This window comes from Microtus pennsylvanicus, chromosome 3 (genome assembly GCF_037038515.1).
Source record: "Microtus pennsylvanicus isolate mMicPen1 chromosome 3, mMicPen1.hap1, whole genome shotgun sequence".
NCBI lineage: Eukaryota > Metazoa > Chordata > Mammalia > Rodentia > Cricetidae > Microtus > Microtus pennsylvanicus.
In genome coordinates this window covers 46,269,179-46,413,357 of record NC_134581.1, presented here as the reverse complement: position 1 = coordinate 46,413,357, position 144,179 = coordinate 46,269,179, and positions in this window count along the sequence as shown.

Sequence of the window (144,179 nt, the reverse complement as noted above, 5' to 3'; positions counted from 1 at the left end):
CTTGCTTAGATTCCAACGTGGGGGTGTGTTCCAGGCTACAGGTGTAGATGAGGGCAAAGGGGAGTCTCAATGTGTGCTGTGACACAGGAGACTGGACATGTCCCACTTGCCCTCCAGATCCCCCGCCCCCAGACCCTCTACACTGAATCCTGTGTTCTGTGATGTTTGAGTATTTAAACAGTACCGAAGCTGCCCTTGCCGTCCCCGCGGATTCTGTCCACAGGAGGTACTCAGAGATGAGCGTGGCTAACAGGAAGGTGAGAATCAGCAATGCTACCTCGCTCCTCCCTGCCTGGCAAAAATGGGTTGGTTATAATAACCCACCATCTCCATCCAGGAAGTTTTTCCTTCTCTCCAGGGACCTTCGGTGACATTAGGAACGGTTCCTTGGCAAAACTGAAAAGGTGGAGTTTCACAAATACATGTCTAGTCTCCCTGAATGTCAGTGTCCCCCGTAGGAATTACTTTATGTTTTCTACATGCAGAAAAAGTCGACAACTGTTCTTAGATTTAGTTTATAAGAAATTCAAAGTTATCTGCATTTACATTGTAGAATGAGTTATTTTTTCCCTAAATTGGGGTAGGGTGGTAGAGTTGAAATAACCAATGAGAACACCCCAAAGCAGTGACTGTCTGTGCATTGCAAGAGGGGGCCATGCAGGCTTCTTTAAAATATTTAGAAGAGTAGCCTCTGAGCACATGCTTTTCTGTGCCTCCTGGGACCCGAGAATACACGGAATAAAAGACCTTACTTCTTGAAGTTGTTCCTTGGCATCTTGCGCCTGCAGTGATTCAGCGGTTAAACCTCTCCATGCACTTTAGGGCCCCAGAGCTTCTTGCCTCCCGAGGCATCTGGCTGCAATGAGAAGCTAGCCTCTATCACTTAGAAAGATTTTCTCTCCTGGATGCCCATCCACAGACCTGACCGGGCTCTGGAGGGCAGGAGGCATGGAACGAGGCTAATATGTCATCCCACTGACAGCCTTTCCTAGAATGAAGACAGCAGACACATTCCTGCTACATTTTCTTACCTCCAGGCCCAGATCCCTAGGTGCCCATGGCAGAGGCATGATTCTCTGAGCACACATGGTGTTTTATTTATCTGTGTCCAGAACAGAACATTGTGTTTGAGGTGTGCTATTCCCAGAATTTACTCGCAATATTCCCTTCTCCACGCCAAATATGTTTTTATCAGTACAATCCAAAAATGCATTAGCTAAGCTGAAAAAGAAGTAAAAGTCCGGTGATATTTGCTTAACCTTCGAGCAAGCATCCCAAAGTCCAGCACAACTGACTACTCACTTTCAGCTACCTCGGGGTTTAAATAAAAAGGTATATGCTAACATTCCGTTACTCTAAACACTGAATTTGCTCCTACCCTTGGAGAAAGGGAAAGAGCTGGGTAATGGTCGTGGAGGCCTGATGAATGTTGCCACAATGGAGCAAGCACTGTCTCCACTTAGACATAGACCTAGATACATATCCAATAGACATTTCTAGAAGAGAAGAGCTCATGTCTTCCTTAAGGGGTAGAGTTCTCTGCAGGCGTCTGGACCCACTCAGGTTATGGATTCTGAATCTGATATTTTCTAGTTGAGTGAATGGGGGTGGAGGGAGTCAACGAAATCAGTCTAATCTCACATAGTTTGACAGTTTTCAGGACTTGGACTATATAAAGAGTGTTGAGAGCAACCTATTAGATCACTGAAGACAGTTTTTGGTTTCAATAGTAGCTTGGAAGATCAAAAGGTGGTTTCTGTTAAGATAATGACCACAGTGCTTAGATCAAGTGTTTGTGGGTTAAACTAACTTAGGTTCATTTTTCAGAAGTTTCCTTTGTATCTGACTTCCTTCTTATGCTCCCCTAGGAATCTCAGTGAACATCATAAGGTCATCAGCACTGTGGTTTCAATTTGAGTTTCAGAAGAGTAAGACATTTACTTACCCTGAATGGAGACTGAAACAGAAATGGGTTTTCAGAAACTTGGTCATAATGATTTCATGAACAGGTAAGCAGATATCAATGGTCACAGGTAGATCTGGGACAGCATTCTCATAAGTCAAGTTCAAAGTAGTTCCCAGGAGAGTGGAATTATACCATTTTGATGCCATGGAAACCAGTAGGTGAGAAAGCATTCTCCACCACATATGTGAGTATTGTCATGTAATGGTGGACAGTAAGCTGTTCTCACTGCCTTCACACCTCTCCTCAATAAAAAAAAAAGATTATTGGGTGAAGAGACCCACATTGGAGCACCGGACAGAAATCTCAAGGTCCAAATCAGGAGCAGAAGGAGAGAGAGCACGAGCAAGGAACTCAGGACGGCGAGGGGGGCACCCACACACTGAGACAATGGAGATGTTCTATCGGGAACTTACCAAGGCCAGCTGGCCTGGTTCTGAAAAAGCATGGGATAAAACCAGACTTGCTGAACATAGAGGACAATGAGGACTACTGAGAACTTAAGAACAATGGCAATGGGTTTTTGATCCTACTGCACGTACTGGCTTTGGGGGAGCCTAGGCAGTTTGGATGCTCACCTTACTAGACCTGGATGGAGGTGGGCGGTCCTTGGACTTCCCACAGGTCAGGGAATCCTGATTTCTCTTCGAGCTGATGAGGGAGGGGGATTTGATAGGGGGAGGGGGAGGGAAGTGGGAGGCGGTGGCGGGGAGGAGGCAGAAATCCTTAATAAATAAATAAATTTAAAAAAAAAGAAATGAAATAAAAAGCAAAAACCCTTTGTCCTTAAAGCTGCACTGTTCCACATTCTGAGTGTGTATACGATTGTGTTTCTCGTCCTGCCTGCAAGGACAGGTTCCTCCAGCCATTGCCTCTTTGTAGCGGCATAAATGAATGCAGACAGATTGTAATAATATATACAGCTTTAATGGGGAAATAGACTTACAGAACCACAGGTTCCCGCAGAGAACAGGAAAGCAGAAGGGGTGGTTGGGAGCACGCCCCCAATCTTTATAAGTAAAAAATATCCTCGGGGGACCCCGCCCCCTGCTAACAAAATGATTGGCTGGGTCTCTCCTACACCTCTTCATACCAAGCGCACCAAACTGCCTTCCTTGAGGCACCTGTGTTTTCTCTGTAGCCTTAGACCTCATGCACAATGCTTGGCCCTCAGTGCTAACTTACAAAGAAGAAAATCTGGTAAGAAAACCAAGTGGATTGGAGTCCAGAAGCATCCAAGAGTCTTGCAAAGGTGAACTCCTACTTTTGAGGTGGACCAGAAGAACAGTGCAAGGGTCAGCCTTTCTATCAAAGTGCACATTTGGGTCTAACCACCTCCTCTAGTTTCGTTTCAGTTGCCGTGATAAAACACTATGTCCAAAAGCAACACGGGGGAGGAAAAGGTCCATTCGGATTAAACTTCCAGGTCATAGTCCATTTATAGCCCATCCCTGAGGAAAGTCAGGGCATAAATTTGAAGCACAAGCTAGGGAGGAAAGCTTCTTGTTGGCTTGCATGAAGTCTCATGTTTAGCTAGGTTTCTTATACAGCACACAGCCACCTAACTAGGGAACTGTGTATGCTCCCATGGTAGACCGGACTCCCCTACCTCAATAATATTAAAATAATCTCCCACAGATACTTTTGTGATCTCCCAATTGAGATTCTCTTCTCAGACAACTTGAGACTATGCCCAATTAACAGTTAATGCGAATCAGGACAGGTGTCATTCTTGAGATTTTCCATCAGAACTGGGGTTTAAATTCACCACAGTACCAATTTAAAATTTAATAGCAGGTACCATTTTCAAAGGGAAAATTCTTCGAGTTAGCCCTTGTCCATGAGCTGTGCTTTCCTCTGGGCACTGGAGGATCACCGCCTTTTGGTGGGCATCCCCTGCAGTGGCATTTTTACTTATAATTGATGTCAGCATTTCAGATATGGATGAAATTCTGGGTGTCGTGTCTGGATTGTTTCAGATCATGATCATGATCTGTGAGCTCTCTGTGTTTTCAACTTGTGTTCCATTGAGTCAAAATATACAAATCCTGACTTGCTTACCCAAGAGACCATGAAGATGACGTATGGGCTACAGTGTGCAATATTTCTTCTCTGTACTTTATCTAGACAAATAAGTGCTTATAACTCTGGATTCAGGGAAGGCTGTTTATTCTTCAGAACTGACATCCCATTACAAAGAAAACAAAGTATGCATCGGGATTAGACCCCTAAGCTTCCATCATGTCTTTGCCTATGAATGTCTGTGTGTTTTTCCCCGTCAGTCCGTGACATGTGTGACATATTTTTTTTCTGCAGAAGATAACATTCCATCGTTCTTTTTCTCCCCTTAATGTTTGACGATCTTCATCCAATTCACTCACAAAAATCAAGGCCCATCTTTTTAATAAACAAACTGACTAACTAAAAAGTTAAACCTCTTGCAGGGTAAAGGTGACAATTACCTTTAGAGAACTCCCCATTCCCATCAGATAGGAAAAGTGACTGCGGGTATTCTAAGTCTAACTGAAGAAAAGCATAACACTATCATGGTTTTAGGCAACCAAGAAGAGTAAGGGGTTGAGGAAAAAGCAAAGCAAGGTGTCAACTGTCCTTCTAGTGGTACCATGTGGAAGCTGTTTCTTCCTTCACATCATCATTAATCCAATCAATCTCTTGATTATCCTTTCTGTTGCATCAACCCAGAGAAACAAGAACTTATAATGCAGTAAATCTTAGGTCTGGAATGCAGGAAAACGGACACGAAAGGGCCAAATATGAATTATGTACGCAGGCCATCAGCTGGCACCTGGACGGTGACTATCTGAGTTCTGAGTCTCAGTGTCTCGAATCCCACTCTGTGGTTTCTCTGAGGATTTTTTTTAAATGATCCATGTCTTTGCCTCAGCAATGCTGGACTTCCAGAAACACACTGCTGTGCCAGGCTTTTACATGAGAGCTGGAGATCTGAACTCGGGTCCTCTGGTTTGCAAAGCAGACACTTCACTGACCAATCACTTCCCCAGGGTTGAAGCACATTTTTCTGTGTCTTACACAAACTTCCCTTTCAGCTTAGACTGAGACATAATATCCTTATCCCACAAGTAGCCCTAGACATCACCTAGATGAACGCTTCTCTTTTAACCAGGTCATGGAAATGGTTTATTGCTGAATTCGGTGTTCTTTCCATTAACAGCATGTTGGAGACAAAAACGGTTTCCCTTTCTGACTGAACATGGTGTTTGCTTTTTACCTAATGTCTTCTGGATGAAAATATTTGAAATGTGAGTTTGTCATGCTCACAAATCATTTCTGGCCCTTGGGCCAGGGACTTTCTCAAGGGGATTTTATTGGATAGTCATACAGACAAATTCTTATCTTTGACTCCAAAAAAGCAGTGCAGTTGGGCCTCCCCAAGACAAAGGGGTGGCCTTTTTGGTTGAAAATACATATTTTAATATAGCAAAGAATATTGCTGAGAAAAGACAACTCTTTGTAACTAGGTTGATTTCAAATGATTTAAGTTGCTATTGCTGTTGTTGTTGTTAAGTTTACTACACATCTCCTTAGTCATAAATGTGTAGGGAGGGCTGGAGAGATGTCTCAGCAGTTAAGAGCACTCATTCTTGCACAGGACCTGAATTTTTTCCCAGTACCCATGTAAGTCCACTTTCAGAGGATCCAACACCTCTGGCCTCTTCCAGCACTTGTACTCACTTGCACATAAACACACACACACACACACACACCTAAAAATGAGAAAAGTAACCCTTTAATAAAAAGGAGGGAAATGGAAAGACTACTCAAAGTCTTTATGTAATGCTTCCCTGCTGGGACAGACAGAGGAAAGCTGTTGTTGACTCTTGATGAGGAAAGGGGATAGTGACATTTATGGAAATGAATGACTTCCAGAAGAACTAACCATCTGAGGTTGAGGCTTACTTACTTTTTAGTAGTTTCACAAATAGCCCTGAGCATCTACAGTGTCCTGAAGATGGGATGAAGGTCCATAGACATTCTCCTCAATGCACTTATGGAAGAACTCACCACACATTACTCAAGCAGCACTCTCTTTAGAGATGCTACTGGAGGCTGACAAAATGAAAGGGCGCTTAAATGAATGAGTCCATGACCAGACACATTTGCCCCACTTTAGCCACAGCCACCTATCTTCATGAGACTCTCCTGCACCCTGTCATAGCGAGATCAAGCATGTTTTTCTCTGTGCCCTCATGATGTCAGAAACAGCAGATTATACAGCTATTCAGATAGGGGTGGAGAAGTCATATTTCCCCATATAGAGCCCATATTTTCATTACCTGAAAATAACTCATTATTCTGTCTTTGGAAATTTCCAGTCACTTTTTTTTAACTCTAAAAACTATTTTTATTTTTTTTTTAAAAAAAAAAACTTTCATAAAAACCTGATAAAAGTATGTTTCTTAAACCAACTTAGGAAAATTCTCTACCCATACCCCTATCTCCAAAGCCTTCTCCAGATTGTGTTCCCTAGTCAGGCCTTGCTCTCAAACACCTCCCCCCCACACAAACACACACAAAACCCCTCTCCTTTCTGGGAGTCACAGATCTCTCAGTGCTAGCCAGACTCTAAACTCAACACTTTTAACTTTGGGGGCTCTGCAGCATGGATATTAGACATGGTTATAATACAAAAGTCACAAATAATCAAGAGTGGCTTTAAAAGGGCATGTCTGACTTCTGTGAGCTCCCCTACCTCGTGACCATATCCTACTGGCACACATACGCAGCTTGGAATTGTTCCTCTCAACTATCGCAAACAGTTTTAATAGTGCAGGATGTCACTCAGTATAGACTAGATGGGCGCTCCTCAGTTTCCTCATTTGCCAAAGCAGGTCCATTGAAGTCAGGGTCAGTTGACATTTCAGCCCTTTGGAAGCTGAGACTTTGAGATCATGAACTGGACAGTAGCCGGGGCAGCATAATAGGACCCTGTCTCAATAATGATGGTGACGATGATGATAGATAACATAAAAGGTCTGGTGGGAAACTATGACCCCCAGGTGAATGTCCCGAAGCTGAAATGGCCAGTGACTCGGTGCAGTCTGGTTTTAAGTGTCAAAGAACAGTATTTCAGAAAAGCAAGATTTGAAAATCTCATTATCGCGTCCTCACTACTGAGGAACTGGGAAGACCTAAGCGCATAGAACAGATATGATTTCTAGCAGGTGTTGGCAAAGACGTCAGTGTTAAGGCCTGGAACACTAAAAGGAATGGGCAGCGTGCAAAGAGCAGATCTGTTAATGTCAGGTTGCTTCCTGTAACTTTCCCAGTAAAAGTGGGAGAGGGTGGAGGCCCCATGGGACCAGGGTTTTATTTAAATGCTTTGAAGTGACTGTTCTTACAAGGAACAGGCTTATTCGGAGCGTTGGCTAATGTGCTAAAGTACTGATTTCTTAGAACTCACAAGTAAGCAGTTATGTTTTGCTTCGTGACGTAGAACCTTAGTAACTATGGTCCTATTTTTATGGCCATCTATTGGGAAACAGTGAAGAAACTCAAGTAAACAGTATCTACTCATAAATTTCATTTGACATTTTTTTTTACCTACCTCCTCTCCCACTAAGCAAGGCATTATCTTTCCTAATGGCAGTTAGAGCCTGGCAGTGAGTAATTACCTGGCAAGGAGCTGCAGAATAGTCTAGATTTTATTATCTAGAAGCTCTGGAGAATACTACACAGGCCTTTGTCATTTGTCCAACATGTGGACACCACTAGGAAATTGAGACAATGGAGCATCCTCTGAGGAAGAAGCCACCTTCTTTTGCCTGCTTCATTCTTTGTTAGCTCCCTCTTGATCTCACAAGCCTTGAGAGATGTGTTTTCAGGAGACTCACACCTGTTGCTGCACAGCAGAAGGTAAGCTGTGGCCTTCCCTAGAAGGATCTCTCACTGCCCCTCCCACTGGAGCACCTTGAATCTGTCCTGCAAAGGAAAAGCAATCTTCTTGGTGAACTTTCACCAAGACGCAAGTTTTGGGGCAAAAGAGGCCCAGTAAATAGAAAGAATCATTAAAAAGCAAACTAGACAAGCAAAAACTCAATGTGAGCAGTGTACGTCCTCAAGCAGAAGATTCTGTTTTCCCATAAGCTGAGCCACATAGCCGAGTGGATTAGGTGGACATTTATTTCCATGCCCTTAAGGCCCTGGTACTTAAGGGGTTGGGAAGGTAGAGGTGGAAAAACAAATCTTGAAATTGGTTAACTTGAGGTCATTGTTGGTTAATGCCAATGCATTTGTTTTAGGAGCCAGGAAAGGATTTAACCCTGCACTTGATCTGTGGATGTGCCTGAGGGGCGGTGAAGTCTTGAGATGGTGGGGGAGAGAGTTGTGTTGCGCTCCATCGGTTTGTTCCTGAGACTCTGAACAGAAGCTCCCAGCCCTGTGTTCTTTCTTAGTAGATTTTATGCCCTGAATCATCGCACATGTAAAGCCCCGATACCTTGGATATCTTGAGGGGACGAAGCAAGAGAGAAGGATGTAATTGTGCCAATTCATCTGGCCAGGAGACTCGGGGCACAATGTCCTTTGGGCAGAATAAATTGTTATTTGGGGTCCTTGTGTTGATCATTTTGGCAGTGGTATCCTGGAGGGACACATACAGAGTTGCAGAAAGATGTTTGAGTGCCCGGGGCAGGAAGTCAATTAGTTATAAGACTCTCCGTGTTCTTACTCGTATTTATACAGAGCAAATTGCCATTAACTCCGCAGTGTGATGAATGGCAAATGGCTTATATTTTATAGCCTGGTTTTAAAGCTTATGGTGTTCTATATTTTATTATTTTTCATACATATATATAAATAAAAATAATTGCCCATCATGACCCACAGTATTAAAGACATATCAGAATGCTAAAACTGTATTAAGTAGGGAGATAGATAAAAATAGACAGATAGATAGATAGATAGATAGATAGATAGATAGATAGATAGATAGATCGATCGATCCTGGTTCTTTCTAGTTCTAGAATTCTCATAATTTAAAAGAATTTAACAAATTACAATTTTAGAAAGAAAATGTTTGTTAGAGTTATTTAAGACCATCTATCCTTATTTTTAATGATCCTTGCAAATTTGAATTTTTAACTGTGGTCCATCTTCACCGTAGACTCAAAGAGTTCTCAGATTGAGGGGCTGAGATATAAACAGTTTAAACACTCTGAAAATACATGTTACTCATGTATTCACTTACATATATATTTGCATATATATATGCATGTATGCATGTATGCCCTACCAACATATTTTACTTTTAAATAGCTCTTTTATTATGGAAATTTATATTTCTTTGTCCTCAACCTGGCAGACCACCATAACCATGTCTTACCACCCAGTTAAACCCACTCAAATCCTGCCAAGTTCTGTCCCTCAGATTTGGCCAAAGAGCGTGGCGAGACAGCGTCATGCAGAATGCCTCCTGGTCATTTAAGTTTAAAAATTCAAGGTAATAGTTGAGGTGTGGGGGCTATGGGGCTCTTCTTTGTCTGCTTAATTCCTTTCATTTCTTCTCCTTAAGGTTGGAACGTCTACCTTAGTCTTCTCCCATCTTTCTTGGATATTTGTTTGTTTGTTCGTTTCATTTTGGCCATGTCTAATAAGAGAGGACCCACTGTGAGGGAGCTGGTCATGGAGACTCTTAATGGGGTGAGTCCTCTACAGAGACAAACTGGCCAGACCATGAAGGAAGAAAAATAAACAAGTTTCTGTTCCCATGGAATTGAGAGAAATTTCTCCAGTGGTTACACAAAGGGGAGTGGAGTTGTCTATAGAAGTTGTGTGTGTGTGTGTGTGTGTGTGTGTGTGTGTGTGTGACTATATGCCTTCCATATGCAGTCAATGGAAATAAATGGTATTTGCTTCACATTTTTAATATATGCTGTGATTAGGAAAAGTGTGTCCTTCCTCCCTGGCATGGGCAGCCTGTCCTGTGCCGATCCTGACCTTTCACCTGAGATACCGTCTCTCTCCTGTGACCCATTCCACCTGTCACTAGAGCATCACTGTAGTTAAATTTTTACAGGGTGAAGAATACATCATTGCAAAGCAAACATTTCTGAGATTTTTTTGCATCTGTGTTAAAATGCAGCTTGGATATTATCAGATCCGCGTGTTTACCCTGTGTTCTGTGTCCCACACAGCTTGTAAATATTTGATAAGTGTTGCCTTCTAATTCCTGATAACATTATGAAAGTGCTAAGAAATGTTATGGCCGATAACCTCTTTCTGAGCCTGAGATTCACATTGACCATGTAGGGTTATTGATTGACTAGAGCAAAATGATTTCATTTTCAGGGAAACAAAGTCTCTCAGAGGCCACATTCAAACTTTCCCTTCGTTCAATTGTACATTTTCCAAGGACGGAGATAAGATATTTTTTTCCCTGCTGTCTCACGAGGAGGTCAAACTAGGTCTACATAGACCAAATATTTATGACATGCCTGAGTATGTGGCTCCTTAATGACAAATGTGTGAGTCTGTGACACAAGGAGAGCTTTTTGCGACAGTAATGTTGACTGTCTGAGTTGGGCATTTACTTAAGCTGTGTTGCTGGGAAGCAAGTACCTGGTTCTTCAGGAAGGGACACATTTCCCAGGGAGTGAGGTCACATTCTCACAAATACCCTCCAGGCTCGACACAGCCAGGTACGAAGGCATCAGAGCGTCACAGGGAAAGGACCAGCAAACCCTGTACAAGCCTGAGGGAGCTTCATTCCAGGTCTTTGTTCGCCTCAAACAATGTTTGCTCTTTTAGTTTGTTGAGTAAAGCATCAAATAATTGGCCTGTGGGTGTGACTCAATTGGTAGAATGCTTGCCTCACATGCATTCAGCCCTGGGTTTCATTCCCAGCACCAAGGCCATAAACCAGCTATGGAGGTGCACGGCTGTAATCCCAGCATTCAGGAGATGAAGACAGTATCCAGAAAAGCCATCTTCAGTTGCATAGGGAGTTAGAGACCAACTTGGCTGCGTAAGACTCTAACTGAAAGAAAAATTATAAAACATCAAACAATGAGCTGAAATTTGGCAGGAGGATGTTTCAAAATCTGCATACTATGCCCATATTTAGTTTGTTTAAAGAAAAATGCATGTTATTAAATTGCAAGAATATTAGTTATCCTAATAAGCAGCAACTAACAGAACCATGAGGGAGACCAGGAAATCTGTGTGGTATTCTTCTTAATCCCTGTACTGTTTACAGCAAGTGTGTCCAACTAGTAAAAGTTCAAAGAGTTATAGACAGTCAGGAGACTTAGAGGTGTTAGCATGCATATTTGCCAAAAATTTTTATTTTCAAGTTTCATATAACATGTAATAAAGATTATCTACATGCATACAAGTATCTGCCTGTTTCCTAAAGCTTTTGTTTCCATTTTTCTTTAAATAAAGGTGTGTTTGTCTTTCTTCTGACTTCAAAGACTTTTAAGGAGCAAAAGCTGCCTTTATTTGATTGGAGGTACTCTATAATGGCATCCTGTAGTGTTTTTGAGTAACCAGAAACCAGTCCTTGCTACAATCCCATGCTCTCAGCTCCCTGCAGCAGGCAAGAATCATGCATGCCCCAGGAGCCAGGTGTGTGGGAGGCCTTCAGCAATTATTGAAACATTCAACAGATGAGGTAATGCAGGATTCCTGACGGTCCCCAGATAAGACTACCACTACCCCAAGTCCCTTCGATCTCTCCTGATTTGATAGTAAAGGACTTGAAGCATGACTGCTTCAGCACTCACTGGGTTGGATGATGTGGGGGTATGTAGCCCCAAATGAGGAGAGATTGCACAAGAACCAGGAAGATGCCAAGGACACGAACTGAGTCACCTCATCAGTGCTGGGCAAACAGCAGCTGGCACATGGCAATGCTAAACAGAACAAGCTCAAAGTGCAGAGTCACAGCCAGATGTCTCCCTCTATCAGGGTGGGCACGGGGGCCCTCTATACTCAGCCTTACCAAAATGATTATAGCGAATATTTGCTAGGCCTGTATCCTTTGTTATATATTCCCATTTTTAATTTCTGGAAGCTTTGCAGTGGATGTAGTATTATAGTTTTATAGGTGATGTCACTGAAGCTCGAGGAGTCACACAATTCACTATTTGTCACCAGTAAATAACAGCATTGCAGTTTAAATAAAGATTTTTTTTCCGTCTCCAATAAATGCAGGTGTTATCTCTTGGAGAGCAGTTTCCTCATCTATGAGATCTGGCTAAAACTGAAAAATGTCTCGATCCCTTCACCAAGTCCAGGGCCAGGTCAGCAAGATGGCTCAGTGGGTAAAGCTGTTTGCTGCCACGCTTAACAAACTTGGATGTGGCACAAAGGATCCACGTGGTGGAAGGAGAAAGCCAGCTGTGGACAGTTGTCCTTGGACCTCCACACATGCATGTGCCATGTGCATATCACACACATGTATGCACAGATAAAGAAACAGAAATCATTTAGAGCTCAATGACAAGTTCAGACCCTGAAAAAAGTAAAATTTATTTATTGTACGGGCTTCACCTCAAAGAATAGGTAATCTATTCAAGAAATAGTAACAAAGAGAAAAGTAGAAATTATAACACCAATAAACATTTGTAAGATGAATGATGAATAATATATAATAGTGGGGAAAATCTTTCTTAAATGAAACGGTTAGAGCTGGATGATAAGTTAGCATGTAGTTTTGAAAGGAAGAGGAAAGACTTTCCATCACACTGCAAGAGAGAGACTATAGCACCCCAGAGTTCAGGGGGACAGTCCACTGAGAGCTTCAGTACTGTACAGCAAATTCTCACGATGACTCTCCCTAATGCTAGTTTTAAAGCAATTTCAAACTTTCTCACTCTGTAGAATAAAAAAAATTATAACACTGGTCTCTCAAAGGACTGATAGATAGGACAATGGCATATCATACGTGTTATAGGTTAGTTTGGAGTAAGGATGAAACTGAGGGTATGTAATGCAAGGAGAGATCCAACCTGACAGAGAAGAGGGCTTTCCAGATGTGAAACCATTGTCTCACTTGCTTTACCCTCATCCTGGGGTTAGGACAAAGAGGGGGCAAGTCACGGTTTCCATAGTGACCTAACAAAGAGAATGCTTCTGATAACATAGGAAGGCACAAAGCAGTGAGTTTGGGGCCAGTGAGATGTCAGGACTGTGAGGCCACTTCAGGTTTTGAAGAAGGGCTAGTCTTATAGTTTGAACATATAATGTAACACTCTGACTGGGTTCTAGAACACAAGACAGCCGGATACAGAAGTTGAAATTGCTGTATTTCATTTAGTATTTGGATAGAAATAATGATGTATATAATTAAATATTGTGTTAGCTGCTTTTCTCTTGCTGTGATAGAAAACCCTAACCAACGGGGGAAAAAAACCTTCAGGAAGAGAGCACAGAAACAGAGGCAAACCCACAGCCAAACCCAAGATGGACCTCAGGGAATCCTGTACAAGAAAAGGAGGAAGGACTGGGAGGAGGCATCTCTTACTTCTATTTTGTTGTTGCTGTTGCTGTTGTTGTTTTTATTGTTGTTATTGTTGTTGTTGTTTCATGTATCTGTACTTGCATTTTGGTCCATGGGAAAATTGTGACATCTTAGAGGAGCATTTTCATTCAAGACAGTCAATGCTAGCATAAGTCATGTCCTTTCTAGTCCATTCTATCAGAAATGCTGCCTAACTAAGAGACTTTTGCTGAATCCGAAGCAGATTCCTAGAAAACAAGCGGTCATTGATCTATTTTTATTGACGTGCTTTTACTAACCGACAGGAAGTGCTCTTTGAACACCTCTCCCACCCATTCCACTCCAATAAGCCTCCGAGTTTGATCATTCTCAACACGTGATCCCTGCTGCTGTCTGGTCAGTGTGAGCGTCACAGCTACAGGGCTAAGTGGGTGGGTACAGCTACCAAAGTCTCCACCATGAGGAAGCAGTGTTCTCCTGGCTTGGATTTGCAGCCCGACCTGGTTCAAGCCCTTGTTGTGGAAAGGATGGATGGGAAATTGTCCAGAAAAAAAGAATTTCTTAGACTACTCTTTCTTCTCTTCTTTATTGTTTTTATTGAGCTATATATTTTTCTCTGCTCCCCTCCCTTCTTTCCCCTTCCCTCTACCCCCTCCTATTAACTCTGTGCGCCCAATTTACTCAGGAGATCTTGTCTTTTTTTACTTCCCATGTAGATTAGATCCATCTAAGTCTTTCTTAGGGGCCTCTTTGTTGTCTAGGTTCTCTGGGGTTGTGAATTGTAAGCTGCTTTTTCTTTGCTTTATGTCTAAAAGCCACTTATGAGTGAGTAATACTATATTTGTATTTCTAGGTCTGGATTACCTCACTCAATGTGATGTTTTCTAGATCCATTCATTTGCCTGCAGATTTCAAGATGTCATTACTTTTTCCGCTGTGTAATACTCCATTGTGTAACTGTACCACATTTTCTTTATCCATTCTTCACTTGAGGGGCATTTAGGTTGTTTCCAGGTTCTGGTTATTACAAGTAATGCTGCTATGAACATAGCTGAGCACATTTCCTTGTGGTCTGATATGCCCAGCACTTGACAATTTGCATTCTCTCTCTTTCTTTCACTCTCTCTCTCGGTGTGTGTGTATGTGTATGTGTGTGTAAGAGAGAGAGAGAGAGAGAGAGAGAGAGAGAGAGAGAGAGAGAGAGAGAGAGAGAGAGACCGAGTACATGTGGAGTTTAAAAGACAACTTTGCAGTCCAGCTCTAGCCTTCCATCCTTCCATAGGTTCCAGGGATGGAACTCAGGTTGCAAGGCATGCAAAGCAAGCACCTTCACCTGCTAAACCATCTTGCTCACCTTATTTTTAAATCAATATAACATCTAAATTATTACCAGTGTAAATACAAAAAAAACCCATATTTTACCTGTGACATCATTGTGCCAACACGAGCATACCATTCCAGTCAATTTCATTTGGAATATTTTTATGAGCATGCAAGTTCCTACAAGGTATCCATCATCATCATCATCAACAACAACAACAACAAGAGCACTACAATGAGCACTCGTACATGATCATACCTACGAGAATTACTTGATTTCTTTGGTTAGTTTCTCCTCTCATTCATGTATGCACACTCATTCCCAAACAAGTAGATGTATTGTGTATTGTTTACAAATGGTTGAATCATTTAAAATATTTGAAATTATGCCAGAATCCTATCTGCTGCTTCCTGAGCTATAACCTTGGCATGAGCGAACACAGCTCTGGTTTCCCACATTCTCGTTTGAGAATAAACACTCTCAGGAAAGGGGAGCTAGTGTAGGGTCCCCAACAACTTGAAGACAACACTCCTTTGTATTGGGTGGCCATGGTAGAGACATTGCTGAAAGGCCTGCCTGAAATAAATATGGCACTTTTCCGGCTATGGATGTGTTTGTCCAAAGAACACTTAATCACTCTGAAGGTTCCCACCCCCACCCCCCCCTTGTCTGAAGTAAGCAGCATTTTGTAACTGTAGAGTTCGGCTAATGTACACTTCTGCCGGGAAGCTTCCCGGGGTGGGGCACAAAGGATGCTAAGTGGCGGGGGGGGGAGATGGGGAGAGAGCCATTAACACTCCAGCAGTGAGGTCAGATGGGAGGCTGCTTTTTGTTTGCAGGATCCAAATTAAGACTCGGCTTCTCCACTTTCCCTTCTGCCTCCCACCTAAACACACTCTTGGGTCATCTCAGGCTGGTCACATCTTTTGACAATTAGCCACCCATTAACAGGATGATTGAAAAGGAGCCAGCGTGGTTTACACATAAAGCGCTTACTCTTTTCCAGGAAGGACACGTGTCTACAGTTTTCATTAATGCTTCAGCAGATTCGTCCACAGAATAAAATACTTATACTCCTGCAAAGGGAAACGAGCAGGGAGGGGAGAAAGAAAATGAAAGGACAAAACTAACCCGTGGAGAGGTTTTAATCTTCTTTCCTTTTAGCAAGCTTGACTTAAATGGGGGTGGGGTGTCTAGTTTCTGTCTTCTTCACCTCTGTAGCTGGTATTGCCAGCCGTTTGACTTGTACTTTGCCGCTATTATCTGGGTGATGGCCATGACATGTTGATCATATACAGCACTGAGAGAATTGATTTCCCTCAACAGAAATGCTTCCAATTTTCCCAGGGCCATAATTTTATGTCCACAACAAAATAAAAGGGTCATTTTCCTTAAGATGAGGGGAATTGAAATCTTTGATAAAAGCTATGGTAAATGTTGTACCTCTGATTGCGGAAACTGCAGTTTTCACAAACATCTGGCCTGCCTGATTTGGGGGTGTGAGCTGGGGGGGCAGGAGAAAGGATTTTGAAGGCTAAGAAAAATTATTTTTTTTTCTTTAAGGAGTCGAATCTGCTTTAAGAAAGCAAAGCGCTGAACCCTACAGCTTCCCTCCCTCTAAGGACTCCTATTCCCATCAGAAGGCAGCTATAGGGAGCCGCTTTGAGCCGCCTTCCAGGCAGCAAGACTAAAAGGAGCCAAATGACCTAGATGGTGAACATACAAACACCTGTGCAGGACGTCAGTACACAGTGAGCCAGTCACACAGCTCAGTCACAAGCTTACCAAGGTCACTGAGCGAGCGAAGATATACCGCAGAAGGGGGACAACAGGAAGATGGCTAGGGACAAGCTAGCTTTGCTCAAAGGTCCAAAGAAAGTCAAAACGCAGGGGCCTCAAGGCTGCCCTGTTTAGTTAGCAGGCTTTTGCTCAACCTGTTGGAACCGATTTCCCAGTAGCTGATGGAGCAACATTTTCCAGCAAATATTTAGAATCTGAGAACTTTGCTTCGTCCCAAACCTGCACAGGAGGTTCAACTCCGAGTTCTGTAGCCACAGAGCTGAGGCTTAAGTTTACCTTGGGTTGAGTAGCAGAAAACTTTATGGGATGGCTAAGGCGCGCGCGCGCGCGCACACACACACACACACACACACACACACACACACAAGGCAAAAGGATAACTGATCTTGATTTTTGAATGTTTAATTGTTTTTCCCATATGCATGTGTATACACAACAGGTATGCAAGTGCCCAGAGACTAGACTACAACATCGGGTACCCCAGAGCTAGAGTTACAGGCAGGTTTGAGCCACCTGACTTGGGTCCTCTGGAAAGGCAGTATTTGCTTTTGCCCTGGCCCATCTCTCTAGTCCCTATGCCCTGCTTCTAAGTGGCACATCCCTGAACTAAACGAAATAGATGCCGACACACTGTCTTCCACATAGATTAAATTAAACACAACATACAGAAATAATGACTTTTATTTCAGCTTTCCAACCCAAAGGAGGCATTGTCTATTAGGAAACAAGTTCCACAATCAGGAAGTTGAGACTATTTTCCTAGAAGGAAAAAGCAAAGCAAAACAAAAAAACTTTAAAGTTTGAATAAAGCAGAGTAGATTTTCTCAAAGCACATTCTCAAAAGGAAATGCAATGGTTTTGTGTCTTTCCCCCTTTTTTTGTCTACCTATAAAGAAGAGTTTGGGCAAAAGTGTCTGCCGCAGTACAGCACTCAGTCTATCTTAGTTGTTATGTGTGTGCCTTGTGGGTCCATTGATCCCATCCTTTCAGGTAGGAAGACCTCATGTCAGTAAAGAACTCCAAAGTTAAATGGGAATGAAGAGATCATATGTGTGTTTGCCAAAGCTATAAGTTAAAAGTGGGGATCAGTAAGCTGGGGGCCAAATCCGGCTTGTTCCATGTGTTAGTATAACCCAGCCATGGATGAATAAATTTTTGCATTTTTTAATTTGTTGAAAGAAATCAGTAGAAGACATTTTGTTATGTGTAAAAAAAAATATTTGAGATTCAAATTTCAGTGTGGCCCTTGATTTTGTGACATAAGTCAGTCACTCACTCAGTTTCATCATCTCCGGGAGCTTTCACTCAGTGATGAAAGCCTTGGGCAGTAGGAGCTGAAGTGTGTCACCTTTAGAGTGTGTGTGTGTGTGTGTGTGTGTGTATGTGTGTGTGTGTACTGTTATTGTTTCTTCATTGTTTAACTTATTTTTAAGATTTCTTTTATGTTTAATCATCTGCATGTGTCTCTCTGGATAGATACGTGCGTATGATTGCAGCCACTCTCAGAGGCCAGAGACATAGAATCTCCTGGAGTTGCGGTTACAGGCAGCTGCAAGCCAACCAACTTGAGTACTCAGAACCAAATTCTGTTCCCAGATAATTCTGTCCCACCTGTCAGCTCTCAAATAACCAACATGGAAACTTCTTATTAATTATGAAAGCTCAGCCAATAGCTTTGTTTCCAACTAGCTCTTATAACTTAAATTAACCCATGTCTTTTAATCTATGTTCTTTTTCATGGCTTGGTTGCCGTTACTTTGGAATGCCGTGTTGCTTGTTCTGCATCCTGGCATCTCTACCCTTCCTCTTCCCAGTGTTCTTTCTGTCCTGAAAATCCTACCTAGCAAATGGCTGTTTAGATTTTTATTAAGTCAATCAAGTGACATATCTCCATACGTATAAAGGAATATTACAAAATATTTTCCCCTTTTTGTCTAAATAAAAAGGAAAGTTTTTAATTCTAACATAACCATAAACAATAAGAACAACTATCAGGTAAGACTTATATTTACAATGACCAATCCATTTGTATTTGGCATATTTGGAGAAAGTACTCCATTATTGTCCAAAGCTCTATACCTAATTTACCTTTTATCATGAACTAAGGAAAACTGCATCTATAACTACCTAGTCTTCACCTCCGTCAAAGACCTCAGGAGGATATACTATTACCTGAATAAATAGGAAGTACAGTACAAGCCATTTCCAAATCTATAGGAATGACAGATATCTAGCTGCTTGAATAGTCACCCAAGATTTCTCTTCAACCTTGGGGCATCCATCTTCAGCCTACAGACTGAGAATATCTGACAGATTTTCTTCGAAGCAGCAATTTTTGAAGGACTATCCTATACTGTCTTGGCAAAGTTCAGCAGTTGCTTTTCTTTGTGTCCTACATGTCCAGTGTGGACGGTATACTGTCAGCAGTTGAGGCAAGGGCAGTTTATTGCCCAAATGACTAGATTTTTCCATAAAGAAAATAAACTCTTTATGGAGGCTCTTCAATACCCATCATCCTTTTTAAGTAAATTGGTGCTGCCAGAAGCAGATGTGTCTCACTATCATGAAAAGCCTTATGTTATTAAAATGTTTTAAATACCACATTCTGTAGGTCTTTGAAGTGTTTAAAGATCAACTATCTATCTAAAATATATCTCTGAATGACCTTGAAAGCGTACCTAACATGACTATAAGTTTGATAGTCGTAGATGGCTATCAGCTTGTATTTATTATCCTAAGTAGTTTTCAAAGACCAAAACTTTACATAGCCTTTTTTAATGAGTTGCAGAGGTACAATATCATAAACAAAAATAAAAACAGCTATACAAATAACAAAAATAACCTTAAACTTGTATAAATATTCCAACATAAAATATTTGCCAAAATATTTGAGACTAGTAGTTGTTTAAAAGTAGATTCAACAATCTCCATTTTGACTTCATTTCTATACTATATGCACTCCTTTTTTGTTCAAAAAGATACTTGTGATTCTAACTCCATTGCTTAGCTTTTTTTTTTATCATGACCAATAACAACTTGTAACCAACCTCCCTAAATGATGTCAAACATCTATAATCCACTGAATGACCAGAATCCATCTATGCCACCTCTTAGAAATGTGGTTGTTGTGTTCTCTAGACTGCTTACTGCTGTCTTGGGGTGCTGGCATCTTTAAGAGACCCTGGGAAAATTGTGATAATAGCCAAGTCCAGGGAGAGTATTATTTGTTGTTCAGTCTCTGTGCAATGGGAACGTGAAAGGCTTATCTGAACTCCTAGCTGTAGTATTCTTTAAGGCTAGACCATCTCAGTCAACAGCCTTAAAGCTATTTACTCTCTCTTTAAAGATTTCATTATTTTTAAATTGTTTATTTTTTTCTGTAACTGTCTATACACATTTTTCTTTTCTTAAATCTATGTATGTTGTTAAACATACTACAACCTGTTTAGACCTCTTCATTTGAACCTGTTTTATTGTGTACGTTACAACCCTTTCTGTCTGCATGAGCAAAACCTTAAACATGCCAAGCAGTGTAGATCATGGTGCACTGACAGCTCAAACACACAGGCAGCTGGCTGGAGATATGGCTCTGTACTGCGGCCAGTATAACAGACATGAGACTAGGAGGCTGCATTTGGCTCTTTTGTGTGTGTTTAGGATGTTTTTATAAAGCTTTCACAGGTCTTACATAGACATACGTGGCTGGACGTTGGGTGCAGGCAGATTTTTCTCTTGTGCCTGTCAGCTCCCAAATAACTGACACATTATTAATTGTGAAAGTTTAGGCTTATTCCTAATGAGCTCATATAACTTAAATTAGCCCATGCCTTTTAAGCTATGTTCTTTCTTGTGACTCAGTTACCTTTACTTTGTAATGCCATGCTGCCTGCTCTGTGTCCTGGAGTCGCCAACCTTTTTCTTCCCAGCATTCTCTCTGCTCTGAAAATCCTGCCTAACTATTGCCCATTTAGCTTTTCATTAAGCCAGTCACAGTGACATATCTTCACACAGCGTAAAGGAATGTTCCACAACAAAATTCTGATCCACCTGAGCCGCCTTGCTAGATCCCTGGCTCAGCTTCTTAGGTGGTTCTGGGATCTAAACTTAAGCCTTCGTGCTAGCACAACAAACACTTTACTGACTGAGCTAACTCCCAAGGCCCCTTGAAATCTTTATTTTCTGCTTCTTGTTTTGCTCTTACCTGTGGGAAAAGTGCATTATATGATTTCCACAAAACATTTTGTGTGTGAGCTATCCTATAAAGAGAACATACCTGTACTCTCCTTTGATAAGGGGATGAACTTTACCTCTTGATATTAACAAACCTAATGAGAATCTTAGCTTCCCAAGTCACAGTTTGGATGAAGTGAAGCCAGTAGACCATGCATCTGTGGTACAAAAAAAAATATTTCATAGTCTTTGAGGACTCAAGCTTGGAAAGTGAGAAGCATTTTCAAGGGCACCCTTCAAATAATAGAAATTCTTACAGCACTTAGAAATGTCTGAACCCAGAAGAAATACAAGCACTTTTCACTTGGCCAGCCAAGAGCAGTTGTGTGCTTCTATTCAGGAGTTTGGGGGCAGAAGAAGAAAGCACCCTCAATTCCTTGACAGATGTGCTCTTCAGGTTTTGTTTGGATAGCAGCAGTTAAAAGGCACTCTGAGGACACTGGACCTGCCAGTGAAGCCACTTCAGTGACACTTGCATGAATGGGCCGCCTCTTCCGTGTTCAAACCCTTGCATTTAGAATAGTGACCGTGAATTAGAGTAACTTGGCTGCCTCATTAACATGTGGTCTGATCTAGGTAAATCAACTTGGAGGATGTCAGGGTATTTAATCGTTCCCAAGGGTCATCTGTGGCTTTTTCCAATTTGTTGACCTTACAGCTATGCCTAGAAGAGCCTCCACATGTCATCCACCCAACCCCACTGAGCCTGTCCTGTGCACTGGCATATCTACTGCAAACCAGGGGCAAGACTGCACCACTTTACAGTTAGGCTGACAAACACAGTAGGTGAGCATGTACTGGAGCATCAAGGAAGGAGGAGGAGTCTGCTTAGACAGCACAACAAACCACAATGGCAGCTCCCACCATTGGATAAGTGGCGCTGCTCATGGCTGGTGTTAGACAGGAGAGCCTTCCTACCCAAATGGTGATTCCTTGGAGTCAGCCTCTCTGGAGAGAAATCTCTGCAGATGAGAGTGCTTGTTACTCTTGGAGAGGACCTGAGTTCAATCCCGCATGGCAGCTCACAAAATTCTGTAACTCCAGTTTCGGGATATCTGATGCCCTCGTCTGGCACCTGATGGGGGAGAGTCTTCTGTTTTGTGTTAATTTCATTGGTTAAATAAAGAGACTGCCTTAGCCCTTTAATAGGACAAAAAATTAGATAGGCGGAGTAAACAGAACAGGATGCTGGGAGAAAGAAGTTGAGTCAGGGAGTCGCCATGATTCTCCCACTCCAGACAGATGCAGGTTAAGATCTTTCCTGGTAAGCCAGCTCATGGTGCTACACAAAATATTAAAAATGGGTTAGATAATATGTAAGTGCTAGCCAGTAAGAGGCTAGAGCTAATGGGCCAGGCAGTGTTTGAAAGAATACAGTTTCCGTATAATTATTTCAGGTATAAAGTTAGCCATGCGGGCGGCCTGATGCCGGGGAAGCAGCCCCGCCGCTCTTATTTCAACAGGCACCTTCCCTTACATACACATACTCGTACACAAACAGATATACACACATACATACAACTAAGAACAATAAAATAAATCTTAAAAAAATAAGCACCAGCCTTTGAGAAACTGGAGAGCATGGTGTCGCTATAGGACAAAAGAGTTATAAAAACGTGTAATTTGGGAGACCAAATGGGTCTTTCAGGATTACTACCCTGTACTGAGTTTGGTTTTGGAAGCATTGGATTTGCCTGAGTGGCCACTTATATCCAGGCTGCCATGCAGTTTCTCAGCTTCTGTAACTGCAGTAGCCAGAGGGAGGTGGCACTCTCAACCTCCTCTCTCCCTTATACTTGTGTACTGGCTTCTTTTTCTGGAGTTTCGTGGGTTGATAAGTGCTCCACAGAGGAAAGAGCTCTTTTATGGTCAAAGAAGTTAGAAGGAAATTATAGATTGAAGAACACTGAACAAATTTCTTTACTATTTCTTAGAATCTTTGCTGTTGTGGGACATTTTATTCTTTTGGCTTTGGGGGTGGGTTGTGCCACCCAGCTCCCAAATAAATCACACATGGAGGTTTATTCTTAGTTATGAATGCCCAGGCTTGCCTTATTTTTAGCCAGCTTTTCTTAAATTATTCCAACTACCTTTAGTCTCTGGACTTTTATCTTTCTCTATTTCTGTATACCTTTCTTTACTTCTTTCTCCATGGCTTACTGTGTAGCTGGGTGGCTGGCCCCTGATGTCCATCTCTCTTTATTCTCTTATTTCTTGTTCTCTCCCCTCCCAGATTTCTCCTCCTATTTATATTCTTTTCCTGCTAACCCTGCCTATTCTTGCTCCCACCCTTGTTATTGGCCATTCATCTCTTAATTAGGACAGGCACAGTAATACAGCTTCAGAGAGTTAAACAAATGCAGTGTAAATTAAAGTCACACACCTGAAAATAATATTCCCCAACACGTTTTGCTTTGAATATATGCACCAAACCTTTCTAGGAGCACAATATCATGAGTGTTTCTGAGTATTATATGACCAGGAATAATACTTCCAATGAGGAATTAGAGTTTCATTGTCTGTAATTTAGAAAATGCTGAATTAAACTTTCCAATGACCAGCAAGATAAGACTCTTTCATCCGTGTTGGATATTGTAAAGCCAATGGACTAGGGCAATGTTAGATGTAGTAACAGTCAGGGCTGGGGAGTGGCTCATTTGGTAAACTGATTGCTGTGCAGGCATGAATGCCCAAGTTGGGACCCCAGTGTCCAAATAAAAAGCCAGGTGTGATCTCAAGTGCCTGTAATGTTATCTCTGAAGAGGGGGAGATGGGAGAATCCCATGCTTCGCTATCCAGCTGGTCTAGTTATCAGTGAGTTATGGGTTTACTGGAGAGACCCTGTCTCAAAAGTTAGACGAAGCATGAAGAAATGCAAAGTTGATCTCAAGCCTCCACATGCACACTAAAGTGCACATACTTTAGCACACATCTGCGCACATACATACACACATATCATTTTTTCTGTCATCTATCAAACACATAGCAGGTATTCTGTGAGGCGAAAGGATACTTTTCTGAGGGTTAGGGAATTTTTCCACTGCTCATTCTATGTACAAATGACACATGAACTGACATCAACCTCACTATTAGTTTAAGGAGAAGGGCTCCCTTGGAATGTCTTGGAAATTTCTGTTCCCTTGGTGGTTGGATAAGACAATCTGGCATCAGCGTTTTCCAGAACAGTTGAGGACAGAGTGGTGTATGGAAGAAGCTTCCAGCACTCTTCAGAAAGCCTGGGGTTTCAGGTCTGAACACAGTGAACTGTGAGAGCGTTCTTTTCCTCTTTAGATGATGGCGATGCTGAGGTGTTTCAGGAAGCATGCACATCTATGTGATCTCAACTGGAGCCAGAATAGGATGCCTGGGAAGTACACAGGAGGCTGAGAATGGTTTAGGACAGAAGTGATGATAGATTGGAGCATCTTGTCCATAAGCCCTGGAGAGCCAAACACAGGTTGTCAATCTAAATAGACAATATGAACCACCCAACAAATGTGCATGAAAGTATTATTAAATCAAGAAATCAAGATCTAGTTCCAGTTAAGATCCATGAGAAACCCTCAAATTATTCATGATGATAAAAATGGAGAAATAGTATTTAGAAATACAGTTCTGTATTTAGTTGATTCTGCAAAAATGTCTGGGACTTCGAGAGCAAAATAGACATACTCCTCCTTTAGAAATTTACAAACTAGTTGTCAAAAAGAAACTAGAGACAACTGAGTAGCTTGTGACAAGAGAAAGAACAGACATAACTGCAGGTTGCTCTACCAAAGAGGAGCATCTCTCGACGCTGAGACAAGGTGTCAGGATGAGAAATAGAGAGAGACTGTTCAGAAAAGTAATGGCGGAGATTACATCTGAAGGACACACAGAGTCATCAGATAAAAAGGAAGGGGGGAGACAGAGTTATTGCGTGGGAGAAAGGCACATAAATGCCTTGGAGTGAATGACACTCATGTTAAAATTCATTTGGAAAAACAAAAGCAGTTCAGTATAACTTTGGGAAGTATGCTCTTGGGGAGAAGGATGGGTCTGTGTCAGGTAAGTTGGGGACACTGCTTAGGTGAACACAGCTTGTCATTAGAGCTATAGATGGATGAACTACAAACAATGAGGAACTACAGGACTTTTTTTTTTTTAAGAAGCACGGTCCTGTATTTCAGAATGATCAACCTCAACTTTGGGTTTGTTGGGTTTGAGGACCAGTTAGAGACAGAATGATTGGAAATCAGACAAAATCCAATTATCCATTAGGGTAGTAATGACGGGGCTGGAGAGACATGAATGGGTTTCAGACAAGTCAGAAAGTAAACTTGAAAGGACACAGAGAGGTGTGGGGATAGAAAAGTATAAGGGATGAGATGTGGAGCCCCATGGATGGAAAAGAATGAAAGCCGCCCCCCCCCCCCACTTTCAATGGTATCAGTGCCCCTGGGAAAGAGTATTACCCAGTCAGCAGCGATGGGACACACTGAGCATGGTCAGTGGCACTGCAGTGGGTGCAGAGTCTGAGAACACAGCAGGGTATTGTAACATATCAGATGCCTTAGTAAGCACATGGCATTCTGCTGACGAGCTGGGAGAGATGGATGAGCAGAGCATTGAGTCTCAGCCCAAAATCAGGGATGACACACTGGAAGAGATGTTTGGCTTAGGTGATAATTAGGTTTTAATAGATGCTTTAATACTTGGAGGATCAAAACAATCTAAATTTATTGCCTTATACTGATAGATGTCACAAAGCCAAAAAACGAAGCTCAAAAGAACAAAATCAATGTGTTGGCAGGGTTGTATTTTTTTTCTGGAAGCTCCAAGGGAGATTCAAGTTCATTGCCTTTTCCACATTCTAGATGTTTGCCTTGTTCCTTAGCATGTGGCCCTGTTCCAACAATAGCATCACGCAGACCTCTGATTCCATCATCTCTTCTCATCTCATCTCATCTCATCTCATCTCATCTCATCTCATCTCATCTAACTTTCTTGCCTCTTTTTTCCCCTTATAAGTATACTTATGCTTATATTTGGCCCACTGGTTAATCTCATCTATCTTTAAATAGTTCTGTGGCAATTATTTTTCATGTTACTGAAACCAAACATCTAACAAGATCAACTAAGGAAGGGAGGATTTATTAGGGGTCACAGTCTGAGTGTACAATCCATCATGGTGAGGAAGGCACAGTGACAAAAACATGAGGCATCTGGGCACACTGGGTCCACAATTGAGAAGTAGAAAGGTGAATGCTGGTACTCAATGCCCTTTTGCTTTTTGTTCATTCTAGGACCCCAGCTTATGAGATAGTGCTACCCGAATTCAGGGTGGGTCTTCTTTGCCCAGTTAAACCATTCTAGAAAAACCATCTCAGACATGCCTTGAAGTATGTATCTCCAAGATGACTTTACATCCTGTCAAATTGACAGTGAAGAAAGACCTTCATTCATTCACTATCTCGATGATGAAGAAAGACATTCATTCATTCACAATCCTGACAATGAAAGTAGACCTTCACAGCTCATACCTGCAATGTGGTTTTTGTCATGTGACTCAACATAGGGATGAGAAGCAGATATCTTTCTGAGGGGGAGATCATTAGCCTGTCATCTTTAGAGAACATGACAAGCCCTGTTAAGGAGTAGAGTTGCACACAATAGAAGAGTTACAGACCTCCCAGTTTACAAGAGACTCCTAAGGAAGGTCAGGTGAAGTGGGCAGATGAATTTTAGATTCCCACAACAAATCAGAAACAACAGCCTCCAAAAACTATAGGGGAGCCTTGAATCAAGCAAAGATTCAAAGCTGCTGGTAAACCCACGAGGTCTTGTTGGCAGAGGCTACTCACTCATTCCTGGCTGCTCTGACCCAAAATAATCACTCAGAAACTATATTATTTGCAATACTGTTTGGCCAATAGCTTAAGCGTATTTCTAGCTAGCTCTTACATCTTAAATTAATCCATTTCTATTATGTTATATTTTACCACGAGGCTTGTGGCCTACTGGCAACATTCTGGTCGGTGGCTCATGTCTTTCTCCTCTGGTGGCATCTCACTGACACCCACTTCTTTTTTGCAGCATACAGTTTAGTTTTCTGACATAACTCTATTCTGACCTGTCATAGGCCCAAGCAGCTTCTTTACTAACCAATGGCATTCACAGAATACATAGGGGAATCCCACATCAGGATCATTTCCATCTTCCTAGGAAAGTTTAAAATGGGTTCTATTCATTCTATTTACTCATTTGTTCGACAAATACTAGTTGAGCCCACAAGTACAGTGAGCTGGATAGAGATTAAAATGATCCTATTAAAAAAGATAAAATACCAACAAAGAGCAGAGGTAACACCCAGCCTGCTGCAGGGACACTGGAGAGACTCTTCTTGAGTGCTCCTTGGACCATTCCTTACATCGCACCGCCTCTTACTCCTGAATTTAAAGAGTTCTAGAGGGACCTTTCTTCTTATATTGGACCACATGTTCATAAAATTTCCTTCTAAAAAATGTGACAAAAAATATTTGGAAAAGATCTTAGGAGTAAATACTGATCTTAGAAGCTTAAATGGTGTCACAAGAAAGGAAAAAAGCTAGAGGTGTGGACAGCTTTAACTCTACAGCATAGTGATAGTATTGAAACCCAAGAGAGGCAGATGCTTTCATAGACAGATTTTGAAAAACAAAGCTTATGGTTGAAAATTGAAGACTCTTTGAGAGAAGCAGAGTCAGAGGGTGGGAGAGAGCTAGAGAAGGGAGGTCCCAAGTGACAATTGGTGGGAAGTGTCCTCAAAGATTGAGATGAAAGGTAGGCACAGTGAAGAACTAGAGTCTTTGGACCTTCGGTCAAACCTGTAACCAGGGGAAAAGTTACTACACTGGGCTAGGTAATGGCTTTGCTGTCAGAAAGGAAAGGAAGAGGGGCATTTTGCCCATGGGTTTGTTATGCAAACGAGCAGAGTGACACTTAGCCTCTAGTTTAGAAAATCAGTCAACAGTCACAGCCTGGGAACTGGGACAGAAAGACAAGGGTGCCACATATGGCAGAACTGGAGAATGTGGCCTTGCTGTATTCATTTTTACAGATGATGACTTCACAGAGTCTGGGACTGAGTTAAGTTCTTGCACACATTTGACATTGGCCAAGGTCACTGCCTTCAACACAGATGAAGGCCTGATGAGAAAGACGTCCTGGATTCCTGCACCACCACCTCTGGCACTGGAGAGATCAGGTGATGCAAAACCTTCTCCATGGCCCTGGGGAACTGGCAGCATGGAGAGGAGAAAGCACCCATTAAAGAGACGCTAATTACTCCACAGACAGGATGATGAATAAGGAAGGGGAGGAAGATGCACAGTGCCTCTCACAAAGGAGTCTGGTACATTAGTGGTGATAACCAGGACACTGGAAGTGGGGCTTGCAAAGGCGGCCGAACCAAGTTCAGTGATATCCTTGAATGCACAGACACGTCAGTGCTCCTAGGATACGGATAGAGACCAGTGCTAAGTGAACGGGGCACGAAAATGATCTATTCCATCCTACAAAATATAAACCCACCTCAGAGCACATCCCTTGCTTTCTGATCTCGTGGACTGAAGCAATACAAAGCAGAGGAAGAGGAGAGGGTTCACACGGAGGGGCAAGAGCTTCATCACATAATGGTGAATTTAAAAAAATAGAACAGCTAGGGTTAAGCTTTTTTTTAATAAACACATTTTATTTTGTGGATAATGATTATAGATTACAATTATAGATGACCAAGGTAGTTAATAAATAATTTTCCTTCAACAAAGAGTGTGTTATGGTGTATGACCCCCCAAAGGCCATTTTATTCCATCCTGGGGAATTCTAGGCAGATTGTCCATTTACCATGTTAAAACTGATAGAAAAAACATTTGAAACACATGTGTCAAATTGTTCTGAGATGCCACACCATTGCTGGGATGTGAGAGACCATTTAATCATACTCTTAGCAGTGCTTTAGACTTCTATCTTCATCATTTCATCAGCTCGTTAAGACGTTCTTACAAAGTATTTTTGATCATATTCAACCCCTACTTCTTCCCCAACTTCTCCCAGACCTACCCCTCTACACCCTACTACTTCAGTTTCATGTCTTCTATTTTTTTAATGACCTGCAGAGTTCAATTTGTGCTTCCCATAGACTTCTGGGTATGGAGCCATCCTCTGGAACATAATCAACTGCCAGGAGCCACACTCTTGGAGAAAACTGTCTCCAGAAGTCCTTAACTGCCCCTAAGCTCTTTAAAGAAATATGTATTTTATTGTTTTATTTTTAATGGTGTATGTGTGTCTGTATGTGTGTGTATGCGTGAGAGAGAGAGAAAGAGAGAGAGAGAGAGAGAGAGAGAGAGAGAGAGAGAGAGAGAGAGAGAGAGAAAGAGAGAGAGAGAGAAAAGAGAGTGCAAGTTCCCTGGAAGGGAAGAAGAGGGCATCAAATCCCTTGGAGCTAGAGTTGCAGGCTACTGTGAGTCACCTGATGTGGGTTGCTGGGAACTGAACCCAGGTCTTTTCTAAAAGTAGTGTGCACGCTTAACCATGAAGCCATCTCTACAGCTTCAAACTGCTGTTTGTTATTGTACACACTTTGTATGTGTGCTTTCTGGGGTAGGGTTGCCTGCCACAGTGCATTTGTGAAGGTCAGAGGAAAGCTGCCTGGGTCTTCAGTTCTCTCATCTTACCATGTGGGCCCCTAGAGTCAAACTCAGGGTTATAAGTCTCAGCATCAAGGGCCCTAAGTGGCTGAGCCATCTTACAGGCTCCTAATACATTTGATAGCTGAAACACATTGTTCAAATTTGTAAATACTATTTTTAACTAAAAGTGGGCTTTCTATACTTCTTTCACGTGTCATCTTTGCCATTTTCTTCTGTTTTCTTCAGGCTTAGACCCAGCACTGTGACTAAATACCTTTTCGGGGTTCCGAAATCCATCTTTTCTTACTTTTCTTTAGAACTTCTCTGCAAACCTCTCTGCATCTGGACTTTTTCACCTGTAGAAATGACGCTGGCCATGGGTCTTCTTCAAGAGTAGTATGAAGATTAAGTGAGACAATGGAACAGAGTACTTAGCGCAAGGCCTGAGACACAATGCCTGTTCGATAAATCACAACACCAGTAACCATTATCGCTGTTTTATTAGCTGATATTACAGTGCAATAGAAAGAAAACTGAGCCAGACAATGGACTGAGGCTCTAAATCCCAATGGCACACCTTTACTCTGTTAACTCTTATCATTTTTGGATAGATCTAATGATATGCATACCAACAGACTCCCCTGAGCTTAATGTATAAATGGATAATATGAATAACTCTATAAAACATTCAGCTGTGATATATGCAAAGGGAATTAAAATGCACCCACTGTGCTTCTAGTTCCTTTTTTACAACCAGTATAGGAACAAATAAAACATATCAGTTAACCCCCACCTACCTGCTATAATCTACAAACCCTCAAACCAATGGAATGATTCTGTCTTAAGTCAGTCTTGAAATTTTTTAAGATTATTTTAAAAAAAATGCTTTCAAGTTGCATTTCATTTAATTGCCTATTGATAATATAATAAAGCTCACTGGATCATCTTCAGTACCTACTACGCTCCATGCATAATCTAGTAGTCAGTGTTAGCTCGGGAGAGTGAGGACCCTTGAAGTATGGCTCTTGTAATAATTAGCAGTGACATTGACCTTGTAATGAATGTGCTTCCTTGGAGTCGTCTATTAAAAGACTATTATGATACTTATCTCCTATGCAAAGGAACTATAAATTGGTTTGAATGCTTAGCTTCACTCAGGAAAAACACGATCTAAGCAAAAGCCCGGGCATTGTGTCATTTCTGCGTCTGGTGCCATGCTTAATAGATGCAAAGTAGAAACCCCTGAATTATGCATTTGCCAGCAGTGCTGCCCCAGAGCAAGGTACTGCTGGAAGCTAGCCCAGCGAAGGGCAGCAGAAAAAGCGCCTGGTATGGAAAACCCAGGAGAAGAGGATAACCAGGAGGCCCAGAGCAGCACATAGTGAGGCCATGTCTGCTAATAGCTAATGCCGCTGGTGACGACCCAATACTATAACCAAATGGATGCACAGAGAAAGGATGCTAAGAAAGAGTCTCACGGGAAATGCACACAGACTTTATGAAAAGATGACCTCCACAAATGTAAGCAATGGGTGTGTAGGATGGGGCAAGATGGACTCTACTTTGTTTAGCAAGGTCTCTGCTTACAGGTCAACAGTACTGGTAACTGCTCTACAATTTGCAAAGCTCCTCCCCCACAGACCATCACATTTACTTTCTGTGGGTGCAATGGCTCCCCGTCTTTGAATAGGTCTACATTTGGGGCCTTTTTTCCCACATTCTCTGGTTTGAAACTGGTATAAATTCTTATATTTGCCCCTACTCCTCCCTCGTTAGGTTGGTATATGGTCTGACTTCTGGCTAGAATCATGGCCTTTGGTTCATGTTAGCCAGTAAAAATCACAGTGCGTGAACAGAGGCCATCCCAGGGCTTGGGTATTAGCATCTGCTCTCCTTCCTATGCCCAAAGTGAAACAATCCGGCTCCCTTGTGTCTTCCAAACTCCTGGGTTCAACTGATCTTTCCATTGCCTCATGAACTCTAAGAACCACCCCCCTCCATGATGCTACTGATTGGTCTGTCGGCCTCACTGTGAATAACCTCAACCAAGGTTCGCTGGTCTCGAACCTCAACCAAGGTTCACTGGTCTCCAAAGGAAGCCCAACCCAACAGACAACATCTTCCTGATGGATCCCAGTGATTCTTCTCATCCACCCTGTTCTTATTGTAGTGGACACTGGGGTCAGATCTAGGGCTCTCTCATTCACCTGAATCTATACAGTGCACAGCTCCCAACAATAGAATATAGAGCAGTGTGAACACTACATGAGTCCTGAGCGAACCCACAAAGTTGTAGCTTCCATCCATAGTACAGTTTCAAAGGCTTGCTATAGAGGTAGCCACCATTGTGCTCTCTGGATGCTCAAACTCATTACACAGAGGCCAGATGGAAACATTCACTTAGAGTAAAATTGAGTCTTCTAGACAAGATGCAGGACAATTTGAGTCTTTTAAACAAGATCCCTTCAGACATGAGAGTAATTTAAACTTTAGAGGGCTTCAGTTCCTGGCCTTGAAGCTGAGGTAAGGTATCCATGTATTCATGTAGAGCTAAAGGGCTCTGTAGGAATAAGGCCAGATTCTAGGAGATAGAGTTGAAGGGTCACATGAAAGGAACATCTTTCCCATCAGGACCTGATGGATGTATTACTTATGCTTCAAACAGATGCTTAGATGAGATAAGATGTAGAACCTTAGAGGAAAGTCATGAGCTAAGGTCAGAAGGCAGGTTATGTAGCAGGTTGTATTCTATTTGGTCCTCCTACAATTTGACACCAAAGTTCTCCCATGAAAAGAGTTGTATGTTCTCTCCTCTTGAATCTGGCTGTGGTTGCATCATGTAAACAGAGAAGGTATGGATATGCTATGTGCCTTCCAAGACTCATGCCTTTGGAAGGCATGTTCATCTAGATCAGGTGCTACCGTGCTGCAAGGAAACCCAAAAAGAAGTTGAAGAACACAAAGAGAGGCCCCCATAGGAATGAGTTAAGATAGCCCAAGATGGCCCAGTTAAAGCCATGTGCAGTAGAGATGAGTTGCCTACTCAGACTTTGCCTAAACCAAAGGATCACATACGAATTCATCCTGCTAATATTCTAAGCCACTAATTTCAAAGAGTAACTTTCAGGTATCTTTAAATCACCAGAAGAAACAAACATTCTTCTATACAGTGAAGAGGCAGATCAAGCATTCATTGCAAAAAAATGTTGACATTGGAAACAGGCTTGCATTTGTGGGTGGAATCCTGTATGGAGCAGAGCTTTAGCATATGATGTAGACTTGGGTCAGAGACAGGAATCCAGTGCTTTAGTTAACTGTAGACCTCAGGATCTTAGTTGATTCACCTAAGACACTGAGATCAAGATTTTATTCAGCTCAGAGGAAACACTCCTGAGGTTAGAATCTTGCTGTGATTTTATGGTGCTAAATTGCTGAGTGCATCCAAATGCCCATTGCAACGTGTCATGTGACCAGACATGGAGTTTATGTCTACACTGCAAGTCCTTTTTCTACTCAGATAAGGGGGAAAGTCATTGGTTAGCTTTTCATTTCTTTGGCATCTTTCCCTCACCAGATTGTTGTTTATACTGAGGCTTTTCACCAAGGTGAGTGGCATAGGATAAGAGCAGATGGACTTCTCAAGATACCCTAGAAAAACATGGAATAATTGTTGGTGCATTTTCACGCCAAAATAAAGTTGTGGAAAAACAAAAGATTTTCTCTTCTTTGCAAAAGTCTCCCAAGTTGAGCAAATATCCAAATTTTCCAGAATTCTTTCAGACCTCATCTGAAAGACCTAAATTCACAAATGTGAAGCAATATCTTCAACAAGCTCAAATTCTACCTGGAAGGTTAGCTTCATCACGGTGCACAGGAAATTCATGAAATGATAGGACGGTTGGAAGCTGGCTGAGGGTTTGTCAAGAACAAAACAGGCGTTCTGAGCACAGCCACTAGGGTGGGGAAAGTCCTCCCACCCTTGTATTGGGATAAGAAGTTGAGATAGGCATAGGCTTTATCTCGTAAGGGATTTACTCTCCAAATAAAACAAACCTGACTTCTCCAGACTCTGTGGCCTCAACTGATAAACAGCAGGCAGCACCCACATTCCAGCGTTTCATTTCTTTCCTCCTGTCCCAACCCTCTTAGTCCCCTATCTTATTATTATGAAGTTATTTTGTTGCACATGCTAGACCTTCTCCCTAAAAGACAGATCTTTGTAATCCCCCCCCCGAAATTGATCATTTTGATGTCAGCTCATTTTGGAACTCGTGATTAGTAAATATAATAAATCACCAGTCGTGAGCTTGCTTTCATAGGCTTGAAGTTTTGATGCATTAGTTATTCCTCCTCGAGTAAATTATAACTCTGATCAGTGCTAGATTCTAAATCTCCGTGGGAAACTGGCCTGTTGAGAATCTTGCTCTGTGTTTGGGAATGTGGGTATGTGTGTATGCTGAGAAGGCTTAAACAGACCTGCCAACATTCAAAACATTGCCTTCCTAGCCTGTCTCGCTGAGCTCAGAGATATGTTTCTCGCAGTTTAAATCAGGTTGGTTTTGACCATTCACTGCCTCATGAAAATTTCAGGGCACAAACCCAGGAGATTCTCTTTGTCTAAAGCTTGCGGATGACCGGAATCATTTTCTAGAGGTGCACACTCGGATTGGCAGGTCATCTGTCTCTTTGTCTTCATCTATCTATCCTCCCCCAAAAGGGTCTTTTGGCAAACGGAGTTAACAAACAGCACATGAAGCAAAAGGCTGAGATGTTCATGCATTCTGTTATTTACACAATTTTTTTTAGTATCTATGATGAGGAAGTGTCATCTTGGAGATGTGAGAGGTGGGCGCAGGCTTGTTGACATGACTTGCTCTCTGGGATCACACGTGGGCTCACATTAGAAGCGGCAGGAGGGTGTTCAGGGGAGAGAATTTCAGGACACTGTATGGAATCCGAGCCAGGGGTCGTGACCTTGCCTATTGATTCAGTCTCTCTAATTTCCACAGCTTGCTGAGGCTTGTTCTTCCAGCCTGCTGGTGTACATTAGAACAGAAATCCATAACGTGGCCATGTTCATCCAAGCACAGGAAGAAACTAAATTAAATGTTAAAAAACAATCTGAGGCTGGGCTTGGAGACAATTCATCATGGTCCTAGACGCCAGGCAGGTGGGATGACCAAGGATGCTTTGGCCGCCAGACCCCCACTTGGGACATGGAAGGCCTGGGTGACTCATTTGTCAGGTGTAGCACAAAGAGTCAGGAAACACACAGTGGTCAGCTCTTTTGGATGCAACCTATTTTTTTCTCTCCAAAATGAGATATTATACATCCGAGTAGGGTAGCTGGACCAGAAGGAATAAGGAGAAAAGAATAGACTTTCTGGCAAAAAGCATGTTTGAGGCAGCAGCTGGCAGATTCCTCAGAGCCAGTAAGGGTGTGTTCTGGAGCTGCCTGGTCACATCTGTGTCAAAGGAAGGTGAATGTCTACTGAGAATCCTAGGTTTGCTCCTGGGTAAGAGAGGAGACCAGGACAACAGCGCCTCTGACATCCCAGAATGGAGTCTGTGAATGAAGGTGAAGGAAACCTGACACACTGATAATCTGACACTCAAAGGCTCCTCATTGTTCTCATCCCCTCTGATGACGTCACCCGGAGCAGACATTGCTGAAGGCAGCATGTCTCAAGGTGCGCGGGATGGTACCAAATGTGCCCTTCCCTGTCTCTGCAGTTGCTCTCATTTATAACGAGCGTGATGCCCCTGCCGTTTATTTGCCATTTAATTATTGACTAGTCTAAAACGTTTAACCTGAAGGAAACATCACTAACGGCAGGTTGTTCTGCTGGAAGCTGTGGCAAATTTGGGAAAGCATGCCTCAAGAGGAATCATCCTAGAAAATCTCTTGTGAATGCAGCAAGTGGGACCTCCTCCGAGGAAGCCAGCCCCTGTGTTATGGTGGCCTGAAGCAATGAAGGTTTAGAATTAGTTAGACCTGCATCTTGCAAGAGCAGCAGCTACCTTCTCTCAGAACAGATAGGTAGAGTTCTGCTCCACTGGATAAGGCTCAGCTCTACCTATTTATAAAAAAAGAGGGCCAAAGAGTCTCCAAGTGAACTCTGGGCCAAGGTCCTATTTCTATGCTATTGGCTCCCTGGACTTATTCTGGTTTCTATGCTATTGGCTTCCTGAGCTTATTCTGGAGAGTTTCTGAGGGAAGGGGAAGAGTGAAAGCAATGGGCAGGAACACAAACCTGTAAACAAAACCAGGTTAATCTAGAATATGAGAGCTGAAAGATTGAAGCAGGAAATTAGATCTGCAGGCTCAGACCCAAGACAACAGGGTCCAGTGGAGCTGACATTTTCTGCAGATTAGAGCATGCACTGTTATTCGAAGGGCTGCATTTTGTGACCTGACTCTTTGGGTTGCTAGCACAGATTAAAATAACTTTCTAGCAATGCTATGATGAACATTAAATGAGATGATGTAGCCATAAGCCTCTTTGTAGAACCTGGCGCATGGTAAGCATTCAACAGATCATGTTGTTCTGTACCGCCTTCTGTGAGTGACTCTAGACCCAAACACCTTGCATTTATATACACTTTTTAACTACCACAAACAATTCATACAGGAAAGTGTTCAAATCATAAATGTACTGTATGACAAATTTTAACGATGGGAACACAACCACAGCCACCACTCAGATAGGACACAAATTTTACCAAAACTCCAGAATTCTTGCTTCTGCTCTCCTCAGGCTAAAATCCACCCAGCAAATCATTAGGTTAGCTGTTTTGATCCTACACTAATTTTGTTCATTTGTAAACAGTAAAGGAATAGAATCATGACTGATTTGTTCTTTTGTATCATTTTTGCAGCATTGCTGGTTAAATTAATCGTCATAAGAACAATTTCTTAACTTCTATCGATGAGATGCTGGGTCTTAGACCCAAAGCAGGCCCCAAGATGGCAGTGATGCTGACAATGTCCCAAATGACAGCCTGGGCCCAGCCAGGCAGGGATCTGATCAGGTGAACAAAAACCTATACTCAACATTTCTCAGGACTCTCCTAAAGTCATTACTTCCCTTATCTATACCCAACGACCTCAGCGAAAGGCCATCTAGTTCCTGATTAACCCAACATCCTGCAAGAGATCAAAGTTCCCAAGCCAGCTCCCAGGCTCTTCTGTCTCCATACCTCTTCCTGCTTCTGCCTCCTCAAATCAGACTGACAGGGCTTTTCCTGCCAGGTGCTGATCTCTATTCTCCACAGCAGTTCTGCAGCTTGCATTCCCCCAATGAATTGTCTTGTTGCGCACAAAGTGGTCTAGTTCAGGGGTTACCTTGTTTACACTATGTTTCCTTACTATAGATACAAGGGACATTTGTATCTTCTGCAGTTAACAAATGTCAGAAATTCAAAATCAGCCAGGACAGGCATTATTTAAAATGTACTGAAACTAGAGATATTAAAAATTCCATCCAAAGAGCCAAGTGTGGTGGCATATGCTTTTCATCTCAGAACTCAGGAGGCAGAAGTAGGAGGATCTCTGTGAGTTAAAGGCTTGACAGCTAAGGCTGTTACAAAGAGAAACCTTGTCTTAAAAAAAAAACAACAACCAAAAAAACAAAAATAAACAAACAAAAAACCAGACAATTGTTTTAGTTATTTACACAGAGACAAGGTTTATTGAATGGGAAGAAAGATTTTCTAGCTAGAACCTTGACTTCTCCATAGCTAACCAGGCATGCCCACCATTGATTCGCCACCCTAGAGCAGCAGATGGATTGCTTTTACCCTCTGAGTTTTGTTAAATTGGAGCACAGAGAAGAGCTGGGAGCAATGCCATTCACTGTGATAGGCAGCGTTGTCAATTTGGTGGCAGGTAGAATCCTTTGGGAAATGGGACTTTGGGCATTCCTCTACGGGATCATCTTGATTATAGTAAAGGAGAAGGAAGTCTTTACCTGTTGGCAGTACCATTCCCAGGTCTTGAATCCCTGGACTGATCAAATGGAGAATAGGAGTTGAATACAAACATTTAGGCTCTTTGCTTTCCATTTGTGGATGCATTCCTGCTGCCTTGACTTCACTGCTGTGATGGGCTGTGCCTTGAAGAACTGTGAGCTGAAATAAACACTTTTATTAGGGTGTTTTAGGACAGTGATAGAGCAGGAAACTAGGGAATCCATTAAAAACATGCTATCTGAAAAAAACTGCAAGCCTCAACTCCTAACTATCCGAATGGTGAAAGTGAGTCCCAGAGCGAGAAAATTGTACTCCTAGGATCAGAAAGACAGATGAGTTTAAAAGTTTGGATGAATGGAAGGAGTGAAAGTACAGTTGCATTATTCACCCTGTGGCTATACCCACCTCTCTCATTCTGCAAGACAAGTCACCCTACAGTCCAGACCATCCCTTCCAGGATGTGGTGATACCAAGAGTCCTATGATACCTACTTAAAAAGCACAATAAAACAGTTTCTGAACATACAGATATTCTGTACTCCAAAGACTTCATGTCAATTGCTACTTAACTATAATTTGACTTTTTTTTGATTTTAGAGACAGGGTTTCTCCGTAGTTTTTTTGGTTCCTGTCCTGGAACTAGCTCTTCTAGACCAGGCTGGCCTCGAACTCACAGAGATCTGCCTGCCTCTGCCTCCAGAGTGCTGGGATTAAAGGAGTGTGCCACCACTGCCCGGCTTATAATTTGACTTTTAAATAAAGACTGCACATTGATTTTCTGGCCACCCAGACCCAAATAATCACACAAAACTATATTAATTACAACACTATTTATCCAGTGACTTAGGCATATTTTTAGATAGCTCTTACATCTTAAATTAACCCATTTCTATTTATCTATGTATTGCCTCGCAGCTATGGCCCACCAGTAATGTTCTGGCATCTATCTCCTCCAGCAGCTACATGGTGTCTCCCTGACTCCACTTTTTTTTTTCACTGCATTCAGTATAGTTTTTCTGCCTAACTTTATTCTGCCCTGCTATAGGCAAAAGCAGCTTCTTTATTAACCAAAGGTAATAAAACATATTCATAGCATACAGAGGGGAATCCCACATAATTGACTAGACAACAGAAAATTTGGTGGCTGATAGACAAAACAGTGATCCCTCTGCCAGAGAAATAACCACCAAGCTGCTACCTCTCCTCAATGACATAAAGTGTTTAAAATTGTAGTAAGTATCTGAATTTGGCATCTAGGGTCAAGTTTAATTCACTGGGCTCATTGGTAATTGGAAGGCAATTTGACAGGTAATTTTAATTACAGGATTGTACAGGTCCTATGTCTCCCTGGTACTTGCTGTCTTGTTGCAGTGATGACCTGTAGGTGATGCTAACTCTAGTCATTTCCCCAACCCTCACCAAAAAGCAAAGAGTTCTGGAACAGTCATGAATGAGGAAAATCCCGCACCTCCTCCAACCGAGCAGAAATTAACTCCCTCCCATAGAGAGGAATGTTCTCTGTTCAAAGTCAAGAGAAATGAACACATAGAGCCCACTATCCTCGGGAAAAGCTTGGCTCTAAATTTGGACATATCAACGGCATGTCCTCTAGTGAGTTAGGCCCCTTCACTTCTGCTTCTCTACCCCATTTTATCCAATTGATTGAAAATGTCTGCACCCTAACACACAGTGGGGACAGTTTTGTCCTTAGCTTTTGTTTTGGGGGGGAAGATATGTCTATCATTAATGTAATAATTTGGTTTCATTTTTCAAGTAGAGAAATGGTTTTCAGGAGTTTGTACTTCAAGGCCTTGAGTGGCTCTAACCAACACTTCTGCTCTCACACTTTTCTTACTGTGTACCCATAGTCTATACAAATGTTCTCTTTTTCTTGTGAACTATCTTGAGGGCTACTTACTCCCATATTTTTTATATAATTTACTACTTCATTGAAACTTTAGTCTTTGTAACTTATTGTTCTTAGGAATATTAATTCAATCATTTTTTTAAAATAATATATTTTGAGCTGGATGGTGGTGATGCATGCTTTTAATACTAGCACTCAAGAGGCAGGGGCAGGTGGGTCTCTGAGTTCAATGCCAGTGTAGTCTACAGAGTGAGTTTCAGGAAAACCACAGCTACACAGAGAAACCCTGTGTGGAAAAACAAACGAGCAAGCAAGTAAACAACAACATTAAGAAGAATAGTATTATATTTTGAAACTTTTTATGTAAAACACTTTCTCCCTTTGAATGGGCAGTAAACTATACTTGTTCATATCTAATTAATCAAGATATAACCAAGAAAAAAGAATCACTAAGGCACACACTCACATTTTTGAATCTATTTATGCACATACATGTGTGTGATATGCCTGTGTATGAATGAACAGGCAGGTCCAGAATCACCCTTTGAAGCAAAATCAGGGCAAAAAGCATTCTGTAAGCAGTTATATTGTGTTAGCATAGTTCATGTGCAGCCAACTCCACACAGATTTCAAAATTATAGACTATTCCACATTGTATTGACAACTTACCCGGGTTAGAAGAAACAAGTGAACCCCTATGCAGAATGCAGTGGCTGCAGTGACTTCACAGCACTTGCAAAATTAAAAATAGGACAATCCCTTTGTCTGTAGTCAAAAGAAGACCTTTATTAAAGCTCATATGGAGAAAGTATGCCCTAAATTATGGCACCCTCTACTCCTCTCTCCTCATCATGTACCTCTGCCCATGTCCTGATTATCATTCCAGCCAGGAAGACTTATTCTTTGGAATTAAGAAATGACAAGGTCCCCAGAGACCCACTCAGATCACATCTATAAGGCATGATCGTGGTTTTATTGATAATTTCCTAATCAAATAAGGGTTTTTTGGTCATCAAAAGAGCTGATTGCCATAAATGGCAAAGCAATCAATGAGACAGATGTTATTTCAAGCACCTTCACAACTGAATTGGATCAACCATGCATGTGTCCTTAGATAGCTCATTGATTGGCTCTTATTGTGCCTGATAAAACCAAGTCAACTGGAAAAGAGCTCTTTCAACCTGGCCATGGAGACAAGCTTCAAACTTCACTATGGAGCCAGCCAATATGATTGGCTCTTTGAAGTGGTAACTGGCAATAGCTTAGTGCAAGTATGATCAAGGTTCAAGTTAAAGAAAGCTCTGGTTTTTGTAAACACAACTTCAAAAGTATCTGATAAGGGTTTAGGAGATGGCTTAACTAGTAATAGTCAGGCAAGTGCTTGCCACACCAGCTTGAGGACTTGAGTTCAATTCCCAGCACCCACATAAAAACTCAGGCATAGTTTGTAATCCTAGTGCCAAGGAGATGAGGAGATTCTTGGGGATCAATGTCCAGTCAGTTAAACGAAATCGACAATCCTCAGGTACAAGAGAGAGATCGTGTCTCAGAAAGCAAGATGAATGGTTACTGAGAATGCAGTTAAGGCTGACCTCTGGTCTCCACACCCAAGGACACAGACACAAACACACTCACACATACACACACACTCACACACACACACACCCTATGAATGTTACAGCCCAAATAATTAGTAGTATATATTTTAATACTCATCTAGTGGGTTGATAATCAAAGAGATATTTCAGTCTCTTTCAGGGAAGGAAATACATTGATGAAATAATTAGAAACAAAAGTTAATGAGAGAAATTGTACTAATGCCCGGCCCAATTCTTGTCATACTATAAAAGTTCATGGTGGGGCTATAGATAAGAAGAAATTATTTATTTAACCTGGGAGGAATGATGCACACTATACCTACCCCAAGGCTGCCAGACCACTTAGGTAGACGAGACCTTTGAAGATGTGTGTAGACAAGGCTACTGAACACAAGCACTAGATCTTGGGAATAGACTTGTCTATAAAAGCAGCCATATACCTCATAGTTGTCCAGGCAGAGAGGTTGTCCTTTTTGTCCTAAGGCACCTCTGTGTCTATTAACGTTTCCACTAGATTATGTCAGAAACTAGGAGATTCAATCTGAAAAGGTCAGGAATATACAGACCCAAGGAAGGTTTTTAAACTGAAGTTCTTGCGAGGCTCGGACATTCTGACTTTCATAGGTTATGTTGGTTATACCTACTGCCCTAGAAAATAGCTCACTATTTCTAGGTGATATCGATAGCTCAAAAATAGACACCTAGACACCACAGCCCAGTGCTGCTGTTCTCCAGAAATCATGAATTAAAGCATAGCTGACCCCACTTAGAGGGAGGAAAATGTGGGGAGGATATGAACACAAAATAATTCAGTGGCTAAGTGTGCTTCTACAAACCTGACTGACCAGCATGCTTTTAGATGCCTCTGGGGTCTGAAATCAGTGTTATAACAGCAAGGCATTGTTCTTTGTATACAGTTAACAGAGCTTGTCATGTTCTTTCTTCTGAAGATAATGAAATTAAACTAGAGAAGTGATCAACCTCTTCAGACTCAGAAAATACAATGCTGGGCTCTAGTCCCATTGGTTTCTGTCATGCCTCACTAGGGCATGCTGAAAGATTGCACACCCTCTAGGGTCCTCTTTGACTTAATAGTGGCTAGATTCTGCTCCTTTACATGTAAGGTGAGTGTTTTCCTAGCTTGGTCCTTCCAGCTACTGAACGGAGTGAGGGCTCTGAATTGAGAGAACCACCTTTCACACAGCTAACTTTTAGAATACATCTCTTTATCTTCATTCCAGAATCCCCAAATTTGTGGTGTGTTAAATAAAAGAAAAGCGAAATTAAAACCCCAGTCTTATAATGCATGCATATGGTATGCTATGTCAGAAGGCAACATTCTACTGCCTCTTGCTATCATCCAGCTCTGACAGTCTTTCTGTGCTGCTTCCTCATGCTCACTACTCCTTGGAGGGGTGTTATGGTCATCCTCTTTACGACTGAGCACTCAGACATCACTTGTTCTCTGCCCCTTGACCAGTCATGTTCGTCCCTGCCATAACATCCATTCAAAGTACACAGAAGTTTCTTTGGTGACCACTAGAGACAGTACTAGTATATGGATCTAAAGACAAATATTTAAGAGGCAGCTTGACAACACGTCTGTTTAGTAAAACGGGTAGTGTGTTCACATCCCTTTCTATTGCCAGTGATCTCTCCAACTGAAAGCCATTGAGCAGGTCCACAGGTACTGGGCAGAAGCTCTACCCTATGGAGGGCCTTGCATCCGATGGTAACTCCTGTAACAGTTGTTCCACCATCATATCAATAAGCACCTCTTCCTGGCTTGCTGGTATGCTAGCATGCAAGATCTACAGCTAGGGGAGACTAGTACATATCTTTACATACCTGGTTGACTGGGTAAGAACTTCCAGTGCCATCAGGACTAGAGCAAGGAGGAATATTCCAGCTCAGTTCTGTGATTTCTCTGTATTCTGCAACCAAGATTGGTGTGTCTTCAGCGATAGAGTCTTACTGCCCAGTTCTGCTAAAGCCAGTCCTGAGTAAACTCAGAGGGTGACAAAGCAAAAGCAAAATTGAAACAAAAGTGAGAAAAGGTTTTGTGGGGGGGGGGGTAGCAGGATTTGGGAGAGAGAAGTAGCAGCAAGATGAAAATGGGTAGAAGGTTTAGTGTGACCAGAATGTCTTGTATGCACACACGAAATCGTCACTTCTTCAAAGTCATGATGTTACCCAGAGCTGAGTTCTCATTTTCACTGCCTAGTTGAGAAAAGGAAAAGACGTGTGTTCAGTCTTGTATAATTTATAAGAACTGCCCGTCTCTGCTCTGAAACTCATTTAGAGAACTTGTATCTTTATTAAGTTGCTATGTGACCTTGAGTCAATCAGCTAACCTCTCTGGGACTCTTGGTGAAGTCCAAATTACACAAAATTTCCTCCACCTTCCTGTTGTGAAGCTTCCCTGAAAAAATACTTAGTAGATGAGTGGTAGACTACAGAGGCGAATCCAGAGTTTCTTAGGCACAGAGCCAATACGGCTTTGAGGGCTCTTTTCAGAAAACTGTTTTTGTTTTGTGTCTGGGGGGGGGGGTAACATGTGTATGTAGGAGGTGTGGATATACATGTATGCATGTGCATATGCAGGCCTGAGGGAAAACTCAGTGGATGTTCTTTTTGGGTTCATACATCTTGTTTTCTTAGAAACAGGGTCTCTTTCTAGGACCTAGAGATGCCCAGTTAGTCTAGGCTGTACCCATCAAATCACAAGGATCATGCCTGTCTCTGCCTTGCTTAAATTCAAGCTTATGCCACCATTTCTGGCTGTCAAACATGTGGATTCTTGGGATTGAAGTTGGTTCTCATCCTGCACAGCAAACGTTTAACAGACCGAGCTATCTCCCTGGCCCAGGAAAAAGGCTTTGAATGACTGCGGACAGAATCTGGCCAGGTGTCCGGGCAAGCGAGAGTCCACGAATGTTGAACTCCACAGCAATTCTATCCTGGAAGAAAAGGTTGGCAGCAGACAATTGTTATAAAAACTGTTGGCGAAGATATATTTGATTTCACTACAAGAAAGAATTTCTGGTCATACAGTAATTATGCAAAAATAAATTCATTTTCTGTAAAAGACTGGGTATTTTTGCTGCCCAAACATCTGTTGTATTCAAGCTGACTTCAGTCAGATGACAAGTTCTCTCCTGTTTAGACAAGGCCTCAAATAGAGGCCTCGGGGCATATGTCATTTGACTTGATTTGTTTCTGTGCACATCTCTGGCACATACTCTAAGGAGACACTCTTCTTCATTGTGAGGTTAATTCAAGGAGGCAAGTCCCATAAGGAAGATAGGGCAAGGGGTCCACACCCCAAACTTGAAATCTGACACACTCTCAATAAGAAGAGAGTATAATGAGGTCATATCATAGAAAACATAGATCTTGCTGATTCTGTTCTCATTCTTCCATGACAAGTTTAAATCTCTCTCAGAAAGTATATCCTGACCACGACCACCCAGGCCTAGACTCTCATTGTTCAACTAGCTCCTATCACACTGAAGACTGAAGGCTAATTGGCCTTTTTGGTATCTTTACATCAAAGAACTCTTATATTGTCATGCTATTAACTTGAGAGTGTGCTTCTGCTAGTGATGATGATGATGACAATGATGGTGACGATGGTGATGTTGGTAATGTTGGTGATGATGATGATGGTGATGGTGGTGATGCTGCTACTACTGATGATGGTCATGATGGTGATGATGGTGATGACGATAGTGATAATGGTGATGATGATGATGACAATGACAATGATGTTGATGATGATGGTGACAATGGTGATGGTGGTGATGATGGTAGTGGTGATAGTAGTGATGATGATGATGATGATGATGATGATGATGACAATGATGGTGATGATGATGGTGATGATGGTAGTGGTGATAGTAGTGATGATGATGATGATGTTGTGTTCCGGCACATGCAGCTACACAAGCATGTGGAGCTCAGAGGTCAATCTTGGGTGTATTTCCCCAGGAGCTGTCCACCTTCTTTTGAGACATGTTTTTTTTTAACTCTCCTGGACTCACCAAGTAAGCTAGATTGTCAAATCAGTGAGCCTCAGAGATCCATCTTTCTTCACCTCCTGTTAGCAGGGTTTAAAGGATGTATCATCACACTTGAGGTTTTGGTTTGGTTTTGTTGTTGCTGTTTATTTTATGTGCACTTTCAACTTGGGCCCTTGTGCTTTCAAGGCAGGAGCTGTATCAGCTGCACCATCTTCCAAGCCCTTGTATTTGGGCACGATGCTACATTGTCAGTACTTTGAAGGTTAACCTCATAGTAGATGCTAACCAAATCTTCCCTGAATGAATTGAGAATGAGGAATGTGCCCTTTCATGTTTACTGAAAAGTCAGGAAATCTTCCCAGAGGTTCAGTCTCCCAGGGTACCAATGATAGCAAAAGGTGATGGTGTCATCCAGCATACTTCTCTTAAATTCCTCAGCTTTTCCCCATCTGTAAAAACCTATAGGTCCGAGGCAAGATGGAAGTGTCCCTGCTGTGGAAAGGATCCAATTTCTCAGTGGTTTGATTCCCCCTCTGCACGGGAAATGCTGCTGCTGAGATAGAACTGCCTTTCATACTTAGAGAAAAACTGAATTCCACCACCTACCATCCTCCCCCACAAGGACAAGGCTGTGCATTAATGAAAGCTCATTTGGCCCTAGGTAGCCCTAACCATTCCCTCTGCAGAACCTTCCTTTTCTGATTGTCTCTTCCAAGTGAACCACTGGGGACTGCTCGAGACCACTGCCGACAACCGATAAATGCAGTCTTCAAAGCCACTCATCCATTCTTAATGGACAGCCCGTTAATTTGAGGTCTGGGTCATGAATTTGAATGCTGTGTACTGAACACCTCTTCAACAAGACACCCTGGCTTTGCCTCAGGGTAAATGGTGATTCATTAATTGTAATTAAATTAAGCTGGTGGCTTAAACTAGATGTGACAAAATGAAAATCCCCATATAAAACCTGAGGTGCATATCACAGGCCTTCTGTCAATAACATCTCGTTTTTGTCTAAGTGGATTTAAAGGGAACAAGATGCCTCTCCTTTAAAGGAAAAAAAAAAGCTGCCTTAGCTAAATAGGGAAATAAATAACTTGGGTACGTTTCAGTCTTTCTCATGTAAAGCCTGGTGCGGAAACTAAGGAGGACTAATGATAAAGACTTGAAGCACGCCTAAGAATCCAGGTGGAGACACAGCAGTATTCTAGGGTTAGGCCATGCAACACTGGCTATTAAGACACATCCATCCTGCAGCTATAAGGGCATGAGTTGTGTCAATATAAGTAACAGTTACTGCCTAGCTTGGTGAACATAGGGACAAAATCCTTGGATGGAAGTCAGGACTTCTGAGATCTCAACAATCTTTACTGGGAAACTAGTGGTTAATCTAGGGACCCTTGTTTCATGGAATTTCTATCTGTGAAATAAGAGTCCTGTGTGGTGATATTTTGATTGTGATCTAATAAAGATCAGAGTGTAAAGCTAGCCATTAGTTACCCAAAGAGGCCAGGCAGTAGTAGCATACCCCTTTAATCCCTTGTGAGGCAGAAGCAGACAGATCTCTGTGAGTTCAAGGCCACCCTGGGCTACATGAAATTGATCCAGTCTAAGAGAGAACCAGAACCAGATGTTGATGGCTCACACATTTAATCCCAGTATTTGGGAGTCACACACCTTTAATCCCAGCACTAGGGAGGTGGAGACAGGGAGGGACAGCAGAGAACAGAGAGAAGAATATAAAGTGGGAGGATACAGGAGCTCAGGGCATTCAGTCTGAGGACTTGAAGAGACAGGATAACCCATTTGGTCTCAGGATTTCATAGAGGTAAGAACTAGTGGCTTGCTGCTCTGCTTCTCTGATCTTTCAGCTTTCACCCCCTCATATCTGACTGTAGGTTTTTTATTATTAAAACCAATTAGAATTTACAATACATCCCCATTTTTATAGAAAAGGAAATTAAGCAGGACTCCAACATGCCACAGGCAAGCATGAAGCTCTACTTGTATGGAACAGCGAAGGTTCCCTCACTGAACAGAACAGAGGAGCCCGGCCTGTGAGGTCACATTCTCATCTCCCACCCCACATGAGTCAAAGGAGGATGGGTGACAGAGGGACAAAGTGCAAATAGATTTGTTCTACTGGGTCTTGTCTAAATTATCTTCTAGCAACAAAGCTTGGAGAAAGCATGGTTTCTACCACAGCATTGCCTAGGGCATGATTACGGTCAATAAAAATGAAAATAAACATGGAGAGGTTGATCTAAAAGCAGAATCAGTCTGCCCTTAATCTCTTCTACTTTGGGCTCAATTTTGTTTCCAAATGACACTAGAATAAGAGAGAGCAGGAGTTGGGTGGTCTGTGTCTATTGTTCTTGACTCAGGGACATGAACAAGCTACATATAGGTGAAGGGAATGTCATTTTGTATCGAGTGGCAAGAGATCAACAGCAACAACTCATATGAGATGTTACAACTACCATCAGGGCACAAAACGACAGTTACTTAACTCCCACTTCCCAAACTTAAAATAATTATTGATGCCTAGATAAATTCATACAATGTATTTTGTACATATTTATTCTTATTTCCATAACTCCTCATATATCCACCCCTACTTCCCTCCAATATCATGTCTTCTTTTTTTAATAGCCTACTAAGTCCAATTTGTGCTACTGTGCATGCTTCTGGGTATAGCGCTATCCACTGGAGAGTAGTTCACCTATCAGGGGGACACATCTTGAAACTTGCTCTCCCTCCCCTAAAAGCCGTCAGTTGTCCACAGCTCCTCAGTTAGAATTCCTGTGCCCTATGTGCTAGAATGCTGATAGGCTTGATCTGATGTTGGTCTTGTGCAGGCAACCTAACTGTTGGGAGTTACTAATTGCAATGGTCCTGCCATACCAAAAAAGACATCATTTTGCTTTGGCCCTCCTTTGCCTCTGCCTCTATTGCTGAAGGACCACACACATGGGTCACAAGACAGAGAGAAACCAAAGTGGTCCACCCAGCAGCAGCTCCGTCCCTGTTGGTTAGATTTCACAGTACAGAAAGGGGCTGTGTAGGATGCTGCGGGGAAAGATCAACAGTCTCACTCAGTTGTCCGAGGCTGAGAACAGCTTCCACATTCAGGTTAATGGCTTCAGAGTCTACGTTCTACACAACCAGTTCCAAGCTCCTCTTTCTTTTGTGTCTCAGATTATAATGGCAGAGCTTCACGGAAGCTGTGCAGCAGGAATGGAAACACTCCTTCTTCTACTGAGGAAATCAGGGAGCTGAACTTCCACCTTTGCATGATTGTGATTATGGTCCCTCCCCCTCATGGACTTGGTCCTTGGCAGCACCTGCTCCTCATCCCATCCATAAGGTGCTGAGTAGTCTTGATTGGTAAAGATCTAGAGAGGAGCCCGTGAGTGTGGTTTGCAAGGCTTCTCGTCATTCTTCACTGGAGGTCTGCCCAGGTAAGCTGTCAGAGATGCAGGTGACACTTGTGTTCTGACCTACTGCTGGTGGAGAGTTGGGAAAAAGTTGGATAGGACATTAGAGGATGGTCCTTCTTTTGTGGGGTTCTTCACATACAGTCATTCTCTAGCTAGATGGACACCGACTCGTGATTACCATTTTCTTCGGCTATGACAATAATATTTGGAGTTAGTGCTGACCCCTGTAGGTTAAGAGCTCAGTCACTCAAGACAAGTAGACTAATACTATTCCATCTCAAATGCCAATCACTGTCTGAGTTACTGGTATTTCTGATTGACTATCTCAAAATTTTGGAGTTCCCACAACTCCCTTCTTAACAAAACTCCTTCACTTAACAAAATTGGTTCATGGGGTTCTGTCTATCAGATAATTGTCAAAATTCAACTCCAGGTAGTCAACTATAAGAGACACACAGAGCAGAATATGGGAATGGGGTATCAGGGTGACATGGTTCTTTGATCCACATATTGGTATCTCAGTGTGTTCACCAACATGGAAACTCTCTGGGATCCAACATTTAGGGATATTTTTTTTAAACAAGGTTTAATTAACTCATGTAATCATTGTACAGTGTTGGTTACACTCACAATTTAGCCCCACCCCCATGTCCAAAGGATTAGACCGGGGATTGGAACTTAATACAGTAACTCTAGAATCATGTGATTGCTTCTTCTGGCAACCCTAGTTCCTAAGTTCCCTAGGATCCACTAAGGCTCACCACATTAGCATAAGCTGAGGCGTGGATAAAAGGGGCTCATAACAGATCACCAAGAACATGCTAAAAGAAAGGCCAGAGGATTTAAAACCTGTGTCAGGAATCAGAGACCAAGGTATAAATCACTTATCAAAATAGTACATTTCAGGGCTGGATAGATGGCTCAATGGTTACAAGCATACACTGTTCTGACAGAGAACCTGAGTCTGACCCCCAGCACCCATATCAAGAGGCTCACAACTGCCTCTCAGTCCAGTTCCAAAATTTGACATCCTTGCCTGGGCTCTGGGGACACCTGGACTCATATCAAACTCACATATACAAGCAAATAAAAATAAAATCTTTTAAAAATGCTATATTACCTTGTGTCCAGAAAGTGCTCTGAACAAAACAAAAATTTCCTGGGTTTGTAAGAGAGATCAGAAAGATAGCTCAGTTCAAGTAAATAATTGAGAACATGAGAGTCAGGACATTTGGCATGGTGGGGGGTGGGCATGGGGACATAAGGATGTCTGGTACCTTCTGTTGATGAGTCAGCCATGTCAGATACGTTGTGTTATTGAAAGCTTTGTGTACTTTTTATTCTGCATGAATTGTCTGAATAGTGAGAAGAAAGATGATCTTCAGAGACTTTGAAACAGTTTTGTTGTTGTTGTTTTACTGCCCTGAAGTTCCTGGGTAAGCACTTAAAAAGCAAAATCATAAAAGATAAACTTCTTAAGATTGTGATAAAATAGGCTGGATAGAGCTGGGAACTCAGGGCTGCCCCTAGACTTTAGACGATGTGTAGCCACGTTCAAATCCAGAATTAGATTGGTACAGTGAGAGATGGACGCTTGCATGTTCACTTGCTTGCTTTACTTGTGCTCAGCTCAGTATCTCCACTCATACAGTCCAGGACCACCTGCCTAGGGAATGGTGCAGCCCACAGTGGACTGGCTGAGTCTTCAAATGTCAGGAAACTTAATTCCAACACTCTTCCACAGACATGACCACAAGTTGACCCAACATAGACAATTCCTTGTTGAAACACTCTTAACAGGTGGTTCTAGGACGTGTCAAACTGGCAATTAAAACTAGCTATCACAGGGGCTAGAGAGATGGATGGCTTGGGGTTAAGAGTACCTGATGATCTTCTAGAGGAGCCGAGTTTGGTTCCCAGCACCCACCTCAGGTAGTTCACAACCATGGGGACTCCAGGGGATTCAACACCCTCTTCAGGCCTCCACAGGCACTGCATGCAAATGGTGCATATAAATAAACTCAAGCATAGCCACATAAAATAAATAAGTATTTTTTAAAGCTAGCCATCATAGCCTCTAAGGGAAGAGGGAGAGAAGCTACAACGGAGCAGGATAAAGTAGCCACAACAAATGGGAGTAATAGCACCAAACATTGACTTTGGGGAAGGGGCTTATAAGAAGGCTCTGAACCGTCTCCTCCCTTGGTGTCACTGCTCAAATTCAGCAGACTTTTCTTACAGAATGCACCTGAATGCCCTGTACTGGAAAGGATATTTATTATTATGTTGAATAACATGATGGGGCTGAGGAGTCCAGCAATGGTTGACTGGGTTCTGGAGAGCCAGAGAGCCTGGTAGCTACTAAATCGATGCCTCAGCAGCCTCAAAGCCCTGTTGGAGGCCTGGGAAAGACCAAGGTGTTAAGTTCCTGTTGGAAGACTGAAGAAGCTGATGGCAGTAGAGGATGGCAGAGCAACTGTAGATGCCCCCTCTCTGGGACAAGCAAAGGATGGTGAGCACCAATCTTTACACCAGGCTGCTCACTTAGAAGGTGCTATGCACTTTGGGGGAAAGTTCTCACTGCTCAATTAATCCTCTCTGAAAATGCTTTATGAATTCTGTTACATTAACAACACCAAACCATCACAGTGACCTAGCCATGGGCTGTGTACCATAGTTGCCTGGCATCTATGTATGACTGGGGAATTAATTTTCATCAATGTAACATAAGCAAAAGAGGTCTGTGTCCCCTCTTGGTCCAATTGGATAATAAGATATGCATATTCCTTGTTCTATTTACTTTCTGTCCCTGAAGATGCTGTGGCCCTCAAAGAAGAAGAAGCCACAAGGTAGAAGGAATCGGAAGCCATGAATGACTGTGTGGTGGGAAGTCACCCTCCAGGTCTGAACATCTGCACCAGACTCTTTTGGATGTATGTTGAAAACTTGATGTTAAGATGTGGGGCTGAGAAGCCTTTGGAGCCACTAATGCAGGGAGGAAGCAGACCCTGCAGGGCTTCCGTCATCTCACTTTTAACTTTCAAGGAAAAGAGCTCTGGAAACTGAACACCCCACACACATAAAGATACAGGTGCATCCATTAGCCATTCATTTCCTGGTCCTCTGGGCCAGGAAAGTGTCCACATCCTCGCCCTCACCACATTGGCTGATGAAACGACAGGAGGACAGAAGACTTCCCACAGGAAAAGTCCAGAAACATCTAGAACCTTCTTATTGAGCAGCACTCAGTTGGGCTGGGGAGTATGTGCTCCTGGGAAGTCAGGATTGCCTGCCCCTTGTGGAGAAAAGCCTGAGTAGAGAAGGCATCTACTGATGAATGTCCAGTTTCCACTATACACATGTTTTAAGGCTTCATGTTTTGACTTATCTAACCTAAAGTGCAATACGTTTAATTTGTCTTTATTGACTTGAATAAAAAATGAACTTTAGATGGACGAGTGTCTAGCAGAGCGAATAGGGTGTCATTCTTTGTAGTCACTTTGGTTTTGCAAAAATGTACTGGAGGCAAGCTGCCTAAGAATTTTACTTGTTTAACCTCCATACTCTGTGGAGTTCAAAAGTGACTGCTCTTGTACCACCTCCTTTTGGCAAGGCCTCTGCAGAGCACTCCAGGTCAGGGGCACCTGCCAAGGCCAGCACCAGCTGTGTGTGTCCAGGTGTGTGCTGTGGCCTCTCATCACAGCTGATGGCAATGCCCAGGGAAGAGCAGCTGCCTGCCTTTTCCTTGCTAGTTTCTCTCCCCCACTGAGCTACACAGGGGAGAATAATTGCCTTTACTCTAAGCTCTGACATTCCCACATCCCAGCACCTGCTCTACCACTGTCCTCCCAACAGGAAGACAATTTCTGCCACCCTCGGTGACTTCTTCATAGCCAACCCGCTGGTTAGAGAAACACTTTTCAACGAGGCAGTTGGAATACGAATGTGGACAGAGCATTTTGGAAGGCTGATCATCATTTTTCTCTCGTGAAACAGAAACTACAGGCGGGGAACTTGGTAGGATGGCTGGGCAAAGAGCCTCAGCCTCAGCCACGCTCCCAGTCCTGTCAGCAGAAACAAATAGAAAAAACACCACAGGGAAAAGAGGAAGCTGGGCATGACCATCTAATGGAATCATGTTATTTAGGAGACACTCTCAAGAAACCCAGGGTTAGCCTGTGACTGATAGAAAGCTAGAATCAATTGATGCGCGATGTGCATTCATATTCCAAATTTTAAATTTGATTCTATAACAGTTATTCACTTTGGCAAGGTCTATGTACCAGTGATGGAAGGACAGGATAACCTGAGACTGTAAGCCCCTCCCTGCCAGGAGCCCACCAGGAACAGGGACAGGAACAGCTCTCACAACCCCTGTTTATCACCCCTCAAAGGGCTAACCCTTAACACTTCATTAAGATTGTAACACTTCCTAAATTTTAAAAAAATTTCTGTACTGTAAAAGCAACCTTAGATTTATTTATATTAGCAAAAAAGAATAACATATAGATGAATCCATGTTAATAAACACAAATCAGAATGGCAGTATTTTATGTTTTTAGATACTTTATTATTACAAAGTCTTTTAATACATATTTTATTTCTTAGTCATTAAAGCAATAAATGCAGAACATATTAGACACACGGAGGTGTGTTCTCTTCAGTGACTCCAAATCAAGCCAACAATGGAGAAACTCGACCTTAGATGTCCTTAGATATTGTCTGACTTTTCTGTCCTTCCAGCCAGCTCCCAAATAACCACATAGAGACTCATTATTAATTATAAATTCTTAGCAGATAGCTTGGGCTTGTTACTAGCTAGCTCTTACATCTTAAACAAACCCGTATTTTTTACCTACATTCTAACCTGTGGCAGTATCTTTCATCAGCCCAGCATGTTCATCCACGTTCATCTTGCTTCCTCCCGAGTCTCCTGGCAACTCCACCCTTCTTTCCAGTGTGCTCTCTGTCTGGCTCTCCCAGCTAGCCTCTGCCTGCCTAGCTATTGGCCAGTTAGCTTTTTATTAAACCAATGAGAGCAACACATTTTTCGCAGTATACTAAAAGATTGTTTCACAACACTTCGACCGTCTTGTAGAGTTCTCTTTTGCTTCCTGGGAGTCCTGGTTCCTACCAAGAGCTAGGAGTCTTGCCTGGTGGGATGAGGTGCTCTCTGTGGAGCAGCCTGAAGAGCTGCTGGGCTTTACTCCGTTGTGGGTCCTCAAGCTCCCTGCTATCTTCACCTATTTCACAGGTGCTCTGCTCTGCCTGCGACAAAGTCTGCTGAAGATAGAGCTGAGGAGACAGTTGAAGTGGAAGGAAAGAAACAGGTTCTGCACTATGTGACAGAATCTTTGCTTATATTTAAGATTCATTTTCTTTTCAATTGTGTTGTGTGTGGGTGGCAGATGTGTGCACAGTTACTGCAGAGGACAGAAGATGGCCACAGATAGCCCAAGACTGGAATTACAGGTGGATGTGCGCTGTCCAAAGTCAATGCTGAGAACTAAATGTGGGTCTTCTGCAAGAGCAGCAAGTTCTCTTAAGTTCTTATCTGGTGAGCCATTGCTACAGCCCCTATGTACTTTAAATGTTATGCTTCATACCATGGACACAAAATCAGAGACTCTAGGATGAGAAATCCCATGTAGTCATTTAGCACACAAGACACACAGCTGCTGTCCCATATGGTGTCATGACCTCTGCAGCTCTGTGAGGATGTGTATTCTCATCCCTGTTGAGCAGGGTTGAAGTCTTTGATCACAGACTAAAGACACCAAGCTAGTGGTTCATGGCAAACAAAATAATATTTCTGGCTTTAAGTTCCATGCTGCTTCTTAGAAAGCTTTGCAATATTTTAAATAAATCTGTAGTCATTTTTTAAAAATTGGTTATATGCTTATATACCCTAAATATGCCTGAACTTTTATTACAAAAAAGAGAAAACATTCAACAAACATTTTTTTGTCTTCTGGATTCTATGATGCACTGCATGGGAAATGATTTCTTGGTCTGTATTTTAAAAAAAATCTCAGATCCATTTGTGAAATTCTGATTTCTGGTGATGACGTGGCTGTTACACAGATTGAGTCACAGCAGCTGTTGTTGTCCACACAAGACCTTCACACGATCAAGAATCAAGACAGTCAAAATTCTAGCATGGATGGGGTGGGGATAGGGGTTGAGGCCCCACCCTATAGAAGGTGGTATTGGCGGTAGATGACTGATGAGCTGGGAAAGTCACTCTCCTTTAGGGATGTGGTCCCTGGTAAGTTGTTCGTGTCCCAGTGCATGGCCACACACCTATGTGCAAATGAGCAACACTATTTGGACTCAGGGGATTACTAGTAATGACTTGAAAGATTGGTCTGAAGAGCTGACTCAAGGGTGAGGGCTCTGTTGGAGGACCTGGGTTCAATTCCCATCTCTCACATGGAAGTTGATCGTGCTTCAAGGGCATTGACACCCTCTTCTGACCTCCATGGGCACTGCACACATGTGATATATATGCAAACATACAGCAGGTAAAACACTCCCAAGCATGAAATAAAAGTAAATGTTTTAAAAAATAAAATATGCAATACATTATTAAAACAATGTTCTCTTTTTTAAAATTTATGTATTTATATTATTTTATGTGCATTGGTGTTTTGCCTGCATGCATATGACTGCATGAGGATGTCAGATCTTAGAGTTACAGACAGTTGTGAGCTGCTATGTAGGTTCTGAGATTTGAACCAAGGTCCTCTGGAAGAGCAGTCAGTGCTTTTTAACCATTGAGCCATCTCTCCAGCCCCCAAAGCACATACTCCTTAATACAGTTGTGTTTAGGAATTAATGCTAAGGATAAAATGCTTATAAATTTTAAGTATTAAGGTTAAGATGCTTATAAATGGGTTAGAGAGATGGTTCTGTGGGTAAAGTGCCTGGTGAACACGTGTGAGGATTTGAGTTCAAATCTCCAGAACCCACACAAAGCCCGATGTTGCAGAGCATTTTTGTAACGCCAGTGTTCCTACAATGAGATAGAAGCTATCTTAGAAAGCTTTGCTTTCTATTGCTGTGACAAGTACTGTCACCAAAAGCAACTTGGAAAGGAAAGAGTTTATTTGACTTACATATCCCAATCATAGTCCATCACTGAGGGAAGTCAGTGCAGAAACTCAAGCAGGGCAGCAACTTGGAGGCAGAAACTAAAGCTGGAGCCACGGGGGAATTCTGCTTACTGCCTTAATTGGCCTACTTTCTTATACAGCCCAATACCACCTGACCAGGGGTGGCACTACCCATAGTGAACTGCCCTCCCCCATTAATCACTAATCAGGAAAATGTCCCATAGTTGCCCACAAGCCAATCTGACGGAGGCGGTTCCTCAGTTTAGATTCCCTCTTACCAGATATGTCAAATGTGTGTCAAGCTAGCACAATCCAACCATCATAGAAGCAGAGACAGGTGACTCACCCCAAAGCTTGCAGTACAGCTTTTCTGGAATAAACCCCAGTAAACAACAAAAGGTTCTGCGTCAAACAAGGTCGAAGGTCAGGACTGCCATCTGAGGTTGCCCTCTGACTTCCACATGTGTGCCATGACACTATCATGCCCCCCCACATATGTACACTGTACACACATATGCATACATATACACACGTACACAGACACACATATACACACAAGCACACATACATACATATATACAAACGCACATACACAGACACACATATACACACAAGCATACATACACACATATACACACAAGCACACATACACATACATACATATATACAAACACACACATACACAGACACACATATACACACAAGCACACATACATACATATATACAAACACACACGTACACAGACACACATATACACACAAGCACACATACACATACATACATATATACAAACACACACATACACAGACACACATATACACACAAGCACACATACACATACATACATATATACAAACACACACATACACAGACACACATATACACACAAGCACACATACATACATATATACAAACACACACGTACACAGACACACATATACACACAAGCACACATACACATACATACATATATACAAACACACATACACAGACACACATATACACATATACACACATACACACATATACACACAAGCATACATACACACATATACACACAAGCACACATACACATGCATACATATATACAAACACACACATACACAGACACACATATACACACAGACACACATACACATACATACATATATACAAACACACACATACACAGACACACATATACACACAAGCACACATACACATACATACATATATACAAACACACACATACACAGACACACATATACACACAGACACACATACACACATATAAACACAAGCACACATACACATACATACATATATACAAACACACACATACACAGACACACATATACACACAGACACACATACACACATATAAACACAAGCACACATACACATACATACATATATACAAACACACATACACAGACACATATACACACATACACACATATACCCACAAGCACACATACACATACATACATATATACAAACACACATACACAGACACACATATACACACATACACACATATACCCACAAGCACACATACACATACATACATATATACAAACACACACATACACAGACACACATATACACATATACACACATACACACATATACACACAAGCACACATACACATACATACATATATACAAACACATACATACACAGACACACATATACACACAGACACACATACACATACATACATATATACAAACACACACATACACAGACACACATATACACACAACCACACATACACATACATACATATATACAAACACACACATACACAGACACACATATACACACAGACACACATATACACACAAGCACACATACACATACATACATATATACAAACACACATACACAGACACACATATACACACAGACACACATATACCCACAAGCACACATACACATACATACATATATACAAACACACACATACACAGACACACATATACACATATACACACATACACACATATAAACACAAGCACACATACACATACATACATATATACAAACACACATACACAGACACACATATACACACAAGCACACATACACACATATAAACACAAGCACACATACACATACATACATATATACAAACACACATACACAGACACACACACAAACATATACACATACACATATATATATATATATATATATATATATATATATATATATATACATAGACACACACATAAAAGTTTTAAAAAATTTATATATAAAGGCTCAGCAGCACTAATAGGGCAAAATAATAATGTATAATAACAGAAACAATATAATAGTATAAGATAGTGTACATTATAATTTTATATTTTACCAGCTATTAAGTAATATTATTCTATATTAATAGAAACAAATGTTTATTAGTAGGGGATTATTAGATAATGTATGATTTAAGCCAGTCATGTGGGGCAAGAACATAGAGCTGCACTATGGAACCCTATAATAAAAGTACATTATAGAGTAGATATGTAATGTGTGTTTAGGTGAAGAATAAAAAGCTCTTTTTGAAACAGGAGACACAGGGTAGCACACATCATATTTTCTGTAGGTGGCAGAACATGAGTCCCAGTGAGCACAGTGCTGTGTGTCCTTGGTGGGGGAGGCTGGAGGTGTCATCTTTCTCTTCTTTATAACAATACTAATCGCACGGGTTTGCTTCCTTATGATTCATTATTCAGTACATTACTGAGAAGCTACCACATAGCAAACACTGTTCCAGACCCTTGGGACATAGCACTGGGTAAGCTCACTGTCTTCAAAGCATTTCTTCTCATTGCAAGGAAGAGAGAGAAGAAAGAGCGTCAATGCAAACCAAATATGATTCGGGATAGTATGTGCCCAGAAGAAATGAGTGTTGTTTATATGGTGCCATGAATGGGATATGGGGGGCATCACGGCTGCCTCCTTCCTTTCTTGCTCCAGATTCATCATGTTGTATGGCAGAGTAGGGTTTGATAAACTTTACTAAATGGTTTTAAGCAATATACTCTACCCAGTGAACTTCTTGTCCAGCCTGCCATGCTGGGAGCAGGCTACAAGACCTTCCCGCCTGGGTTCTCATCTCCTGGGTACAGAGGATTATCTATCTACTTTCTTTTACTACACATGTGCTTCTGCCCAGTTCCAAGGCTGTGCACTGGCTACTCTCTCATCTGCTTCAATAACATTCTAGTCTTGCTTTGGGGAGCACTTTCAAGTTTCTCCTTGTAATAGCTGCATATCAAAACATACCTATCGATGACAAGCGTGTTCTCACTGGGTGACCTTCTTTGTTTCCTCTTTTAGTATGTGCTTCTTAGGATTCTGCTCTTGTTAGTGCTTCATGATTCTTTGTCCCAGGGAAAAAAATAGATTACAGAGAGAGGATGTGGTAGGTTACACAGAGAGAAGGAAAGATAACTGAGTGTCCTCCCATACATCATGTCAGCTGTTGACAAAAATGCTCTCCTCTGCCCTGTGCCCAGTGCTAAGGGCAAATGAGATCTTTAAGAATGACAATGGCGTTTATCATGTAAAGGACAAATGAATGTCTGTGCAGTAATTGCTGCTCATCTTCACAGATGAAGGACGGAACAAGAGATTCGACTGGTCCAAATAGCAGTGAAGGATTAGCACGTACATAGACCAGTATAAAAAATGACCATGATAAACTTAAAATATGATTAATGGATATAGAGTAATGGATATTGCTAGGTACAGGATCTCACTGTAGAGCCCCAACTTGAGCGCACGTTGTTCAGTCAAGTGCCAAACAAAGCTGGATAACTCTGCTCTCAGGAAGGCTAGAGTTGAGATCCTCCCAGCATACCTCCACTGTGTGAGTGTGCATATGCGTGTGCCGCGTTTGTGTATGTGAGTGTGTATGCGTGTGCGTGTGTGTGTGTGTGTGTGTGTCTTGGCTAGTTGCTCCATTCTTTGTCTGATGGTGGGCTCTCTTATTTTGCACATACTCAGGAAAGATTATCTTCACCATAATCCTCTAGTAGTTGTCACCACTAACACTATGCTTTAATCTTATTGTAAACTCAATTAGATTTAGCATCCCAGTGGAATGGAAACACACATCTGATAGTGTACGTGAGGGTGTTTTCAGAGGAGTTTAACTGAGGATGGAAGATTCACCATCGATGTATTTAGCAATTCCTTGTTGCTGGACTGGGGTCCTGGACTGAGTGAGAAGAAGGCAGCGTGCTGAGCAGCAGAGTTCATCGTTCTTGGCTTCCTGACTGTGGAGAGGATGTGATCAGCTGCTTCAACTTTCTGCTGTCTTCCTTTCCCTGCCTGAATGGACTGTGTCTTCTTGAACCCTCCCTCTCTTAAGTTGCTTCTCTTCAGGTGTTTGGTCACTAAGATGGCCACCCAATTCAGGTTTTCCTTTGCTCTTTTACTTCAAATTTCTGAGAGCCTGGTTTACTTGCTTCATCTTTGCAAGACAGGGTACTTGGTCCTCCGTAGCTTACCAGATTTATGGAGGGTTGTTTTGGGAGGTTTGCATTCCCCTGAGTGTCTACTGTGAGGTGGTTACCAGCTTCCTTACTTCTCACTCACTCTTCATGGTGGGACAGACACGGAGAGCTCTATTCAATGCCCACACTTTCAAGTTCATGCCTCCCTCTTCATGAGGCATTTTGCCTTCTCCTCTTTCAAAGAACTAAGTCAGATCAGCTCCTCAGCCTCAGCATGCTATCTAACTGGATCCTGTGAGGATGGAAAATGAGGAAATGGACACTCAGGGCTAAACTCACAAATTAAGGAGATTGTAAAGCCTGGCCCATGATCTCAGTTTCAGCCGTGCTCCAGCCAAGAAAGTTCAAGCCACATCATCACAGAACAGCTCTTCTGAGCATGGGGAGGCAATTTGGAGCCTCCAGATGTCTCAGGCTGAGCTCAAAAAATGGATTCATCTTCTGTAGATGGGATTCAGTAAAGAAAATGCCAGAAAAATGCTGGTGCCGTCCTAAGATTTGGGATGATTGTAGCAGCTGAACTTGATGATCTAAGTGCTTATCTGTTACTGTCCGAGGGCCTCTTTAAAGACGGTGAATTGGCTCCTTCCACTTTAAGCACTAAATACCTTTTCAATACAACAGCAGAGCAGACTGGACTAACCAGGTTACTCTAGCCTGAAGCACATGCTCCCGATTCTTTTCAATATTCACTTTGCAACCCTGTTCCTAACAGTCTCTGGCAGCAGGTAGGATACAGCTTTATAGGCAGTTCTTTCATTTTATGGGGCCTTCCATCTGAAATATTAGAGAGCTGGGATTAGCGATTTCACAGACACGATTTCCATCATTCATAAATCTTTTATCTTAAAATTGAAGGCATTATCTTTAAATGTGCTCCACAAATCTTCCGTGGGAATAGAAGGTCCTTTATGTACTCTATTTGAGGTGACTGGATGTAGGAGACTTTATGAAGTTGTTGGACCATTAACTCTAGATTTTGATTTTTTTTCTTCATTAAAGTAAAAATTATGCAATGAATGTTTTGAAAGTGTGGTAGGGAAATTGGCGTCACCAAGGTTATCCAGGTCTCCCGGCAGACTCCTAAATATTTAAAAGCCAAAAATGTGAAGGGTATGCCAGATGAGTAGTGCTTTAATTTTTATTTACATTCTGCTTTCGGGGTGGCTGAGATGACAGCCTCACCAAGACGGGTGATCGGTAAAGAAGGTGTCCCGTCAGCAGATCGCTCCAGGGCTCTGATTCAATCTTTGAGTTATGAGATGAGGACAAAATGAACTATTTTTCAAGCTTGTAAATACGTGACAAATGGCAGTGCAGGAACTATTGATTCCAATCATGATGATACAATGCTTCATAGTCAAGCCCGACTCTGCCGTTACAGATGGCGTGCGAGCTGAGCAGCAGACCCCTGCATGACAGGTTTCCAACTGCATCAGCCTCGGAGAAGATTCCTGGCCATGTTTCCCTCCGACCTAAGTAAATTCTAAAATAGAGATGGACTTAATTGTATTTTCACAGTAAAAGAATGTTGTTGAGTGACTGTTGCTATAGAACAAAACAGAGAAGAAGAAGCCTTCGAAGATCCCAATAATTATGTGCTCATTCATCTACTTTTTAGTTTCATCGTCATGTAGCAGATATCACTGGAAAAGACCTCTCAGGCATATGAAGTTTGAAAGAGAGGATGATCTGTAGGTATGGTCTAGTTCACGGGTGAATCCTATTGAAATGTATCTGGAGACAAAAACCTCAGTAGGATAGAATTTGAGACAGGTCAGTGTTGATGCATTCCTGCTTTGAGCAAGTAGATGTTGTTAATTGGGGAGAATCCCCTCCTATGACGGGTGTTTACATGGAAAGATATATTCTCTCCTTTTCCTTAAAGAATTTTTAAAATATTTATGTTTTTATTTTTATTATATGTATAAGTGGTTTGTCCACGTGTATTTATGTGTACAATGTGAGTGTAAATGCCTGGTGGCCCAATGAGGTCATAAAAAGGCATTGGATCCCCTGGAGTTGGTAAGAAAGGTTCTGGGAATCAAAGCAGGGTCCTCTGAAAGAGCAGCAAGTATTCTTAACTATTGAATCACTGCTCCAGCCCTAAGATACTCTCTCTTAACCTTCTCACTGGTGTCCCAAGCATTCCCTGTGGATAGGAAACATCACCGAATCCTAACTACAAACCTGGTGAGATATGCTTTGGGAGAACAATGGTTGGTTTGAGTTTGCAGGAGCTGGGAGAAGGCTGCATCCCGTGGCAGCATCCTGACTATGGAGAGCCCTCTATCCAGCTTATCCTCGGGTTGCCAAGGAATAGGTTATGCAGGACCAACCTGTGTAGAATGCTGCATGCTGGTGTGTTATTGGCCCCCTTCCCCACTGCTAACTCAAACAGCCCATCTAGATGCCACAGTGGCACAGGGAATAGTGCCAACTTTTCAGAAGACAAAAGGAATAGAGTGTGGTGGTGAAAGGCAGGAGAGGGAGGAAGGCTCTTTCGATTGCCCTGTGGCTTCCTCTATAGAGACATAGCTAGAATGGAAATGGGCAAGACAAAGTGACATTCTTAGTGTGAGACCCTGGGTTCCAGCCCTTCCTCATGCTGCTCATCCTAATCAAATTCTGATAAGCTATCAGACAAGAAAGGAGAGCAGAGATTTATAAGGATCCAGTAGCCCTTCATTATAGAGTCAGGCTTCTATAAAAGGTGGAATTATCCAGGGTGCGAGTGTGTGTGTGTGTGTGTGTGTGTGTGTGTGTGTGTGTGTGTGTGTGTGTGGCCAGAGAGTGGTGTAGCTCCAACCCTGACCCAGTACATACTGGTAATGCCTGCCCTTTACCCAGCCTGTGCTCTCCTTGGGTGTTACACACTGAGAGGGCTGGGGTATCATGGCCGGGAGCTTATCTGGCCTCAGCTCTCTCCTAGTCAGATCACAAAGAACCCAGCCTTGCCCAGATAAGCCAGGCACATCGACTATTTCCCTGGTAAATTTTTCTCAGGCTGGAATCCATTTTTAGCAGCTTCACTTGGTTGATCAATGGCTTCTATTCAATGTGGATATTGACTGAGGACACCGGCTCAGAATGCCAGATGCAGTTCAAACTACACAGCTCTCCAGGACCCACAGATAATGGTGGGATCTCAGCCTCCATCCTATTTAAAGAGCTCTGCCTAGCTTCCTCTTCTGGAGCAAAGCATTGTTTGTTCACAATTTAATTGTGAAGACTAAAAGATATTTTTAAAAATATGCACATTTTATTGGATATGGTAGCCAGCTTGGGCTACATAGCAAAAAAACATATCAGATGCATATGCGTACACACATATATTAAAATTGTTCCCAGAATTTTTATTGTGAGTGTATATGTGAGAGTGTGTGCATGTGTGCATGCACACACTCACACACATACTGCACGCACACTCACACACATACTGCATGCACACTCACACACATACACACACTCACACACATACTGCACGCGACACTCACAAACATACTGCATGCACACTCACACACATACTGCATGCACACTCACACACATACACACACTCACACACATACTGCACGCGACACTCACACACATACTGCACGCACACTCACACACATATACACACTCACACACATACTGCATGCACACTCACACACATACACACACTCACACACATACTGCATGCACACTCACACACATACACACACTCACACACATACTGCACGCACACTCACACACATACACACTCACACACATACTGCATGCACACTCACACACATACTGCATGCACACTCACACACATACACACTCACACACATACTGCATGCACACTCACACACATACTGCATGCACACTCACACACATACTGCATGCACACTCACACACATACTGCACGCACACTCACACACATACACACACTCACACACATACTGCACGCACACTCACACACATACTGCACGCACACTCACACACATACACACTCATACACATACTGCATGCACACTCACACACATACTGCATGCACACTCACACACATACACACTCACACACATACTGCATGCACACTCACACATACACGCACTCACACACATACTGCACGCACACTCACACACATACTGCACGCACACTCACACACATACACACTCACACACATACTGCATGCACGCTCACACACATACACACACTCACACACATACTGCACGCACACTCACACACATACACACTCACACACATACTGCACGCACACTCACACACATACACACACTCACACACATACTGCACGCACACTCACACACATACTGCACGCACACTCACACACATACACACTCATACACATACTGCATGCACACTCACACACATACTGCATGCACACTCACACACATACACACTCACACACATACTGCATGCACACTCACACATACACACACTCACACACATACTGCACGCACACTCACACACATACACACACTCACACACATACTGCATGCACACTCACACACATACTGCACGCACACTCACACACATACACACTCATACACATACTGCATGCACACTCACACACATACACACTCACACACATACTGCACGCACACTCACACACATACACACTCACACACATACTGCATGCACACTCACACACATACTGCATGCACACTCACACACATATACACACTCACACACATACTGCATGCACACTCACACACATAGTGCATGCACACTCACACACATACACACTCACACACATACTGCATGCACACTCACACACATACTGCATGCACACTCACACACATACTGCACGCACACTCACACACATACACACACTCACACACATACTGCACGCACACTCACACACATACTGCACGCACACTCACACACATACACACTCATACACATACTGCATGCACACTCACACACATACTGCATGCACACTCACACACATACACACTCACACACATACTGCATGCACACTCACACATACACGCACTCACACACATACTGCACGCACACTCACACACATACACACACTCACACACATACTGCACGCACACTCACACATACTGCATGCACACTCACACACATACTGCACGCACACTCACACACATACACATATCCTCTTACCGGCCCTCAGGTCAATGTGGAGGTCTGAGGATAACTTGCGGGGGTCAGTCTCAGGTTACAGGCTTGGCAGCAAGTATCTTTATCCACTCAAGCATGTTTCTGGCCTCCCATGTATATCTTAAATACTTTGGTTTTTTTTAAAACGCCTTTTGTACAAAATATCCAGCAGTTTTTATATAGTACTAAAATATAATATATAGATATTAGTTAAGAACGACTGCAGCTTCTGCAAAATTTGTCTTGCCCAAATACTCTCAATTCACTCCGTTGTTTCCCATGACACGTTTTGGGTTCTGTGCTACTGTCCGCCCTCTTGAAAGTATGAACGGGCAGGGCTGGGCTTTAAGAGAGATCTAAACCAATAACTGCTTGCTGAATGAATGATGGGCCATAGTTACCTGCTCCTTAGGACCCACAATGCACTGGCTTTTTCTTTGGTCACATCTGTTTGAGGAGGTAGATAGCACTCCCATTTCCATGATGCAGACTAGAAAATTAAGGCCAGGAAGGGTGAGTAACAGCCAGAAGTATATGAGCCAGGAGTTTACTCATAGAATCTATTACACAGCCCGAGTTCCTCCTCTATTATAAAATATAATGTGTTGTCAGAAGCTGTTAGTTCATTCCTGGCTGCTCAGCCCCGAAATAATCACATAGAAACTATATTATTTGCAATAGTGTTTGGATAATAGCTTAAGTGTATTTCAGGCTAACTCTTATATCCTAAACTAACCCATTTCCATTAATCTGTGTATAGCCACATGGCTGTGGATTATCGGGTAAAGTTCCATCCCTGGTGTCTGTCTCTGACAGGGCTACATGGCTTCTCCTTACTCTACCTTCTTTCTCCCAGCATTCAGTTTAGTTTTCCCTGCATAGCTCTATTCTACCCTATTGCAGGCTAAAGCAGTTTCTTTATTCATTAGCCAATAAAAGCATCACAAAGATAGAAGGACTTCCCACACCATTTCCCCTTTTCTGTTTAAACAAAAAGGAAGGTTCTAACTTTAACATAGTAAAATTACATATAAAAATAGTTATCAAGCAATAATTACAGTTACAATATTTATATGTACTTTATCTTTTATCATAACTAAGAAAGACCATAACTATAACTATCTATTCTTTAACACTATCAAAGTCTCCAGAAGGATATAATATTACCTAAGTAAACAGGAAGGTATTGTAAGCAACTTCCAAAACTCTAGAATTGACATGAGACACATCTACTTCTGGCAGCACCAATTACTTCAAGAGGATGATGGGCATTGAAGAGGCTCTTTATGGAGTTTGCTAACCATTTGGGCACAAAAACTGCTTTTTCCTGGACTACTTGATGTTGTGCTGTATGAACTGGATATGCAGGACCCACAGAAAAATGACTGCTGAAGTTGCCTAAAGAAGGTGAGACAATCCTTTGGGGAAGAGTTTGCTTCATGGAAGAGTCTGCCAGGACACAGAAGAAGTGACTGACAAACTGCCAACATAGGTGGAACTGTCCTTGAAATTTCCTGCTTCATAAAAAACTCTATGGTGCTATGGGTCTGTAGGCTGAAGATAGGTGCCTGCAATGTTACAGAAGAACTTTGGGTGACTGTCCAGGTAGCATGATGTCTCTTGTTCTTGGCTACTCAGCCCTGATATAATCACAAAGAAACTATATTATTTGCAATACCGTTTGGATAATAGCTTATGTCTATTTCCAGCTAACTCTTATATCCTAAGCTAACCCATCCATTAATCTGTGTATTGCCACATGGCTGTGGCTTTCCGGGTAAAGTTCCATCCCTGGTGTCTGTCTCTGGTAGGGCTACATAGCTTCTCCTGACTCCACCTTCTTTCTCCCAGCATTTAGTTTATTTTCTCTGCCTAGCTCTATTCTACCTTATCACAGGCGAAAGTGGCTTCTTTATTTAATAACCAATAAAAGCAACACATAGACAGAAAGACTTCCCACACCAATAATCCATATGTAATATATAACTATAATACATAATATGTAACATTATATAATGGTTTATTATAAAATAATAGACAATAATAGAATATACAATAATATGCAATCATATAAGTTAACAATAATAGACAAATACCAAAAATTGCACCTTTGTGTTCAATGGAAACCACACACTTTCTTTTTCAGGCTATGCAGGAGTTAATCCGCCTCCTGTCCCTATCACTGGGTAAGGTGGGTTATGGAAGTTATTTAGATCTCTGAAGTAACAGACCACCAGTTATGAAAGGCTCAGGCCTTTGCAAACAGGTAGAGTGTAGGGTGTAAGCACAGACAGGTGTGATGGATTCTCATCTCCAGCAGGACAACCTTGTCTATACCACAGAAGCATGGGTGCTGCTGTTTTAGTGCACAGATGATGCCCTAGACGAGCTTCTCCTCAGACTGGCCTCTCCCTGTCGGGACTGTGGCTAGGAGCTAGTGACATACCCTGGCTCTCAGTTTTCTCATCTGTAATTGGGACAGATAAGTGTCCCCTTGCTCACTGGGCTGCCGTACAAAGATAAGTAGAAACATGCAATAACCGAGCATAGTAACTGTTGTGTGTTGGGGGTTGGAGAGATGTTTCCATTATTAAGAATAAATATTGATCTTCTAGAGGCCAAGTTTGGTTCCCATGTCAGGCAGCTCCCAACTGCAAGCACCCCTTGTCCAGAGGACCATCCTTTTCTGGTCTCCAGGGGATTCCTGCACTCATATTCACAAACAGCCACACAGACATATGCCCATAAACACAATTTAACAAAAAACATAAGATTAGCATGATATCAACATATCTAATCTCTTTAGATACTGATTCAAAGTGAAGAAACAGTGCCGGGATGACATGGGAACAGAATGCCCAAAATGTAACAGAAACCGAAAGAGCTAACGCTCATGAACTGTGAGCTGCTGAAAAGGGTACCTTTTATGTCACACATACTTTACCTCGGTAAAAATGCCTGAGAGTTACAAAGGAGTAGACAGGGAACATACACACACACACACACGCACGCACACACAAACACACACACTAGACTTGCATGTGAGTGTTTTTGTGAAACTCAGTACCATGTACAACAAACACACAATGATTGTGGATAGGTCTGCATAAAAAGATATAGAAAAAATATATCCAATGTCAGAACTAAAACTGACCCCACAGTTTCTTAATGACGCGGAAATTTCCACACCTCTTATGAAGATGTGTGTTGGTTACTTTTTTAAATTTGAAATCACTGGGACTGGTGAGATGGCTCGGCAGATAAAGGTGCCTGATACCAGGTTGGTGACCAGAGTTCAAACCCCCACACCTACGTGGTTGAAGGAAAGATCTGACTTCCGTAAGTTGTTCTCTGACCTACACATGTGAGCGAGACATGCGCGTGGGCACAGTAGATAAATAAATGAATGTAAAAATTAAATCAAAACTTCTAAAAGTTTTTAATGAGACCATTTCTATTTGAATGGTAATGGTGGCATTTCTTCATGGTTTGTCATTGTTCTGTGTTGAGGCAGGGGTTCTACACACAGTCCAGAATGAGCTTGATCCTGCTTGGGGCTCCCACTCACTGACGTTGCAGGCATATGCCTTGCCCAGATAACCACACTTTATTAAGAATATTCCTACTGTCTTTACTTTGCTAAGCGCTCAAAGAGGCCTTCGGAACAGTTTTCACTGTGTTTTAGACAAGTGGCAGAAATAAAAGCATAAAGTCTTATCAAATGTTCTTTGCAACTGAGGTGTGTTTTTCTGCATTCTAGGAGCAGAGATGGGTTTGGAGCCTTTGATTCCTGAGGTCTTTGCTAACGGTCTGCTGTGCCTGGCTCCATGGGCTGGGAAGATGAGAACTACTCAGGAGCCCTGGCAAGGACGTGCATAGGTGGGCTCTACCCTGTGACTGTAGGGGTCTCAGTCCACATCTCCCACCTGCTTTGCCTTGCTCAGACTGAGCTATGTCACTCTGGGTGGCATTTGACAGTCTGAGAGCTCTGGGAGCAGAAGCTGGCCGGAACGTTCTGACGGTGGTTTGGTGAACGTTGTCTCTTCACCTGGGAGACAGTGAGATAAGAGAGAGCTTCCAATACTCTGGAGGGCAAGATCAAGAAATCTTACATTGAGAGAGCACGGGAAAACAGGTGGCCTTGTATCATATGGGAAGCTCTGCCCATATCCAAGAGCATTCCAGACCTTAGACAGGAAAGGAGGAACCAGAGCTACTCATGACTGATAGGTATCCGGCAATACACTGGCCTTTTGCTGAACATTAAGGTAAGCTTCTAGAATGTTGATTCATTGAACTTTGTGATCGAAGCCACACTCCTGGTAGGGTTTACCACATTGTCTGCATTGAAAGAAACTCAGCCAGAAACTGGAAAGATATCTCTGTTGGTAAAATAATTGCCAGGAAAGCTCAGGACCCAACGTCCAAACCCCAGCACCCACACAGAGGCCAGGTACACATCTGTAATCACAGCATTAAAGAGGCAGGCAGATCCCTGATGCTTGTTGGTCAGATGTCTAGCCAAATTGGGGAGCTCTGGGTGAGTGAAAGATCTTGTCCCAAGAATTAAGGTTGGAGACCAGTGAGATGGCTCTGTAGACAAAAGTTCCCAAGTTAAGTCTTAGAACACATACTGTTATATTCTTATACAGACACACACACACTCACACACCCCTTACTTGTTCCAGCACATACATAAACACATACACACACACATACACACACACACAGACACACTTGCAACCCTTACTTGTTCTAGCACACACATACACACACACACACACACACACACACACACACACACACACACACACACATTACTACTACATTCTGCTTTCCACAGCCCTGATTTTATAGTTTCCGTCCAGGCTAGGCTCTGCCTCATCTGTGCCCATTCTTCATCCACCTGATCCTGGCAAAGGCCACTGACCTTTGAATTCCAGATTTCAGAGCAACCACTACTCGTTTCTATCCCATGTGTCCCCATCTGTCCAGCTGTCTTTGCATTGTCATCTCTTTTAACTGTTTAATTTTAACAGTGTTATCAGCACATGTACACGCCTCCCTCCATCCACCTATTGGCTTCATCGTTCTCCCAGTCGGTTCCCCTGGGAGAGCCAAGCCATGCCCCAACTATTTGGCTTCCACCAGACTTCATTTGCTGTTAGGAAACCTTATGTGGGTCACAGTCTTGGTGATATTGTTCAAAAGATACACAGCAGAGAAAATTGCAAGCAGAGAAAATTGCATGCCAAAATTAACCATCTTTGAGCGTTCTTACAAACCCTCAGGTCCTTTCCGCAATATATTCAAGATAGTTATCTGCGACATTGAACATTTTAATTTAAAATTTTATGGCAACATGGGGCTGGAGAGGTGGCTTAGTGGTTAAGAGCACTAATTACTCTTGCAGAGGACCTGGGTTCAATTCTTAGCACCCAGGTTTATTACCATCCCTAACTTCAATCCCATGAAATCTAAGGCTCTTTTCTGGCATATAGTTCACAGACATTCATGCAGACAAAACACAATGTAAGAGTGTGTAAAAGTCCTAATACAGGTAAGAGGCTAATACAGGAGACTATCTTCCAATGAAGAAACACTGAAATTGTTTTGTTTTGTTTTTTTCCCTGTATTAAAATACTGCTAGGTGCAGTAAACAGGAATTTTTACAAGGAGGTTTCGCACAAGGAAGCTGAGAGATTCCTCATGGGAGGGTAGTTTGCATAGATTCTGAAGAGCATGCAGCTATTTTTGACAATGTACTTTTTCAAATGTAGCTCTATCGTGGGTGCCTCCGGATGACTAAAAGGGTGTCATGTCTCCATATTAATGAAACAGAGTAAAATTTCCAATCAGATGAACCTGTCATAAATCCCCAGTTCTAACCGATAGAGATTTTATACCTTCCTTGATGTTAAGGGGTGGTTTCCTGAGTCAATGAAAAAAATCTAGCTGCCTCTTAGAAGACCTGGGAGGGAAGAGCACATAAAAGAAAGATGTATTGCGGAGGATAGCAGAGCTATGCAACTTCCACATTTTTCTTCGATGCACAGGACAGGGCCCCAGTAGGAAGCCCTCTGGGAAGTAATTTACAGCGGGTGAAACTGGGGCTCAGAGAAGTTAATTGAACTTGCCCCGAGTCACACTGCAGATTTGTGATGGGAATGGGATTTGAACCCAGAGCCACTGAGTTATGATGTTCACCCTGGGAGAGTCTGAGTTATACAGAATTATTGGGCGTGTTTTATTGTCCAAGCATCAGACGACCTGGCTGCGAAAGTTGAATTCTACTGGGTCCTAATCCACAGCATCTGGATATACTGAATTCTAACTACTGACTGGCCTAGAGTCATTCTGTTAGATGGGAAAAAAAACTATTTCAAAGTACATTAAATGTTTTTTAATTTAAGCTCTATTAAGTTCAGAGTCTGGAGTGATTTTCCTGAAAGCCTAAGTGGAGATTTGTTTTGTTTTGTTTCTGCTGTCTTTGGAGAAAAATATCATGAGTTATGATAACAATAGCACCAATGAGAGACATATTTAAATATGACCACAGTAGGCTTGGTGGCATGCACCTGCAGTCACAAAGCTTTGAATGATAAGGCAGGAGGACCTTAAATTCCAGGCCAGGTTAGGCTACACAGCAAAGCCTTGTCTTCAAAAACCAAACCAGTCAACCAACCGAATAATAACTATGTGTTTGTTTTAAGGGCATTGGCAGGAGAGATAACATGACATTTCACCAGCTCCATCCCTGTGATAAGCTTATAGATGGCCCAGCTGACAGCTAAGGAAAGAACCAGGAAGCAATTACCTTCTGGCAGGACCAAGTCCAACACCACAAGCTCCAAACTCTTGCTTTCTGTTCATGCTGACTTACAGTCATCCCTGGGCTGCTGGGTGGCCTGGATCTCTATGACAATCTGACAAAGGTGGGACACTCACACACCTAAAATGTCACTGTGCTGTTCAGTGTTCATCATCAGCTTGACAGAATCTAGAACGACCTGGGAGGTAGGCTAGGAAGCACACCTGTGGGACATCATTTTGATGGTGTTATTGAGGTGAGAAGATCTATTTCTAGAGGATAGAACCGTTCCCAGGAATCCTGGGTGGTTTAAGTGGAGAGAAAGAGCCCGGCTGAAGCAGGGGTCCCTTTGCTCTCTCTAGGATTAACAGTGGATACAATGTGACCGGCTGCCTCAAGCTCCTGCTCCTTGAACTTCCCCATCATGGGTGATTGTACCTTCATCTGTGAGACAGAAAAAAAATACTTTTCTCCCTTGAGTTGCTTTTTTTTTTTAATCACAGCATTAGGAAAAGTAACCAAGATGGTTGTATATGATGTCAAAAAGTCCTTTCCCATGAGAACTCCTTTTCTTTTATATAATAAACTTTTTCTCATCTTTTGACAATAACAGGTGTCAAAAGCTGTGCTGTCGACCATACACATGCTCAGACAGACAACTTCAGATCAGAAGGTAACATATACTGCGTTTTACAAACATGTAGATGAATCTAATGGCTCCCTTATGCGCTGATATGTGTTGTATTCAGACAGGCACTTGAGTATGTCTTGATGACAACCCACAGTTGACCGAGTTGATTGATCCTTGAATTGAACCAATGTGAGACTGGGCAATTCAGCAGAAGTATAGCTAGACAATTCTGTGAGCAAGGTTACATCACAAGAAGCCAACATGCTCTACTCACCATAGAAGGAAGAAGAGGGTGCACTGCGGAGTCCTGTTAGAACTGAGAGAAATGAAAATATTAGCGATATTGATCCTGTCTTCACTTAATAGTTTCATTGCTTGTATAATGCACGTATGTACATGTGTATACATGTGTGTAAGGATGATAACAGGTGTCACTATCAAACATACTATGATATGATATGATATGATATGATATGATATGATATGATACGATACGATACGATATGATATGATATGCTATGATATAATATGGTATAGTATGATATAATAGTAACCACATCTTCCTGCTCTTTGAATCAGGATCTCTTACTGAACCAGTTTTTCTAAACTCGCTGGCCAGTAAGCTACAAGGATGCACCTGTCTTTACCTTTCTAGTTCTGGGATTGCAGACACATACCATCATACCAAACTCTGTCACATGGGTGCTGGGGATCCCAACTCAGGTCTTCATACTTTCCCAATATGTATTTTACTGACTGAACTATCTTCCCAATCCCTTACTTTGAAAACGATTTTTTTTTTAATTTTAAAACATGTGTTTAGGGACTGTAGCTTGGTCGATAGAGTGCCTCCTTAGAAGTACCCAGGAAGCCCTGATACTTCAGCATTGCATAAACTGGGTTTATTGGTGCATGCCTGTCCCAACACAGGGAAGGTAGAGGCAGGAGGATCAGAAGTTCAATGTCATACTCAGCTGTGGGGAGTTCCAAGCCAACCTGGGACAAAAGAGACCCTGTCTCAGAGACAGAAACGGGGGTCAGGGAGAAATAGAGAGCAAGAATATGAAATTATGTTAAGATATTACTTATCTTGACCACAAAATTTTGGGCCATTGTCTAAAAGTTAAGAACTGTAACAAGTACCTGACGTACCTCACCCCTAATCCCAGCTCTGGATAAAAAGCTGATTCTGGCTAGCGGAGTGTTCACTAAAATGAAATATTTAAGTACTTCTGACATCTCCCGTAAGAAATTGCAATATCTGGCGACATGGTAAAATTACCACCTTCGTGTGTAAAAAATCTGTTCTTCTGAATAGCAGGCTCCTCCAAAGTGGGCGAGGAGGGGGCCCGCTTGTACTCTGCAGCCCTTTGTGAACAAGTCAGCTTCTGAGCTCTGTAGGCCTCTGAGCTGTGCCTTGTGCAGGGAGAGCAAGTGTAAGACCAGTGGTGCTGGTTAGCCTGAGGGTTTGTCAGTGGGGCATTGTCTTAGATTTTAGTTACTGTAGGGCAACCCAGTCTACTGCAGGAGGCACCATTCCCTTGGCTGAGCCCTGAACTGTTTGAGAGTGAAGAAAGCAAAAGGAGCTAGCAAGCAAGGGTCCATGTATGCATTTATTCTCTCTCTCTCTCTCTGCTCTTAACTGTGGATATGACTCTTTGCATTCCTGCCTCAGCTTCACCAAAATTATGGCCAGCAATTTAGAATTATAAGTTACATAAACCCTTTCCCTCCCTGGTCGCTTTTTGTTGAGAATTCTATCATGCCAACGGAGTGAAATTTGAACCCTGTCCATGTGGCTAGCATTTTATAGGTGGATGGAGTCTGATCACATCTCTGCAGCAGCCTCCCAGTTCTACTAAATTCACTGTAATAGCCTGTCTTTCTAATTTTGTGCTTTTTTTTCAAAATACCAGATTAATTTCTCAAAGGTTAATCACATGGCGCTTATTTTAATTATGCCTTTCTAGTCACGACAAATGACAGCATTTGACTTCTTGTTGCCTTCCTTTGTATTGTGTGACCAATGAGATTATTAATAAATGCCTTTTCATTATGTATCCAGGCTGTAGGTGCCCACGGGGTACGGGGCAACCTCCTGTATTTTATTCTGGGTGGAGTGTCAGCAGGGCCTTGCGGATTTGCTAATGAGCTAAATCCGGTTAGTGCCACACGCCCTGGATGGTCAAAGAGCTTTTAAATACGTCATTGCTCACAGAGACTCAGCTGGACTCAGGCTGAGAGAGATTAACTTCTCATCCCAATTAGCAAAGAGTCCGACTGTTGCATGCGCCCTGCTTCAGTAGCCCCAAACCCGGGACCCGCTGACTGACAACACGAGCTACCAGCCAGCTGACAACAAGCCCCGGCTTAGAAAATGATGGCCTCAAGAAAGGATTTCTTGTATTATCATTATTTGTTTTGTGTGTGCCTCAGAGGCCAGCATCTCCGTTAATAGGGTAGGCAGCTGCGGGGAGGCAGGGGCTGTCCCGTTTCCCATGTGGGCGACAACTGTGCGGGTGAAATACGTTGGCTTCTTCCTAGAATAATAGAAAGCAAAGAACCAAGGCGTGGGACTCTGAAAATGAGCCTCAAATACTTGAGCAGACCCTGCATTTCAAAGCATTCGGTGCCCATGGTCTTTTCAATTCAGTGTTTGATTTGTTTTGGATAATAATCATAACGGTTTGTAATTATAGAATGTGGCAATTTCTACTCACTAGCCGCATTTTAATTAATAGTCCTCTCACAGAACTCCAGGGTAGTCTCAACTCCTCCAAACAAAACTGGTGGGTGACATCTCTCCCATTCTGGGTTTTCATGTCTCTCCCCCTTACTGTCTTTGAGATAAGTTCATGTTTTAGCTATGCATACTGCGATTTCATGTTTCCGTGGAGTGGTTTTATTTTTGTTAAGAATACTTACTTTTAAGTGTGGTATGCATTTGAGGGTATTCAATACAAAGCTGAAATTAGGCATCTACAAGGAAACATATAGAAAAATAGGAGATTTTTACAGATGACAAGAAAAATATATTTTTTCTTGAATATTATTTCTAATAAGAAAACATATACAAGATAAAATATTTGTCCCAGAAATCAAGAGTAGAAATGCATATTTTCTTTACTTCACTTAAGAGTAAAAATGATTCACAAAAATGTTCAATAATAAAATGTGTTCCATAGTAAAGTAAAAATACCCTGTTCAGATTCCTAGGTGTATTCTATCAAATGCAATGCACCCTGTATACAACCTAACCACAAACCCATCTAAAAATCAGTGAGGTTCAAAAAAAAAAAGGAAGGAAGGAAAGAAGAAAAATTAAAAACAACTTATTTCACAAGGAAATACAATCTTTGCAAGCTACAAAGTAGATCCAATTGAGGGATCTGGTAAATGATTTTTTTTCAAAAATCTTTTCCTGTTATAGAAAGCAAAAATAAGTCAGGATTTTACATACATAAATGCTTTCTGAAGATCCAGTTGTGCATGCACACACACACACACACACAGAGGGAGAGGGAGAGAGAGAAAGGGGCACATGCACACACGTGCCTGTGCGCACAGACACAGAAATAGAAATAGGAATATATATATATATATATGTGTGTGTGTGTGTGTGTGATATGTGTGTGTGTGTATGCCTGTGTGCACACACACACATACAGAGATATAAGGAAGAAGATATATATAGAAAGGGGCCCAAGCACACCCATGCCTGTGTGCAAGCAAACACACAATGGCTTTAAAATGACTCTCCTATCTAGAACAGCCAGAGGCAAAGCTCTCCAGGGTCAAAGGTTGGCTGTATGTGTAAAGTGTCCACAATGGGCTTTTTCAAGAATGTAATAGCTTCTTTACTCTTTGTGTCTACAGGCCAGCCAGAGAGGCTAAAGCTGGGACACTGGGCAGAGCAACAAAGGATCCACTTGAAAAAAAAAATGATGGGAGTCATGATGAATATATGTTTGCACATGTGTGGAGAGAAGAGAAGGGATAGAGGAATACAAACACCAGTGGTAGGTTTATAAAGAGCCCATTTCCTGAACAAGACCTGCTCTTTATTTGGTCCTAAAGCATCCCTTTATCTTGCAGCATTAGCTCACTGGGTTCACTGGATAGAGAAGAAGCCTGTCTCTTCCCTGTGTGTTGGGCTCCACTCCATAATCCTGATCAGTTCTCTTTGACTTCACTCCCCTGGGTGCCACTTCACCCTGCTTCACCTTCATGCTGCTCCACCATCGCCTCCACCCTGACAAAGCCCTCTCCTGTCTCGGGTCTCATGGGACTCTGGGAAGAGGGATGCAGGCTGACTGGAGTTTGCTCATCTGTATATTCCTTGACTGAGGCTGTGTTGATGCCATGCAGATGCCACGTGGTCACTAATGAGTTTAAGTGAAGGAAGATTCTGGCTAACCTAAAAATGTGTTTATTGCCCCTTAAAAAAAAGAGGAAAGCTGAAATAATTACTCCAATTGCTAAACTGGGAAATTGTATTCTCTAAATCAATTTTTTTATTCAAAGGTTAAAAAAATAGTTCAAACTAACTCATTCTATAATTTAAAAAATCTAAATATGAACAAACTGCTTGAAATAATTAGCAGAAATGTGCTGAAAGCTATCTTTGAGGTTTACAAAATAGAAATTACAGTGCCCTTAATGGAAACAGATAATATTTTGGGGTTTCAGGCTGAGACATTTGAGGATGTGAGTAAAAGTTGTGGTAAGCATGGCAGCTCCAGACTGATGTGGGAGTGATTTCTTCCTAATCTGTTGCTTTCATTGGTTAATTAATAAAGAAACTGCCTAGGCCCATTTGATAGGCCAACCCTTAGGTGGGTGGAGTAAACAGAACAGAATGCTGGGAGAAAGAAGCTGAGTCAGGCAGTCGCCATGATTCTCCCACCCGACACAGCCGCAGTTTAAGATCTTCCCTGGGAAGCCACCTCGTGGGCTACACAGATTATTAGAAATGGGTTAGATCAATATGTAAGAGCTAGCCAATAAGAGGCTGGAACTAACGGGCCAGGCAGTGTTTTAAAGAATACAGTTTCAGTGTAATTATTTCGGGGCATAAAGCTAGCCATGCGGGTGGCTGGGTGCGGGCGAGGCAGCCCCGCCACTCCTATTGCAACACCAGACCTCATCTTATCATGGGCTTGTAGTCTAGAAACTGCAGGTCGGGGCTTGCCAAACAGTAACTGAGCTCCAGAATTCATATCTGGATATATCAAATTCATCCAACACTTAAACAAAAAGCAAATACACAGATGGTCACAGACCTCCTCTGAGACTGCAACTCATGACGGTTCCTAGTGGGAGAAATGCAAATGAAAGCCTTGGATTCTCAAGTGATAGCCCCCAGACATTTGTACCTGCATCACCCTTGGCCTTTTGGCAGCCAGTTCTTATCCTGGTTCTGCTGGGTAAGTAATGCAAGGCTTGGTGGTTGTGAGCGGGCATGGACTACTGAGATGGCACAGTCAGTAAAGTGCTTGCTACATTAAGTGTGAAGGCTTGAGTTCAAATCCCCAGATTCCACACACACACAAAAAAAACAAGTACTATGGTGCATGCCTGTAATCTCAGTGTTGGGGGAGAAGAAATAGGAACCTGAGGTTTGCTGTCCAGCTGACCTAGCCAAATGGATAAACTGTATATTCAGTGCCAAATAGGCTGTGTCAAAAAATAAGGCAGAGAGAGAAAAAAGACACCCAGCGTTGTCCTCTGGCCTTGGCATGCATAAGCACACATGTACATAAACATGGACATATGAGCACACACAGGAACTGCAGACATTGGGACCCAAGATTTGTCCCAATTCTCCCATGTGTTCATGATTGCTTATCCAATATCAAACCCTGTCTTTCAACACTGCATGTTAAATCACTATTGCCCATGACTGCCCTCCGACAACATGGAGCAGAATTCCCACTTCACGGCATTATTCTTTTCATCTTCTCGCTCTCTAGCATCTCACCAAGGTGTTGGCCTAAGAGGTCACTGCCAACAGTGACAGTATCCATCTACCTTGCTGAGCTTTCTCAAATGTGTCTTCTGAGACACTTTTTGTAAGCTTGTGGGCTAACAGAGAATATAACTTAATAGAGATTAGTTTAGATGCCTAAAACTTTTTGGTGTTCCCTAAGATCTTTCCGCAGCAAATGTCAGATGTTCCCCTTTCAGATGTCTCTTCAACTTGGAGTCTCCCTTCTACACCAATGCCTGTTTGATTGAACTCCCTCTGAAGAAAAGACAAAATTCAGTATTTGCAATTTTTAAGACTTATTTTATTTGTAATTGTGTGCATGCGTATGTGTCTGTGTGTAGTTTTGTTCCTGTGAGCACAGTGTCTGGACAAATGAGAAGAGGTTGTTAATCGCCCTCAGGGGAGGTCATCCACTACCCTGATGCTGGGGTTAAAGGCAGTTGTGAGCCATCTGACATGGGTCCTGGAAACTGAGTTCGGGTCCTCTGCCACAGGAACAAGTGTTCTTCTTAAGCATTGGGCCATCTTTCCAGCCCTAGTAGTTACAAACTATGAGACAAGACTTTAACAGAAGAAGGCTGACTACAATCTAAGTTTCTTTGCTTTGGACAGAAATAGTGATATCAATTTAACTTTGGTAAGCCTGGTTACTCCAGTACAACAAAATCCAAATATCATTTGAGTATGTATTTGACAAATAAAAAAAAATCCAAAGTAGGGTGGTGACAGAGATCAGTTGATGCAAATATCTCAAAACATTCCTCCTGTAGAGACAGAGGTGATTTGTGTCCTTGATTGTCAATAAGCTGAAAAGCACTACGCTCATCAGACCCAAGAGTAGGCTGAAGGCTTTGGTGTTGTCTTTCTTCCTACCATCCTATAGCTTGAACCCTGGCCTTATGCATGCTAAGCAAGCGATCTATCAATTATAGCCCATACTCAAAGAGCCATTTGGAGAAAATCAGAAAAAACAAAGCAAAGGGGAAATGTATTATTTAAATACTAAGCTAGAAGGAAGAGAACGATTCAGGCCTGACAGGCAAGGGAGGCTGGGGTTTCTGTGAACCTGACCAGAGCTGAGTTCCTGAACTCTAGTCCTGTGTGGGCAACCAGTTTCTGGGGCTTTTAAAGACAGGTTCTAGAGAAGAGTTAATACAACTGCAGCATTATGGGAATGTGGGGCCAGAACTAGAAACAGGATGAAAGAAAATCACAGCAAGTAAGAGGTTTGCTTTGATCCTGAAACAGCAGAGCGAACAGCCCACTAAAGAAAAGGGGGTATAGGAATACTTTAGTCTTGAGTGAATTTCTGGCTTCCGTTTATGAGTCAAACTGAATGCTTAAGTCAGAAATCTTGAGACGGTTGGGCCTGGTAATACACACCTACAACCCTAGCTTGAGGTGACAAAGTCAGGAGGCTTAGGAGTCCACCCTCATCTCAGAAAATAAGCAAAGAGAAAGAAAAAGTCTTAACTTAATTCCAGAGAAAACAAACTACGTGGATTCAAGCTCCATTTGGGCAGCTGAGAAGAAATGCAACAGAAAGCAAGCTTTGCTTCTCGATAGATACTTGCCAGTTAGAGACTTCACTTGAAAGAGCAGTTCCATTTTGCTTGGATTTGCAAGAGCAATGATGGCATTATAAATACCACCCAGAGAACAGCTACCCGCATCTGGTTTGTTTATGACATATACTTATGCACTGTGGTTTCCGACATCTCATTACTTAGACCATCTAAGGTTAGTTCTCTCAGCCTAAATTAAATCAGAAAAAAAAATGCATTTACAGCCAATTCATGTATGAGAACGTTATCCACCATCCTTTCTGTACTTAGATATTTACGAATACCTGCTCTACTTTCCAAATCTCTCTCCTCCCCAACCATCCAGTTTCCCCAAGCTTGTCATGGTTGCAGAACATGAGTCCAGGAAATACTGCTGGACCATGAAAGGGGTGAAGGGAGCAGCAATCTGCAGAGAACTGGAGATACTGCCTCAGTTATTGTGTGCAGGGCAGAACAATGTCCTACTTATTAGTTCTAATGCCAAAGGTACACAGCCTAGCTTTTCTGCACTTCAGCGTCTTCATCTGTAAAGCGGAAGCCAACAGTGCTGCCCCATGGATCTCACAGGCAGGTACAGGTCAAGAGTTGTCACGACCCTGCCATGTACCACGTAATGGATCATCTGCATGGACTCCAAGAAGGTCCTTGATGTAAAGGATTTCCAAATGTTCTTTTCAATGCTGTATGAGAGAATTCTGGGTGTGTTTGAGATGTCTGGTCAATGATGCTTGCAGTCTTTCAGGTTAGAGATTAAGGAACACTCACTGCCTTTGCAGAATGTTGGACCAGAAGAAAGAAAGCATGGAGTGCCCAGGAGGTGAACTCAGGTTTCATGACTAAGTCTAAGAAAATGTAAAATTAATGTAGAAGAACTAGAAATATGCTAGCATGGGCAAGACTGTGTGCAATCTTTGGTACAAAAAAGATGGTTATTTTGTTTTTGTTTGTTTGGTTGGTTGATTTTGGTTTTTCAAGACAGAGTTTCGCTGTATGTAGTCCTGGAACTTACTCTGTAGACCAGGCTGGCCTCAAACACACAAAGATCCACCCTTTTCTGACTCCTACATACTGGTATTAAAGGAGTATGCACTACAATCCAGCCAGGATAGTTTTTTGAATAGGAATAACCTCCACTCCCTGCCCACTCACTATCTGACTTCTATTTAATCCTTCCATGTATTAATAGTCACCGCAGGAAGTGTAGGAATTCCATTTTTATTATCTACTTATTTCAAGTGTAATTGTATTTGCTCATTTTTTAATGTGTATTGTGTATTGTATGAAGGCCATAAGAGGAAATTGTATCCCCTGGAACTAGTGTTATAGTTTTGAGCTGTCATGCATGGGGGAACCTGTGTCTTCTGAAAGAACAGCCAGTGCTCTTAACTGGTGAGCCATCTCTCTAGCTCCGAGATGCCTACTTTAAAGATGAGAAAAGTTAGGCTAACCAAGGCCAAGTAGCTCCCAAGGCTGAGATAAAACCAGCTGTCAGAATTCAGCTCTAGAATTATTAAACTGGGCATCCAAGAAGCCTTCTTTCTGCAAACCCATTAGTGCTACGGTGTATAGACTACAACATACAGACAGGCGCATTACTGGACTTTCCACAAAGGAAGCAAATCCCCAAAGTGAGTTCAAAAGAAAAGTTAAGTGAACAGATGTAAGGATTATGTGGCGGGAAATGCCTTTAACCAAACCTCAAACATAGAAGACACTCAAGTGAAGAAATCAACCTGGGCAGATGGGAGATGAACCTGAAAATTCCACAGAAAGGTCACACCCTTGAAGACACTATGGACACAATGATGACGACTAGATAAATCTGTCTGGACAATGCAATCCAACAAGGATGCTCGACTTCACACACACACACACATACAAACACACATGCGCCCTCATATACACAGATTCACCACACACGTGCCCACTATTATGATTTCAAATAAATCTTTAGAAGAAAATAAGCAACTACACATCATTACATCAATGATACAAAGAAATTTCCAGAATATATATACTGCTCATGTTAGAAATAACATATTTTAAATATTATTTTATTTCTAGTTGTAACAGAATGATAAAGATCCTAGCAATAAACACATTGAAAGAAGTTCAAATCCTTTATTAAAGTCAATAAAAGAATTTAGCTCAAAGATGTTAATATGACATTTATGCTTTTATAATTGGTCCTTGGAGTATCCTTTATGGAAATTAACATAAATCAACACTTTCATGAAAATAAAAGAATGTATGAACAACTGTTTCATAAATTCCCTATTTTGGTGACATTTTTTATAGGTTGAATTTGAAATATCCCCAACAGGCTCATGTGTTTGAATATGTGGTCCCCAATCAATGGTTCAGTTCCTGTCGGAGGTGGAGCCTTGTTGGAGGAAGCGAGTCACTGGGGAGAAAGGTCTTCCGCTTCCTACAACTCTGTTCCCTGACTGTGGGTAGAAAGTGCCCAGCAACTCAAGCTTCTGCCTTGCCATCCCCATCATGATGGACCATACCTCCTGAATCTGTCAATCAAAATGGACCCTTTCTGCCTTTAGCTGATTCTTGTCAGGTATTCATTCATGGCAACAAGAAAAAAAATAAGCACAATGTGTATTTTCATTGCTCATGTATCTTAAAGGCTGGAAAAGTTTAAAATCATGTGATCGATACATTTAGAGTTGTCCAGGAATATGCCCAATCTGGCTTTTTTCTTTTCTTTAAAATTCGCAGGCTCTCCTCTGAGATTGTTGTAGTATCTCAAAGGAGTTCTTTTTGTGTCTCCTCTCTTTGAAGATCAGCTCTACTAAGGAAGACTATTTCTCCAGCTCTTGGCATCCTAAGGTTGAGGACTCCAGGCTCTACTCCTATCCACATTAGCATGTCTATTGGAGCCTTCCTTATTCAGGTCATATTTAGGCAGCCATGCTGCTTGAGACTTCATGGGTGTAGCTTCTGATATTCCTAGAAGACACAATCCCACAGCAAACTCCCTCTTCCTTTAGGTTTTACAATCTTTCTGCTCTCTCTTCTACAATAATCCCTGGGATGTGGGAGTTGTGCTGTAGATGTAACAGTTGGGACTGGGTTCACAGCTCAGCATTTTGATTGGCTGCCAAATGGTCAGCCCTGAAAACATATATACAAGTAACATTACATTGATGGAGCAGGTTTTTTGCAATAACTGTATAGTGTTATTGCACACACAGGCACATGAACAAATGTAATGTTATCTGATTATTCTTTTTCAACAAAAACTTAGGATTCAGATGTCAGAGTAAGAACCTGATTGAGGCTGGGCGATGGTGGCGCACGCCTTTAATCCCAGCACTCGGGAGGCAGAGGCAGACGGATCTCTGTGAGTTCGAGACCAGCCTGGTCTACAGAGGTAGTTCCAGGACAGGCTCCAAAGCCACAGAGAAACCCTGTCTCGAAAAAAAAAAAAGAACCTGATTGAGCAGAGAAGTGACCAGTGACTTCCTCTCTCTCTCTCTCTCTCTCTCTCTCTCTCTCTCTCTCTCTCTCTCTGTCTCCCTCCCTCCCTCCCTCCCTCCCTCCCTCCCTCCCTCCCTCCCTCCCTCCCTCCCTCCTAGATCCAAAGGGCTGGAAATCTTTCTAAGTCCCTCCTACTGCTTCCTGTGTCCCTCTATATGTCTTCATTCCTCTTCAACTTCTATGGCTAATTTTGATCAGCCAGCAACTAGCTCTGTCCTCTGATCCAAAATAAACTTTATTGACAGTTTTGGGAGTGTCAGAGTGTGAGCAAAATATCTCACAGCACATGAAGAATTAAAGAAAAAGAGGCCATAAATTTGAAAGAAATAAGAAGTGAAACATTATATAATAATCTCAAAAAAAAGATTGGCTTTACTGATACATGATATATAATTTCGATTGGCAGCTGCCTTCAGAGCTATAAACTTACTCTTCTTTCCTCAGTTTCTCTTGAGAAGTCAGCTGTCAGTTCTCTTGTTGCTCACTTGACTGTAGTGTGTGAGCATGTGTGTGTGTGCACACATGCACGTGCGTGTACAACAACAGGTTTATCTTTTTGCATTCTTTTACGGTAGTTTTGCTATTGGGTATCTCAGAGTGTTTTTCTTGTAGTTAATACTTCTCGGAATGTGTAGGACGTCTCATATCTGAGGACTGATGTCTTGGAGGTTGTGTACAATTCATGGCTAATATCTCTATCAATACTGTTTCTGCATCATTGATCTTCTCTATTCCTATGAAGATTCACTTACATCTTTGTTACTCTGTGCTGTGTCCCTTGTACTCTTCTGTTTGTCCACTTTTCCTGTTTGTCCCTAAGTTTGGGTGTGTTATGCTTTTGTACCTTGTGATCTCATAATCAAATCCCTTGTTACACTTGCCTACTGGGTCCTTCTTTTCAATTGTTATATTTTTAACTCTGGGATTTTTATTGTTCACAGAGTCAAGTTCTCTGCAGAATTTATCTTGTCATTTCTTTTCTTTATTACTAGGAGCAGTTCTATGCTTGAGTCTAAATTTGCTAATATTTCTGTCATATGCAGGTCTATTTCCCCCTTCTGGTATTTTTCCCCTTGAGCTTTGTTCTTTGGTCCCATTTTTTGTTAATTTTTTGCTGATTATGATGACGTAAGGTTATGGTCAGTGTTTCTTTACCTTTGGAGCAGAAATGAAATAAAAACATCTTACCTTAGTCTTACTGGGGATGAATCTAAAGCTTGGCTGTGGTGTTTTCTGAGTTCTGGCTCACCCTCATTCTTTGAATATAGCTGGATCTCTGTGAATTAAGAGTGCACTGCCTCCTCGTTCCACCTTCCCCTCCAATTTATGTTTCTCTAGGACAGGCTATCAAGTCCACCTCTGCTTCCCAGTTTGTGAGATGCCTTTTTCTGTGCTGTCTCTCACCCCCACCCACTGCACACCAGCGGCCATGCAAGAACAATACTACCTCACTCACAGAGTTTTCTACTGTTCTGAATTTTTTCCACTTCAGTCCTACAAACTTGAAAGTTCAAATGCTTGCCTTGGTGTTTTCTCAACTTTTCCAGTTGTTATTGATAAGAACACTGCTGTATTTGATGGCTCAGGTCTTTAATACCAGCACTTGGGAGATTGAGGCAGGAGGATATCCACGAGTGTGAGGCTAACTTTGGCTACATCGTAAGCTCCAGCTGAAGGCTACAGTATGAGGGCTCGTCCCACAGCACAGAAAGAAAAGGCAGGGAAAGGAAGAGACGGTGGAAGAGAATAAAAAGAGATGAATAAATGAATGAATTTCAGCCCATGGAAAATCAATCCACCATTAGTGGGAGCCATTTATAAATGTGTACACATTTTAAAAGGTGAAACACACCACAAATTCATGCTGACACCTCTAATTCAATTTCAAGAATACAGTATTTCATTTCATTTATCTTATCTCTTTTCCACTGTCCTCAGTGTCCAAAGCTACACTTGTCCATGATACAAAGACATGCGCCACAGATCTCTGGGAGTTCGAGGCCAGCCTGGTCTACAAGAGCTAGTTCCAGGACAGGAACCAAAAGCTACGGAGAAACGCTGTCTCGAAAAAATCAAAAAAAAAAAAAAGAAAAAGAAAAAAAAAGACATTCGCCAAATGTGCTGACCCCCACAGCACAAGTTTCCCATGAGGCAGTCAAATATCAAAAGCGCAAATGGCATCCATGCTGATTACTGAATAGTTTTAATTCTTGAAAAAGCAAAATACTTGCAAAGTGTATTTTCTAATATCTAAGCTCTTAGCTGGGTTAAAAGTTAAGTCCTAAAGCAAGTGTGATATTTAGAAGTCTATTTTCTATTCCTGTTTGCTTCACTGAATCCCGTGTTTCCCAATATTCAGTGGGTCTTGCTTTCATTGTTATACATATTTATGAAGTATAGAGTACATACATATATTTATAAATCCTTTACTAAATATCTGGTGTCATGCTATGTACACACCTTTACCTTGATTTGCTTTGCATACCAGTATATATTAAATAACATTCATGGTTGTTTAATGGTACTCTAAAGTAATTTAACATTTATATATAACTCTTATTTATTTCCCCATCATTTGCAAGTTAATTCTTTTTTTTACCTCACTGATTATATTTATCTTATTAAACATTTAGTATTTCCTTTCTTCCTACATTGCTCTTTACTTGGATACCTGAAGTATAACTTTGTGTCATTGATTCCAGAAGGTTCTTGAAGTCTTAGGTATACTAGCATGCTAGAGAATGCTTACCATGTAAAAAGTTCACTCCCCACCTTCTCACTGCCCTTGGTAAGTTCCAGAATGCACTTTCTTTCCTAATTTGAGAACGGCATCCATGAAAAGCACAAGTATCTTTGAAGAGTTCTGCTGTGATGATCTTTGTAGGACCCTCGGTGGAAAGTTCCATCTTCAGGCTGAAACCCCAAATGAAAGGGGACGGTGGGTGTCTAGGCAACAGAGCACTGGTGTGTTAAACCAACGAACATCGTGAAAGCATAGTTCTTCAAAGGTCGATAGAGTTGGATGGTAATTGTAGAATGGCCAGAGATCAGCGCTGGAGAGTTGCGCTCAGTACCCTAGAAGGAAACGGTATGAAGTAACGCAAGTCTACTGACTGAGCGGAAGGCCAGACCCTACTGAAGGAGGTACCTCTTCAACAGACCTGCTACCGCACAGAGCGCACATGAACATGGGAAGCTTGCTGATTGGCAGAGATTCTCTTTCAGGGAGCAAAGCGAAGGGGCAGAAATCTCAGCAGCAGGCCGAGCTGCACCAGCATTTCCCCATCACACCATCGCGAAGATACTGGAAGACGCGAAAGACAGGACACAGGCTTAAGCTGCTCTGTGAAATCTACCATGCGGCAAAGCCTGCTCCTTCCCCTTCTGTAACTACAGAAGCTTTGCCCTCAACAGGAGTCGTTTCCAACAACGCTGCTCCGGACACCAGAGATGAGGAAAGCACCGTTGGGAATGCTAGCTTCCTACCTTGGGTGTTTCTTTCTAGGATAATTACCCTCATTGAGATTTGCCAAGCGGCTGTGCTCACAGGTCTCCCATCCCTGGTCTTCTGTGGGTCTGGAAGTGGCATTAACAACACCTATCCCTGCGCATGTCATAGACTCTCTTATGTCAGTCTCAGGAGCAGATGCAAGTGCACTGGAGCCTCATGAGATGGCGGACAGCAGGGTTCAGCCCAGAACACTGGTCAGCACACAGCATCCTCTGTAGTAATGGGGTTTTTCATCTGAAGGGCAGCAGTGTCTTTGACTTAGTTTCCCATTTCCCACAGAGCTCTGTAAAATCCCTTCTCACCTCCAAGGCTCAACTGGAATAAGGCTCACCCAGAAAAGTGTTCCGGTTTCCCTGGTTACACCCCTACATTCCATCCTGTGCTTCTCGCCCCAATCCGACCATCTCTACTCAAATAATACTTAGCTCCATGCATACCTTACCACAACCAGCAAGCATGAGCACCTTGAGAACAGGAACGAGGGGTCCTGTTCATCCCGAAATAGTTCCTACAACAGCCTCCACCATAACAGTGGCTACTTCACTTGACCCAATCCCTTCACTCTTGAACGTGCATCCTTCACCTGTGTTTCATTTGCTGGTGGGACCAATGAGCCCGCTTGGGTTAGCCAGGGTTCTCTAGAGGAACAGAGCTCATGGAACGAATATATATTACAAAGGGATTTATTAGATTGACTTGCATGTTACTATTGTCTAGGGTGTCTCACATTACAGAGGCTGAGGCTCTAGTTGATGCTAAGTCCACAAGGCTGGATGTCTCCACAGTCCTAGTCTGGTACTGCAGGCCTGGAGGATTCCAGACAGCTGCTATTTTTCCATCCCAGGACAGGTGACTTGCCAGCAAGAGTGAAGGAAAGCAGGCAGAAATCAAGCTTCCTTCTCCTATCTCCTTTTATCTGGTTGCCACCAGAAGCGGCCACCTATATTTCTGGTGGGTCTTCCCCAATAGTGTGATCAGGAAAGTCTCTCACAGGAGGGCGTGGTGGCATGGTGGCATGGTGGCTTGCTGGTTAGCTGACTCCAGATCCAGTCAGGTTGACAGCTGAAATTCGTCATACACGACTGCTGTAAGGAAAGGTCTCAGAAATCAGGAAAAGGGAGGCAGTCAAAATATTGAAGCAAGGTCTTGTTCATTGTTCAACTCCAGTGTTGTCCAGGTGCTGTTTATTCACACCCACAGATGCCGCTTAGTGTTTTCCTGCTGCATGGCAAATGGCCAGAGGTTGAAGGAAACAAAACAGTACAAGGTGAGGCTCCCTTGCAGAAATACCTGTTTACTTGTGTCTGAGCAAACAGGCTGCTGACCTTGAAACAAAGACAGAATGGATGCATTGTGTTCTAAAGCCCAGGAGTGCTGAGCTCACAAGGGTAGCCCTTAGTCTCCTCCATGGTTGGATTTCATTCCTCAACAATGTCCCCACATCTAGATGCTCCTTGGTAACAAATCACAGCTGGTAAATTAAGGCTGTTGGCAGCGTTTTCTCGAAACCCTTTAAAGAGCTGCTCCCTAGTGAACCAGGCAAATGTCACCTATAACAGATCAGGGGATGGGTTACCACTTCTTCCTCAATTAGGTACAGTCATCCCTCCCTCCCATGCCAGCTTCCTGATGCACCCTGCGTAGGATAGAAAGCCCAGGTCACCCAGGACAAAGACCAAATAAATACCACACCTCACTCCCGAAGAAAACTTGCAGTGCGTTCATTGGATTTCTTTACCTCTGTAAAAAATGTCAGCAGCTCCTGATATTGTTTCTATTTTCAGGATTATTGATTGTAACCTTAAAAAATAAAGCAGTTACTATCTCAAACAAATGGACAAATGAGATAAAACTGTAGAAGAAGAAAGAAAAAGGGGGGTATATTGCCAACAGGCAAAATGACTACTCCCGCTTCTTTCCTAAATAATGTCGCAGAAGACAACTAATGTCCTGACTTCCCCATCTGTGAGCCTGCACAGCTGGAGTCCAGCTAAGGCTCACCACCTTTATCTAAGTGTACAATACAGCAGAGGAAGACTCTTCTGTCCATCCACCGAATGAACGGAACAGCCCTTTGGATACTGTTATGGTTCCTCTCCATTTAACTGTTGAGTCGTTGCCACATTAAACATAAAACAGAATCTCTATTACAGTACAGCCTGGAACTTTAAAATGAACACCAAGTTGTGAAATAGACAATTTAAGTATGGGATCAGTTACCACCATGGGGATATTGGGTTTGATTTGAGCAGTACCATACTGGGTTACTTATAGGGTGGAATTAAAACAATGTTGAAGATAGAATACAGATGTGGTAATACATGCTGAAGATCAGTGTCCTATTGAAAGGTTTCTTAGTATTTTATCACAATTCAATATTATTTCAAGTGCAACTAATATCGATCATTCCTAGTGTGATCTTCAAGTTCCTGCTTGAAACGAGTGAAATCTCAAAAGTCTGATATTTTGTAATTTGGTAGATAAGACTCAAAGAAGGAAGGTTTTCTACCTGCAAAGAAAAATGAAATCATAAAACTTACAGGTAAATATATGGAATTAGGAAAATGTATACTGAGTGAGGTTACTCCGGCCCAGAATGACAAACACCACATATTCTTTCATATGGGGATCCTAGCTTCAGATCTTTCATTTTATATATTAAAGGTCAAGTACACGGGAAGCCAGGGAACAGTAAAATAATGTTAAAATAAAAGTAGAAAAGGAATAGCGGGGACAGAAAAAAACAAACATGAAGAGGTATGGAGAAAAGGAAGTGACTAGCTAGAGGAAACTATGTTTCCAGAAGTCAGACTGAATTAGGGGAAAACTGATTCTAGAAAGGCAACTGGAATTCTGCGGGAGTGTCCGGGAGAGAGGCCTGATCACAGCTGAATGAGGGGAATGCCAGTGGGGATGGAGAACCGAAGGTGTCATGAGATGTTAGAAAAGAGGGTACAATCAACAGAAGTTGGTGGTTAAACTGATGTGAGCATTGAGAGGAAGAAACAGATCCTATGCGCATGCACTCGGTCGGTTTAAGGCCGAGTTCACGCCACCTTCATGCACCCAAATTCTAACTCTTGATGGGGTGGTATCAGAAGCTGGGGCTGCAGAGTTAATTAGGTCAGGAGGGTGCAGCCCTCAAAACTGGGATTAATGCCCTTACTAAAGAGGCCCCAGAGAATTCCTGTTCTTTTTCTGACTTCAGATGGCACAGCAAGAAGACAGCCACCTGGAAGCCAGGACAAGAAGTCCTAGTTGGCATGAAGCTATTAGGACCGTGCGCTTGTCTTCTTGTCCTGCAGAACCTTGTGAACTAAGTCTGTGTTTTCCATAAGCTACCCACCTTGTGAGGTCTCATTATAGCACCCAATTAGACTCAAACTATAGATAACCGTAATATGCAGGTTAAGTCGAATGGTTCACTTACCACAGAACAGGGCCTGCTTCAGAGAGTCACTGGAAACCTGTATATGCTTGGAAGGTTAAGCAGGGACTGTGCCTTCTTCAGAAAAGACCAAAGGCGTTTGTTGATCAGAATTCCTGAAGTCATGGTGGGGAAAAAATGGAATAAAGGAAGACTGGGTGAGGAAGAAGCATGGAAGGTGCCAGAGAAAGTGGGTGGTTGCAGGATTCGAGTTCAAATGAACATGAGACCCGGGAATCTAAAATGAGGTAGGCTGTAGTCCAGCCACGCCTGCAAACTGACTGCACTGAGGGCTTCTCTATGGGACACTGAGTCACCCAGAAATCACACATGGTGCATAGGGTATACTCCGAAGAGCTCGGGCACATACGGATGAACTGGTTTTCAGTCATCTGCATAGAGATCTAGATGGTGACAAGGTCCAGGAGCCAAGGAAGGACACTGTCCAGGTAGTTGTAAGACACGCTTGCCTCTAAGCGACCATAAGAGAAACTTTTCTCTAAATTATAAGGGACTTTGTTGGTTAAGCAGGACCTAGAAAGACTATAGAACCTCAACAGAGTAATTAGCTCCTTCAAACTAGCTTTGTGTGCGTGCCTGTGTGCGTATGCTCAATGTTGATGCAGGAGGGTGCATCCCACTGTGGGCGGTACTACCCCTGGACAGGGGCTATATAAGAAAACAAGCCAGAAAGCAGCATTCTTCCATAGTCTCTCCTCCAGTTTCTGCCCTGGCTTCCCTCAGTGACAGGGAATAAGCTGCAAGCTAAAGAAACCTTTTCCTCCCCACATTGCTCATGTCAGAGTTTCTTCACAGCAGCAGAAAACAAACCAGGACAGAAGCAGAAGCAAAACTTTCAAAATTGACCCACTCAGTATTACCCATGAAGACAAATGGAGTCAGGAGGAATACAGTAGGATCTGATGGCCAAGCCTGATCCTAACTGGTCTGTTCTCAGGATGAACTTGGGAGGCATGTGGGTGACCCCAGCACAGCCCACTGTCTCTTAATGCCACCTGAATATGGTTATATTGTGGCATAGAAGCACTATCTAGCAATCAGAGGCCATAAGGTCTTTCAAACCAGAGGCACCCACATCAGCCTGCAGGACCCTGCTCTCCCTGTGTACATGGCAGGGCCTGAAGTAAGCCTCATTCTTGCTGGAAACAATGCAAAGAAGAAAGTTTAGATAAAACTGTAAGAGGCATTCCAGTTCATATTGGACATAACTAGGAATAGATGAATGGATGAATTAAATGTAAGTCAATCGATGATCAATCAGACCGAAAATGATGTCACAGCTCAAGTCGAAGGGAAATGGGATTTATCACATTCCATCAATGCAAAGTTGCGCATTATTCTCAAATTTTAATATCCTGATATTAAACTGCCCCTTAGAATCAATGAGATCTTGTGATAGCTGTCAGCGCAGCAGCAAGTGCGGTGAGATCACGCAAGGCAATGATTTCAAAAGTTGTTCCTTCTCTCCCACCCCGGCTGCAGCAGTACAACCAGAAAGTCCCTCTAAAATGCCAATGTCTGAGACCCACCCTGCACTTACCCTAGCAGGAAATCTAATCCAATTATCTGTGGTCTAATAAACTAACCCTCCAGGTTGTTCTGCGTACAGTCATATTTCAGAAAGACTGGATTCTTCTTCTTTTTTTTAATACTTTATTGTTTTTAATTGAACTATTCAGTTTTTTCCAGGGTGGCTCATGTCTTTAATCCCACCATTCGGGAGGCAGAGGCAAGTGGATCTCTGTGAGTTCAAAGCCAGTCTGGTCTAGAGTGAGTTCCAGGACAGGCTCTAAAGCTACACAGAGAAGCTCTGTCTCTAAAAACAAAATCAAACAAACAAAAAAGAGTCTTTTGAAAGAAAGACTGGGTTCTACAAGGGGAGGAGAGACGGAGAGAGAAAGAGAGAGAGACTCTGAAGGTGATGCACTTCAGCTCCTACTGCCCAAGGCTTTCATTACTGAGTGAAAGCTCCTGGAGACCATGAAACTGATTGAGCTACTGACTTATGTCACCAACTCAAGGGCCACACTGAAATTTAAAGGTCTATCTATGGGACTCCTAACAGTGGGATCAGAACCTGTCCCTAACATCAGCCTGGGTTTTGAGACCCTATTCTTCATACCAGGTGGCCTTGCCCAGTCTCAATACAAAGGGAGGAACTTAGTCCTACCTCAACTTGATGTGCCAGGCTTTGTTAACCCATGGAGGACCTGCCCCTTTCTGAACAGAAAGCAAACAGAGGAGGAGTAGATGGGGGAGGGCAGAGGGGAGGTAGGGGGATGGGAAGAGAGAAGACAGTGAAAGCTGACTGCAGTTGGAATGTAAAATAAATGAAAGAAAATTGCTAAAAAAACAAACAAACAAACAAAAAACCCTATAATCTTCCATGCCCCTCCTTCCAAAAAGACGTTAGGAAGACACGGCACTGAGAAGAATTTTTTTGGTCTCTAAGTGATCTTGTCTTCTTGAGTATATTGAAAGTAGGCATATCATTTTAACCGACAATCAAATCCTGGCCTTATTAAGTAACTATGAGACTTTGTACAAACTGCTCACCCTCTGGGAGACTCGGTTTCCTCTCCTGTTCAGTGGGAGTAATGTTCACGGGGGTTTGCGAGGTCTTACAGGTAGTAAGTGTGTGTAGTACTTATAGAATGCCCAGAGCCTATGTAACACCCACTGCTGGGAACTCATAACCACAGTGGTCTGCAGTCCGGGACATCTGATTCTGCCCGTTAGCAGATTTCAGGTCAGCTGCTGAAGGGTTTCTGCCCACAACCATAGCAAACACTGGTCGGAAAGACTTGATGATCTGAACTGAACCTGAACCAGCTCAGGCAGGGACCACACCGCTTCACTCTGATGAACTGATCTATTCTGTCTAGAAAAAAAAAACTCAAAATCTTTTTAAACCCCAGAAAGCAAGTCAATTAAAGAGCCTTTCTAATCGCGTGCTACATTATCAAAATGAAAATAGCGTTTCATTAGAGCAAGCGTCTCAGAGGTTATAATTCTTACTGAGAGTGAGGATCTCTCAGGAAAATGACTATGAATGAGAGACAAACATATTTCAAAGACCTCATCTATCCTCAGTTGACTCAACAGGAAATTCATTTCCTTTTCCGAGCCACTGTCCAGCTCGTCCCCCAAAACGCTTCCATCAACGCCTCAGAGAGTCTCTTTCCTGATAAATAATGTAGGTGCCAAAGGATAAAGAGGCTCTCAGGAAGGAGGGTGCCACACCATCAGGATTTAGGTTTCCTCTGAAGAAAGCTAAGCACTGCTGTGAGGTGAGGAGCTCGGAGCTGCAGCCTCAGATCCAGAAGACGGGACACGCATGTCCCGTTTCCTTGGCTGCTTTGTGGGTTTGCAAAACTTTGGGACTTCCATTTGAAATCTGAAGTCTAGAAAGAAAGTGTGGAAATAATATATCGTATACGCACACTATATAGACATATATGAAAAAGAGAGAGAGGGATAGATGGGTGAGCAGATAGGCAGGCAGATCTGCTGGTCCCCTCACTGGATTCTGTGAGAAATTCTGATTTCACTCTATGTCCTCTGATCTCACCAGTTCCTGTCTTAATTCTTCATTCTCCCTTGATTAATAATCAATAATAGTCATTATGGATAAATATTTTCACTATAAATTTAGAACATGATGGAAAGTTCACCCCAAAAAACGTTAATTTGTGCTGAAGTCAAACAAAGACATACTGAATGAGACAATGTTTGGATCTTAAAAACACCACAAAAATGAAGCTAAGCTGAGAGTGAGCGAGCGATGTAGAGAAGGGTTTACCAGTCCACTGGTCATAGCTTACGTAAGGTCAATGAGGGGCTAAGCCTTACCTCAGCTTTTAAACTTCCAAAACCTAATCTGTTTCATGAGGGAATGAGTGTCTCCTCAATGCCATAATAACCAAAAATCACCATGGTAACCAAAAATTTGACCTATCTAGAAGCCTAAATTATCTATAATGTGGGATATTCTGAGGCCAGAGTATCCACACTGTCTAGGTTGGTGTATCTAATAGCTAGAGCTCATTAGTGTATTGTTTCTGTGTGATTGAATTAGACCAAGTACAAATAAATGACATGAAGGAATCTTTTTGATTCAGAATTTTTATTTGTTTTTTTTATTTATACATCTGTGTGTATGTGTTTGCATAAATGAATGCTATATGTGTGTGGATGCCTTTAAAGGTCAGAAGATGGTGTCGGATTCACTGAAGCTGCATTTATAGGCGGTGGTGAGATGCCTGATATGGGTACTGGGAATTGAACTTAAGTCCTTCGCAGGAAAAGCACATGTTTTTAACCATTGAGCCGTCTCTTCAGGCTCAGCAAATGCTCTTCATGGAAAAGTCAGCCCTTGAGTTTGAACTCTCATTGACTCCAACAGTCAGGCCATCAGGTCGACTCATGGGGGTCTTAAGTGTGGATTAAACATAAACCACACAGGTGAATTTGGGGTTAGCCTTGTGGACAGCAAGAGAACTAAAGTAATCTCCTGCAAACAGAGAGCCCTGGAGCATCCTGCTCAAAGGCTCACCTGAGAGATCTGGGAGTAGGAGCAGCATGTGAGGAATTGCTTAGAAGCTGGGCATATGGATTCTTCAGAAGTACTTTGACTTCTTAGATTGACACATTGCTGTAGAAGGTAGAAGGAAGTGCTGATGCAAAGATAGCTGTGAGTGTCAAAATCTGAAGCCCACTGGCTAGCAGGAGACAAAGATGGGTTTTAGGACAGAGAAATGCAGCCTGTTTGCTTGCTGTCTCTTCTCCCAGGTCTACAAAAGAAAGCCAACTGTAGGGTCCAAAAAAGACGTACATATTTAACATGTACGTCACTCTTTTACATACCAATGTCTGACTAGGGGACGGTAAGCTACGGGAAGAATACACATTGGCTAATATCTGACAGAGAGCTTCAGTTTAACATGTGCACAGTGCACAACTGACATCCACACCAACTCTACTATGTACTGAAGATAGAAAAACAGGGAGAGGCACTGGAGAGATGGCTCCGTGGTTAAGAGCATATACAGAATCCCTGTTGGGTTCCCAGCACCCACACTGGGCAGCTCACAGCTGCTTGTTCCTCAAAGGGCAGGAACTGAATGCCTCTGGCCTCTGTGGATACCGGCATGTGTGCGTATGTGTGTGTGTGTGTAGTTGCACATTTGTATGTGTACATGTAGAGGCCAGAAGAAAACCTTGGCTGTTCTTTAGGCACTGCCTCCATGGAAAGACGCTAGGACTTATAACCTTATGCATTATAAAATCAGGACCCTGTTTGGGCTTCATCCGGGAATGGAGGTAAGTCAGTCACATTAAATGAATGGTAAATAGAATAGTAAAGAAAGAAGGCAGCAAATCAAAACAGTCTGCACTCTCACACACATGGGCACATGCATGCCATGCGCAGAAGTGAGAACACAACCTCGGTTGATCCCCAGCTGTGATATACCTTCTTTTTTTGAAGCAGAGTCTCTTCACTGCCCTCAAATTTACTCATTAGCCAAGCTGGCTGGCTAGACATCTCCAGGGATCAGTCCGTCTTTGCATCCTCAGTGCTGGGATTTTAAACATGCACCACTTTAGCCTGTTACAAAAAAAAAGTGTGTGTGTGTGTGTGTGTGTGTGTGTGTGTGCTTGCGGCAGGGGCTGGGGGGTAGGGAGTAGTAGTGGTTACTAGAATTAAACCCAGGTCCGCATCCTTGCTTGGCAAGTGTGTCTGAGCCACTGCCCCAGCTACAGTGATGATATATTTGGGTGGCAACAGTAATTGGACTTAGTTAGCACCCTTGTTACAAGAACTTGTGAAATGCTCAGTCTTGTAAATGTCTAAACATTTGCCAAACAGATAAAAAAGAAAGCCCTCGATAGTTAAACCAAATGGAATGCAGAGGTTTTCCTAGTGTACCTTTTGTTTGTACTGGGGGCCACAGTTGGGTGCTTACTATACGTAGGGCCTCTTCGCATCTTGGAAGTCAGGAAAATCTGGGTGCAGAAACACCTTCTCTTGACAGACAGTTTCTTCCTGTATCAGCAAGTCCTTTCTGTCACTCTGCTCTTATCCTTCTCTGGCACCTACCCTGTTCTTTCTCCAAGGCTTGAGCACCCCCTCCACTCCCGGAAGCTGGGTACTCAAAGCACTTGGAACCTTCAGCGATCAAACTTTGTGTATCACGGTCTTCCAACTATCCTTCTTTGTGTCTGTCAGAGACTGCCTCAACAGGCAGAGACTGTATTTTGTTCAGTGAGACAACCTAGCAAGGTATCTGACCTAGTAGATGTACTTGACATTTATTTAAATTAAATATTGCTTAATTAACTAATTCACTGTCAAGTAAGTTATAATTAGGTATAGCCACTAGCTTACATCACAACTTCCCTGCCACTGAGACTACACATAATGCAGAGGGTGCCAGGGTGGAGACATTTCAGAAAGGCTCTTTAGATGCCTCTGTCAGTTGTCACAGTGGTGAACAGTGGATCTTCATGCTTCATGGTGTTGGGCTATACAGGTCCCTTTTCCTCCTTAGCTACTTCTGTGTTTCCAAAGTGGAGCTGGTAAAGGGACTTCTCTGCATGCCTCTGAGCGGCCTTAATTGATGTGGGTCACCGAGCGATTGATGTGGTGGGGCAATCGCTATCAATTGGAAGGCCGCTGAGCTAAGAGGATCAGCCAGCCCACAGTCTACTCTGCCAGAAGCTCCAGAGAGCAAGAGCCTGGACAATTGATCTCTGCAGCTTTCAATGATCAAACTGCAATGGATTCGAGACGTGTGCTGTTTCAAAGGCTCCCAAATGCTGATGTCGGACCCTGCTAAAAGGGGCATAATGAGCCGAGCACCATTAAAGTTAGAGTCAATTAGCAGAGTCAGGAGACTGACATTGTGTGTTTCTAAGTACAATTTCCATCCTTTGTATCTATAATAAAACCTTAGCGATTTTCCTGTAGGGTGACTGCTCCCCGGGGAGCTGCTTGTGTGGCGAGGAGGAGGAGTGTATGAGGTGACACTACCAGGAAGCTTCTGTCCCCAGGGGATTATTAATGCCATCTCTAAACTTTACCAGTAAGTTATCCCACCAAGCTTTTGCAGAGGGGACTTGAAGATTTCTGGCTCCATAGGAAGCAGTATGGTATCTGGGGAGTGAAATGGTCACCATTCCCAGATGTTAGCAAAGGGGTATGTAGCTCTCCAGTGTTTTCAGAGCTGTGTTTCAGGCACACTATGCCTCATTCCGTGTCAGGGATTTCTAGGGGGTAAAAATCTACCCTAGCATCTCACCCCCTATTCTATCACAAAGCATGACCTCCCCCCACTCTGTGCACACTGTGCCCAGAGACAAACATTGACTTTTAAAAATGCATTTTGAGTTAATAGTTGAGGAATAACTCTACAATGAGCCCCAAATTTTTACCGTGAACGACTTTGCTAGGGAGTTTCCCTCTGTGGCTTTCAGTTTTTGAAACTATAGCGGTCATCATATTGATCCAAATAAGCCAGACAGAGAAAGACAAGCACTGTATGTTTTCTTTCATAGACAGAATCTAGACTTCTAAAAAGTCATAACCCTTTGGTGCACAGCGGGCTCTACTCAGGGAGGGGAGTGTTTCCCAGAGGAGGAAAAAGAACACAGGAGAGGGGACTGGGAGTGTGGTTCATTTGTCCTCCTGTGACAAACACTTTGACCAAAAGCAACTTGAGGAGAGAAGTCGTTTATTCAGCATACAGTTCCAAGTCACAGCCCATCACTAAGGGAAGCCGAGACAGGAACTCAAGGCAAGAACTTGAAGAATGGCCTTCTTGCCTTACTTTATCTCTGACCAATGAACTCCCCACTTCAAAGCCAAAAAAGTGAGTCAGGGACCATGGAGACTGCTGCTCTCTCTCTCTCTGACTAGCTTTCTCACAGACCTGCCTACACTCAACTAAGTTCCTCAGTACCACTTGCCTAAGGGATGATGGCACCCACCCACAGTGTGTGGGGCTGGCGACTCTTACCTCAGCAGTCAAGGCCATCTCATCCTCCACAGATGCCAGCATCTCCTGCTGCTATATTATGGCAATGTATTTGTCACAAGTAAAAACCAGCATCAATAAGGTACTAGCAAACACCATCCTCTATTAAAGCCTGGCGAGTTTCCCAGAAGGTACCTATCCTGTGTTCCATGAGGTTATCGTTTACATTTCAGCATCTGTGAATGTCTGTCCACATCTTCGTATCTGCAGCAGGTTCTTAGGAGTACATCTTTTATTATTTTGGGGTGGGGACTTTGATAGTTGATGGGAGGGGGGACAAGCAAGTACAATGAAATCAGAAATCCTGTATGATCAAAAGGGACGAACGAAGTTTGAAAGGGCAGAAAATAGCAAAAAAATTGAAAAGTCAGGAGACAAAGTGTATCGACTCTTGAGTTTTACCAGATCAGCCCTGCCCATAAACTGATTTGGTTGAATATATATGGCAAAGATAGATGCAAATCATATTTTAAAAATTTGTAACATTCATATATCAAATCATATCATTCCTCCCTAAAATGTTGCTAGGTATAGTTCAAAAGATAAATAAAAGGCAAATATCAAACACAAAGAAATTAATAAAATTTAGGGTTAAGAAAGGCAAAGCAGGCTAGAAATGGGATGAAGGAGAGTCTGAGGCTGTAAGTTCTAATGATTTTTCCCATCGCGATGGCAGACCTTTGACTCAGGCTGGTGGCTTTTAAAGAACTGCTGTTTGTTCTTAGAAGCAGGTGCTTTTGAAAGTAGGAAACAGGAACATTATTGGAATGTCTGACTCTTTGCCGTCTGGGCTTGGCCTGAGTAGAGAAAGCAAAGTCTTCTTGTGACTACATTCCCTTTCCATGTCCAAGATAGTCCATTTTCCTCCTGTGCTGAACAGACACTGGGAAGGCCCTCTGGAAATATATGGGTACCTCCTAAGCCAAATGTGATCACCCACACACAGAATCAGAATGACCAGGATGTCCAGAGAGACCGTGATGGGGGAACAAAAGCAGTCGTTTCCTCCAGCACTGAATGGCCTGGGATTTGTGGTAGAGACTCTTAGCTTCTGTAATGACACAGGAAATGTAGTAACTCACCCAAAATAGAAGTGATGTGTTTTGTTTCTCATGTGATAAACCCAAAGTTTGGGGAAAATATTGATATGGTTGACTTTTCTACCATTTTCAACACCAAAACCATGATAGGTGTCTCGGTTCTTTCCATCCTCAGCTAACAGGAAGAGAATTAGAAAGCTAGGTGGGTGCAGATCAGATTCGAGGTAGCCAAGTCCCTTCAGACTTTGCACAGCCTGACCATGCAAGCAAGGCCTATTCCAATTATTTAGCATGAAATGGAGCTGTAATAGTTGAAGTTGTTGCTATCAAGCTGTGACTAGGACAGGTCAGGAGGTGACAGACATATCTATCCTGACCTTATTGATCCTGTAGACTGATATCAATGGCTACCAACTTAGAATTGACTATACTCCCCACCCCCATCCCGACTCAACTTTCCTTTGCCAAATATTTTATTGCTGGAAGCTGGATAATAGAGTCTATGCATATAAAAGTCGATGCGTACAAAAAGAAAGAGACCCTGAGAGTTAGTCATAAGGGACAGCTCAGCCTCAGAGAAGACTGAAGAAGGAGTGACCCTGTCTGGCACTGGCCATATCCAAGAATGAGAACGAACAGATTAAAGATGGCCACAGAGAGCTGTCGGGGACACCTCAGAGCAGTTGAGACGCCCCTCTCAGATGACATCTAGGCTGTGTCAAGCTGACAGTTAAGGCTGAATAGGACACCATCCTCCCTATAAGGTAATTTTGAACAGAACCCACCTGTCCTCAGGAGGGTGTCCAATGGTTATTTGACTCTGTGCCTTGATTTTGTCATGGTAAATATCACATTTGGAAAAAAGTCACAGCCTCCCCTAGTTTTCCTTACCTCACTTGTTACCATTTTAGAGGCCTTGATCTTCTTTCTGTCCCCATATCCTTTCCCTGCCTGGCTCCTGTGGGTTCATAAGCAAAAGGAATCACCAGATTGGAACTAGGATTATTGATTTGCCTCAGCTTTGCTGCGTATAGCCATGTGGGCCCGAGCAGGGCAGTTCATGGCTTGAGCCTGGCTCCTCACCTGCCAAGTGAGGCCTCTCATACTAAGCCACTAGCTCAAATACCCACGCAGGATCACAGGGGTAAGGCCAAAATGGAAATTCCTCAGCTCTCCAGTCTTTATCCATTTGTGTGTCCTCCATCCGGCCTTGATGCTTTTTAGTGCCGCCTAGAGTGGGTTACTATGATTACCATGCCGCCAGTTGCCATCTGCTTTGGCTGGTGAGAAATATGCTCTCTCAGGTCACATCACAGAAGAGTCCAGAGCGGCAGTACGGAGGAGAATGGTGAGAAGGGGAGACGCAGCAGTGAAGGAGCCAGCATGGCAACCCCCAGGCTTCTCTGTCCCCATCTCGCTTTCCTAGCTCTTTTGTCCTTGTCCCACCCTATATTTGATAGTGGCACTGCGAAATCCCAGACCTTACTGCCAGTGCTGCCACCGACCAGTCTCTGTTTGCAGTGTTCCTAAGGCTTCAGAGGCCTGGGCATGTGTGAATTATGTGGGTGAATGTTAAATTTTTCCATCCCTAAGTCCTACTGTGTGGACAGGGAGGCACCAAAGCCCAGAGTGACGTTGCAGATGAATTGTTCAAAGTAAGCCTGGCAGCTGCTTTCTAAAGCAGGGGTTCTTAGTAGGACCACAGTCCACCAGGACCTTGATTGTCAACTCAAGCTAAGAGTCATTTGAGCTCTACATTTCCCTCTGCTCCCCTCCCTGCCTCTCCCCTCCCCTTCATCCCTCTCCCATGGTCCCCATGCTCCCAATTTACTCAGGAGATCTTGTCTTTTTTCTACTTCCCATGTAGATTAGATCCATTTATATCTCTCTTAGGGTCCTCATTGTTGTCTAGGTTCTCTGGGATTGTGATTTGTAGGCTGGTTTTCTTTGCTTTATGTCTAAAAACCACTTATGAGTAAGTAGATATGATATTTGTCTTTCTGGGTCTGGGTTACCTCACTCAATATGATGGTTTCTAGATCCATCCATTTGCCTGGAAATTTCAAGATATCATTATTTTTTTCTGCTGTGTAATACTCCATTGTGTAAATGTACCACATTTTCCTTATCCATTCTTTGGTCGAGGATCATTTAGGTTGTTTCCAGGTTCTGGCTATGACAAACAAAGCTGCTATGAACACAGTTGAGCATATGTTCTTGTGGCACGATTGAGCATCCTTTGGGTATATACCCAAAAGTGATATTTCTGGGTCTTGAGGAAGGTTATTTCCTAATTTTCTGAGAAATCGCCACACTGACATCCAAAGGGGTTGAACCAGCTTGCACTCTCACCAGCAATGCAGGAGTGTTCCCTTTACCCCACATCCTCTCCAGGATAAGTTGTCATCAGTGTTTTTGATCTTGGCCATTCTTACAGGTGTAAAATGGAATCTCAGGGTTGTTTTGATTTGCATTTCTCTGATAACTAAGGATGTTGAGCATTTCTTTAAGTGTCTTTCAGCTATTTTAGATTCTTCTGTTGAAAGTTCTCTGTTTAGGTCTGTACTCCATTTTTTATTGGATTATTTGTTCTTTTGATGACCACTTTCTTGAGTTCTTTGTATATTTTGGAGATCAGACCTCTGTCTGATTTGGGGTTAGTGAAGATCTTTTCCCATTCTGTAGGCTGCCGTTTTGTCTTGTTGACTGTGTCCTTTGCTTTACAGAAGCTTATCAGTTTCAAGAGGTAACATTTATTAGTTGTTTCTCTCAGTGTTTGTGCTACTGGGGTTCTATTTAGGAAGTGGTCTCTTGTGCCAATGCATTCAAATATACTTCTCACTTTCTCTTCTATGAGGTTCGGTGTGGCTGGCTTTATGTTGAGGTCTTTGCTCCATTTGGATTTGAGTTTTGTGCATGGTGATAGATACGGATATATTTTAATTCTTCTACATGCTGATATCCAGTTATGCCAGTACCATGTGTTAAATATGCTTTCTTTTTTCCATTTTATATTTTTTTCTTCTTTGTTAAAAATCAAGTGTTTATAGGTGTGTGGATTAATATCTGGGTCTTCAATTTAGTCCCATTGGTCCTCTTGTCTGTTCTTATGCCAATACCAGTCTGTTTTCAGTACTGTAGCTCTGTAGTAGAGTTTGAAGTCAGGGATTGTGATGCCTCCAGGAGTTCCTTTATTCTACAGGATTGTTTTGGCTATCCTGGGTTTTTTGCTTTTCCATATGAAGCTGAGTACTATTTTTTTGAGGTCTGAGAAGAATTTTTCTGGGATTTTGATGGGCATTGCATTGAATCTGTAGATTGCTTTTGGAAAGATTGCCATTTTTACTATGTTAATTCTACCTACCCAAGAGCATGGGATATCTTTCCACTTTCTGGTGTCTTCTTCAATTTCTTTCTTCAAAGATTTAAAGTTCTTGTCATTCAGATCTTCTACTTGTTTGGTTAGAGTTACTCTGAGATATTTTATAGCAGTTATTATTTTTATTATTATCATTGAAAACTCAGATACGAGGGATAAAAGGAATATAGCAGAATTATTTTACTTTATGAATAAAAAAAGACATATTCCTACTGACCTAATTTTGGACATTAGTCAATTTTATTCTTTTTTTAATTATATTAGCATGTAAATGAGACGATTTTACTTAAATTTGGCGTTTTTTCTCTCTCAACACATTTAATGTGATAATTTCATTATCTATGCAGCCGTTAATGTCTACAATGATGTAGTAATTATGTAAAGCCATTTCATGATGATCAGAAGAGAGGTGAGGACTTTATCTGAGGTCATCTGCGTTCCTGTGAAGGTTCCATTAGCGTTTCGTTCCTGTTTCAAATGTACTGCTTTCAAATTTTAAAAATCACAAGAAATTCAGGGGAAAGTACAATGAATTGGGAAAAAAGTGATGTGTTCTACAAGCAACACTTTAAAAGGCTTTATTTCTAAATGTGAACATCAGTCATCTTTTAATCCGTGTAATATTATTTTTGTGTATGAGTACTTGCCAACATATATGTATGCATGTGCATCGCGTGTGTATAGTGTTCACAGGGTCCAGAAGAGGGCATCAGATCTCCTTAGAACTGGAGCTATGGGTGATTGTAACCCACCATATGTGGGTGCTATTAACTGAACTCGGATTCCCTGCTAGGGCAGCAAATAATCTTAACCACTGAGCAATCTCTCCAGTTTCTGTATAAGCCTAAAAATAATAGGTCTGTTTGCTAACACTGCCCCCTCCTTCTCAGGATCCAGTAATGTTTACAGTTAAAGTAAATTTAAAAAACACTTCTCTTAGCCGGGCGATGGTGGTGCATGCCTTTAAACCCAGCACTCGGGAGGCAAAGGCAGGCAGATCTCTGTGAGTTCGAGACCAGCCTGGTCTACAAAGCTAGTTCCAAGACAGGCTCCAAAGCCACGGACAAAACCTGTCTCGAAAAAAAAAAAAAGAAAGAAAAACACTTCTCTTTCAGTCCCAGTCCAGCTGGCCTTGGTGAGCTCCCAATAGAACAGCCCCACTGTCTCAGTGGGTGGGTGCACCCCTCGTGGTCCTGACTTCCTAGCTCATGTTCTCCCTCCTTCTGCTTTTCATTGGGACCTTGGGAACTCAGTTCGGTGCTCCAGTGTGGGTCTCTGTCTCTATCTCCATCCATCGCCAGATGAAGGTTCTATGGTGATAAGCAAGATATTCGTCAGTATTGCTATAGGATAGGGTCATTTCAGGTTCCCTATCCTCAGCTGCCCAAGGAACTAACTGGGGACATCGCCTTGGGCACCTGGGAGCCACTCTAGGTTCAAGTCTCTTGCCAATCCTAAGGGGGCTCCCTTAACTAAGATTTGTGCTTCCCTGCTCCCCTATCCAACCTTCCTTTATCCCAATCATCCTGTTTCCCCAAGTTCCCCCCATCCTCCCCTTCTCACTTTTCTCTCCCCATCTCACCTTACCCCCGTCCCATCCCACCCCACCCCCAAGATCCCAATTTTTTGCCCGGCAATGTTGTCTACCTCCCATAGCCAGGAGGATAAGGCCAGCTGGACTGTGACTGAAAAAGCATGGGATGAAACCGGACTCTCTGAACATGGCGAACAATGAGGGCTGATGAGAAGCCAAAGACAATGGCACGGGGTTTTGATCCTACTTCATGTTCTGGCTGTGTGGGAGCCTAGCCAGTTTGGATGTTCTCCTTCCTAGGCATGGACGGAGGGGGGAGGACCTTGGACTTTCCACAGGGCAGGGAACCCTGACTGCTCTTTGGACTGGAGAGGGAGGGGGAGAGGAGTGGGGGGAGGAGAAGACGGGTGGGAGGAGGGGGAGGGAAATGGGAGGCTGGGAGGAGGTGGAAACTTTTTTCTTTCTTAATAAAAAAGTTAAAAAAACAAAAAACAAAAAAAACACTTCTCTGTGAGTCAAGAACTTTCTGAAGAGCGGCTGGAAACGTTGTAAGAGCTGGAGTGCTAAGAAAAGCTACCTTACTGACATGACCACTGTGCTCATAAACTTGTGAGCAGCAGAGGGGTAAGTTCCATACACAAGATAGATACAAGCCTGGACCCATCACAGATGAGGGAGGGACTCACGAGGCCTCCATACCCTAAGGATCTTCAGGCTGTTTAAGGTTGGAAAATAGAGTCATAGTCTTCAGGTGTGCAGCCACAGGTAAGTTGTTGCCCTTACTGGTTAATAACCCCCAATTTTCCTCATGCAAGCAACCCTAAATAATGCAACAGACCACAGAGAGAAAGGAGGGAAGGAGGGAAGAAGGGAGGGAGAGAATGAGAGAGGAAGAGAGAGAGAGGAGAGAGAAAGAGAAGGAAGGAAGGAAGGAAGGAAGGAAGGAAGGAAGGAAGGAAGGAAGGAAGGAAGGAAGGAAGGAAAAGACACAAAAATAGGAAAGATTTTTGGGAAGATGAGTCCGGAATGATAGGATAGATACAACAATAGGAAGAAAATGATCAAAGAACATTATATACATATGAAATTGCAAAAGATTAAATAAAAAAGTTTTAAAATGAATCAATAAAAAGTTGTAGCCAAAAAGAAAACGCAAAGCAAATCAATGTCCAGCATCATGGAATGGATCTAGGAGAACAGATAAACGTCTCCTAACTGTGGCGATAGTGTGCACTGAGCACCAAATGTGTATGGGTAGCTTTCACTCCGTCTTCTCAACCAGCCTGCATTGTGCCATGAGAACATTTCCTTATCAGTTTAGAGTTCAGAGCACTGAGGCTGAGAGGGAGGTAACGTGGCCTGCCCCTCTCTAGCAAGTGGTTAAGTGCAAACACAAAGGCAGCAGAGCCTTCTGAGTCTGTGGGATCTGCTGTCTACTGGGTGTCTCCAACCACTGGGCACAGACTCTATACTCTACAGGCCAGCAGAACTGCTCAGCATGGGTTCTGCCTCTACTCTGCTCTTAGCTGCAGTTGTGTGTGATACTGTTTACATGCGTATTTCACATACCCTCAAGCACCTGAGGATGTGTATCTCCTCCTTGGTTAGAGATCTCCTGGATGGCTGTAATGAGTCCAGTCTTTGATGCAAGGGTTGAAAGATGAGTGCTCCAAGCCCTGACTTCACTGGTGTCTTGTGCTATCCTGTCCTTGAAAGTGTGGTTCTTCATGTAAGACAAATAGTTTCACCAGAACTTCCCCAGCCCAATAAAACATATCACATTTCCTCAATTCCCAATGCATTTTGTCTCTGTTTCACACGACATGAACTTCATTTACTATATCACGTTCCCTGATTTGAGGTTTTCCTCCACATCTGTCATAATGGTGCAGTCTACAAACCAGAAATCCCTGTGTGCCTTGGTTCCTTCTTCTGCGGGACCCCCAAGTCCATGCTGACAGTAAACCAGAACGGTCTTGTTGCCTAGTCAGTCAACCAGTGAGGAAGTCTTTGACTGTGAACAGCAGATACATGCTCCAGAAACAGCAGAAAGAAATAAGTTCACAACCAGCTAAGTGAAAGTCATGAAAGATGTTTCAGTAAACCACATGACCCTGTGTGTCGCAGACACTCAGAGTGGCATCCTGCTGCACACATACTTGGTTGCCTCAGCTACCCCTAACTAGCTATTTGTAAGACTGCCTATGTATCAGAGTCTAACCTGGAAATCACCTGTAATCGCAGAACAATGCTGCGAATGTACTCAAGGTGGTAAAGGTATCTGTGTGGATCTTAGTCCTTTCTATAGAAACAAAAGGGGGCAGGGCTGAGAAGAAAAGAAAAACATTTCCTGCTTGCTTTCTTATAGGTTCCGCCACAAACAGCAGATTTAAAACCAACATAGCTTGCTTTTTTCCCCTAAATCAGCTCCTAAGATACAGTCTAGACCATTATCTTGATAGTTCATAATTAGGTTCAATAATAAGGCTTGTTTTGCTGGCCAGGGTCAGATTGGCATGTCCAAAGCATCTAGGCACAGTGACCTTGCTTTGAGAGGGTATTGTTAGAAAATCCATTATTCTCATCACCCACACTTGAGAGAAGTGGCTGTTTTGTGAATTGATGGTGTGATGTTGCCACTTTAGATAAAAGAGTCCATGAATTATTGACTTAATGAGTTAATGTTGTTTGATTTCAAACAAAGTCTTTGATGCAAGACCCAGAACTCGTAATCACGGCGCAGGAAAGGGGTGCAGGTAATAGGCTCGGCTGTGCACTTAGGAACCACATCAAGCCTGGAAACAGACAGGAAGCTCATGGAGATGCCGCTGTCTTTCACACGCATGACACCTGGCTTCCTGTGTCTCAGGCCTGGGGATGATGCTATCCCTGTTAATTTGCATAAACCACAAAACACTGATTTGCATCCTCCTGTCCCTGACATTTCTAAAGTTTGTCTGGGGTTCATAGCAGAAGTCCCTTGTAGGCCTTCTGGCTGTGTGTATGATTGCTGCTGGATAGAAGCACAAAGAAAGCCCACGGAGAAAGTAGATTACAGGGAAATAGGCCAGCCTTCTCCTGAGTCAGACAACAAAATGGAAACCAACTCTCCTGAAAGGTGGTGCTTTTCCCCAGAGCACACCAAACTGTGTGGGAAAATAAAAATCCTGGGCACAACACTGTCTGCAGGCTTTCCAAAGACCTGGTGAACAAGAGGTCCCTTCATTCCAGGGACTCTTTCTTAACGCCAGCCTCTAAGAGAGCTTCCTTCTGAATATCCTGTTGAGTACAAAGTGGGTATTGTGTTTCCCATTTTACAGAATGGGAAATGAGGCTTGGGGAGAAGGAGTAAATTGTTCATAGATTTGGTAGGATGGAGACAGTGTTTGTAGACGTTCTGGCCAATGTTTGGATCCCCCGACTCTGTCTCCAGAGCCCTGGAATTACAGAGGTACACCATCATGACTGCTCTATGCAGTGCTGGGGATCCACCCCAGGGCTTTATTTATTCCAGGCAAGTCCTCTCTTATCTGAGCTATACCACTCAACTCAGAGTTTCTGTTGTTGACGGCTCTGTCATCCATAGACTCCCTCCTTGACCCATCACTGCCGTGTTCCGACTCCACCTCCTCCGTAGCCAGGTTTTCCAGCCCAGAAACAACCATTCTTCTGGTACCTTTGCTCCTGCTTCGTTTTTTTTTTCCTCTTTGAGTAATCTGGCCATTGATATGGGTCAACTTAGACTAAATGTGGATGAATCCCATGTCTAGGTGCTGGTCATACTCAAACCACAGACCTGCATTTCTAGAAGTTTCTTCCAAGTCTCAATAAATCTAAAACTAACTTGTTTCTCTTTCCTTCATCTATCTCCCTCTATTTTGTTACTAGTGCCTTGAGATTCTTGGTGTCCTAATTGAGAACTTCTGTGTTTCTTACATTCCTTCATACTTGTCTTTCAAGACCTGATTGCTAGTCTTATTGTTCCTTCTTATCCCTGCCTCTGTCCTGAATCAAGGCCTCAGAAGCACTCACTATTCTCGACCACTGCCTCAGTCTCCAACCTGGCCTGTGTCTATTTTAATTCTGGTTAACTCTTTAAACTGTTCCATCTCCCTTAAGACCACACTTTCAGGGATCATGTCTATAGTCCATCTGGAACCATCTCCCTGTCAGGACCCTTAGACTCTCTGACTCTGGCTTCCCACAGCTCTGACGTCTGCCCACCTCATCACCTACACGACAAAGGCCAGTGGAGTCAGCCAATAGCTCCAGGGTTTGGGTCATTGCCATGTTGTCCAGCCTTCCCAGTCCAGGATACTCCTAGTATCTTTTCTCCCTTCACCAGACTCATGTCCTTCTACCAATTCATCAAAACCTCAGCAAGTTTTCAAGTATTTTCCCATCTAAGTCTTTCCCAGCTCTCTGAATAGAATGTAGCTTCTGCTTGTATATATTGATACAGCTGGCTAGCATTGATAGTGGCCCTAGAGATAATTCATTCTCTTAACAGTCATTTTTGGCAGGATAAGTAGTTTATGAATCTGTCATATATCATTATTATTTTGAGACAGGGTCTCAGTAGGCCAGACTGACCTTGAACTCAAAGAGATCTCCCTACCTCTGTCCCCTGAGTGCTGGGACTCAGCGTGCATCACCATGACTGGCACAAGTCTGTCTTTTATAATTCGTGATTCTATAAAATGGATCCCACTGAAAAACCATTTTACAGGTAGAAAAGTTGAGGCTCACATAGACAGAACAATCTAACTGGGGTCTTGTAGGTGGTAGGCATGGTTACTCCTCAGGGGGCATTCCTGTGACTCTTCACATTGACCCTGGACTACTTTTCTCAAACAATTCTTCTCCTCTGTCCTCCCTGAGGAGTCTTTGGGTGAAGGACGTCTGACTTGGGACTGTCCTGTTCTGAGCTCTCTGCTCGGCTCCTCTCCCATGTTTGGTTATTGTTGCCTTTTCAAAGTTCATTATTGTGCATAATGCATTCGTGGGAGGGAGCAGCTTCCTGTCAGTTATTTCTCCCCCCTTTCTCCACTCAGCATTTCCTCTGTATTAACCTCAGTCATCTCCAGCTCTCGTCCTGTATTTACACATCCCTTCGGCGGGAGAAGTCTGTGCAGTGGAAAACCACATGGAACGGGGGAGGGGCCAAGGAGAGGGCGTGCCTAGCAAGAGGGTGAATCTGCAATTTGCTCCTCTCCGGGCTGTCACATCATTCGTGATCAGATGGAAAGCAAAGCTTCACACAGCCTCAGCTGTAATTTGAAAAACCAGGAGGCCCAGATGCCCATGGCTTTCCCAATCTTCCCCCAGCTTATTCCTCTAAATCCCTGGGTGATGCTGCTTGCTCCTCCCCCTCTCACAGGCCAAGTGGAACTAAACTCTCACCTCATCCGGGCCCTCCATTCCCTTTGTCTGTCTGATATTCTGCCATTGCCCTGAGGCCAACCGCTCTCTGGGGCAGTGGTCTTGTTTGGTGTTTGGCACAGTTTCATTTCCTGGACATCTCTATGCACACTTATGATGGCATATAACTAATAATAAAAGCCAGCCAGCCTCGGGCAGCATTTTCGATTGTCAGCTCCGTGGCAGCTGTGGGGGATGGGGAGGCAGAGCCGACTAGTTCAGGAACCAAGCCTGTTCTCCCCACCTACTGGCCTGTAGAGTTGAACTGTGTCCAGGGCCTCTGGCAGAGCCACTAGAACCTCTCTTCCTCAATTCTGAGCAGTCGCAGGGACAGCGAAGTGGGAGGACTGGGTAGCTAGGTGCTGCCTAGGTTGTCTGTCCACCGTACGTGTGTTGGGAACAGACGGTGGCCGTGTGCCACTCAGCACCTGTCGCTGAGTTGATATGGCTTTCCTCTACCCCAGCTGCGACACATAGAATGGCTGTGAGTCTAAGCAACTTTTCCTGCTGTCGTTGATCTTGTTTTCTTGAGAGTCATTCTCCAATAGCCCAGGTTAACCTTAATCCCCCATCTGCCTGCGTCTTTCAGGTGCCCCTTATACTCTACACAGCCCCGTGTTTTCCCCAGGTCTTCTGGCATGGCATGTTGAGCAGTCTGTCGTGGGGTTTAGATGATGCAAACATCCCGAAAGGCAGGATTAGAAGGCAGAATGGACTAACAGAAGGGATCTGGAGTGAGAAGGCTTCACTCCTGGTACCATGCCATCCTTTCCTAGCTGTGAGACCTCAGAAAAGTCACTCAACCTCAGCTTTTCTCTCCGGTAGTTAGAAAGAGCAAGCAAGGTATTCTCGCCCTCGCTGTTTGCTGAAAGTCCCAAGTAGTTTCTTTGTGCTAAATCGTAGGCAATTAGTGTCAGCGTTAAGTTAGAATATTTTACAAAGCACAGATGAGGAAGTAAATGTGCTACAGACATTACTACAGGCAGGTGACAAGGTAAGGACGAAACAGGCAGACCAAAGAATGGAGAATAAGTAAGGTGTGTTGTAATATTTCCAGTGTGATGTAGGATTTCCAGTGCCCTGGTTAATCCCCAGCACTTGACACCGCTCCACTACAAGAGCGGCTGCTGGCAGTATTTGCTGCACACAAAGGAAGTGACCCTCCTCAAAGCTTAAAATACAAATCAATGCTGACTTCCCCATCTATTCCGAGTGTGAGGCTCATAAGCAACTAAAGGATCTCTTTGGGGGTGGAAGGAATGCACAGGAAAAGGAACTCTAACGGGCAACAGCCATGCAAACAGGACTAACAGGGAGCAAACCTCAAAATTTGCATAAGATGAAGGCATTGGATTTAGTTTACAAAGTGTGTGTGTGTGTGTGTGTGTGTGTGTGTGTGTGTGTGTGTCAAGAGTGGTATTTTTTTCTGAAAAGCACTTACTTGTGGTGTCAAAACGAAGACAGACTCAGCACACAGAAGGAGGGAGCCCGATCTCTGGAGCAGCCCTTGTCCTCCTGTGAAATGCCCTTAATTACCTCAGCTGTTTCTGTCTCACACACCGATGGTTAAGGGACCCCTGCTCTCACCGTCTTTCTTTGCTCTCTTCTTTGCTGTGTGGGAGCCTCATCAGGGTCTTTGCACGCTGTGGGGCGGGAGAGGGGGACTAGTCTAGGTAAGACAACAGCCATCTCTGAATTGCATAGCCAAACGCTCCTCAGAGCCCCACGGAAGGAAGTCTGAGGACCTAACAGACCTGTCAGAAACATAAGATGAACATAGAAGACAAGGAAACTGGGGTTAAAGCTTGGTTGGTAGATGCTTGTCTAGCATGCATAGCACCCTAGGTTTGATTCCTAACTCTTCATGAATCAGGTGTCGTGACAGTGGCTGTAATTTCAGCACTTAAGAAGTAGAGGTAGCAGAACGAGAAATTCAAGGTCATCTTTGTCTTTAGTAAATTTGAGGCCAGCCTGAGTTATGTGATCCTGTAATAAAACAAGAACAACACAAAAACATACACTACATTAGCACATAGATGCATGTACAAGCATTCATGCTCTATGCATGGAAATATTTTGCTCTAGTCAACAATTAATATGCCCTGTTGCACTGTCTGACCTCCTGGTTTATTCATTTTTAACAAACAACTTGAATTGCAAGTTCTCGGTTGAAAACAAGGAAACAAGTGGCAGTTTTTCAGAGTCACTTTGCTCTGTCTCTGGTCCATCTGTGAGTCGGGTCCCCAGATCCAGAATTTTAGGTTTCTTCATTCACGACCGGAAAGAAGGAAGAAATCAGGGTGACACTCATGGCCACACCCACGGCCCTGGATGAATCTCCCTCAAGTGCCACTTTATTTGTACAAAGATAGAGTCTGGTTGGTGGCAGTGAGGAGAGAAGACACACACGTAAGAGGAACATTGGACTGGGAGCATCAATCCACACTCAGAGATGTGCACACTTCCTGTTCAAAGGCAGGGCTCATCAACATTCCTCGAGGAAATGTCACGGAATTAGTTTGTCTATTGTCTTTTCAATCAATTCTCCATTAAACAGATCAAGACTGCAATGGTGAGAATTCCTGTTGCTCACATCTGTAGAGGAGCTACTGGGGCTATTGACGTCAAGCAGCTTATACACGTGCTCTTGATCAGGAGGCTGTGCTACAGAGGGTGACATCTGGGCAGGGGATTAAGTGGGTGGGAGTTCAACTCTAGGTATGCCCTTTTCAGTTCTGCAATCTTGTACAATCACTTGGCTATTTTAAACTATGACTCCCTCCTCTATATGCTAGAAAGATAACAGCCTGTACTCTAAAGAGTATCATGACTGGACAGTTGTATCCAGTCAAGTTTCTCCATCCTTCTGTTAAAGAGGGAGCTAAATTAGAGATTGACATGAGCTCGATTTCCAAAGTACATTATAACCCATTTCTCCCATCATCTTCAGAAAAATATATGGTAGTTTTTTTTTAATTAGGATATTTCACTAAAAATAAAAAAAAAATCACTGCCTCTGACAAATGCAAATTTTAACATTGCTCATAAATGTTCCTGCCCCAGTTACAGTTGTACATGTGGCCCCGTGTACACCCAGAGAAGTGCTGGTTTCTGACTGTCCTTGCTTCCTGCTGTCCCCCACATTCCTCCTGAGCTTCTCTCCCCCTCCCCTAGTCACTAGCAGGTCCAGAGACCAGGGAGAAGACATTGAATTGACACCATGTCCTGAGTCCTGGCTGCGGGACCCCTTTGCAGATGAAGATGTCAAAAGGCAATCTACAACAAGAATGACAGTGTGATTAACCAGAATGAGGCCTAAATCAGAAGCAGCATGGACCACTGGGAAATTAAGGCACCAATTTTCACTGTCAAGATCAGCTGTGATAGGGCAGTATATCCTAGCAACAGCAGGAGTCTTAACCTTGCCATCGAAGCAAAAACTCATTTTGCAGTGTTATCTGTTCCAATATCTTTTAATCCAAAAAGTCTTTAAATAGAAAGTAAATACTCACACATTTCTTTGCCTAGATCAGCCTCTTGCCTCTAATTGGGAAATCCTTAATTCGGTTAATTAAGAGATTATTGAGTCTGAACACAAATGTCATCAGCTTGCTTTTTTTGGTACAACTGTGGGAAATGCTATTTGAGAGACATAGAGGGATCACAGCTAGTACCATTAACAGTATTAATGGAGAAAATGGCACTGAAGATCAGACTCATATGTCTTAAAGATCAAAATACCATATCTTACTATCCTGTAGGACAGCATCAGAGTATGGCCTTGTAACTATGCTGATCTGGAGTTAGCACTGGACAGAATCATCTCCTATAGTACAATACCACACACGAGTGACAGAAGCTCCTCTGTCCTTCAACAACAGTGCATAAAAGAGGTTTAGCTCTGACAGATTTATAGAAGATCTTCACCAACCCCGCAACTGACAAAGGTCTGATCTCCAAAATAAATAAAGAACTCAAGAAACTAGACCGTAAAAGGCTAATCAACCCAATTATAAAATGGGGCACTGAGCTGAACAGAGAATTCTCAACAGAAGAAGATCAAATGGCCAAAAGACACTTAAGGTCATGCTCAACTTCCTTAGCGATCAGGGAAATGCAAATCAAGACAACTTTAAGATACCATCTTACACCTGTCAGAATGGCTAAAATAAAAAACACCAATGATAGCCTTTGCTGGAGAGGTTGTGGAGAAAGGGGTACACTCATCCATTGCTGGTGGAAATGCAAACTTGTGCAACCACTTTGGAAAATAGTGTGGCGGTTTCTCAGGAAATTCAGGATCAACCTACCCTTGGACCCAGCAATACCACTCTTGGGAATATACCCAAGAGATGCCCTATCATACAACAAAAGTATATGCTCAACTATGTTCATAGCAGCATTGTTTGTAATAGCCAGAACCTGGAAACAACCTAGATGCCCTTCAATGGAAGAATGGATGAAAAAAGTATGGAATATATACATATTAGAGTACTACTCTGCAGTAAAAAACAAGGACTTCTTGAATTTTGCATGCAAATGGATGGAAATAGAAAACACTATCCTGAGTGAGGTAAGCCAGACCCAAAAAGAGGAACATGGGATGTACTCACTCATATTTGGTTTCTAGCCATAAATAAAGGACATTGAGCCTATAATTCGTGATCATAGAGAAGCTAAATAAGAAGGAGAACCCAAAGAAAAACATATAGGCATCCTCCTGAATATTAACCTTCATCAGGCGATGAAAGGAGACAGAGACAGAGACCCACATTGGAGCACTGGACAGAAATCTCAAGGTCCAAATCAGGAGCAGAAGGAGAGAGAGCACGAGCAAGGAACTCAGGACCGCGAGGGGTGCACCCACACACTGAGACAATGGGGATGTTCTATCGGGAACTCACCAAGGCCAGCTGGCCTGGGTCTGAAAAAGCCTGGGATAAAACCGGACTTGCTGAACATAGTGGACAATGAGGACTACTGAGAACTCAAAAACAATGGCAATGATCCTACTGCACATACTGGCTTTGTGGGAGCCAAGACCTAGATGGAGGTGGGTGGTCCTTGGACTTCCCACAGGGCAGGGAACCCTGATTGCTCTTTGGGCTGACGAGGGAGGGGGACTTGATTGGGGGAGGGGGGAAATGGGAGGTGGCGGCGGGGAAGAGACAGAAGAAATCTTTAATAAATTAATTAATTAATTAATTTAATTTAATTAAAAAAAATCACAGAACTGTGAAGACTGTAAATACCAAAAAATTATGTGTATATTTTAAATACTAGAAGAAAGGAACTTAAATATTTTTACCATAAAAAATTAAAAATCATTGATGAAGATAGATATGTTTGGTTTAGTTTAAGCACGCGAGCCAGGTGGTGGGGGTGCATGCTTTTCATCCCAACACTCAAGAGGCAGAGGCAGACAGATCTCTGTGAGTTTGAGGCCAGCATGGTCTACAAGAGGTAGTTCCAGGACATGCTCCAAAGCTACAGAAAAACCCTGTCTTGAAAAAAAACAAAAACAGAAACAAAGAATACTTTAATATGCATTAAAATATTATGCTATCATATAAAGATATACATTTTTATGCTTTATGTATTAATTAAAGATTATTCTAAGTATATTTTCTATGTGAACAACAAAACAAGAGATGTCAGGAAGCCAGCCTAGACCTTGCAGACTTTGAGACCCAAATCTGACAGATACACCTGTAGATGTTGGAAGGAAAGCAAAGCAGGGTTCTGATAAGGCTGTGGTGAAGGACAGGAAACAAAGTAAGATAGCTCATCCGGTTTCTCCAAGGTACACCCACCAGATCCCACAGTGTTCCCTCAGGATAATGACTCAACACAGCAAAGCTGACCACATTTCTACCCTTCAAGCCAAGACAAAGCCCTGATTCCAGAGAAGAGTAAATCATTATGTTGGGTGTGAAAAACCCTTCCTTTCTCAGGAATTCTTCCTTGAGATAGGAAAAAAAGGCTGGGAAACCCCCCACCCCTTTATTTACTAAATTAAGCCAAAGGCCACACTAGACTAAATCATGGTTCTTCCGAAGAGAAAGCCTAACTTCCTCTGATGTTGAGGAAGACACTGACTGACAAAGCACAATTGGCTTTTGCCCACAAAGAGCCCTCATTTCCCCTAATCTTCACAGCAGAAATATTTCCTGGTAAAACGAAGGGCCTGTCTCACAGACTTCTAGAAAACCTTAAATTTGCCCAGAATACCAATGCCGGTTTGCTGGCATCTCCACTTGGCAGCGCTGCAAGGCCTGGCCACTCCAACCTCTGCATGAAGTTGTTATAGAATCGGGAAGTCTGCCCAGAGCACTCCCTTTCCAGATTCCCTGGATTTCCATCTGTGATTCCACCAGCTGCATGTAGGTCTTGTAACTTCGGCTTTTCCTGAGTTGTCTGCCCTGCTGCCCAGTTATTCTTGTTCAAAACAAGCCACAGCCCTCCACTCTGATGATGCCTAATTGTTTCTCCTCCCTATGCCTCCTTTACAGCTTCTTGCCAGAGCTCAGAGACCCAGAGCACAGTGCAGGCTGCCCTAAATGATGATTTTCTCTTTGTCCCACAGGCTCTGGCCTGTGACTTTCTCACTTTTCTTTCTCATAGAGTGACTGCTACATGGTTGAATTCTGGGACAGACTGCTTGGGTTGACACATACTGGCAACGACCTCAGACAAGCTACTTGCCTGGCCCTTAGGTGAATGGAGTCATAGAATATAGCAAAACAATAAATTTTAGGTGTCAGATTTGACTTGGCCAAAGAAGTCTCCACAGTTGTTACAATATACCTTCAGGATATGTCCGTGAAGGTGTTTCTGCAGACTAGTTCTGCAGTCTGGAAAAGTGGGTGAGGGAGATGGGTCCTGCTAGACATGGGTAGCACATACCCAAGGCTGAGGGCCCCAGACAGGGACAAAAGGCAGAGGAACAATGGCGAACCCACTGTTTTTACATAGCAGGAAATCAAACCTGCCTTCCCTACGCTCAGGCATCCTTTCAAACTTGAAGACTTCGACTTGTCGTCCCCTGCTCCTTGTTGACCTTCAGCCTCAGTTGCACACCAGCTCCCTTGTATTCAGCATGCAGATGGCATGTCAAGGGACTTCACTGCCTCTGTAACTGCAGAACCCAATTCCTGGAACATGGCTCTGCTCATGTATACACTTTGGCTGCAGTGTCTCTAGGGTAATCTTTGAAACTGGTTCCCTTGACTTCAGTGATGTTCTTTTATGAATCACCCATAGGATGATCGCTTCTTTCTGCTGTCCAAAATACAGCCACTGCATGGCTGTGCTACCATCGGTTTATCCATTCACCTGCTGAGGCTTTCAGTTCTAGGTGCTTATGGATAAATATTCCTATGTAAGTTTTTTGAGTAGACAAATTTGAAAGAATCATTAGGAGCACATTGCTAAGCATGTGTAGAGTCTACAGGTAATGAACTACAGCTTGTCCCTCCTGAGTAGCTGTGACATCTTACATCTGGCCAGGAGTCACATTTCTGTGTAATGATTTCAACCAAGCTTTTGGTGTCCGATTTATGCAAATAAGAAAAGAAGCACCACTGACAAAAGAATCTCATCATAACACAGAACCACATCTGGCCCTGCCACCCATAGCACCCACCTCAATATTTTCAGCATCTGTCTGCCACTACTAGATTTACTAGATTGCCTGATTTGGATGAGCTTTACAGTGAAATGCCCCTCCCCTGGCAGAGCCACTGCTATTTGGCCAGAGTATGTTCACTGTACCTGAAATTACCTGGTACGAGTGAGAAGGAAACATGGAACACACAACAAATTTGCTTAGAAGTTTATTAGAGAAGGCATGTACAGGCCTGGGGAAGTCAGTGTTCAGAGAGAGACAGACAGAGAGAGAGGGAGGGAGGAAGAGAGAGAGAGAAAGATGACATGTCCAACTTTTAAAAGCTGCCTAGCGCATGTGCACAGGGTGTTGACGTGGCTATGTCATACACAGATGATGGGGTTCATGCATGCATGCAAAGGCTTAGCTGAGTCATGCATGGATGATGTAATCCATGCCACACATGGGTCATGTGGGGCCCTTTAACATTCCCAGGGGCCATTAGGCACGTCTGCCTGAGGGCTTGTCTGCACATGCATGGCCCCTAGAACTTGAAAGTATCAACCTTATTATGGCTGAAATCATTACATTCCACCCTTTTGTTTATTATAAAAATTTGGGGACTTTGGGGTCTTTAATGGGTAGGAATGGAGCATCGTAAAGTCTCTAGTGACTGCTTCCTGTTGATGTTATGGGAATCAAAGAGTTGAGATGCTTGACCATGTCCTGGGGTGGCTGATTACTTTTGTGTTTTTTCTGGACTCTGTGGAACTGGCTGGCTGGCAGCTTGGACCTCGCAAGATGCTGGAAAGGCAGAAAATTATGTCTGGAAAAAAATTTTAGATCCCAATGATTAAGGGAGGAGAGTCCCAAGATGAAAGATGGAGGGTTTCTTTTGGAGGGGAGGGTTTGGAGGAGGGAATTTCCCAGGGATTCCTGAAACCAGGAATGATAAGGGAAGAATTAAATGATACTTATTCTGGGTGAGTCTGATTAGTTTAAATAGGTCCAATTGGCTCCCTGGAGCTTATGAAAAAAAATGTTTGAAAAGAAATAAATTTTAGACATATTAAAAGCTTATAATTATGATGGTGTAGTGTTGGAATAGAAGACAGTGGGGAGGAGGGAGGAAAAGAAGGGGGAATTATTGGAAAGGTGAATTATTGGACCCCTTAATGTTTTACCTGAAGTAAATCTTAAGGCACTTGTTCTCTTTAGCATCATGGTATTACCTTAACATCCAGAAGACACTGCTGCAGTCAGTGATAAAATTGTTATGTTAAAGTCTGTTTTGTGAGTTTTTGGAGTTTGGGGCTGTGAATGTTCCCAAACTCATTATTGTTTCTTACCACCTGGGCGATCCTTGTACCTCCGGCTCTATGTTTAATGATGGTCACTGTAATAACAGCTGAGTGGATAACTGGAAATTTAAGCATGACATTGGCGATATAGAGAAGCTGGTAAAGCAGATAGGAGGAACAGGAAGAGGGAAAGTATCTGGAGTTTTTGGCACAGGAGAGTTGAGTGCGGTGATGAGACTTTTATTTTTCCGGAACTGGAGAAAGAGTGACTGATCTTGGTGTTCTCTGGAATATAAGGGAGCAGGGCCCTGTTTGAGTTACCGAATATGAGGGGGTATCTTGAGGAATAAGAAGCTCAGTGGCTGCTAAAGTGCATATGCAGTGTGCCCAGCCCTGGGTGATGAGGTCCAGCTTCTTTGACAGGTATACTACAGGTGTAAAGGAAGATCCCAGATGATGTCCTAGGACCTCAAGGGCATATCTCTCATCTATATACTGTATGCGTTTAGACTTAGGGAGAGACAGTGAGAGTAGATCAGAAGCTAAAGCCTGAACAAATAAGTGTGGGCTGTCCCAGAATCCCTGGGGAAGGATGGTCCAGGTGAGCTGTGTAGAGAGGTGACTGTCAGGGTCAGTACAAGTTAAGGCAAAGATATTTTGAAATTGAGAGCTGAGAGGAAAGAGAAAAATGCATCCTTAGCATCTAGAACTGAGAAGTGGGAGGTTCCTGGGGGGATAGTGGGAAGAAGTGTGTAAGGGTTAGGCACTACAGGATGAAGAGTTAATGAGCCAGAGGTCTTGAACCAGACAATAGGTTTTGTTAGGTATTTTAACAGCAAGTATAGGGGCGTTAAAGGGAGAAGAAGTGGGGCAAAGTAGCCTTTTTCTTAGAAGGTCAGAGATAATATGCTTAAGTCCCCTAAGGCTCTGGAGAGAGAGGAGGTACTGAGCTTGGGTAATGTACTTAGTAGGATCCTGTAATTGGATAACAATGAGCGAATGGTGTTTATCAACAAAGGGATTTTGGGTGTCCCAGACTTGGGGGTCTACATGGGAGGCTGGTAGAGGAAAAGACACATTGGAGCTAGGAGGTTGGGAGGCTAGAAAGAGGAGCGGAGCTGTTGGTGAGTCTGAGGTAGGGTGAATGGAAGGAGCAAATGAAATGGAAGCTCCTACTTTTGCTAAAAAATCTCTTCCCAAAGAAGGTACCAGGCAGATTAGCATGATTAAAAATGAATGAGTGAGATAAATACCCCTAAAATCACAGTTAAGTGGTGGGGTCTGCTAAGTAAATAAAGATGCCCCCCTACCCCAACAATAGGGAAACTAGAAGGAGAGGTAGGCCCCCAGAATTCCCTTAGTACTGAGTATGTGGCTCCAGTGTCTAAGAGAAAGGATATGGGCCATCCTGATACGATGATGTTTACCCATGGCTCCCTGTTACAGATGACAGTTGTGGTTGAGTCAAAGGAGCCTGGGCAGCCTCGCTCATCCATGGCCAGACCTAGAAGGTTAACTTGGGAATTTTTTGGGTTTGATGTTTCCATGCCATTCCGTGCACGAGGACAATCAACTGCCCAATGGCCTTCCCTATGGCATCTTGGACAAGGTCTCATGGGACCAAGATGAGGATTAGGGCATGCTCAGTCCCAGTGACCAGCTCCACCACAGCTGAAACATGGGACTGGTGGTTCTCGAGCCCCAGGGGCAAGGGAGCAGCATAAACAGCACAGATCAGGCAGTCTGTCGCCTCAGCCAATCAGAGGGTCATGGCTAGCACGTGACAATGATTGTAGGCTTTGTCATTCCTTGCGTAGTACACCTTAAAAGCCACCTTTAAGACTTCTGCCTGTGGAGTGAAAGGGCTGTTCTCCAAATGTCTAAGTTTAGCCTTACTGTCAGGGTAGCACTGAGAAAATAAAATGAGTCATGTGTAACTGTCTGCCTTCCGTGGTTTCTGGATCTAAGTTAGTGTATTGTAACAGAGCGTTAGTGAGGCATCCCAAAAATGCAGAAGGATTTTCCTTCATATCTTGAATGACCTCTGAGAGCTTATTATAGTTTACTGGCTTGAGAGCAGCGTTACAGAGACCTGCCAGAAGGAAAGTCAAAAACCAGTCCCTAGCTAAAATTCCACCTGGGGTGTTATAGCTCCAGTGTAGTTCCTGCTCAGAGACTGCCTCTGCCCTTGAAGGGTGTGTTGCATGTGTTTGGTGAACCTCTTCTGCATGTAGTCTGGCCTGGTCCCAAACACGCCTGCGCTCTTTAGGAAGTAGGTTATTAGATAGGATCATATAGATATCCTGAAAGGTAAGATTATAAGACTGGGACTTAGAGTTTAGATAGTAAAAGGCTTAGATACAAGGAAACTCCTTCTATTTGCCTGGTGCTGACAGTAGTTAGAAAGCTCCCGTAAAATATCGGAACCTGAAATGACCCTATCCTACAGCAATACTGACGAATATCTTGCATATCACCATAGAACCTTCATCTGGTGATGGATTGAGATAGAGACAGAGACCCACACTGGAGCACTGGACTGAGCTCCCAAGGTCCCAATGAGGAGCGGAAGGAGGGAGAACATGAGCAAGGAAGTCAGGACCACGAGGGGTGCACCCACCCACTGAGACAGTGGGGCTGATCTATTGGGAGCTCACCAAGGCCAGCTGGACTGGGATAAAACCAGACTCTCTGAACATGGCGAACAATGAGGGCTGATGAGAAGCCAAGGACAATGGCATTGGGTTTTGATCCTACTTCATGTTCTGGCTTTGTGGGAGCCTAGCCAGTTTGGATGCTCACCTTCCTAGACATGGACGGAGGGGGGAGGACCTTGGACTTTCCACAGGGCAGGGAACCCTGACTGCTCTTTGGACTGAAGAGGGAGGGGGAAAGGAGTGGGGAGAGGGGGAGAAGAATGAGAGGAGGGGGAGGGAAATGGGAGGCTGGGAGGAGGCAGAAACTTTTTTTTTCCTTTTCTCAATAAAAAAAAAATTAAAAAAAAAATATCGGGATCAAAGGTGCCGTTAGGCAGCCACTTTAAATTGTTATCTAAATTGTAACAAGGCCATTTTTTTTTAACAAAGATGGAAAAGTGTGGGGATCTGTAAGTAGGACATTAAGGCACGGGTTTCAGGGACTCTAAAAGGCATCCTAGGAGGGAGGCTGGATTGATGGTCTTGGATGCCTTGCTACCCATAACTGAAACCATGAAAACCTGCAAAAACAGCAACACCACAAGGCATAGAGGGGGACATCTCTCCTCTATAGGCAGGGTGTAAAATGGTGGCAAAAACCACATGGCTTGTAGGAGAGTATCCTCTACCTACAGACGAGGTGTTAAAGCCTGACTGGCTCCGGTCAGGGTGACTAGGAAGCCAGAGAGGCCACAGTGGAGACCACTGATGAGTGGTCCAAAAGAAAATAAAAACAGGAGAAAGAAAAACCTGAGGGACCTCGGGCCCCCAGTCATGGGAGGACTGACCCCAGGTCATCCAAACATTATTTTAGCTAAAGGAAGCAATCCAGAGATGAATGTCAGTGAAGGGCTCAACCATAGCCATGAAGACCATGGTTGGGGGCTGTCCTCCCATTTCTAGGAACACCAGAAGATTGCTGGAAGCTTCATGATCAATTCCTCAGGTTCGGAGAACTGGTTAAGCTGACCAGAATGGGGAAACTCACTAGTTGAAGCTAGTGGTGTGCTTAGAAATCAGACTCAGGCAGATGGAACACATGGTTGTTGTAGAAAAAATACCCAGTCACGGATCCTGACCCCAGGAAAGGGGATGGGGTGGAAGAGCCTCACAAGTCACACAGCACCAATGAAATTACCTGGCATGAGTGAAAAGAAAATATGGAGCATGCAACAAACCCGCTTAGGAGTTTGTTTGTTTGTTTATTTATTTATTTATTTATTTATTTATTTATTTTTATGTCCATTGTGTTTTCTTTTTCTTTTTCTTTTTTATTGAGAAAAGGAGAAAAAAAAAACAAGTTTCCACCTCCTCCCAGCCTCCCATTTCCCTCCCCCTCCTCCCACCCATCTCCCCCTCCCCCCACTCCTTTCCCCCTCCCTCTCCAGTCCAAAGAGCAGCCAGGGTTTTCTGCCCTGTGGTAAGTCCTAGGTCCTCCCTCCTCCGTCCATATCTAGGAAGGTGAACATCCAAACTGGCTAGGCTCCCACAAAGCCAGCACATTACGTAGGATCAAAACCCCTTGCCATTGTCCTTTGCGTCTCATCAGCCCTCATTGTTCGCCATGTTCAGAGAGTCCAGTTTTATCCCATGCTTTTTCAGTCACAGTCCAGCTGGCCTTGGTGAGCTCCCAGTAGATTAGCTCCACTGTCTCAGTGGGTGGGTGCACCCCTTGTGGTCCCGACTTCTTTGCTCATGTTCTCCCTCCTTCTGCTCCTCATTGGGACCTTGGGAGCTCAGCCGCTTAGGAGTTTATTAAAAGGGGCATGCACAGGCCTGGGTAAGTGAGTGAGCGGAGGGAGAGAGAGGAAGATGGTGCATCCAGCTTTTAAAAGCTGCCTAGCGCATGCGCACAGGGGGTTGATGTGGCTATGCCATACACAGATGATGGGGCTCATGCATATGTACAAGGTGTGTGTGCCTGCTAGGAGAGGTGTGAGAAGTACGGAGGCCATGGTACCTCTTTTGAAAAGCTGCACTCCCTTTTTCACTCTTGTCTCTGACCCACCTGCCATTTTTAAGAATAAACACAGCCCTTGAAAAGAGACGCCTTGCAAAGTCATATAACCCAAGGTAAGCTGGCCTCCTTTGACTCCTCCATTTCTTATATGGATATCATAAAACTTCAAAGGAATGATCTATATGTAGACTCAGCTCTGAGTAGGACCTCACTGAGGAAAACCAGCATTATTTTTAAAGGGAAATCTCCCTCCTTACAAAATAGCTCCAAGCAGCCCTAACTCTGGGCAGCCCCCTGCCTCCTCACAGCTGCAGTGAGTCACATATTAAAGGTACCTCTAGCTTTATCTGTTTGCAGGATGGCCCTCATATCTGTGTGATCTAAAAGCAGCAGATAAAAAAAAAAACACAGCTAGAAACTCTGAAGACACAGAAGAATCAAGGGGCAGGGGGAGGCTTTTCCTGATTCAGTGAAAATCCATGTGGAGAAAAAATAGACAGAGCCAGCACCTGTGAACAGAAGGTGCCTGACTTCTGGAGTGTGGGCCACAGAGAGTACCAGCGGCCAGGCTTGAGAAGGCACAGCAGAAGGCAGAGGAGTAAATGATTTAAGGTTTTGGAAGAAAGACTTTCGAAGAAAGCTTGACTTTCACCTCTGAACTTAGAGTCAAACTCTGCTGAGGGAAGGTGGGCTATGGTGGCAAATTGATCTAACAAAATCCACAAGGGGGATGGGGAAGAGGTGGGGGCAGGTGGCTACTCACCTTGTTGTGGTGGAGGCTGTTGATAAACACAGCCTTAAAGGCAGCCAGCAGGGAGGAAATGTCAAGGACAGTAGCAAGCCTTATTAAGGACAAAAGCCAGGGGTTGTGATTGGGGACTGACTTTCCAGGCTTTTCACAAACTGCTTGCCTATGGCTATAGATCCTGTTGGAGAAAGTGGGGAGTTAATGAGGCCAAGGGCAAAAGGCTACAGTAGCCCAAGCCAGCCAACCTCAGACTTTTCACTGTTCTGCCCGCCATCAACTGAGCCATGTCACAGAGCTCACACACTTCCCTTTGGTTACTCTGTAGATCTCACAGAAGTCTCAACAAATGCATATATGTGCTGATTTTTTTTATTTTCTTTCTTTTTTCTGAAGCTATGTCAATTGTCTAATGTAGGTGTAAAATGTGAGTCCATTTGGCTCTTATTTATTCTGTGAGTTGACAGTCAGCTGACTGTTTACCCTACAGAAAAACTATATATAATGCTATGAATACAGTCAAGAACAATAAAAAAGGAAGACATAAAACTAAAAAAAAAAAAAACAGGCAATTCAACATATGTGAGAAGTGAAGGGAACCCTCAAGTTGATGTGTGTAGTTCTCAGGGGACAACAGACATCATGGGAAGGCAAGAGGGAGAAAGATTCCTGACTCAAACGGAGTGTCAAGATCTGAGAGTGTAGCTTCAAGAAATGAACAAAATGTAAATAAAATGAATGTTTGTAGACCAAAGAGAAACTATAGAAAGAAAAATTTAGTTCAGTTTTTCAATTTAGGATAATGAAATAGCATAGACATGGAGAAACAAAGCTGTGAATGAGCTGGGTAATTTACAATTTTAGAGGAAGTACAAAGATCGTAGTACAAGTGACAGGCATGGAAGAAGCTGCATTCCCTAAACTTGGAATATAGAGAGCTAAGAACTGCTCTTTCCCGCTATAGACATAATAGTAAGCTTTGGTTTTTAAACTGCATGTGTGTTTCTTAGGAAATGTTATAATTTACTTAAATGCTCTGAAAGCAATAAGCAGCAGGCATTAAAATTCCAAACAAGAGCACCATGTGTAATTGTCCATCAAATCCCATCTGCTGGAATGGTGACAACTTTACCTGAGTTCTTTAAATGTTCATTAATTAGATTAGTTAAATAAATATCTGTAAACCCATAAAATAAATGGACTATTTCACAGCATTTTAAAATAAAGGGTAAAATGATGTCAACGGGCATGGAAAGATGGCTGCTCGTGTTGGTAAGTGAAAAGTCAAGCAGAAGCCAACTACATGGCTCAGAAGGTAAAGAAGTCTGCCTATCCCTGGGACCTACATGGTGGAAGGAAAGAAACCATCCCTGCCAAATGCAAAATAAAAATTGCAATAAAAATTTAAATTAAAAAGTCCAATTTCAAAAAACATATACTAGGACATACATATATACACCAAAAAGTGTGTTTGTATATGTGCATGTACTCTTGCTTTGCGTCTTTACATATATAGAAAAATATGCATGCAATGATATCAAACAGGCTACTAACTGTGGCCACCATAGGTTTGGGGGAACAAACTCAGGTTCTTGTGCTTGCAAGGCAAGCACTTTACTGGCTGAGCTATTGGCCCAGCCTGGTGTTTCACCTTTTTGTAACCTTGTTGTAGAGATGATTTCAGAGGATGAACTTATAAGACATTATTGATCCCTACTCATATCGTACCTCTAGGACTAGCACCTTCCTCCTGAAGTGAAGTCAGATTGAGACTAATTCACATTGATTTTTAAAATCTAAATTGCACATTCCTCCAGCTACATTCCAAACACAGACCCAGGTTTTATACCATTGGTCAAGCCCATTGGAGGGCTTGGGCCATCAGCATTATGGATGAACCCTATCTGCACTAGAGCTGTTCTCAATACTTTTAAAACTCCCCCATCATTTGGCATGGCACTAGATGCTGTACTTCACATGTGCATTAGTTGAGACCAGACCTGTGTTAATCTCTTCACCCCTCTAAAATAGAAGAACTTGGGAGTAAGCACAGCAAATGTAGGCTGGTAAAGAAGGATGAGAAGTTGGTTGTAAGGTATTCTAGTTATTCACATGGAGCCTAGAGCAGAATTTACAAAGTAGATACAATGAACATTATCAATTCTAGTGACATAAATTAGTGAAGAAACCTTGTCAGTTTGCTGAAGTTCATAGGTGCTTGATTCTGCTTTTTTAGGGATCTGAAGCCCCACATCTTCAAACAAGCCTCCCTCCCCTTCTGGGTGATTCTCTCCAAGAACTGTTCAGGATCTACAAGTAATGGTGGCCTGTCACCATCAATTCCAGGACTAGGTTCTGACTGGTACAGGAAGCAGCTGGGGCTGGGGAGATCTCTCAAAAGGTAAAGACACCTTCAGCAGAGTAAGATGACCTGACTTCCATCCCGAGGACACACGTAGTGGAAGAGAGCTATTGCTACATGTTATACTCTGACCTACACAATGCACTGCAGCATGTGTGCGCCCCACCCAACATACTCACAAATAAGTAAATGAAAATGAAATTTTAGAGATTTAAATGGGCCATTGGGGTGTTTCATCTGGTAATGGTGCTTGGTGTTTGGCAGCAAAACTGACAATCTGGGTTCTGCCCCCCAGGACCCACATGGTAAAAGAAGAGAACCAACTCCCACGAGTTCTCTCCTGACATCCTCTCCCATGCCTTTCCATAAATGCACCCATACTCAGAAATGAATTAATAGATAAATAAAACATAGAAAAGCATTGGCTGACTTTTTCTTATGGAACCAACCAGTAAAGAATTGGGGGTCTTCGGCTTATTTATTTTTCTTTAAGGCATTTCTAGTTCAAGTTGGTCAGGCACTTACTCTGCCGACCAGAATGGTCCCCACTTTATGGCATCATTCTAGCTCTTTCTCCAAGGCTGTGGTTACAGCTGTGCACCACTTACGTTTTATGAACAAATGGACAGGATTGGAGGTGTTGACAGAATATTTACCTGGCTATTTGAAATGTAAGCATTTCAAAAATTGAGAGCCGCCTTTGACCCTGGGCTAAGACAGTTGGTTGATTTGTCTCAAAGGCTGTTATAACAATCCCAGCATTGTTGCCATGGATGGCAAGAAAATCTAGCTCAGGCCAAAGGGGGTGTGACGTTTCCCCAAGATAAAGGCTGGGAGCCTGACTTGAGTTCACCTGGCAAGACCAGAGAGAGCTGCACTTGATTCTGTCATCTCTGTCCTTTCCTTCCTTTCTCTCTCCATCCCTCTGTCTCACTGGAGATGAGCAAGTGAACACAGTAAAATGCTGTTGATGGTAGGCATTTTGTGATATCTTCCGAAGGCAATCTGAGACCAAATACTCCATGTGGAAGAGTACTAAGATGGGCGAGCCACTGAGAATCACAAACTTGATAATGCATTGTCTGGACCCCAGTCCATGGTGGTACTTCTTGTGTGCGAAATAATAATTGTACACATTATTTGGGATAGCATACCTCAACTGGGTGGTTTCTAAAAGAAATAACCATTGTGATACAAAGTGTAAATCAATCAGCTGACACTTATAAACATGAAAATCATACACAAATGGGCAAATTTTCTACCCAAAAGACTTTGCCTGCTTCTCTAAGAAATGACTGCAGTGTCTATAACCTCACATCTTTCCCCATACTTTCTGAAAATTTCTTCTAAGAACATCTTACTGTGCTAAAAATATGTGGCTTTCCAATAACTCCGTGAAAACACTCACTACTTTGCAGGTTGAAAATATGGCTCAGATGGAAGAATGTTTGCCTAACATTCACTAAGCACTGGCTTTAATCCCCATCACTTTATAAACCAGACATGATATGTATGCCTGGAATCCCAGAACTTGGGACCTGGAAGCAGGAGGCTCAGGAGTTCAAGGTCATCCTTCATTATGTAGTGAATTCAAGAATACAGGAGACCTGATCTCAAGAAAAAAAAAAGATGATGGTTCCTTACTCTCTGTTGTTCCCTCTTCCAGTTCCCTCTTCACCTCAGCCCATCTCACAAGCACACTGACAACCCAGCCGTGCTCTGAGAAGAACTGTGAAAACGTTATTTTCCCTTTTACAGAATGTTTAGGTTTCTGTGCAGGAATGCCCCATTAAGCTACTATAACTGAGACACTTCGGCAATCAGAGACTTATAAGAATAAAGCTCACTTTTTTTCTCACCTGTAATTGTCCAAGGAGAGCATCCAGTCTGGTAGAGAAGATGTGAGGACAGGGACTCAACTCCAATATAGCCCTCAGCTAGGGATAGTTCTACCATCCTCAGTTTTCGGTTGCTGCACTGTAACCCTCCCATGGAGAAGGGGAGCATATGGGGGAGGAAGCACGATGAAAAGAGGGAACGAGCTCCCTACCCCATCCATGGGAACTGGGTATTCACACAGCCACACCCAGAAGAGAAGCCTGGGAAAGGGAGTGTCTCTGGGCCGCTGTAGGCTAAATTCAATTCAAATGTTACAGAATAAGAGGAAGGTGGTGTTGGCAGCAAGACAACCATCTCCACGCTTTAAACCCTTCATTTGTGCATCAAGATTTCCAAGCCTGAACGGAAAGCAGGACCCTTCAGTGTCCGGCTCCATAACTCATCTCCCCTTGCTGTCTTGAAAGTTTGTTTATTACACTCGTTCCATTTGATCCTTGAAGTTCAGTGGTAATTGTTAAACATATGTTACTGATTCAGTTTTCCAGACTAAAAGGCTTAAAGCATAAACAGCTTGTCTAAAGTTGCTCAAGTTCTTGGTAGAAGTAAGACAGAATAGTCTCCTGGACCAAACATTAAGCAGGCTCCTCTGAGATAGCCTGACCTTAGACATGACCTGAAGCCCAATTTATCAGGAATTATATAAGGCAGTGGTCTACCCAGAATCCCCACTCTTGGTATCTGACTAAAGTTCTCCCTTCCAACCTCCAACATCTAGTTACCCTGGCTCATCTTCAGTGAAAACATAGTATGGTGTGTGACCAAAGTCCTCTCACACACTGGGATTTCTTCTTTGTAGTTTTCCATCCACAAAACCTGGTCCCCTCTACCCTTCTATGCTGTGTAGGTTTTTGTTCACTTGACACAAACTGGAGTCATCCGAGAATCTGGAACGTCAATTGATGAATTGCCTCTATCAGACTAGCCTATAGGCAGGACTGTGAGGGCATGCTCTTTATTAATAATTGATGTAGGAGGACCACACACTGTGGACAGTGCCACCCTTAGGCAGGGTGTTCTGAACTCTTAGCATTAGCTGCTGGTAGAGGCATTGCCCCACCCTCTTGCTGGCTGGTGTCCAACTAAATTCATCTACCTAGAGACATCAGAAGACAGGAGGAAAAGGAGAAGGGTGTCACCTCGTTACTGGAAGTGGTCACATACTCCCGGGATTGCTCTTTGCCCTTCAGTTCTTCCTCCCTTCCCTGCTCTTTCTGTGGTCAACTTGTACTTTTTCTCCCCATTTTGAGTCTCTCTGTCTTCAACACCCTTTTCTGCCTCTCACTACCCTATCTTGCCATTATATCCTCCTCATGCAAGTATTTCTTTGTCTTAGCTTCCTAGAGTGCTTTATTTCTCCCTAGGATTCTTACTGATACAGAATACATGAGGGACACCAGATTTCTAGCTAGGGTAATAGGCTCACAATCACCCTCATCGCTCCATGAGTGTGCTGCATCCCTAACACATCCATCACAATAACTGTACTGTCTTCTAGTTCAGGGTACCAGCATCTCCGGGGAAGCCTGGCCCAGCCTGTGGTTGCAGAGCTGAGATGTTTTCCACTTCCTCATCTTTCTTTTGCACATGTAGATTTTGGTCCCCACTCTGTGGCCTGTGGTCCCCCTAATGATGATGGTCAGCATTAGGAGCGAGGTTAGTCAATCCTATTTAATGCACAGACAGCAATTAAGTGCTGATATTTTGTTTGTGCTGTAACAAATAACACTTGCCTAAAGATCAGCGTGCAGAGTTAGCAGCACTAGTTAGCCATAGAGGCCAGGCAGTGGTGGCACAAACCTTTAATCCCAGCACTCAGGAGACGGAGGCAGACAGATTTCTGTGAGTTCAAGGCCACCGTGGGCAAGAGGAAACTGATCCAGTCTAAAAGAGAAACAGAACCAGGCAGTAGTGACTCACACACTTTCAATCCCAGCACTAGGGAGGTGGAGACAGGAAGTGATATGGTTGAGCAGAGAGAGGAATAAAAGGCAAAAGGAGACAGGATGTCAAGGCATACAGTTTGAGAATTCCTAGGGACAGGATCGCCCCTTTGGTCTGAGGATTCAGTAGAGGTAAGGACTAGTGGCCAGCTGCTCTGCTTCTCTGATTTTTCAGCATTAACCCCTATATCTGACTCCAGGTTTTTATTACTAAAGCCAATTAGAATTTCCATTACAATTGAGAAGCAGTTTATGCAGATTAGAAAATCTTCCCAGAGCTATAAATGCCTAAACAAATTCTCATCAGTGAACATGAGAAAGTAAAAATCATCAAAGGGATGAGTAACGACCGCTTCACTCACCCAATAATGATAGCATCCAGAATGGATAACATTCATTGAGTACCAAGCCTTACTTAAAGAAATTTGCATAAAAAGTTGGGAGCACGGAGGTGGGTTGGGGGGAAAGGGAGATGGGGAGAGAGAAGGGAGAAGGGGAGGATTGGGGAGAGCTTGGGGGAATGGGATGGTTGAGATGGAGAAAGGGTGGATATGGGAGCAGGGAAGAAGATATCTTAACTAAGGGAGCCATTTTAAGGTTGGCAAGAGACTTGGTTCTAGAGGGGTTCCCAGGTGTCCAAGGGGATTTCCCCAGCTAGGTCCTTGGGCAGCAGAGGAGAGGGTGCCTGAACTGGCCTTCTCCCATAGCCACACTGATGAATATCTTGCATACCACCATAGAACCTTCATCTGGCAATGGATGGAGATAGAGGCAGAGACCCACATTGGAGCACTGGACTGAGCTCCCAATGCCCAGATGAAGAGCAGAAGGAGGGAGAACATGAACAAGGAAGTCAGGACTGCTAAGGGTGTGTCCACCCACAGAGATGGTGGGGCTGATCTAATGGGAGCTCACCAAGGCCAGCTGGACTGGGACTGAATGAGCATGTGATCAAACCGGACTCTCTGAATGTGGCTGACAATGAGGGCAGATTGAGAAGCAAATGATAATGACACCAGGTTTTGATACTACTGCATGTACTGGCTTTTTGGGAGCCTAGTCTGTTTGGATACTCACCTTTCTAGTCCTGGATGGAGCGGGGAGGGCCTTGGACTTCCCACAGGGCAGGGCACCCTGACTTCTCTTAGGACTGAACAATGAGGGGGAGGGGGAGGGGAGAGTGGGAGGAAAATGGGAGTACTGGGATTAAAGGTGTGTGCCACCATCTCCAGACTAGCTCACAACACTTAAGCCCAGCTCCAGGTGATCCAACTCCCTCTTCTGGCCCCCACCAGTACCTATACTCATCTGCAAAAACCCACATATACATAGTTAAAAGTGAAACCTTTTAAAAAAGACATTCATATGAAAATATAATTTGTGTCATCTTCTAATAATTTACAATTGGGTCTAATAGCAAACACAATTTTTAAGGCACGAGCTATAAGCACACAGTCCAATAAACAATGTGTGTATCGCGACAAAGAAATACCAGAAGTTTTGATTGGTGGTGAAGTCATGGGTACTGAGACTATTGTTCTGCCTGAGTTCCTGCATTCATCATCCAAGAAAGTCTGAACTCTGATTTAAAGTTGGGAAATTGAGACCACACTTTCTCTTAGTCTTTGGGCTACAGGATATGCCTTAAGAAAACTAAGGCTGACTGTAAAGTAGTTTAGGGTTTAGACAAAAGGAAAATGATCATTTCCCCCACCCAATGGCTAATAGGAGTTTTATGGGTTTGAATTTTTCTTCTTTCCATGTGTATGTGTGTATGGTTTGTGGACAAATGTATGGGTGTACATGTGTGTTCAAGTGCATGTTTATGAGTTTTCCTGTGCCTGTGGAGGCCCACGTTTGATGTTAGAAATCTTTGATTTCCTTCTTCACAGTTTACTTTGAGGCAGGGTCTGTCAATCAAACCCAGGGCTTGAAGATACACCTGGTCCTGTCAGTCAACTTGATCCAGGGCTCTGGTTTCCTCCTCCTGAGGCTGGAATTTCAGGTGGCACTCAAGCCCACCCTGCATTTATATAGGTTCAGGGGATCTGTGCTCTGGTCTTCAGGCTTGCTACTCTCAGGCAAGCGCCTCAGCTCCTGGAGCCACCTTCTCAGCCACACTGTTTTGCTTCAACATTTCAAGTTTTGTGTTTTTTCCTACACTAATAAGCTCTGAAGTGAGAGTCACACATTCCCCCTGCACTCAAAATATCTGGAAGCTATCTTGTAAAAATACATCCTACCTAAGCGCAATAAAACTATCCAAGGTGGGTTCTGGCCGGGAGTGGCAAACTTTAAAACTGAGCCACACAATGGTGACAGTCAGCATGTGATTTTCTAAACGTTGGCCTCTCCAGGCGTCCTGAGATGTGAGGGCTTCTGTGCTGAGGATGGAGACTGCGTTGTCGCCACTGTTTTGAATTCGCACCCAGGCCATCATTCATGCCTCCTGCTCACATGCAAGCCAGTTTCCCATATCTAAAAGTGTACCTGCCTCATTTTGGTAATCCACCAGAGCCTTTGCAAAGAATGACAGCCCAGCTCAGCCTCGTCATTTCCACAGTCATCTGTCCTTTCAGTTATTCCAACAGAGGATGTATGCCTTCTGCTATAGCTTGGCTCAGACCCATATGTCACTGTGTGGACCCGTTAAAAACAATGTCTACTACATCCCCCTCACAGATGGATGGACTTTGGAACTGGAACACCGCTAAAGAAAGAACAATAGAAAAAAATCTTTCCACATGAAAGAAATAGACATCCCCAAACATACCTATAATATACAACAACAAATCAAGACCTTTCAAATTTTTCAAGGTTAAATAGATCTCATTCAAAATTATAGTGGTAAGTGGTACTGTAATAATGCTGACCATTGACGCCCCAGAAACATTCTCATACTCATTCATCAGACATTCTTATTCCAATGCTGATTTATAAAACACATTTCCCCAAATACTTTCAGAAGTATCCTTAACAAGTGCCGGCCATTTTGAAACAACACCAAGTCTGTTTTCTTCAAAGACAAACCAGGGTATTTTGGGGAAAGACTCAGAAATGTTTTTCAGTACAATTTTCCCCCTCTGGTAAACATTTACAAGACCAAGACATGAAAATGAAAGGGATTTGTTGTTGTTGTTGTTGTTTTAAATTTCCTTAAGGGCATATGATCCTTATTGCAATTGTACAGAGAAAACTCTCAAGTGAGTTCAATCCTCCTTATTGGTGCAGTTCACTGCAATACCAGAAAGGGCTGCTACAATCTATCTGCTATTTACATGGCTCCAAACAAAGAGAAAAACAGCAAAGAGACATGGCGTAAGCGTGAAGTGAGCTGTTCTAGTGGGGTTTTTCTCAAATCCCCAACCTCCAAATTTCAATTCAGGGTTTATTTATTAGCTAAGAAGGGGCTCTACCCGTGGGATCTACAGAGAAGCCCCACCGGAATTCGAATCCATTCCTCATATTGTGTTAACAAATGCTTCTTTCTCTAGACGGGAAGCAAATTGCTCAGTTTGACTCCTAGGACTGCGTGCTGCCAGCAAAAGCTACAGAACACAGTCCCCGTCACTCGGAGAAGTCATTGCTCTTAAAAGGACATCCCTGAGAGAACCAAAGAGAGGAAATCCTTTCCAGCCTAGATCTCTTTCAAGGACATCGAAGAATAAAAGATTCTTTCCTCAAATACTAATATGCATTTTGGAAAACAGTCATCTTGCAAATCCATACTCCACAGAACGCTCTATAGAATTTCAATTGCATTTCAATTTCAGATCAATTCCTGTTTTTGTCAGAAACATTGGTCCTAAAAATGGACTGCTCTTTTGTTCAAAGTGTGCATGTGTGTATACATATGTGTGTGTGGATAATTCATAACTGCAGAATATTTAAGACATTATTTTTGAAAAATAGTTGTGATGAATATATGTAACTTAAAAGAAACAAAAGCAAACATTTGGTAAAAATTGCATTTAGAAATAATTGAGATTTTTAAACGTCAATTCTGGGCAATAGCACTTTTCTGCAAAGTTTAGATTTCCTTTGGCACACATATTTACCACTGACTTTTCTTTGCTACAGGGGTTTCTGATTCACAGCCCAGTCCTTCCACTTCCTAGCTGCCTCCTCTTGTAAATCAGCAAAACGAGAATGAGATTATCTCCCCCTTAGATCCAGAGGATTAAATCAGATAATGAATGAGAGAAAGCTGTGTGAGCCATCAGGTGTCATTGTGAGATAAAGTATCACCAACATGTATTAAAGCACGCGGTGAGACACCATCACTCTTGGGTGACACACTACAAAATGCCTTTCCCCTGTTCCTGAACCGACCCCTCTCTGGATTGGTGTGGAAGCTTACTGGTTCTGACAGTGGGCTCTGGATGGAAACTGTCATGTATTTAAAGACATACATCAACGCTGCTTACAAATTATAAAATCAACTACCTGGTACATGCCAGATCAAACATCACTGGGCGTTGGTGCTACCTCAGTAACTGATACCGAAGATTTCAACCATTGCTGCAGATCAGAAACAACAAAATAAATAAGTAATGGTATTTTTTGTGTAGCCCAATCTATTGCATATTAAAATAAAAGCAGAAAAACAGTGGTACTCTGCAGGACGTAAGTCAATAAAATATTACTGTCTCAAAACTTCACAGAATGAAAGACAAGCAAACAAAAAAGATCCTTACACTAAAAGCTAGAGGCTAAAGACTATAGCATCTTCCCTTCATTCAGCCGCCTTGTCTTAAAGCCCGATTGGAGTTTAGGTCCTTTACAGGGACCGTGCTTAGCCAGTGACAAACAGTAAAGAGGTCCTCGTCACTAGCATCACATAGCTCTGAAATAGAACTTCTGAGGTCTCTGTTCACAAAAATAAATGTTCATTTTCAGATGCTTGAGAAGCAACATAGAACAACAGCAAGAGATAGTAATGTCTGATCTCTGTGACTGCACGAGGCAGCCCCTGATATGAGCTTCTTGGTGTATTTCATTCCAAACACTTTCCATGTTATTTTTGGGCGTTGCTGAAATAAAATAAAGAAATAAGATTTTTGTTCTCTGTCTTTTTATGGTAAGAAATACCCAGTTTGACTCTTTCTCTACCCCCATCGTGTGTGGGTCTGTCTGTGTGTGTGTGTGTCTCTATGTGTGTATTTCAGATATACTTTGACTTTGTTACTACAAAACCAGCAACAGAATGGCAAATACATTTTTCATTTATCTGTGTGGTTCTTTCATTTATATAACTGATAGGTGCTGTACCCTTATCCAGAGAAATTGGTACCAGGTATTAGGACCCTGCTATATAAAAATGACGCTGACAGGAATGAATAAAAGGTGAAAAAAACAATTTCAGACAGAGTTAGGCACTAGGCAGGACAGAGTGTGTCACAGACAGGACTGGAAGGGAGCAGCTTAGCGGATGGCCAGGAGAAGTTCCTGCTGTGGTGATGCCGTCTCACGGATAAAGCACAACAGAAGGACAGTGTGAACTAAGACTCTGAGGAAGAATGTGGTAGACAGTTGAAATTCTAAAGTAAGAACGAAGGCCACAGGTTGACGCACAGCAGAGCTGAAGATGAGCAAGGCTGGAGATGCAGAGGAGCTAGTTCTAAAGGAACAGACCAATAGATGAGCATTTGTTACAGAGAAGACAGATTCGCCTGGCTTTCATGATACAGGCTACAAAGTCTGGTGGTGACTGAATGCTGGAGAGACTGGGGGTACAGTAGCTACCCAGTCCTTGAGACGCGATGCCTCAGCTTCCCACTGATACAGAAGACCAAAAAGATTCCTATAGAAGCAAGGTGGTGATGGCACGCGCCTTTAATCCTAGCACTCGGGAGGCAGAGGCAGGCGGATCTCTGTGAGTTCTAGGCCAGCCTGGTCTACAAGAGCTAGTTCCAGGACAGGCTCTAAAACCCTGTCTCAAAAAAAAAATCCTATAGAGATGCTGATCTTCATTCAGTCCATATTGGAAGGTCAAAGAAGCTGGGTTCCGATGACTACACATGCAATGTGACCAGTTTCCTTGTCTTCCTGTGGCCATGCCTTCCCCACCTGATGAGTGTACTATCAAACTGCGAGCTGAAATAATCCCTCTCTTCCTTTACTTGCTTTTGTCGGCTATTCTCTTGTAGCAGTGGGAAACGTTACTAAATAAATCCCCAAGAGGGAGGCATCTATGTGTAGACACATGCATAAGTAAAGGCCTGTTTAAAACGAGTGTTAGCTGATGGTACAGGATACAAGATAAGCCTCCTAGTTGGGCCTTTCTCCATTCTGCACTCGTAAGCCAGCACCATAACCATGTGGTGCTTTTCCCTGACTACTAGAAGTGTCATTTATCACCCACCAATAGGAAGCCAGACCATCTGGAATTGTGAGTTTACTGCAACCACAGGAATTTGGATTTAGGCAAGGTCTAAGGTGTTTTGCTTGAAAATATTATTTAACTATGTCACACCTGCTTCTCAAGTATTTTTGTGAGATAACTATATAGTTGTTTTAATAGTCTCTCATTTCAATCAAGAAACATAGGTGTCTAGTAATTGAAGTTATTTATTGTTCATAAGGGATTATGGGATGACCTTTAACCCATAGGTAGCAAGTGACTAGCTTGAGCAACTCTGGAAACCTGGAAGCACTCATCATCCTGAGAGGATTTTTCAGATATGCCTTTAATGTACATTATTTTCTGATCACTTAATTATTTATTCTCCCTATGCACTATTTGGGGGAGTTTAAATTGATAAAGATCGGAAAATTAGGTAGTATAGTTTGTTTAAATAATTATCTTTAGAGCACTGCTTTCCTGAGACAGGGGAGGATTATTTGAAAGAAATATCATCTTTCAATTGCTTCTCCTGAGGCATTTCTAAAGGGCAAATTAAAGAACCGAGAGAAATACTGAGCAATATAGGCGATATAGTATTAGATGTCTGCCTAACAGAGAGTCGGATCATTCAATTCAAGAGAGAAGGCTCCACTGAGTCTGCAGTAAGACAAGTAATGAGGTTTGCTAACCAGACCAAGCAGCCCTCTCCAAAATGCAGATAGAAATCTGCTCAGAAAAAGACAAGAAGGATTTGGAGTTGAGTGGTGAAAATGTGCTCGCGTGTCAAATCCCTGACTGATGAACTTCCAATGTGCGAGGGGTCTTTAGTCAAATGCATCCATCAAAGGACACGGGAGTGTGTATAATAACTTCACCTCGTTGCCTTTGCTTGTTTGCCGTTATGGTGTTAAGCAGCCCAGTACAGTTGTGAACAACTGCAGGTTTGTAAGGGAACCAATTCCACTTCCAACCTAATGGAAACCCACCAGAATAGATCATTTTATACTTAAGGATGCCGAATTTAAGTCTGAAGTTTGCTCATGGACACAGCTCCAGAATCCTGATGTTCTGACCATGTTTCCTCCCCTTTTGATATAAACAGTCCCCAAGTTAATTCTTTCAGTTAGTGTTTCTATAGATATTCAAAGAACAATGTTTAAATGGACTATGCTTTGAGTAAATTAATCAAAGCCTGATCAGTTTGCTACTAACAAAAGGACAGAAAAGTCAAGGTCATGCTATGTCTGGGAAACAATGAAACCTTGGAGGAGGTGAAATGCAGGTGTTCCTCCCTCTCTGCTCCAGGTTTTCTGAAGGCTTCCTGGAAACAAAACCAATCCTGTCTTCATGCTTTATCCTTGGCCTGCGCCTCATATACAGTGAGATCACAAAAATAAATAACTAAACTGAAATCTCTCCCATCAAAGAACACCAAGTCTACCATTTTTCAGTAAACATATTATCCCCCAATAATAATATTTTTACATTTAAAAAAAGAGGGGGGCTGGTGAAACAACTCAGTCAATAAAGTGGTTGTATTGCAGATATGAGGCCCTGAGTTCAGTCCTTAATACTCACATTTTAAAATACAGAGCCTGGTGGTGTACTCTTACACCCAGAGCTGAGGAGACAGAGACAGGAAAGACCTCTAGGGCTCACTGACCAGCCAACTTAGCACAGCTGACAAATTCCGGGCCACTGGGAGACCCTGACTTAGAAATACATACCTGAGGAATGACATACAAGGTTGTCTTCTGGCGGTAATCATACACATAAATGTGCATGCACACATACACAGGTACACAAAAATAAATAATAAAATTGAGGTGTGATGTGGGATGCTTCTCTGTATGCTGTGAATATGTTTTATTACCATGGGTTAATAAAGAAGTTGCTTTGACCTCCTATGACAGGACAGAATATGGCTAGGCAGAAAATCCAAGCAGAGAATCAGGGAGAAAGAAGAGTCTGGGAGATGCCAGTAGCCACTGGGGAAGCAAGATATGAGGTAGCAAGATATAAGATTCATGATAAAATATAGAATAATGGAAATGAGTTTAATTTAAGTTTTATGAGCTAGTTAATAATAAGCCTGAGCTAACAGGTCAAACAGTTCGTAATTAATATTAAACCTCAGAATGGTTATTCAGGAACTGGTGGGGGTGGGAGAGAAACCTCCAGTGACTGAGGCTCTTTAATCAGTTATCTCACTTAAACTTTAAAGGAAAAGATCGAGTATTTCCTATCTTTAAAAACAACTAAAAAACAGGAGTGGAGAAATGGCTCAGATTTAAGAACACTTTTTGCCCTTGCAGAGGGCCTGAATTTGGTTCCCAGCACTCGTGTTACGCAGCTCACAACTACTTACAACTCCACCGCCAAGGTTTCTGATGCCCTCTTCTGGTCTCTGTGGATACCTACCTTCCCAGAGATGCACATACATGCACATGGAAGTAAACACATACACATAAGCAAATAATAAAAAAAATGGAAAGCGACAGTATAGCAACGTTCCAATGACCTGAGCATCGAGCCTTAATTTTGGTTGTCATAGACCTTCATGGCAGCAGTACAAAAACAGATGAGGTTAAGGCAGATCTACAATTCATGGTTTATTGGGATCAGCTCTTGCAGAATGCACAATTAATTTTTCAGAGAAGGGCATTACAAAACTCCGAATGCTTCCTTCCTCTGTGGAGAGCAATCTTCTGTCCCAGTGTGAGTGAGCTTTGGGTTACAAAGTCCTCTAGATTTAAAGGTCAATTAGTTTGGTTCCACTTTGATTAGAAGCCATCATAACAGTGCTGCATGAGTAATTTATAGAGGCATAAATATTGACATCAATTTTTGTCAGATATTCCGATATCATAAACATCATGTAAATCTAGCCACCAGCAATCAATTTGCACATAATGGACTAATTTGATTAGAACTATATGGCTGTGCTATTTGGGCTTCAGATCCCTCGCCTCTTCCTACATTAAATCATCATTTTAAATCATGCCATAGTGTCCCTCACAGCAAGCAATCAAAAACAGAAAATTTAAGCCCATTGGATCTTTGCCTAATTTAATGATTTTTTTCTCAGAGGTTGTGCTTGCTTGGAACCGCCAATGAGGTTCTGGCCTCATGCCTAGAAAGGACTCCAAGTTACTGCCATTCCTTCAGCCCTTCATTTCACTAAGCAAACTGACTTTTTTCCACATATAGGGCATGTATTATATTATTCTATTTTTATTTTAAAGGTTAATATATATTAATTATAAAAACTAATAGGTTATGTGTGACATTTTCATATTTTACACATTATATACCTTGACCCTATTCACCCCATTTTTCTCTCCTACCTTCTCCCTTTGCCCTATCCCTGATCCTCATTTTAGTTGCTAATATGACTTGGTTACTCTCTTTTTTAAAGTTTTATTTTACTTTTTTTTCAATTATGTGTATGTGTGTGGCTACACGCATATGTGTGCTGATGTCTGAGGAGACCAGAAACATAACTCCTTGGGGTTGGATGTACAGGCAGTTGTGAACTGTTCAGTGTTAGCGCTGGGAACAGGACCCAGGTTTCCTACAAGAGCAAAAACACCCTCAATTGCTAAGCCATTTCTTCAACCCCCCCCCCATGATTTTCACAATAAGGTGCTCACTAGCTGTCTGAAGCAAGAGAGAAAGTTTTATTATAACTGATCTTGATAACAGGGCAAACCAGAGGACAGATTCTTGAGAGCAAGGGTCTCTGTTTTGTGTGTCTCCCTCATCACACGTGGCACTTTGTAAGGCACAGGCCAGATGGAAAATTCACAGCAAACTGTGCAGAGAACATGAGCATGCTCACACACGTTTGCATGAAGCTCTATGTGTGTGCATGTCTGTGTGCAGGTTTGTACACACATACGTTCATATGCCTGTAAAGGCCAGAGGGCAGTCTCAAATGTCATTCCTTTGATGCTATCCACCCCTTTTTTTGTTTGTTTTGAGAGCAGGTCTCCTACTGGCCTGGAGCTCACTAATTAGTGTAGGCTAGCTAGACTAATGGAAGCCTCAATGCCCGGGTGGACAACCACACCCACCCAGCATTTGTGTAGGTGCTGGGGCTCTGAACTCTAGTCCTCACACTTGCAGAGCAAGCACTTAATCAGCTGGGCCATATCCATAAAATTTGCATGCACACAAATATATTGCATTAATTAAAAAATAAAAACAGAAATAAAACATGTATCTGAAATAGGAAGTACTTAGGCTAAGCACAAAGATTTGGACCTCTGATGGAATGGTGGACAGAATGTGAGCTGGGGGATAAAGCTGAGTTAGCATTTGGTTTCTAGATCTGTGGTTCACCTATGCAGTACCTCTCCAAGCCACTACCCTCATCCCCACTGTATACCGACCTCCAGCAGAAAAGGCTTATGTCTCAAGTGTCTTCTCCCACAACACTGGTATACCATCACCTTTATAATAAACTGTGGTTGTGTGTGTGTGCATGTTCCTATGTGTATAAACATTAGTGTGTAAATGTGTATGCATAGAGGCACTTGTATATATGGAGGCCAAAGGCCTACCTTGACCTTCTTCATCTATCACTCTATTTTTAAGCAGAGCTGGTCATTGAACCTGGATCTCACTGATTCACCAAGATAAACTGCCCAGCAAGCCCCAGGCATCCTACTGTCTCAGTATCTTCAGAGGACTCAGAAACATTTGCCACCATGCCTGGCCTTTAGATCAGTGCAGGATGGAACTCAAGACTCTGTGCTTGCACACCAAGCACTTTATCAATTGAACCCTCCCCAATCCTATAGCTAAACTTTAATAAGACATCTACCACCATGCCTTGCTCAGATCAGTTACCCCACCATGTTTGCACAACAACACTTGGTTGGTTGTGAGGGTGCCTGAGGCACCTTCAGTGTTGGGAAGAGTCATTGCTGTTGTATTCTGTATCAGGGGGAACCACCATGGCCCTTGGCCCTTTGGTGCAGTTTCTCAGATGTTAGTTTGCAGATGAGTTCTGTAGGAGGCCTAGAGAGTTTCTGACTCCTCAAGTCTAGGTGAAACAGAGAGCTTCCATTTATGTCTATTCCCCAGTGATGTTGGGCCTGGGGCACAAGTTTAGATCCATTGCTTTCGAAGAATTCCATTGCTCTAACCAAAATCACAGTAGGGAAAAAAATCTGAGTTGTGGGTTACCAAGTATAGTGACCTCTGAAGGGCTCCACCTTGTCTTCTCTATTGGGAAAAAGACTAGATTAAGTTGAGGCCACTAGTTGTTCTCATGTAGGAATCTACAGCAACTACCAAATGGGCTGTGAGTCTTGAAAGAACAGAGCACCAAGGGCAGGAATTCTCAAGACCCCAGGCACCTGGGCACTGTAGACAAGGTCGGAGCCTCTCCTCTCTTGACTCCATCCAACAAAAATGAAGCCCACTGGAAACTCCAGACTCAGAGTGTAGGCTCACTGAACAATGACAGCATCTCTGGAAGAGGAAAGCTAATATTAATGTTGCAACAAAAAAGAAAAGAAATAGGTGCAGAGTACCCAGCACAGAACAATAAAGAACTGGGCATACAGAGCCACAGCTTCTCTGGCATGGATTATGTGGGGTACTGTTGTTTTAACTCATGAAACCCTCAACCCAGCCCCCAGGAGGTATGTGACATAATTGGTCTTATTTTTAAACCAAGGAAAATTGAGCTGCAGAAAGATTGAGCTTCTTAAGGCCACTCAGTTAAAGTAAACTAGAGTCAGAATTTGAACTTAATCTCACTCCATACCTTTTATTTCTACAACCATGCTGTCTGACCAGTCTTAAGCAGAAAGATGGTTTTAATGGCTACATATATAAAAAGCATACTATACAATCATAAATCTCTAAAACCCATATTTTAAAAATGAGGTGTTGGGTTGGATATAGCAGCACACACCTTTAATCCTAGCACCTAGGAGTCATAGGCAGAAGTAAGTATCTCTGTGCATTTGAGGCCAGCCTGGTCTACTAGAGAGTTCTGGGGACAGTCAGAGTTACATAGTGAGACCTTGTCTCCCTCCAAAACAAACAAACAAAACAGCTGTGGCGGTGTGTGTTTGTAATTCTAACATAGAGGAAGTGGGAAAAGGCAGATCCCTGGGGCTCACCAGAGAGCTGGTCTACCCTACTTGGTGAGTCCTAGTCAATGAAAATCTGACTTATACAAAAATGGTAGATGGTAACACACACACACACACACACACATACACACACACACACACACACACACACACACACACACACACACATGAAAAATGGGCAAAGATTACAGACAATTTATAAGAATGGTTCACATTTCCAACCATAAAGCCACCCTCCTTCCTTCAGTCCCCAAGTGTGTAGGTGTGTACTACTACCCAGTTTGCTGCCCTAGAAGCTAAACATGGGGAACCAGTACTGTACTTTCTCCAAAATTATTAAAGTAACCCAAGAGCCGTGCTGATAACCTGCACTGGATTCTGGTGTGCTGCCCCATTTCTCTAAATGCCCTGCAGTCAGAGGAAGAAAGCCTCATGATAAATGATGTCTCTGTCCTCTGTCCTATGCATTAGAGCTGGCTGCTCTCCCACAAACAAGGCCAAAATTGTAAGCAACTGGCACAGAGTCAGTGACAATATGTAAATTACTTGTGAAATAAACTTGATCCCCTGTAATAAATGCTGTTTGAATTTTAATTTGCTAACAATATTTTAATGTGGTAATTGAGGTCATGGAAGACGTGGCTAGAGATGAAACCATCTGTAACTGTCGGCTTGAAGAACACTGTGTTGCCCAGGTTTATAAAATATTACCAGGAAATACAAGGGAAACACGTGGCATGGGGTTGGCTGTGAACAGGCTCCAAATGGCAGAAAAGACACTGTACTGAGGAACTGCAATAGGGCTCGGGAAGAAACTGTCAGAAGCTTTTGGTAATTTAAATGTCTTTGCTTAGACCGTGGGCCCTCAAACCACACAGAAATTATCTTTTGTTATTTTTATTTTGCTGTTGGTAGGTTGGTTGGTTGGTTGATTGATTGATTTTTGAAACTGAGTATCATGAAGTTAAGACTAGCACTGAACTTGTCAAGTAGCTGAGGATGACTTTGAACTCCTGATCTTCCTCCTACCACTACCCAAGTGCTGAGATTACAGGCGTCTACTACCATGCCTGGCTTATGCACTGTCACAGCTGGAGCCCAGGGCTTTCTGTGTGCTGGGAAAGCACTCTGGGAACTGAGCTACATCTCTAAATATTTTCTTACTTAAATAAAATCATCATTAAAACATATGGCCCCATATCTTTTAATAATTTGGGGCAACACCTAATCTTATAGTTTTCATAATTAATGCCCTGGAATGGTTGGTACACTCAGCAGCTATTTTGAGGGAACA